Raw genomic sequence first — 123,178 nt, forward strand, 5'->3', positions numbered from 1 at the left:
CATTTTCTATTTTCCAGTGATTAATTGGAGATAAGAGTCTCACATTCTTTAGTGCCTGGGCTGGCTTTGAACCACTATCCTCAGATCTTAGCCTCCTGAGTAGCTAGGATTTACAGGTGTGAGCCACCTCGCCTGGCTTTCCTGAGCTTCTTTTGCTCAAGGCTAGCACCCTACCACTTGAGCCACAGCACCATTTCTAACTTTTCTGTGTATGTGGTTGTGAGGAATTGAACCCAGGGCCTCATGCAAGCTAGGCAAGCACTCTTAACATTAAGCCACATTCCCAGGCCAACAAATGGGATTTTCTTAGCCTTTTTTTTTTTTTTTTGCAATTTATTTTATTTTTTTTGCCAGTCCTGAGGCTTGGAGTCAGGGCCTGGCCACTTCTTTCTCAAGGCAAGTGAGCTCTGCCGCTTGAGTCACAGCGCCACTTCTGGCTTTTTTTGTGTGTATGTGATACTGAGGAATCAAACCAAGGGCTTTGTGCATGCTAGGTGAGCGCTCTACCACTAGGCCACGCTCCCGGCCTTTCTTAGCCTTTTCTTCCATTAAAAGTATGATTTCTAAGCCAGGTGCCGTGGCTCACACCTGTAATCCTAGCTACTCAGGAGGCTGAGATCTGAGGACCGAGGTTCAAAGCCAGCTCTGGCTCTAAAAAGTCCATGGACTCTTACCTCCAATTAACCACTAAAAAATCTGAAGTGGCACTGTGGCTCAAGGGGCAGGGCGGTAGGCTTGAGCTGAAGAGCTCAGGAACAGTGCCTGGGCCCAGAATTCAAGCCCCACCACCAACCAAAAAAAAAAAGTATCTTTTCAGGGGGCTGGAAGTTTGGCCTAGTGGTCGAGTGCTTGCCTAGCATGCACTAAGACCGGGGTTGAATTCCTTGGTACCACATACATAGAAAAAAAGTTGGACATGGTGCTATGGCTCAAGTGGTAGAGGTCTAGCCTTGAGAAAGTCCAAGGACAGTGCTCAAGCCCTGAGTTCAATGCCCAGGACTGGCAAAAAAAAAAAAAAAAAAAAAAAAAAAAAAGTATGATTCTAGGAAATGGTGCTGTGGCTTAAGGGGTAGGGTGGTAGCCTTGAGCTGAAGAGCTCAGGGACAATGCTCAGGCCCAGAGTTCAAGTCCCACAACCAACCAAAGGGGAAAAAAAAGTATGATTTTAAAGTGTCACTGTGGCTCACGTGGTCGGGCACTAGCTTTGAGGTGAAGAGATCGGGCCCAGAGCTGACGCCTCACTACTGATCCAAACAAAAAAAGAAAAAAGTGGGATTTCAGCTGGCTTGTCCAGGTTGGCTTCAAACTTGGATCCTCAGACCTCAATGTCTGAGTAGCTAGGATTACAGGAGTGAGCCAACTGGTGTAAATATTTTCTAAAACCCTGAAAAACCAACTGAAGACATGGCTCAATGATGAGTGCCTGCTTAGCAAGTGCAGGGCCCTGAGTTCAAACCCTAGTGCCACCAACACCAAAAAACAAACCCCCTCCAAAGCAAAAAAATATTTTTTTTGAGGTAGACTGTTGGGGAGGTGCCAGTGGGAGAATGCAAGGTTAGGGAGGAGGGTGAATGAGAACCAATACGCTCCACTTAGTTTACATGTACAAAAATATAACAATGCAGAACAAATGTGTTTTTCTATATAATCCATTGTCTTAATAAAAATGTAATATAAATTTAAGCAAACTTCTGTTTTGTATATTTGTAAAGTACAAAATAAAAAAATTTTGAACATTTTGGGCCAGGAGTTTGGCCTAGTGGTAGAGTGTTTTCCTAGTATGCATGAAGACCTGGGTTTGATTCCTCAGTACCACATACATAGAAAAAGCTGGAAGTGGTGCTGTGGCTCAAATGGTAGAGCGCTAGCATTGAGAAAGCCTAACGACAGTGCCCAGGCCCTGAGTTCAAGCCCCAAGGCTTGAAAAAAAAATTGAACATTTTGAAGAGTTTTTATTTTGCATACTCAAGTTGAGAATTAGGTTTTAAATAAACCTATCTATTATCTGAAAAAAATAAACGATGACAGTAGTTGAGATTTAGAAGGGGAAGTGGGATGAAGGAGAGGGATGGGAGGTGAGTTTGGTGGGATAGGTATATACATGGGTGGAAACCACTTTTGGCTGGAGCTGGTGGCTCAGGCCTGCAATCCCAGCTATTCAGGATGCTGACCACAGTCTGAAGCTAGCCCAGGCAATGTCCAAGAGACTCTTTTTTTTTTGGTGAGGAGGGGGGTTACCTTCTTTAACACAGGTTTACATTAGTTACAGTTGCAGTCAAAAAGTAAATTCATTAATTTTTACACTATGATGACAACTTTAATTTTTTTTTCTTTGGCTGTCCTGGAGCTTGAACTCAGGGCCTGGGCACTGTCCTTGAGCTTTTCCAAGACTATAGCTTGAGCCACAGCATGCATCACTTCTATGTTTTTCTGTGTATGTGGCAACCAAGGAGTTGAACCCAGGGCTTTGTGCATGCTAGGCAAGCACTCTACTGCTAGGACAAACTCCTGGCCCTATGTTGACAGTTTTATGCATCACAATAAGAAAATTTTGCATATATTTACGCACACAAACACACCAGTGCATGAAGTTCTAAAGTGCACTTAGTTTTGTTGTTGTTGTTGTTTTTGGCCAGTCCTGGGCTTGGGCTCAGGGTCTGAGCCTTGTCCTTGGGTTTTTTCAAGGCTAGAGCTCTACCACTTGAGTCGCAGCACCACTTCCGGCTCTTTTCTATGTAGGGGGAACCAAGGAATTGAACCCAGGTCTTCATGCATGCTAGGCAAGCACTCTACCACTAGGCCAAACTGCCGGCTACACTTAGGTTTTTAAACAAATGTATATCCAGGGGCTGGGAATGTGGCTTAGTGGTAGAGAGCCTATCTAGTATGCATGAAGCCCTGGGTTCGATTCCTCAGTAGCATGTATACAGAAAATGCTGTGAGACTCTTATCTCCAATTAACCACCAGAAAACCAAAAGTGGCCTTGTGGTTCAAGCTGAAGAGCTCAGGAACAATGCCCAGGCCCAGAGTTCAAGTCCCACAACCGACAAAAGACAGAAAAAAAAAAAAAAGCTGGAAGTGGTGCTGTGTCTCAAGAGGTAGAGTGCTAGCCTTGAGCAAAAACAATGCTCAGGGACAATGCACAGGCCATGAGTTCAAGCCCCTAGCTTGGAAAAAATAAAAGTAAATCTGGTTTCTAGCATAGTCAATGCTAGAAACACCAAATAAAATAATCAGAATGGAAAACCTTTAGGACAATTTTGGTAAAGATTGGTGAGTGGTAGCCATATAAAATCCCACCATGTGGCCTTTGTCTCCTCCTAGGTAGGTGTCAGTCTCCACAGCCTGCAGAGAATTGGGGGAGGGAGGGGTTCCCCCAGGGGCCTACAGCAGACTCATGGAGGAGTTTGGCCTTAAGAAGAGATTAAGAATCCAGATTTTGAAATGAGTAGACTCAGGAAATAGACAAGTACTGGGTTAGTGTCCAATTCCTGAAGGCAAAAAGATCAGATTTGGTTGGGATTTGCTATCTGCGTAACCGTTCCCATGTGAAGCACGTTCACTTAGGGAATCCAGATCAGCTGCAGGGAGGAGGAACAGGGTCACAACGGCAAGGATGGGGAAAGCCTTGCTCTTATGAAACTGTGGATCCCAGACATCTAGCCTATAAGAGGGAACCTGGAGGGTGTCCCTGAAAGCTTGTTGAGGGAACATGTTGAAGGATTGTCAGCAGGTATGGAGAGAGAATGACAGACAGACAGACAGAGAAGGGGGGAAGAGAAGGAGGTTGCTATAAGACAAGGAAAGTCACCTTTCTAGTGAGCTAGGAGGCTTAGGGCAGAAAAGGAACTGGTGGGCAGGGCAGGAGAGCAGAAGGCTGGGGTGGGGCACACCTCTGGCATGGAGGTAGAGGATGACTTGTGCACTGGACTTGAACCCCTTGTTTCATTGGAGAATCGTTTAAATCAGTAAGAGCAAAATCCAAGGTTCTAAATTCAGGCCAACAGTGGCTATAGTTTACATGATAGTAAGGCCAGATTTCAGTAGACAAGTCAGTTTTCTTTGACTGTAAATCAGTCTGCTTGAGAGTTTTTAAGATGACATGGCAGGTGGGCCTATGCGATATGTCTGGGAGGCAAGTTGGAAAATTTGGTAGGACTATGGAATAACCTGTCCATTGCTTCAGACATTCCCAATACATTGGGAAGGCAAATGAATGGGCGCAATGATTAGGAGAAGGCATCCCCAAAGGAGGTCAGCAAAGTGTAAGAGACTCCTGGAGTCTCCAGGGAACTCTCAAACAGAGAGGGAGGACCTAGGTTTGTCTTGGGTACCTTGTTTTCTGGGTGTTTGGTGGTGGGTGGAGTCAGTCATCAAATGGTAAAAAGCTTCACCTGGAGATCCAGAGTCCGGGACAAGTTGGGGAGGGGGAAGGAGGAGAGAATAGTGGTAGAGACCAGGCCTTTTCTAGGTTGATGCTGGGGACCAATAACAACTCAAGCCACACGGGACGGCCATCCACGAGGCGTGCACTGTTTATGGGCAAGGCCACCATGCCATGTCAGGCGGCTGTTTAGCCCAAAGTATGCTCAGAGGGCTCTGTGCTCCCGATGGAGAAAAGCCTCAGAAAGAGAAGGTAAAAGGCTAGTGAGAGGTGGCCTGGAGGTGGGTGGAGGGGACCCAGTGACTCCTGGTGCTTTTCCTCTCCCAGGTGTTTGGCACCATGGGTTAGGAAAAATGGAGGTGGACAGAAAAGGAACAGGCAGACTTGATTGTCCACAGGCTAGGACAGTTTATTTCCATCAACCTTACTGGTGTTAGGAGGTTGTACAGGGGACTGGATTCAGGGGCCAGGTCTATATGGGTCTTAACAAGGAAGCAAAGGCGTAAAAATTGGGCTGTAATTGCTGGGGGGCTAGGGCTGGACACTTCCAGTCCAGTGTGGAGTGTCCTGCCTGGGGTGACGGGGACTTTCAGTGGAATAGCCTGCCTGAGGACAGGCGTGTGGCCGAGCCTGTTTGTGCACACTTGGTGTCTCGCTTGAACTGGAGAATAAGGCAGGAATCAATCCTTCACGCTACTGGAAACCACCTGCGTCTAGCTACCTCCGAGAAGACCAGCAAAGCATAAGTCCTTTCAGCCTTGGTGCTTCTCTATAACGCCATTCTTCCACCTGTTGCTGTCCCTACCCGTGGAACTTTCTATTCCTCTGGAGAAGCTCTGTCCTTGCTACCTTGCCCTATCATTCTTACAGCACTGAAGCTGGATCCAAACAGATTCCCACCCTTTTGGGGTCCAGCTCTGGTATCCTCTGGCGGACTGGTATCTTCACCTCCCCTACATCACATGGACTGAATGACTTACAGGATTGGAGCGCTCTCTCTCTCTCTCTCTCTCTCTCTCTCTCTCTCTCTCTCTCTCTCTCTCTCTCTCTCTCTCTCTCTCTCTCTTTGTGTGCGTGTGCGTGTGTGTGTGTATAGGCTTTGGGGCTTGAACTCAGCCTGGCAGCTGTCCTCAGGTTTTTCTCTCAAGGCTAGTGACCTTGCAGCTTTTCCGTGGTTAACAGAGATAAGCATCTCCGGGACTTTCCTGCCTGGGCTGAGTTCAAACCATGAGCGTCAGATCCCAGGCTCCTCAATAGCTAGGATTACATGCATGAGCCATCAGTGTCTGGCTGGCTGTGTGTTTTTAAGAACTGTACAGTACATGCTGAGTTCACTCAGTGGACACTGATGTAGGAAGGTTGTCCAAACCCTGACTAGTGAGAAAACAAACACGGGGCATTGTTTACCTTAGGAGGATGAGATCTGAGGATTGCAATTTGAAGCTAGGTCAGAAAAGTCTATGAGATACTTATCTCCAATTAATCAGCAAAATGCTGCAAGTAGAGCTTGGCTTATGTGGTAGAGTATTTGTCTGGAGTAAATAAGGTAAGGGGGAACTTAAGGATCTTAATTAAAACCCCAAGACACACACACACACACACACACACACACACACACACACACACCCTCCACTCTCCAATAAAATGAATACTAGAGTCAATATACATGATCCTCCAAGGATCAAAGAAAAGACCTTTATACGTTTGGCCGGGCTGTGGTTGTTCAGTGGTAGGGCACGTACTGAGCATTCTCATAGCCCTGGATTTGAGCCCCAGCATTGCCACAGAAAATACAAGTTTGGGCCAGATGCCAATGGCTTTGCCTGGAACCCTAGCTATTCAGGAGACTGAGATCTGAGGATCGCAGTTTGAAACCAGCCTAGGCAGAAAAGTCTGTGAGACTTTTTTTTTTTTTGGTTCCTTACCCTTTGAGCCACAGCGCCACCTCTGGTTTTCTGGTGGTTATTTGGAGAGAAGAGTCACGGACGTTAGTGTCTGGGCTGGCTTTGGATTACAGGCATGAGCCACCTTGCCAGGCTTCTATGAGACTTTTTTTTTTTTTTTTTGCTAATCCCAGAGCTTGAACTCAGAGCCTGAGCACTGTCCTTGGGATACAAGCACTGACCTTGAGAAATAAAGCTAGAGTTCTACTATTTGAGCCACACATCACTCCCAGCTTTTGGTCCTACCACAGCCTGTGGAATGCCTTCTGCTCAGCTGGGGTAGGGCCGTGGACCGGTCATTGGAGGAAATCCAAGCAGGCTTGGAGGATTTGTTTGTAAGTTACAGACAAGGACTCCAAATCCAAGAGGTGTTTATTGTAATGAGTGTTCAGGGAGGGTGGGGCAGGGTGGGGTGCCTTCGGGTCCTCCACGGCTCTGAGGTGACTCATTCTTCCTGGGACCCAGGGGTGGAGCTAGTAATCGGTCCTCGAGTCGGGCTCTGTTCCCCCTGGTCCATGGCATCCCCAGTGTCCCCAGTCACTAGAGCCACATTCCTCAGATAATTGATGTTGAAGCAGTTGGTCTGGTCATCCCCAGGAGACAGGTCGCAGCAAAGAGCCGTATCTTTCCACAAGTTCTTCCGGGAGCCACACAGATCATCAACAAAGGCAAATTTCTGAAGAAAGAAGAGCAAGGATCAGAAATGGTGACAGGGTATGAGGGAGGCAAGAAGTCAGACAGCTTCTTCTGCTCTCCCCTGGAATCTCTTCCTGAGACCCAGAGATAGTGCAAGGCTGCCATACATAGCTAGATTCCTTGAGACTGACAGATGTGCACATCTGGAGATGCCAGAAGTCTGAGGCCTAAAGAAGCTGTAATAGGAGCTTAGGAATGGGGAACAGGCCAGGTCAGGAAGGAAGAAATCAGGAGCCAAGGGTAAGATCTCTTCTACTAGTCCTCCTTACTGGTGGTTTGAGATAGCAAAGAGTAGAGGCAAGCCTGGGGCCACTGGTGCACACCTGCAATCCTAGCTACTCCAGATTGAGATCGGAGGATCACAGTTCAAAGCCAGACCAAGCCGGAAAGTCTGTGAGACTCTTATCTCCAATTAATCACCACAAAATTCGAAGTGGAATTTTGACTCAAATGGTACAGTGCCAGTCTTAAGCAAAAACGTTCAAGAACAGCACTCAGGTCCTGAGTTCAAGTCCCAGGACTGCTGCCCCCACCACACACACACAAAGAAGTCACTTTTAGCCTTTTCTCTCTATTCTTGTGCATCCCTCTTGCCCACACACCTCTTCCTCAGCACAGCAGGCCTGTTCTGGAAACGGCAGCTCACAGCAGTGGGCGGTCATGTTCTGGATCAGGCCAGGAATCTGTTTGCTAGGATTGACGTGAGAGAGGTAGGGGTCAGGGTCTTTGTACGCCATGGCATTCAAATGGTACTGAAAGACCCCGTATGTGGTGCGTGAGCTGTGTCCAAGGACACTCAGGAGGGACGTTTCCGGGAGGGGGAGTGTGGGGAGGATCTGGGCAAGACTCACTGTTTGCTGATAACTCTTTGGTTTCCACAGAGATGGCCCATGAGGTTGGGAGTAACTCGGCTGAGGTCAAGGGTCAAGATGTCCCGGTCATAGTTGGGGTAGGGAGCCCGACGGGCAAAACACTCATCACGAGTAGGGCTAGGTGGGTAGTGGCAACACGAGTGGGGATGGGTCTTTATAGCCTGCTCCTGCTCACAGTATTTATCCAGGGTCTCTTCCCACTGTGGGGGTGCAGGGAGACAGAAAGAGAGCGGAGTCAGAAACCCAGATACTTGTCTACTTCTCTCCTCACCATCTACTTCCTTAACAACCCCAGGGGCTAAGTAGGGAGGGAGAAGAAGCAGAGGGCTGGGAGGCAGCTATGGACACGTGGATTTGGCAGGGCTCAAGGGAGAAGCACAGGAGACTCCGTGTTGCAAACGTGAGATGAGCTGGCACAGTAGGTGGAGCGGGTCAGGTGAGGCCGGAGCTGGCGGGCTGGCAGATGGGGGCATGTGTGTGGTCACAGGTGGAGGAGGCCAGGGCTGTAGCATGAAGGCTCAAGACGAACAGATTCAGATGACGGACGGACACAAGAAGTGGAAGAACAATCACAAGCAGACGAACGAGGACATGCTTCCCGTGGGGAGGTGCATGGACGGACGGACTGGCACAGTCAGGGGCTGGAGCTGGGCAGGCAGGCAGGCAGGCAGGTTCCTGGGGGTGTTGGCATGGCCACTTACAGCCTTGTGTGTACACGTGTAATTGCTGCCATGCCGGCAGCAGTGCTGGAACTCCGCCTCGAGCTGCGTGAGCGCGCACAGCTGCCTGTGCACGGGGTCCGTGGATGGCAGATGGCGGGGCACTGAGCGGAAGCGTCTCAGATGGCAGATGTTCTTGAGATTATCCAGTGTGGGCATCCCAGGGGGAAAAGGCACCTCGGGGCCCGAGGAAATACCAGGCTGGTGGCTGGGGCAGGCCTGGAGCTGGTAGTGTGGCTGAGGCGCCTCCTCCTGGAAGCAGGAGAAGCGCGCCTCCCCCTGCTGTCTGCAGCACCCGTGGGGTCTTGTCTTGACCGACAACTCGGCCTCACAGAACCGGGTCATTGTGTCCTCCCACTAGAGCGAGAGGAGTGATGGTCAGCCAGCAAGCGCAGGGTTCCCACGCTTGCCTTCCTCCCAGGGGCCCTTGGCCAGAAGGTGAGAAACAACAGTGCTGTTCTCTACTCTTTAGCATCCTGGGGAAGCTTCAGGTAAGACCAATGGAGGGGACAGGAGGCCCTTCCATACCCAAGTGGTGCGCACGCGCGTGCATGCACACACACACACACACACACACACACACACACACACACACACACACACCCCATCTGGGTTTAAAGGACACATCCCAGCATCAAGCCTGACCCTTACCACGAGTTTGGCGCAGTCGAGGCTGTTAGTGTGGCTGCGGCAGCGGCAGCAGCGGGTATATCCAGTCTCCAGCAAGTTGAGGGCCTCACCCTGGCGAGTGAGGTGGGAGAAGCCAGTCTGTGGCAAGTTCCAGGGACCATACACCACATGCTGGCGCTCAGGAAGGCAGATCTGCTGCAGATTGTCGGAACTGGGCCGGCCGGGGGGAAAGCCATCCAGCCGGTGGCCCCAGCCACCTCGACGGCGGCCATGCGGGCAGTGCTGGGCTGGGTTCCCCGAGTGAGGCTCTGGAGGGCTCTGGCCCATGATGGGAGCTGGCCTTTCTAGAATGAGGAACACAGAACAGGATGGGGGAGTGTGTGGAGGGACCGACAAAGGCTGGCCAGGGCGGCTGGGAAGATTGAATGAACGTGGAATTGGGGAGAAGAGATTGGGAGGACATCAGGGAATTGAGGAAGAAAATGGAATCCTGGAAGGTTTTACGCTTACAACCATCCTTCCTCAGATCTTTGCCCCCTGTGCCGTTTCCTAAAGTTCAGGTTGCCGGCTCCTGCCCTCCTAGGTGCCACGCAGCGGGAGGGACAGATCAATGTGCCTCTCAGCATCTCTGGACTGGGAGATCCCCTGAGGTGGGGAGGTGGGTCTAACTGTGGTAGAAATGTGTAAGCAAAAATCACGGGAGGACTGGCATCGCTGGAGAGTAGGAATTGGAGCCAGGTGTGCTTTTGCAAGCCTGTCACCTCCACGCTAGGGAGGCAGAGGCAGGACGATCAAAAGTTAGAGAAGAGCATCCAGGGCTCTGGAGAGAGAGAAAGAGAGAGAGAGAGAGAGAGAGAGAGAGAGAGAGAGAGAGAGAGAGAGAGAGAGAGAGAGAGAGAGAGAGAGAGAGAGGGCGAGAGCTTTTCAAAAACAAAGCAAAACAAGACAAAGGAAACAGGAACCTGGCTGCTTGCCATTCTCTAAGAGGAACTCAGTGGGGTTATTTTATGTCATTCCATCACACAATACATTCCACAAGCCCTATCCTTTCAACTCTGTGGATGAAGAGAGTAAAGCCTGGAGAGGTGAATAACAACTCATCAACTCATGTAAGGTTACAGGACTAAGCAGCTGAACCTACCACCTTGTTTGCTTCCAAAGCCAGGTCTGGGGTGAGTCTGTGGAGTGGGCGGGGGTGTCACTTACTTTCCTTCTGTTCAGTAGAGTGTTGGGGAGGGGTCATCTCTTCTTGGGGGGAAGTTTCTTCCTGGGAGAAACTGGCTACAAGACAGAGGTGAGCACACACAGTGTGAAGGAGAGGAAGACCAGCATGGCAGCGGGGTGGAGGCGGGGGAGGGGACACGCGCTCACCTTTCTTTCCCACAGGGACTTGGGGAGGGACCACTTCTTCCTGCTGCACAGGGATGGCTTCTGGCCAGGGAGGGGGCTGCACTGTAGAAGGGGAAGTGTGTGAGGGGCCAGGCTCCAGGAGAGGGGAGACTTCTCCTCTCCCCCACCTGAAGAGCAGGAAGCAGGATGGATTGGGACCTGGTGGGGTGGATGAGTGGGGGGGTTGGCGGGGCCTTACCTTCATGCTGTTCTTCAAAGGAAAGGTCATACTCGATAGTGTCCGGCTGGTGCATGGAGGAGCCTAGGACCCGGGGTGGGGAAGGAGGGGCTGCATAGCCAACTAGAGACAAGAGGGGACAGTCAGAGCCCACAGCTCCTCTGGACTCTCCATTCCTTAGTTGCTCCCCCAAACTCTTACCTTCTTGAAGGTTGTGAAGGGAACGCTCTGGCCTCGCTCCCTTCTTTTCTGGAGTCTTAAAGGCTGGGGGGAAGACACACAGGTCAGAGGCAGGTTTTGTTTGTTGGTTTGGTTTGGTTCTAGGTCTTGAATTCAGGGCCAGTGAGCCACATCTCCACTTCCAGCTTTCCAGTGTTTGTCTCACAGACTTTGCTGTCTCACCTCTCAGCTTCCTGAATAGCTAGGATTGCACGTTTGAGCCATAAGCTCCTAGCTGTCGGGCCATTTTGAGCTAGGGACACGTGTGGAAAGGAAGATTAAGACATGGAAGCTGCTCAAGTATGGCACGTTCCCTGCATCCCATAATCTCATCCACAAACACTATGGGGCCAGGAGTTTGGCCTAGTGCTAGAGTGCTTGCCTAGCATGCATGAAGATCCAGGTTCAATTCCTCAATACCACATACATAGAAAAAAAGCCAGAAGGGGGACTGAGACTCAAGTGGTAGAGCTCTAGCCTTGGGAAAGTCCAAGGACAGTGCTCAGGCCCTGAGCTCAAGCCCAGGACTGGCCAAAAAAAAAAAAAATCCCAAACCCACACACCTAGACTGACTGGATCCTGAGAAAATCTGTGATATTTGAGGCCCCACCTCTACCTGGCTCAGAGGTTGAGCCTAAAAGGAATATGACAAATGAGACTGAGAAGGGAGGCCCTAATTTTCTCTTTCAGTGCCTCCCCCTCAGGGCTTATGGCTGTCCTCCATCCAGGGCTCACTGTGATGCTTCGCTATAGTTTGGAAGAAGTCTAACTTGGAATAGGTGTTGGCGGGGAGCTCACGGCTACACATCTTCTCCTCACCTCCCCCTGAGGCCTTTGTATTTCATGAAGCCTGCTGGTGAGAGGCCCAGGAAGCTGAAGACCTTCCCTTTAGTCTCACTCTTCCTTGGTTTAGATCTCATCTTAGGACCTGAGGGACTAGGTGAGATAGGAATCGCTTATAGCTGATCCACAGACCCAAGACTAAGAACTGGGAGGGACAATGACAGAACTCTACCAGATGCAGATTAGATCGACTACATCTCTCAACACATCTCTCTCGAGTTGGAGTTCCATTTAGGCATCAGAGCAGGTAGTTTGTAAGTGCCAGGCAGGCAAGTGTGTGAGTAGACTCCCCCTAGACTCTTCCTCTAACCAAGGAGTCAGTCAAGGCTTCCCAGGTCAGCAGATCAGTTCTTAGCTCCCTATGAAGATCTCATCTCCCTTCTTTCCTGCATCAGAGCCCCCTCCACGTAGATTTTGCTCAGGCATGTTTCTTAGCAGCAATCACCAGCAACCCCTTTCCTACTTCTGCCTCCCTGGTAGAAAGCAATGGTGCCCCAGACCTACCATGAGCTGCTCAGAAAAGGCCAAACCACCCTGTTTGGGATGAGATGTCTGGAGCCAGGTCCCTTCCCAAAGGCCGGCCCCACCCCTACTCACCTCCCTCAGAGGTGACAGAAGCCACAGCCAAGCAGGCAAAAAGCAAGGCTGCTCTGGACATGGTCAGCATCCTGGGGTAGGAACTGGCCGCCACCACCCACAAGCTGGGTTCTCTCAGGCAGGTCTGGATTCGGAGGTCTGGGCTGCTGGAAGCTTGGTCCTCTGGTTACTGCTACTGCTGTTGGAAACTTCTGGACAGCTGTCTCTTTATAAGCTGTCTGGTGTTATCTCCCGCCCTACTCAGCTTCCTGCCATGACTCAGTCCCAGCTGCTCCTCCTCTGGCAGTCACTCCTCCCAAATTCATCCTGAGGCCTGCTCAGAGGATTGAGAAAAATGGAGGTGATGGGCGGGGAACATTCACATATCCCAAGAGAAACTGATTCAGAGATTCATGGATCAAGGGACACCTGAGGCCTTAGTTTGGCCTCTGTTTGACTTGCATGCTGCCCTTTGTGCAGAGGGGATCTCACAAGCAACTGAATTGGGGGTGGAGAAATAGAAAAGCTAACTGAAGTTGCTCCTCTACCACTAAAAGGACAACTGCTCCTTCTTCCTTGCGAGGAAAAAGACAAAAGATGTAGACAAAGCAGAACTTTCTTTAACCCTTCTCTAGCTGTCAGAAATGAAGACACACATCCAGGAGCTTCAAGTGTGCTTATTTACAGAAGTTTGGGGGTTTGAACTCAGGACTTCATACTTGCTAGGCAGGTGCTTTGCTGCTGAGACACAACTCCAAGTTCGGTTTTTGTTTTTATTTCATTCTCCTCACACCCAAATAGTAGTTTTCCTCCCTCTGTGGAGCCCCCAGTCAAGTCCATTTTTCCAAGTCCAAGGAGCAGAGACTGATGTTGGGAGTGAAGGATTGATTATTGCCCTAGTCCCCTAGGTCACCCAAGGCACCAGGTGTCCATGGACAGGCTTGACCACAAGTCTGTCCACAGGCAAGTTCCAAGTTAGGCCTGGCCAAGGACACCACCCTTGGTCCCCAGGGGACAGCAGTCTCTCACCCCAGGTGGAGCATTCTACCTTGGGCCTGGATAAGAACACTCTGGGTCCCCAAGAGTCCATAACCCACTTTTTATTTTCTGCTTCTTTGTTAAGTCCTATATAAGCTTGCCTCCAAAATACAGTCCTTTGGGATTGGGAGTGTGACCTAGTGTAGAGTGCTTGCCTAGCATGCAGGAATCCCTGGGTTCAATTCCTCAGTACCACATACACTGAAAAAGCTGGAAATGGGTGCTGTGACTCAAGCACTAGCCTTGAGCACAGAGAGGCTCAGGGACAGTGCCCAGGCACTGAGTTCAAGCCTTAGGACTGGCTAAAAACAACACTAACAATAAAAATACAGTCCTCTGCACAACCTTCAAACTCGTGGGAAGATCTATGCCCTTTGCTGGTAATAAACAGTCCTCACCTGTTGATTATTGAGTGTGGCCTATTCCTTTTCATTTTCCTAACATATGGTGCCAAAACCCAGGAGGGGACAAGAGCTGGAAGTCACTGGGTCCTCTCCACCCACCTCCTGGCTGCCTCTCACCAGCCTTTACCTTCTCTTTCTGAGGCCTTTCTCCATTAGGTGTGCAGAGCCCTTCAAGCTTACTTTGGGCTATGAACAGCCACCTAAAACAGTTTGTGGCCTTAGTCTACATAAGCGGTACATGCCTCATGGATGTCCACCCGTATAGCTTTTAGTATTACTGGTCTCCTGAATAAGCCCAGAGAAAGCCTGGTCTTTACCTTCATCCTGTCCACGGACTCTCAGTGTCCAGGCAGGAGGCTCTTCACCATTGAGTGACCTAGTCCACCTACCATCTAAAAGCCTCCAGGACGAAATAATCTGCCTGGTCCATGGTGGAGGTGCCACAACTCAGACCCTAGGACCCTTCCTGTCTAGAGATCCCCAGAGACTCCAGGAGTATCTCACCCTTTGGTGGCCCCCATACCCTTTAATTAGGACCTTTGAGGATGCCCTCTCCTAATTATCAGGATTCATTCATTTGCCTTCCCAAAGTCCTGGGGATGCCTGGAGCAGGGAGACAGGCTCCGTAGTCTTGCTCAATTTTCCAAAATGTCTCCCAGAGGCATCCATTTGCTTGTTCATGGTCTAATCTTAAGATTCGCAGGCTGACTGACTTACAGTCAAAGAAAACTCACTTGTCTACCAATATCTAACCTCCATATCAGGTAAACCAAAGCTACTGTTGGCCTAAATTCAGAACCTTGGATTTTACTCTTAAACAATGAAATGGCAAGGGGCTCAAGGTCCCCTACACCCAAGTCCTCCTCTCCCTCTGCTCCAGAGACCCCTTCTGTTCATCCTGTTCTTTCTACCAAGTCCTCTACCTCCACTTCAGAGAACTCACTCTGTTCTGTTGTTCTGCCCACAAAGTCCTTCTATACTATAAACCTTCCAGCTATCTCTTTTAGAAAGGGAATTTTCCTTGCCTTGTAGCAAGCTCAGTCTCTACCCTCCTGCCCCCCCAATCCCTCTACCCCCTGCCTCCCTAGCCTCTGTCTGTAATGACCTCCAGACTAGAGGTCATTTACCATTATCACCTCCATTCCCACTGACAGCCCTTTGACATGTGCCTTTGAGAGTGAGAGGCAAACAGGGTCCCAGAGACCCCCTCTAGGTTCCCTCTTAAAGGCTAGTTATCCGGGATCAGCAGTTCCATAAGCCCAAGTCTTTCCTCCACCCTTGCTTGCTGTTTTAACTGCATTTCTCCTCTCTGTAGTTGATCTGGATTTTCTAAGTGAAAAGTGTTTGCTGCATGTATAGGAAAGGTTACGCAGATAGCAAATCCCAATCAAATCTGATCTTTTTGCTTTCAGGAATTGGGACACTAACCCATTACTTGTCTATTTCCTGAGTCTACTCATTTCAAAATCTGGATTCCTAATCTCTTCCTTAAGGCCAAACCCCTCCATGAGTCTGCTGTAGGCTCCTAAGGGGCCCTCCCTCCCACAGTTCTCTGCAGGCTGTAGAGATTGACACCCACCTAGGAAGAGACAAAGGCCACATGTTGGGATTTCATGTGATCTTCACTCTTCCTCCAAGCTTTGCCAAAAGTGTTTTAAAGGTTTTCTTGTTATCAATGTTTATTTAAGCATGTAGAATCTGTTAAATTGTTTGTTGTTAGTTAAATCTTAAATTTCAACTTGCATTTTGTTTGACATTGCCTATTTTTCTAGCATTGACAACGTGGTTCTATCATACAGTGGACAAAAGTATCTTTTGCATGGTCGGACGTGGTGGCTCACACCTGTAATCCAAGCTACTCAGGAGACTGAGATCTGAGGATCGTAGTTCAAAGCCAGCCCAGGCACTAAAGTCCATGAGACTCTTATCTCCAATTAACCACCACAAAACCAGAAGTGGTGTTGTGGCTCAAGGGGTAGGGCCTTGAGCCCTTGAGCTGAAGAGCGCAGGGACATCGCTCAGGCCCAGAGTGCAAGTTCCACGACTAACCAAAAAAAAAAGTAACTTTTGCTATTTACCATTGGAATTCCAAGAATTTTCATTTTTTGAAAACCTAAGGGCAAGGAGCCTAGTGGTACAGTGTTCACCTAGTATGAACAAAGCCCTGGGTTCGATTCCTTTGTACCACATATACAGAAAAAGCCAGAAGTGGTGCTATGGCTCTAGTGGCAGAGAGCAAAAAGTGTCTAAGGACAGTGTCCAGGACTTGAGTTTAAAAAAAAAAAGGGGGCCGGGCTGGGAGTTTGGCCTAGTGGTAGAGTGCTTGCCTAGTATGCACGAAGACCCGGGTTCAATTCCTCAGTACCACATACATAGAAAAAAGCTGGAAGTGGTGCGGAGGCTCAAGTGGTAGAGCTCTAGCCTTGAGAAAGTCCAGGACAGTGCTCAGGTCCTGAGCTCCAGCCCAAGACTGGCAAAAAAAAAAAAGATACAAACTTTTGCATTCTTTGTTGTAATCACAAAGGCTTAGTGATACCTCCAATATCTTAACTTCAATTAGTATCCTAAAGTGTTATATGCAATTCACAATAACTATATTTTCATTTGATCTCCTTGGGAGATCAAAAAGCTATCCCAACAACAAGCACCTAGACCCCTGGCACAAAAACTAATCCTGGAATTAGAGGAGAGAGATGGTGTCATATCCTAATTGGAGTCACCCTTTCAAAATTAATGAGAACTGGGAGATCAAAAGAGAAATAATAAGCTTGACCATCTAATGTCCATACTTCTAACTGGACAGGATCTTACATACTTGCCTTTGTTACCTGCTATTTACAGGAAATGATCAAGGCCTCTCACCAGGCCCTTAACCACTCCAATCCAGCCTCAGTTTTTCACTGGTTATGGGCACATGCTCCAGGCTTGTGGCCAGGGTGTGTTCTCCGGTGTCATTCTTGTTAACTGGTCCTACCACCTTGTCAACCATTTGCCTGATCTCACCTTTTTCAAGTGTTTCTTTAACAGGAGAACAGCCCTCACCCAGGATACTACCTGGGAGCAAATCAAGGCCATTCTATTTCTTCAGACAACCAGAGGTTTCACTTATACTGCCCTGCCCTGCCCAGTGCAGACCTGGACCCTGAAGACTACCACCCACTGACTCCTTAATGCCCCCATGTAGCAGGAAGTAGCCAGAAAGACAACCACTGACCCCTTTCTCCAGTCTCTCCTCTTGGTCCAACTTTTTTTTTTAATGCATCCAAAGACCCTATATGAAGGACTTCCCTCTCTCTCTCAACTCAATCTTTTTATATATCTGAAGATGGAATATGGGGCCAGGAGTGTGGCCTAGTGGTAGAGTGCTTGCCTAGCATGCACAAAGACCTGGGTTTGATTTCTTAGTACCATATATGCAGAAAAAGCCAGAATTGGTGCTGAGGCTCAAGTGGTAGAGAGCCAGCCTTAAGAAAGACCAAGGCCTTGGGAGGAGGTGGGGGGAGGGGAAATGGGGACAAAAACATGAGAAGGGGTATCAATGTGTGAGAAATAACGCACCTACAATCTGGTGAATATAACTGTAACCCCTCCACACATTACAATTAAAAAAAAAAAGAACAATACAAAGAAACCACAGAGCATGGCATTAGATAAAAAAATAAAATTATGGGGGGTGTGGGGGGGAGGGAAATGGGTACCAAGACATGTGAAAGGGTATCAATGTATGTGAATTAATGCACCTTCTATCTGGCAAATATCATGTAACCCTTTTACTAATTACAATTAAAAAAAAATTAAAAAAATAAGAAAGCCTAAGGCTAGGAGTGGTGGCTCATAACCATAATCCTAGCTATTCAGGAGGCTGAGATCTGAGGATCAAGGTTCAAAGCCAGCCCAGGCACAAAAGGACCTGAGACTCTTATCTCCAATTAACCTCTAGAAAACCGGAAGTAGGGCTTGGCTCAAGGGTAGGGTGGTAGCCTTGAGCCAAAGAGCTCGGGGACAAAGCTCAGGCAGAGTTCAAGCTCCGTGACCCGTTCCCTCCCTGCCCCACACAAAGAAAGCCCAAGGTCAGTGCTCAGGTGCTGAGTTCAAGCCCCAGGACTTTTTGTTTGGGGGGGAAGAAGAAATATGAAGGAGGACTCCTGCCTCAATCCCCAGGTCAAGAAGATACCACGTACACACACTAACAGGCTTGACCACATGCCTGTCCACAGGCAGGTTCCAATCTAGGCCTGGCCAAGAACACCACCCTGGCCCCCAAAGGTCATAACCCCGTTTTTTATTCTGCTTCTTTGTTAAGCCCATCCCCAAATCCAGTCCCTGGCACAACCTCCAAAACTGTGGGAAGGTCTGTGGCACTTGCTGGCAATAAACAGTCCTTGCCGGATGAGGACCGAGTTCAGCCCATTCCTTTTCCTTTTTCTTAACAGTTAGCATTCAGGAAAGTCAGCTGGGTTGGGGTCTTCTGTGTGAGGGAAGCCTCTAGTGTGTATCTGCTTCATCAACATACAGAGGCTCAAAATATTTCTTCAGCATTAGGGACCCTGCTGTTCTGCAGCTCCAGCAACCTCTGCACAGCTGCAGTCAAGTCCAGCTCTCCGAGTCGTCCATTATCTCTAGTCCGTATGTTCACTGTTCTCTTACTCTGCTCTTTCTGGCCCACTACTGCAAGGAAGAGGAAGGAAAGTTTGGGAATGTCAGGGCTAGTTCATCCACAAGGGCTATTTGTTTTGCTTTGCAAAAACTTAGAAGACTTCAATCTCTAGGAAGGGTGGGAGAGAACGTGATACGGTTTTAACAAGTATATATTTAGCTGTGCCTGCTCTGCAGTTCACTGCCCATCCCGAGGCGATAAGGAAATAGCCGAGGCTCCACTCACTTGTCTTATCACTTCTGGTCACAAGCTCAGGGGTGACGAGGGTCACTTGGAGAAAGCCAAACAGATGGAGACACAAAGACAACTTGTACACATGGATGAGGTGGATGGGTGGGTGGTATGGTAGAGGAACGGGAAAAGAGTAGTGGCAGAACCCTTAAGTGCCAGCCACAGGACTGAGGGGCAGCTGGCTGCAAGGGACAAGAGGCTGTGTCGTACTACAGAAGCAAATGATTTGTTGAGGCATTTCTGCTCCTTGCCTTCAGGAGCTCTCCATCTGTGGAGACTTGAAAAAAGCAGAAGAAAGGAAATACTAGACTTTTCTCTTTGAGGCCTTTCTCCTCATCTCTAGGGATGAAATAAATAAGGCTAATTAGGAAAGATTTGTTTTTGTTTTGTTTGGAGCTATAAACAAACCCAGGACCTTGCACGTACTAAGCAAGCATCTACCTTTGAGCTATATAGCCCTAGCCCCTGGTTTTCTGAGGTAGGGGCTCACTATAAAGCCCAGGCTGGCTTAGAATCTGTGCTTCTCCTCCTTCTACCTCCTGAGTGCTAGGATTATAGCTAGATGTAAGCTATAGGAGCTACATGGCTTCAGTTAATGCCTTGCTAGTCTTCTTGTCCCTTTTTCTCCAATGCTTGCTTGGATAATTAGCCTATCAGAACCCCCTTAGGGTGGGGTTAATTAGAATAAAACTAAAACTGTTCTGAGGGACCTAGTGGTTGTGGCAGGAGCAGTTACGAGGGCAAATGAGTCAGGCTCCTACCCAGCTCAGGTAATGAGCCCCAATTAAGCACACAACCAAACTTAATAGAGTTAATAGAAAGGAAAAAAACAGATCCCAGGGCTCTGAAGTCCTGGGTTGACCTTTACCAAATTGAAAATTGTAGTGGGCAAGCTGGGCCCGGCGGACTCTCCGGCTTAGGGTCATTCCAGGGTCTGCGTCCAGATCCCCAACTAGCCCTGCTGCCTGAAGACTCTGCTGTACCTGGGACACAGATCGGGTGACAAGAAGTGACTCTAATGGAACACTGAAGAATCAGGATCGATAGCACGCATCCTCAACTGTCCCTTCCTCCCCCCTGCCTTATTTGCTCACCGCCCCCCCCTTTTTTTTGCCAGTCCTGGGGCTTGAACTCAGGGCTCAAGCACTGTCCATGGACACTTCTTACTCAAGGCTAGCACTGTCACTTGAGCCACAGCACCACTTCTGACTTTTTCTAAGTATGTAGTACCAAGAAATTGAACCCAGGGCTTCATGCATGCTAGGTAAGCACTCTATACCACACAGCTATACTCCCAGCCCACTCACTCACTTATAACCCCCTCACCTATATACTGAGGCCACCTCCACACACTCAGCCCACATCTGCCACATTTGTCTGCCTCCACTATTTTTTCCCTGGACTTCACCTGGATTCCACCCAACCGGTTACTCAGGAAAAATAAATGGAACATTCAGTCAAGCCCACCTCTTTCCCTCCCTCTCTCCCTCTCTCCTCTCTCTCTCTCTCTCTCTCTCTCTCTCTCTCTCTCTCTCTCTCTCTCTCTCTCTCTCTCTCTCTCTCTTTTCTTTCTTCCCTGACGGCCTGACAGTCCTGGAGCTCAGGGAAATGCACAGGGCCTGAACATTGTCCTTGGGCTTTCCTCAAAGCTAGCGCTCTACCACTTGAGCACCATTTCTGGCATTTTTTGTTGTTTTTGTTTTATCAGTCCTGGGCTTGAACTCAGGGCCTGTACACTGTCCTTGGGCTCTCCTCAAGGCTAAAACTCTACTACTTGAGCCACAGCACTACTTCCAGCTTTTCTATGTATGTATTTCCGAGGAATCGAACCCGGGTCTTCATGCATGCTAGGCAAGCACTCTACCATTAGGACAGACTCCTGGCCCCAAGCCCACTTTTTACCGAGGGTTCTGTTGCTGGTATTGAACATTTGTTACACACCTCTATAAGGCAGAGGATGGTCCCTGTTTTTAGCCTCAAGCTCAGCCTTGAGGGTCCAAGGCCTGTGCTCTTCCCACTACCCTGTGCAGCCTCTTCCCACCCAGGGCTGGGTGCCACACTCCCACTGTTCCTGCTTCTGCCCCTTGCTTTGTCCCCCAACTCCTCACCTGCCTGGCGTACTCCTCTTGCTCCGGCCCCACAGGGATGACCACAACTTGGAATGGGGACAGCCACAGTGGCCTGGTTGGGAGTGAACAGTGACACAAATTATTTGTGCTGGTTCTCCAGAAAAATGTAATTGCACGAAGCAGAGCTGAGAAGAAAAGCTGGATATGAAGAGGGACAGGACCTGGAGCATGAACTACCTAGTTCCAAGGGCCAGAACAGAAATTCAGTGTAAGAAGACTCACCATTTCCCCCCGCAGCTTTCTGCCAGCACGCCCAACAGCCTTTCCACAGAACCAAGCACTGCTCGGTGGATGAGAACGGGACGCTCTAGGGCCCCCGCCTGCCTTGGAAGGAAAAAGGTGGATAGAATGGAAGCATTACAAACTGTACACCCCAAATCATCTTCCAGTTTTTAGGAAAAACTCATCCTTAGCAGGGTAGGTGTGGAGGATGTGGCATCCGTTTCAGAGTCAAAGGAGGGGACTTGTTCACCTACTCATGGGCTGTCAAGGGAAAGGAGGCCAGTCGGGGGGAGGGTTTAGTACCCCTTGTACTGGAGGCTGAATCTCAGGGGTAGTTGGAAGTCGAGCTGGATTGTCCCACACTGATGGGGGCGCCCGAGGGCATCGTGGAGGTGCACATCAATCTGTAGGGCAGAGATGGGGGCCATGAGAGAAACCAACAACCAGCAGCTCCTCGAGCTACCTCATCTCACTTTTCTACGCATGTGCGCTCCAGGCTACGTGCAGTCATTCACCCAGCTATACCATTCTCTACCTTTTTACTCCAACCTGCTTCACTCATTCGGGCATAGGGTCAGAGTAGCACTCTCTACCTAAGAACCATGTTACATTAAGATGTTAGTCCACACCCTTGCCTCTCGACTCCTTGAGTTCCTCATCTCAGAGACCTTCACTCACACTCACAATAGGGCCACGTCTGTTAGACTATCATCTTAGCCATCAGTTCCACCTCTGAAAGAGTCATAAACTCCTAGTCTCATTGCTGTCTCTTGTTCTTTCAGCTGACAATGACTCCTGCCAGGCGCAGGTGGCTCATGCCTGTAAACCTACCTACTCAGAAGGTGAGCTCTGAGGATCATGGTTTGAAGTCAGCCTGGGCAGAAAAGTTCATGAGACTCTTATCTCAAACTACTAAAAACAAACAAACAAACAAGCAAACAAACCCCCAAAGCCCAGAAGTGGCACTGTGACTCAAAGTGCTGGGACAGGGGCTAGGAACATGGCCTAGTAGCAGAGTGCTTGCCTAGCAAGCACGAAGCCTTGGGTTTGATTGCTTGGTACCACATACACAGAAAAAGCCAGAAGTGGTGCCACAGCTCAACTGCTAGCCTTGAGAAAGCCCAAGGGCAGTGCCCAGGCCCTAAGTTCAAGCCCCAGGACTGGCAAAAAAGAAAAGAGCTGGGACACACCACACCCAGGGCTAGAACTTGAGTTGAAGCCCCATGATCTAAAAAAAAAGAAAGAAAAAACATGATTCTTATTACTGGTTTTTCCACTGTATCCTTCATTCTTCTTGTAACCCATGGAACATCTGCGCTGTATCTTCTGTGCTCAGCTGTAACATTCTCTATTGTTCTTCTGACAGTCTGTGGTGGAACCCCACCCTGTTAGTACTACCCCTTCTTCCTTGCCCTGCAGCAGAACTGCCCAGTGCTCAGGGCTGCCCAACATGTCACATGCCACAAGGATGCAAAATCAGAGACTAACATCACCATGGAAGCCACAGTTTCAAGATTCAATTGCTCCTTTGCTGCTACAGCCATCCTTTATCCTAGCCAGCTCCCTGCCTTATTCTCATCAAGAATCTTTAAACTTTTTTTTTTCTGATCTAGGGCTTGACTCAGGATCTGAGTGCTGTCACTAAGCTCTACCACCTGAGCCACAGCTCGACTTCAGGCATTTTGCTAGTTAATTGGAGATAAGATTCTCACAGGCTTTCCTACCTTGGCTGGATTCAGATCACGATCCTCAGATCTCCACCCCCTGACTAGCTAGGATTACAGGTGTGAGATACCGGCACCTAACTATATCTTGCTTTTTTAATGGGACTGTCACTCGGTGGCAGAGTGACTGCCTAGCATGCATGAAGCCCTGGGTGCGATTCGTCAGAACTTCATAAACAGAAAAAGCCAGAAGTGGCTCTGTGGCTCAAGCGGTAGAGTGCTAGCCGTGAACAAAAGCTTAAGGACAGAGAGTTCAAGCCCCGAGACCAGCAATAAACAAACAAACAAATAAATAAATATTCTAAGCAAGGCCCCCTTACCTTAGGCCCATAGAAGGCACCATCTCCAGGGTTAAGGTCCCAGGGTTCTCCAAATTCCTCCAAGGCCTGCTGAAGGATCTGTGGAGGAAATGACCTCTCAGTACCTGAGAGTTCACAAGGAACTCTCTGGGTCCCCATAGGGCACCCCGCTCCCTTCCTCTGGAGAGTGGCTTATGGGCCTCTGCTTTCTAACTCTTGCTTACCTGCTCAGCCCGCTCCCACAGGCTGGGCTCCCCTAGGAAGCTAGATGGCCGGGTAGATAACGCCAGGCGGAAGGAGAAGCCAAGGACTTGATACACAGAGCGGAGGAAATCAAGACAGCCTTGGATCTCTGCTTCCAGCTAGAGGCAGGAAAAAGAGGTAGGGGTGGGTTATGTGCTAGCTAGAGACCTGAGGTAATGGTAGTGTGGGCAAGACAGGGCAAAATTAGAGAGGAAGCAGAAGAAAGTTGGGGGTAGAGAGCAGACAACTGATAGCATACAGCAGGAAAATGAATGTCAGGGTAGTCCAAGGTTCACAGAAAGTCTGAAAAGTATTCAAGACATGTTTTGGGGGCGCGAGGGAAGGGCCACCTGATCTGGTGCACAGAAGATATGGGCATCGTCCTGCTGGAAGCGCCACAGACGGGTCAGCCCTCCCAGACTGCCAGAGGCTTCTGCTCGATGCAGGACTCCAAAGTCGGCCAGTCGAACAGGTAGCTCCCGCCAAGATCTGGGCCGGTGGGCGAACATCAGGCTGAGGTTGGGGTGGGGAGGGGTTAGGGCCACAGGGAGAACTAGGCCCTGAAGACTGCTTCTCTCCCAAGTCTACCTATTTCTCTGCACTGTCAGCCGCCACACTTTCCACCTTGGCATGTGTACCCATGAAGTCCTGTCAAGCTCACACATCACAGACTGATTGGTGCCCGGCCCAAAAGCCAATCCCTTAGTCACACAGAAATAAAAACCATTTACTGGTCTCTATTTTATGATGGACACTGAGCCTTGATGTTACTTATAAGGGGACTGAGAGCCAAGGGGTGGAATGATTTTACCTGCTTCACTCGACAGATTCAAGGTCCACATTAGGTGTCCTGTTCTTTCCTATTATTTTACACTAGCCACCTGAGTGAGTCCCAGGAGGATTCAGCCAGGCCTCCTTGCTCTCAACTCACCAATGTGCAGGGCAGTTCATGGGCTTGAGGGCAAGTGTGTCTGTGGGAGGCCCAGGAGGGTGGCCACTCTGGGAGGGGGCAGCCCTGTTTGTGGCTGGGGGCTGCAGGGTGAACATGTCTTCGTTATAATGCTCCCAGTGGCCTGATAATTGCCAGAGTTTTGTAGAGAACAGTGTAGGAGTTTTCACCTCTGAGAACCCACGGCGGGCATACTCAGCCTGGTAAGGAGGATAGAGAAGGGAGGTCAGTGAAACTGCAAGGCGATGAGGCAGGGAGGCAGCTGGGTCATTTTCCCAGGTTCTTACACTACGCTGGTAACAGACAGCTATTATGTATCATGTCCTATTCTATATACTCTCCCCAGAATATAGAACACACAACTGTAGGGGCCAGGAGTTTGGCCTAGTGGTAGAGTTCTTGCCTAGCATGCATGAAGACCCAGGTTTGATTCCTCAGTACCACATACACAGAAAAAAAAAAGCTGGAAGTGGTGCTGTGGCTCAAATGGTAGAGTACTAGCCGCCTTGAGGAAAGCCCAAGGATAGTGTTCAGGTCCTGAGTTCAGTCCCCAGGACTGGAAAACACACACACACACACACACACACACACACACGTAGTACCAAAGTCATCAGCTTTTTGCAATGTTTATGGTTATGCTCCTAACCCTAAAACAGGGTTTCATTCTATAGCTCAGGCTGACCTCAAACTCACAATCCTCCTGTCCTAGAATTCCCTTGAATTCAAATACCTTGGTTTAGCGAAGGCCCCCAGTCCTCCCCCCAAGACTTGGGTGCCCCTTACCCTGATAAAAGCCACTAGGGCATTATACACCCTTGCTCCTCGTGGTAGGAAGAAGCAGCTCCCAGGGCTCAGTTCATGGAAGAAGAAGAGCTCCTGTTCCTGGGGACAGAATGCCAACTATCACTTCAAGGAAGAAAAGGCTTTAAAGCCAGAAGAAAGGAATTACAGGGTTGCCCAGTCTGTTTGACTGAACTGGCTTCCAACTTCACTATCAGAATCCTTCCTCTTTCCACCACCTCCCTCTCCTCCCTACCCACCACCATTTCCAAGTTCTGTACCTTCCCAATGCGTCTGTGGTCCCGCGATGCTGCTTCTTCCTTTCGTGCTTCCCAATCCCTTAGCAGCTCTACTGTGGGGAAGGAAATGCCTGACACTCTCTGCAGTATCTCTGGAGCCCCTGAGGACCTCCACAGGGAGGATGAGTTCTGCAACAGCACACAAGGGATATGAGGAGGACTGAAAGTGTGTAACTTTCTCTCTAGCCTCATAGATACTCTTGATGGAAACATAAGAACGGATCACGTCCCGTATCTAATTTCCCCCATCATCGCTACCTGGAAGATGGCAGCTTCATCTTCTGGACAGCCCTGGCCACATTTAGCCTTGGATTTGTCTGACTTTGACATAGTCTTTTTTCTGACTCAGGCCTAATCTATCCAGTGATCTTTTATTCTTCCTAATCTACTGTCCTACTAGTATCTTGTACTTACTTCTGTCACCTTCTAATCAACGACTGCTTATGAGGGGTACCTCAATTCTAGTCACTTTATTCATCTCCTTCCAAGACCCCACAGAGCTTCAGTAGTCATCTTTCCACATCATAACCTATTCATAGCCAAGGAAATAAAGTTGTTGTGCTTGGGGCAGGGAGTTTGGCCTAGTGGTAGAGTGCTTGCCTAGCATGTACAAAGACCCAGGTTCAGTTCCTCGGTACCACATACACAGAAAAAGCTGGAAGTGGTGCTGTGGTTCAAGTAGTAGAGCTCTAGCCTTGAGAAAGCCCAAGGACAGTACCCAGGCCCTGAGTTCAAGCCCTGGAAATGGCAAAAAAAAAAAAAAAAAAGTTGTGCTTTTTTTTCAAACAGCAGTACTAATAAGAAATAGTCTGGGAGCCGGGAGTTTGGCCTAGTGGTAGAGTGCTTGCCTAGCATACACGAAGACCCGGGTTCGATTCCTCGGTACCATATACATAGCAAAAAGCTGGAAGTGGTGCTGAGGCTCAAGTGGTAGAGTGCTAGCCTTGAGAAAGTCCAAGGACAGTGCTCAGACCCTGAGTCCAAGCCCAGAACTGGCAAAAAAAAAAAAAAAAAAAAAAAGAAATAGTCTGCATTTTTTAGCCCTACTCCTTAAATATTTCTACTACGTTAGTTGGTTTCCTTGTTTCTGTGATGTGAATTTAAAGGTAATACACGAATAGCTTCGTTTTATAGGTGAAAAATAGAGTTGAGATTCACCCAAAGCCATGTAGCACATCAGTGGTCGAGTGGGGTAAGTAGATAGCCAGGTTTTCCATGAAGGGCTTTTTGCTCACACTGGCTTGTCCACTGCTACTTGATCTCATTCCATCTGACAACTCATGATCTTCCTTCCTTCCTTTCTTTCTTTCTTTCTTTCTTTCTTTCTTTCTTTCTTTCTTTCTTTCTTTCTTTCTTTCTTTCTTTCTTTCTTTCTTTCTTTCCTTCTTTCTTTCTTTCTTTCTTTTTTTCTTCTTTCATTTTTGTAAGTTGTACAGCCTGGGTGCTATCCCTGAGCTTTTTCTTTCAAGGCTAGCGCTAGGGGCCCGAGAGTTTGGCCTAGCGGTTAAAGTGCTTGCCTAGCATGCACAAAGACCCGGGTTCGATTCCTCGGTATCCCACATACACAACCAAGCCGGAAGTGGCAGAGACGAGACTGCAACAAGCGACAGAGAGCGAAAGCAAGCAAGCGGAGCCCAACCGAGTGGTGGCCAGAGCGAGCGGGGCCGGAGCGTGCGGGAGCGAGCCGAGCCAGAGCCAGAGCCAGAGCCAGCGCCAGCGAGGCCGGAGCGAGCGGGGCCAGAGCAAGAAGGGGCTGGAGCAAGCGGGGCCGGAGCGAGAAGGGGCCGGAGCGAGCAGAGCCAGGAGCAAGCGAGAGCTGGCAGGGCCGGAGCGAGCGGGGCCAGAGCAAGCCAGGAGCAGGGCCGGGCCGGAGCGAGCGGGGCCAGGAGCAAGCTGGAGCGAGCTGGGCGGAAGCAAGCGGGGCCGGAGCGAGCGGGGCCAGGAGCAAGCTGGAGCGAGCTGGGCGGAAGCGAGCAGGGCCGGAGCGAGCAGGGCCGGAGCGAGCGGGGCCAGAAAGAGAAGGGGGCCAAAAAAAAAAAAAAAAAAAAAAAGGCTAGCACTATACCATTTTGAGCCACAGTACCACTTCCAGTTTTCTGGTGGCTAATTGGAGATAAAAGTCTCATGAACTTTCCTGCCCAGGCTGGCTTCAAACTGTGATCCTCAGATCTCAGCCTCCTGAGTAGCTAGGATTACAGGTGGGAGCCACCAGTGTCCAGCTTCATGGTATATTTTCATGGAAGGGATGTCTTTTACAGTATTCTCCTGGTGTCTGTCAAGATGGTATGTATCTATCCTTGTGGACCATATTCCCTCTCTATAGATGCTGTCTCTATATGACTATTTGGCCTGTTCTATCTCCCTTCCTGTATGACTCAATTTAGTCTGCTCCATCTTTCTTCTTATCTATGCTATCTACCCTGATCATCTCCCTTAAGATTAGAGAATTCCATTATCTGCCATCAAACTAGAAGACTTTAGAATGGGGAGAAGTCTCTATCCTTTTGGATTCCCTTCTAAGCCATGAGAGCAGAGAAGAGGCTAGGAGGAAGAACCAGCTTCTCATTCTCTTGTTTGCTCCCGTGAAGACAGGAGCATCCATCAAACTATGCCCTCACAACTGACCGTTAGAAGTTTCAGCTCTCCGATCTGTCCAGTGTGCCGCAGGTGGGGGCCCCGGCAAAGATCAACTAACATGCCACACCTGGGAGAAAGGAGAAGTCACTTAGTGGTGTCCAGATTCTTGGCTGTCTAGCTTTCCCTTTCATGGGTCTTTAACTCACAGAAACAGGTAAAGATGAAGAAACTGTTCTACAGGCAGAGGGAGAAATGGCTAATAAAAAAAAATCAGTTCCTAGTAGGGCATTAGCCTTGAGCTGAAGAGCTCAGGGACAATACCCTGGCCCAGAGTTGAAGTCCCACCGCACTCCCAACCCCCACAAAACCTATTCCTAGCTGGGTGCCAGTGGTTCACATCTGTAATCCTAGCTACTCAAGAGGCTGAGATTCAAAGCCAGCCTGGGCACAAAAGGCTGTGAAACTCTTATTTCCAATTAATCACCAGAAAATAGGAAGTGGTGCTATGGCTCAAGAGGTAGAGTGATAGCCTTGAACTGAAGAGCTCAGGGACAGCGCCCAGGCCCAGAGACTGACAAAAAAGAAAAAAAAAAATCAATTCCTCTTCACATTGCTTTTCTGGAGCAATAGAGATTACCTTTTTCTTCCATCCCATTTCTTTCTTTCTTTCTTTCTTTCTTTCTTTCTTTCTTTCTTTCTTTCTTTCTTTCTGTGGCCAGTCCTGGGATTTGAACTCAGGACCTGAGCACTGACCCTGAGCATTTTTTTGCTCAAGGCTGGCACTCTATCACTTGGGTCACAGCTTTTTTTGAGTCACTGGCTTTTTCTATGTATGCAGTACTGAGGAATCAAACCCAGGGCTTCATGCATGCTCGGTGAACACTCTACCGCTTGGCCACCTTCCCAGTCCCTTCCCACCCATTTCCGGCTTGCTTCCCTGCTTCCCTGCTTCTGTTTTCCTCAATCTTGACAAGTGCTCACCCATACACTGTTGCTGTTGGACCTGTCACCTTCTCCTCGATCAGATGAAGCTTAAAGCGGTTATCCTGGAAGAAGGCAAAAAGGAAGAGTAAAGCTACAAAGATGTTCTAGTGAAAATTATCCTTTCCCTAACACCTCAGCCTTCCTCCTAAAACTACTCTGTGAGCACACCTTGAAGAGCTGGTGAAGCTGATCCCGAGACACTTCCAGCCTCCGGAATGGTTGAGAAGCAGCTACAATCTCCCGGCAGATCTGCTCCAGAATAGACAACTCTGAGCCCCGAACTGTCCTGGAAAAGGAAGTTTTCTTGGTTTTTGCTAAGAGGCAACATGAAAGTAAAGTCTTAACCTCCAAGAAAAAACACTACAACTACTGGCAAAGACAAGCAAATCCACAGGAAACAAAAAGAAAAACAAAAACAAATAAATAGGAGGGGGCCAGGTGTTTGGCTTAGTGGGAGAATGCTTGCCTAGCATGCATGAAGACCGGGTTTGATTCCTTGGTACCACATACATAGAAAAAAGCCATAAGTTGTGCTGTGGCTCAAGTGGTAAAGTTCTAGCTTTGAGAAAGACCAAGGACAGTGCTCAGACCCTGAGCTCAAGCCCAGGACTGACAAATAAATAAATAGGTAATCAGTTGTAGGTTTCTTCCTTTCTTCCTTCTTTCCTCTGTCTCTCGTTGTCTCTCTATCTTTATCTGTCTCTGTCTCTCTCTCTTGGCATAGTGCTAGAGATGAATCACAGGGTATATATTTTATTTTTATTTACTTATTTATTTTTGGGGGTTGTGGGAACTCTGCTTGGGTGCTGTCCCTGTGCTCTTCAGCTCAAAGCTACTGCCCCACTTTCTGTTTTCTAGAGGTTAATTGGAAATAAGAGTATCAGGTCCTTTTGTGCCCAGGTTGGCTTTGAATCTTGATCCTCAGATCTCAGCCTCCTGAATGGCTAGGATTACAGGCGTGAGCCACCGAGCCCAAGCCGGATTTATTTTATTTTTTTTTTGTGGGGGCTTGAACTCTGGGCCTGGGACCTACCCTACCCTGGAGGCACAGCCCCATTTCCCCTCAGTGGTAAAGTGCTAGCCTTGAGCAAAAAACCTCAGGAGATAGGCATTGGTGGCTCATGCCTGTAATACTGACTACTCAGGAGGCTGGGATATAAGGATTATGGTTCATGCCTACAGTGCTATATTCAGGAGGCTGAGATGGAAGGACTGCAGTTCAAAGCTGGCTGGGGCAGGAGAATCTATGAGATGGTTTATCTCCAATAAGCCACCAAGAAGCCAGAAGTGGAGCTGAAGTTCAAGTGGCAGAGTGCCAGCCTTGAATAAAAGCTCAGGGATAGAACTCATGCCCTGAGTTCAAGCCTTATGCCAGCACCAAAAAAAAAAAAAAGCCCTCCCTTTCTCCTCCAAACTGAATAGCCCAAGGTCCCAGCAAAAGACCTCTGAAGACACCCCAAGGTCACCCTCCTTCTTGCCTGTACTACTCACCGATCTTTTCCCAGGAAGAAATCATGGTAAAAACCATATTCTGTACTTGGACCTCGGCAGAGAATAGCACCCAGAAACTGCTCAGCCGCTGCTCCCAGAACATGGGTGCTAGAGTGCCAGAACACCTGGGTCCACAAAGAGAGTTTGTGAGTTCATGAACTTCTCCCTTAAGCCCTGGATCTCTACTTTCCTCAGAGAATCTGAAGAAACCAAAAAAATCTCAAGAGCCAGTATGGTTCTTATAAGATTAAATGGAGAGCCTAGAATTATAGATTTTGAGGTTATTTTTGTTTTGTTTTGTTTTTGCAGAGGCAAGAGAACAGATGATAGAAAAACAAACAGAAGCCAAATACCAGTGGCTCACATCTGTAATCGTAGATACTGAGGAGGCTGAGTTCTGAGAATTACAGTTTGAAGCCAGCCTGGGCAGAAAAGTCCCTGGGAGACTCTTACTCCAAATAACCACCAGAAAACTGGCACTATAGCTCAACATGGCAGAGTGCTAGCTTGAGTGAAAAAGCCCAGGGACGGTGCCCAGGCCCTGAGTTCAAGCCCCATGACCACCAACACCAACAATAACAACAAAGCAAGCAAGCAGAAAACTAGTGTAAGTCCTTGGTGCGTTCCACTTTTGGAGCCCAGAGGGAGGGGACTAGTTAGTCTTGTCGATTCTCCTGTAACATTTTAGGACTTCCTGGGACATTGTTAGGGGTTCCTAGCCAAGATAGAGGTTGTGCATACCTGTAATCGCAGCCCTGGTGATGCTAAGCAAAAGGCTCTTGAGTTTGAGGACAGCTTGGGCTGCATAGTAAGATGCTGTCTCAAACAACAAACCCACAGTGATTTTTTTGTTTTGTTTTGTTGAAGGGTCATGGGACTTTGGCCTGGGTGCTGTCTCTGAGCTCTGCAGCTCAGCTCAAGGCTACTTACTGCCTTACCCTTGAGCCGAGCCCCACTTCTTGTTTTCTGGAGCTTAATTGAAGATAGAGTCTCAGGTCCTTTTGTGCCCAGGCTGGCGTTGAACCTTGATCATGAGATCTCAGCCTCCTGAGTAGCTAGGATTACTGGTATGAGCCATTCCATCAGGTACCCAGTGGTTCTTTAGAGATCTATTTGGTCTTTTTTTTGTACTGGGGTTTAAAATTAGGGCCTCAGACATGCTTGGTTTTATTGCTCAACTGGCCTTGTTTTATTTTTTTATTTTTTTTTAATTTTTTTATTGTAATTAATAAAAGGGTTACATGATATTTGCCAGATAGAAGGTGCATTAATTCACATACATTGATACCCTTTCACATGTCTTGGTACCCATTACCCTCCCCCCACTGGCCTTGTTTTATGTGGGCTATTTTTGGAGATGGAGTCTAGTGAATTTCTGCCCAGACTGGCTGTGAACTGTGATTTTCTGGAGCTCAGCCTCTTGAGCAGCCATGATTACAGGAGTGAGCCAGTAATGGCCAGCTTTGTTTGTTCTTTCTATGGTGCTAGAAACTGAACCCCCGGCCTTGCTCACAGAAGACGAACACTCTTAACAATGTGCTTTCCTGTAGTGTTGTTTGGGCTTTTTAATTTATATTTATTTATTTACTTATTTATTTGTCAGTCCTGGGGCTTGAACACAGAGCCTGGGCACTGTCCCCGAGCTTTTTTCTTTGACAGTCCTGGTGCTTAGACTTAGGGCCTGAGCACTATCACTTGAGCCACAATTTCCAGCTTTTCTATGTATGTGGCACTGAGGAAGCATACTAGGCAAGCACTCTACCACTAGGCCAAACTCCTGGCCCCCCTGAGCTTTTTTTTGCTCAAGGCTCGTAATCTGCCACTTGAGTCACAGTGCCACTTCTGGCCTTTTCTATGAATGTGGTACTGAGGACTCAAACCCAGGGTTTCATGTATGTTAGGCAAACATTCTACCACTAAGCTACATTCCCAGACATTTTTATACTCAGGAATCTAGTGTGACAAAGCTACTCTTCTGCGATTTGAACAATACCCATAAATGACAAAAGAATTCTATTTTTCTAAGGGCCTGACAGACAAGGGAGAAGTTACTTGAGTTGACAAGAACAAAGAGTACAGAGCACTGTGTTAAAATTGAATATAAATAAGCTAAGGATGACTTACATTGTATGTGTTTACCAGCTGAGAGGGCTGAATTGGTATATTATTCTATTGTTTCTTAATTTAGGATCTCTCCGTTTCACTAGTACAAATGTTTGTTTAATAGACTAAGGCTAAGTAGAAACTTTTATTACAAGTTCCCAGCTTAGCCAGGAAGAGTCAGATGGTCAATACAGTCTGCAAATGGAGAAAGCAATAAATGTTAGAACTTCCTGATTTAATATCTCTTAGTTTTTGGCCATTGTACTGTTCAGACAAACTTACCGCTTTCCCTTCTGGAGAGTCAAACGTCAGAAATCTGAGATCAGAATCTGTCTCCAAGGGCCGTTCCAGATCATAAAGTTCTCCATTCACTTGAGCAACCACTGCAGTATTAGCCAGTGTTAAACTTCAACAGTGGGGGTAGAAATGAAGAAAAGTCAAGGTTAGAACCCACAATGGCTAGTATCTCAACAAGTCTAAATCTTCAAAATCTGTAATTTCTTTTTCTTTCATTAATGCACAACAAAGCTAGAATTCTAAAGCTACTGACTACGTATGTTTGTGTATATATATGTATGTATACATTATATACATATCCCACACACGTGTATATGCACCCATTATATCTATATCTATCTCTATATCTACTATCTCTCTCTCATATATATGTATGAGAGAGAGGGGGGGAGGGAAGGAGGGAGAGGGGGAAAGAGACAGAGATCACACAAACACACCACACCACACCTTGATGGGGACAAAACACAATCAGATCAAATTTTCTTTCCCTAGTAAGGTGCAGAAAAACTCAAGGAGCAGGACAATCCCAGCGGGTTCAGGAGGGGCCTGATACCTGATCTGCTGGGCTAGTTGATAAGGGGTTGTATTCCAGGCCACAGCATCCACTTTCTGACCTCCAGGAAGTGAAACCTTAATAGTCCGGGGTTCCTTCCGTGCCACGTTTGCCAAACTCTTTACCTGAGCAGCCCATAACTCTTCAAAAAGGCCAAGTCGCTCGCTCAACCAATGTGGAGGGGAAGGCACAGATGCCTGGAGGGAAAGATACGTTAGGTGGTTTATCAGGACCGATGACTCCTTCTCCAGATTGGGGGTGGACTCATGGTTAAGTGTCCTCAGACATTAATCCCTGGACTTTTAGGAGGACTGGGTGATACAGGGAGGGTCCTAAGACGGGCTGCGCCCCGACCTGAGCACCAGATAGCAGGTTCAGGGTCAGGGTGGCCTAGTCCCGGGGTCCGGGAGTGCGGGCGGGGACAGTATAGTGACCGGGACCAGAGCCTGCAGGCTGGGCTCTGGCTGGGTTCCATGGCTCCTCTGGAACTTCCGGGTATCTCACGCACCGTGTATAACTCGCAGGCTTGTGATCGCCGGAGCCAGAAGGGCCGCCACCTCCGATACAGCACCATGTTCCTTCAAACCAGCGCCAGCGCCCTTGGCTTACAGCCGCTTCTCCTCCGCTAGGTTCCTAATTGGCTCCCATTCCAGCAACATCCCCGCCCATTGGTCAGCCAGCTGCCACTCCAGCCTGCCACGCCCTCCGAGGAACTCCGAAAAGGCCCACCCTGCACAACTCGAGCAGCCTCGTGAATAGTTCCGGCGGCGGGGAAGGTGGAAATGGTTGCACGGCTGCAATCTCCAAACACGCCGCATTTCAGCTGACAGCTCCAAGCAGCAATGAGGTGTCCTGCCGGCTAGAATTCTCAAGAAAAAAAAGGAGAGGAAACCGACCAGAAATGCTAATAAATTCTGTTTAGACGTGATTTTTTTTCCAGTCCTGGGGCTTAAACTCAGGTTTGAACTGTCCTTGGGCTTTTTCTGAAGGCTAGTGCTCTACCACTTGAGCCACAGCAACACTTACAGCTGGTACCACGGAATCGAATCCAGGGCTTCGTGCATGCTAGGCGAGCACTCCACCACTAGGCCATGCTCCCGGCCCAGCCGTAAACATATTTATATATAATCCATAAGACAAGCAGACAGGGCAATCAGGCAACTAGATTTTCGAATATAAATAAATATAAAGGGGCCGGGAGTTGGGCCTAGTGGTAGAGTGCTTGCCTAGCATGCATGAAGACCCGGGTTCGATTCCTCGGTACCACATGCATAGAAAAAAGCCAGAAGTGGTGCTGAGGCTCAAGTGGTAGAGCTCTAGCCTTGAGAAAGTCCAAGGACAGTGGTCAGACCCTGAGCTCAAGCCCAGGACTGGCAAAAAAAAAAAAAAAAGAAAAAAGAAAAAAGCTGGAAGTGGTGCTGAGGCTCAAGGGGTAGAGCTCTAGCCTTGAGAAAGACCAAGGACAGTGCTCAGGCCCTGAGCTCAAGCCCAGGACTGGAAAAAAAAAATATATAAATACGACCAGGAGTGTGGCCTAATGGCAGAGTGTTTGCCTAGGCATACATGAAGCACTGGGTTCGAATCCTTGGTACCAAACACACAGAAAAAGCCAGAAGTGGTGTTTGGCTTAAGTGGTAGAGAGCTAGCCTTGAAAAGGCTCAAGGATAGTGCATAGCCCCTAAGTTCAAGCCCCAGGGCTGGCAAAAAAAAAAAAATAATAAATAAAAAAATAAAAAATCCAGGACCTGCCATTAAATTCTTTTTGTAAATAATTTACCTGAACCTTAATTTTCTAATCTAAAAAACAAGCATAATAATGTAACTCCCGGACAGGAGTTTGGACTAGCAGTGATTGCCTAGCATGTATGAAGACCAGGATTCAATTCCTGGGTATCACATACACAGAAAAAAGCCAGAAGTGATGCTGTGGTTCAAGTGGTAGAGCTCCCACTGTGAGAAAGCTCAAGGACAGTGTCCAGTCCCTGAGTTCAAGCCCCAGGACTGGAGGAAGCCATTATGATAAATAGATATAACAATTTTAAGACTGGAATAAAGAATCTGAACAGGTTGCTTTGTCCATTGTGGGGTTGAACTCGGGGCCTGGGCACTGCCGCTGAGCCCTTCTGTGTAAGGATGGCATTCTACCACTTTGAGTCACAGTGCCACTTATGGTTTTCTAGTGATTAATTGGGATAAAAGTCTCATGGTCTTTCCTGCCTGGGCTGGCCTTGATCCTCAGTTCTTAGCTTCCTGAGTAGCTAGAATTACTGACCCGAGCCACCAGTGCCCGATGGAACAGGTCATTTCCTACTCATGGTGCTTAGAGACATCTTAATATATATACATCTATCTATCTATCTATCTATCTATCTATCTATCTATATGTATATATATATATATATATTTTTTTTTTTTTGCGAGTCCTGGGGCTTGAATGCTGGACCTGTGTGCAGTTCCTCAGCTTCTTTTGCTCAAGGCTAGCATTCTGGTATTTCATCACAAAGCCACTTCCGCTTTTTCTGTTGGAGATAAGATAGCTAGGCTTACAGGTGTGACTTACTAAGCCCCCCCTCAGACCTCTTAATCTTACAGATGTGGAATTTAATATCAGAGATGATAAATGACTTAAAGCCTACCAGCACTGGACACTGGTGACTCACGCCTGTAATCCCAACTAGTCAGGAAACTGAGATCTGAGGGTCATGGTTCAATGTCAGCCCAGCAGGAAAAGTCCTCGAGATTCTTTTTTTCCAAGTAAACTACCGAAAAGATAGTAGTACAGCTGTGGCTCAATTGGTAGAGCACCTACCTTGAGGAACAAAGCTAAGGGACAATGCCCAGACTCTGAGTTCAAGAGCCAGTACAAAAAATTAAACAAAGCCCAGCAGTAAGTGCCAGTTCTTGCTTCTGAATTCCAGGCATTCACTCTTCCCACTATCATGATACCTCTCGTCATTCAGTTTGCTCCCACTCTATTTCATAGTCACTGGTGAGGGGTTCACGACAAACTTTCTGCTCCCTATGGATCAGTCTTTTGTCTCTCATTCTCATTCCAGCTTTCAACTTCATCACCTCTCCCCTCTTCTTATTATATCTAGGACACAGGACTAGCTCTATTTAACTAGTTCGACAAAGTAAAAATAGAAATGTTTAGATTTATAATAAGGAGCGAAGGGCAATGAACTTGAGGGCAGCTATGTGGTTCTTAATAGTATCCAATTAGTCCCCTCACCTGGGGCTAGGGATGGTTGGAGTTGGTCCTCAAGTTTCACTGGTGATGGAATCAAGGGTTGTGGTAGCCAAGTTGTCAGAGAAAGCTCTTTAATTATGTTTGCAGAGAGGCAGGAAGTTCTGTCTGGGGAGGGTAGTTGATGTGAGTCATAAGCTTCCCTGCGAGTCTCAGCTCCATCTTCTGGTATGTTAGACACCCTAGAATACAAAGACAAAGAGACAACACTGTGGGAGAGGAAGGTTAGCTGTTTGTACAATCAGAAAGCAGGAAGAATTTTTAAATAGCATTCAGAAGGATGTAATGGCAGGCCAAACTTTTCTTGTGGTCTATACCAAAAGGAGGGGGGAATGATAAGATTGTAGGCAACAAAATGGTGGGTGTTCAATAATTAATAGGTCCCAATCACTCTATTGACTTGAAGTTTTAGAGAATACAGACAGGGACACTAACCATTCTACTGGTCTTCTTTTATTGAGATTGTAGAGGGATGGCATCTCCCTTAACTCACCCTGAAACATTTACTGCTTACTGCATGCAGTGTCTGAGTTGGATGATGGAGTGGCAGTCAATCAACTACCACATCATCCTCTTTGTATAGTGTATTGCTGTGGAGGAAGGAAGCAATGCCAAGAGCTACTTCATGCCACACCTAGTAACCAGTCAGCTAATTAAGGCCAATTCATTCATTCATGGCTTATCATTCTACAACTTTTGACTAGTATGTACTTCAACCTCAGGGAATTTCAACAATTAGTCTTCCTGAAACTTCTCTTGTTGCTCACTCCACCTCACCATTATACCTACTCTGTGGCAACTGACTGTTTAGTTCATAGAACTGCCAACTCTGTCTTATGCACTTCTTCCTTCCCTCCTTTTCTCTTTCTTCCTTTCTGCCATACTTGGGTCTTGAACTCAGGGCCTGGGCACTGTAGTGCTATTTCCCCCCCCCCCTCAAAGTTAGTGCTCTACCACTTGAAGCACAGCTCCACTTTGAGCTTTTGGTAACTGGAGATGTCTCATGGGCTTTCCTGACCCAGCTGACTTTGAACTGTAATCCTCAGATTTCAGCCTCCTCAGTAGCTAGAATTATGGGTGTGAGGCACTGGCTTATGCTCCCTGTGAAACACAGAAATGATCCTAAAAGCCAAGCCTGGTCTGAGTTTTTGTTATGCCATGCTGCTCCTCAGGAACGTAAGTCATAATGCATCACATGTGGTAATGCTTCGTCCTTTTCCCCTTTAGGGTAACAACTCAAGATTCTTGCTGCCAAAGAGGACTTTAGTATAGAGTGAAGAGGTGTTTCCAATAAAAAGCCAAGGAAGCTGGGTTCCATGGCTCACGCCTGTAATCCTAGCTACTCAGGAGGCTGAGATCTGAGTATCAAGATTCAAAGCCAGCCTGGGCACAAAAGGACCTGAGACTCTTATCTCCAATTAACCTCTAGAAAATGGGAAGTGGGGCTTGGCTTAAGGGAGGGTGGTAGCCTTGGGCTGAAGAGCTCAGGGACAACACCCTGGCAGAGTTTAAGCCCTAGACCCCCCCCCACGGGGGGTAAAAAAAAAAGCCAAGCTTTGTTCTACCAAACCAAAGCTAAGAAAAGTAGGAAGGAAAAACACAAAAAGATGTCCACAGAAGTCAAAACAGGAGAATTGTCAGTAAAGCTGTCCTATAAGCATCAATCAAATTTGAGTAACTTCACAGCTTTACTGCACTCTTAGAAGAGACATTCCAAGGTAGTTATAAAGGCTTAAAAAAGTTTGGTTGAGGAACTTTATTTATATAGTACCTGGTGAACGTTTTTATAGTTTTGAACTATTTGTAAGAATACTTGTTTTTTGAATGTAACTGTAATCCCCCTGTACATCACTCTGACAATATTTTTTAAATACTTATTTGTTGAAGACCAATATTCTACTTAGTGGGATTAACACATACCTCCAAATCTGTATTAACTCTTAAAAGCGAATACCATTTTTCTGTACCAAAATGGTATGAAGAAACTGAGCAAGATAAAACACAAAAAGATTCATATTTTTATTACCTTTTGTGTGTGTGGTATTGGACATCAATCCTAGGGCCTAGGCAAGTGTTTTATCAATAAGCTGTACCTTTAACAAGTGCTTTTTAAGCACAAAGAAATAGTCACTTGCTAAAGGCACAAGAGATGGTACAGAAGTTACCCATCGGGGGGTGCTGGATGGGACCCAGCTTTTAATTAACCTCTACGGTGCTGAGCAATGGCTGGCTACCCAAACTAACCTACAGAGGGGGAAATTGGATGTTCACAACCTCTCCTCATTTCAACTGCAATGCCACTCACCCAACCAAATGCAGGGAGTTCCAAGTCCTCTCTTTTCCATAATCAGCAAAGGGTCCAAAAACAAAGGGATAGAATGGGGACTAGGAAGTAAATTTGCCGGAACATTTAATTTGCTCCAAACCTGAACAGGTACAGGATAGGTACAGAGTAGACTGGTTTAGCCCATATATATATATATATATATATATATATATATATATATATATATATATTTTTTTTTTTTTTAAAGTAAAACGTTAGTCTCTGTTCCTGATGGTCTGGAAGAGCTCACTAGCCCCTCCACCCACTCTGCACAATCAATCTTTGACTCTTGCCTAGGTAAGAACAAAAGTAACAACCACTTAAAAAAAAAAAAGGCATTGGCGCAAAGTTCAGTGAAAGCAAATTAGATTCAATCCCCAGCACCCCCTCTCACAATCATATAACTTTTAGATGTGTCTGAGTAAATCCCAGTTCTATATCCTTGTCTTAAACTTGAAGTTAAGCAAAGCTGCAGCAAAGGTAATCTGGTTTTCGTTTCTTTCCTACAACGTAAACATGCTTCTCTTTACTTCTACAAGAACAGGTTGTTTACCTAAAAACCCTCGTAGGTGGAAGCCCTCTAGTAGCTTTTTCTATGTGGTTTCCATGAGTTATTACCCAGCAATTTTAACAGCAGCTGATCAGACTTGTCTATAGTTACTCATAAGTATGAGAAATGCCCTAATACCCCAAACTCATTCTCATAGTGTTACTAGGTATACACACAGGAGGAGCTAACTCATCACAGTTATACAATAGCTTACGTAAACAACTCAGGAAAAGGAAGTTAGCCATTTTCACTAACACGTCCACAATGGCCAGAGGAAGTTTGAAGCTGTTGCTTCTTTAGTAGCCATAGGAACCAGGTAACAAGTTTAAAGTCCCAAGAAGGGACAAGAAAGGGTGAGCCAGATTCCAAAGGCACTCAGTTCCACAGTGCACCCCACCTGCTGGGTGTGTCCTTAGGCCTCTGCTATTTCTGAAGTGTCTTGTGACATACATATCCATGTAATCAAGAATGCTATTTGAGGCCTTCTGCCCTACCAGTGACCTGGTCTGGGTCATGTTGTGACTATCCTTCTTTAACCCTAACACCAACATTCCAGATTATTAAGCACCATTGGATTATGAAAAGAGGAAGCCAGGCACTGGTGGCTCATGACGTTAATCTTAGCCATTCAGGATGATGAGATCTGAGGATCATGGTTTGAAGCCAGCCTGGGCAGCGAAGTCCATGAGACTCATCTCCAATTAACTGACAAAAAGCTAGAAGTGTAGCTGTGGCTCAAGGGGCATAATGCTAACCTTGAGCAAAAGCTACAGTAGAGCACCCGGGCCCTAAGTTCAAGTCCCAGTACTGGCCACACACACATGCACACACAATGGGGTGAGAAAAAAGGGTAAAGTGTCACTCCTGGGATTATCAATGTACACGGAGAAGGGTAGATGGTGGGTGGGACCACACCCTTCTTCAATTCTCTTTTAAAAATATTACTTGGCGGGCTGGGAGTTTGGCCTAGTGGTTAAAGTGCTTGCCTAGCACGCACGAAGACCCGGGTTTGATTCCTTGGTACCACATACCTAGAAAAAAGCTGGAAGTGGTGCTGAGGCTCAAGTGGTAGAGCTCTAGCCTTGAGAAAGTCCAAGGACAGTGCTCAGGTCCTGAGCTCAAACCCAGGACTGGAAAAAAAATATATATATATATTACTTGGCTCACAATTGTACAACTTTTGGAAGACACACAAAGAATTATTCATACAATATATCCTACTTCATTACCAACCGCTCCTTGAGCACCCACCCCACCCACTACACAATTACAAACCCACAAGTCCTGAAGATCTTAATGGCTCAAACGGTCTTCAATGCCATTAAGAGTAAAGTCAAAGGGGCAGCTGGACAAGATCAAGATAAGAGGTGAAAGTCAACCACACAACAAAGAAAACTATACTTTATTAATCTGGAAAAACAAAATTATTGGGGACAGCTTTTTTTTTTTTAAAGGACTGGCTAGAAGTAAGTGTAAGTGGCCATGAGGAAGGGATGAGTGTATTGCATTATGACATCTTTCTGTGTGCTTGAGAAAGAGCTCAGTACATACCGCTTTCCCTTCCCTTCCCCACATACCCTTACACCAAAAGCCAATACAATTGCATCTCCAGAGACATATCCGGGCTTTTCTGCACTCTGTAGTTGATTTCACCCTCAGCCCTGGGCAGTCATGTTGGATCTTCACTGGAGAAATTTTAGGTTTTTCCAACCACAGGTCTGCTCCACAAAGCAGTTTCCACTCCTGGAGAGCTGTATCATATTTGATTCAGTAGAGCAGCTGGGGGCCCTTGATCAAAGCCCCAACCTCAAAGAAAAATGTCAAACCTTTAGAACTAGTTATTTTATTAAATGATATTAATACACATTTCAAAAGGATCTTGTTGTTGCGTCTAAAGCATGTAGTTGTTTTGGTTTTCCAAATTAAACACGTGAGAATATAAATCCAACTTATCTAATTTAAATATTAACAGGCACTCCACCAATTTTTAAAAAAAAAGGGAAGAGGAAGCAGTAATTTACAGCAGCTTCAAAATTGTAACAGCTGAAGCTTAATTCTGCATAAACAGGTAACTTCAGGGCTGATAGTGATTATTCTGCAATTATGGAAATTTATCATATTCACAAGGTCTAGACAGAGATAAGTTTGCCATACACATATCTCACTGTATTCCTGGTGATAGGAGGATGAGTCTATTCTGTTCACTTTACTTTCTCCAATTAAACCAACTTATGATTTACCTGGACTCTAGGAAAAGCATAAGGGAGCAGGAAGAAACCTCTCACTTAAGCTGACCTAAGAGAAATCTCTTACAGAATGTCAGGGACCCTATTTCTGATACCATATCGCTGAATTTTAAGTAGTACTAGTATTTTCACTAGAATTCTTTGTCTGTGATTTTATAGTGAGCACCAAGGACCTTAGACAACTTCTCATATGCTTTCATATGGAATTACGTCCTTGCTAAGACACACTATATTAATACATTCTTTAAAAAATACGTTTATTTTTTTAAAACTTGGATGAAATACAAAAGTCAGAGCATGGTCACAGAGTTTAAATCACAGACACAGAAAGAATAAAACCCTTTTGTTTCATGTTTTATGAATACCAGAATTGTTTTGTTTCACTATATCACATATATACATTGTGGTCTTTTACTGTTATAGACAGATTTCCTTAATAGCCAGCAGTCTCATACAAATTCTCACTTCCATCCTGAAACAAATGTATTGAGGATCTTGTGGCAAAAGCAAATGATCACATACACAAAACAAACACACACCTCTTAAAAGTCCATCTTTGACCTGTACAGTGTCTTCCTTTCATGTATCAGCCATCATACTTTTGAGGACAATTACCCTGTCCCAACATCCAGGAAGCTACTTTCCTGATATCCCCACATTTTCTGATAAAATCAAATGGCCAATGAGCCTTTTCAAGTAAACACTACATTTAGCTTAAACAAGAGCAGCAGAAAGAATTCACATTCTTTTATTCTAGAATGAAAATCATCCCACTTAATTTCTACAAAAAAAAAATCCAACTTTGCAACTTTGCAAGTAAAATAGAATACCCCTTCCTCCCACCCCCACTTTCTCTTTTACGCTTTTGCTTTTGCTATACAAATGTCTTAGTACTCAATATAACTCTACTTCTTTTGCTTTGCTATACTATATACCCCACCCCACACACAAGGTCATGATATCATGCATTTCTGTGGGGAGAGCTAGACAGGGCAGAGGCTTGATGGGGTTAAAGAAAGAACAGCTGGATTAAGACCAGAAAGGCGATAAGGAGATGATTTGCCACATCCTAACCACAGAACACAAGGTGAACTCAAATAAATAATATAAAATACATCACACAAACTCCCAAGCTATGATGCAACCTACTTTAGGTTATTCTGAAATAAAGAATGGTCTTCTCTCACTACATTGCTCACTTTCTTCCATCTTTTATTTCACAGAGAAATAATTAAAAAAACACAAAAAACAAAAAACTCCTGTATTCCCCTATGGGTTAGTTCTATACTAACTTCAGAGAGAATGTATGAATCTAGATAGGATTCATTTAAAAATTCTTAGTACAGTTTTATTCATCTAGCTGGAGATTGAGTATATCTTGGTGTAAGATACTAAATTTAAAAAAATTGTAATAAGCAGTATTTGCTTTTTAATGTCCTTAGATACAAAGATATAAACACTCAATGTACAGTGATTGTCTCTTTTCCCAAGTATTGGTTATAGAATGCAAACCAATCTTTTAATTTAGGGAGAGGGAAACACTTCTCATGTAAAATGACTAAGGGTACAAACGTTCTTTATTTCCTGGGGAGAGGTGGAGACTTATCTAAGCTAGAGCTTTGAAATGTATGAAGCTGCTATCTGCAGAGAGGGGTCAATTTGGACTTAACAAGGTCTTCTGGTTCTCTGTAAAGACATGTAGAGTAATGCCCAACAGTTTCTTAAGACACACCTAAAAAGGTATAATACAAAGACACTACCAAATCTCCTTTGTACTAAGAACAAGGGTGAAATGAGGACTGTGACAAGGGGAAAAGGAATACAAAGACAAAATACTTTCCTTTCTCTAACGGGTAAGTTTACTGAAAAGCCACCAATGAGATATCACATTAGGAAGACCAAAGGTAAAGGTAAGGTCTACTTATTGATTTAAAAAATGCAAGAATATTTCAATTACACCTTTGTGTTAACTGTCAACTGTGGCAACTTTGTAGCCAAACCAGAAATGGTAAAGGAGTAAGAAAAGAAAGAGAAGCAGGAGGCAAGGACTTTTATGAGATGTATGGGAACTACTGGAACATTTCCTAGTCCTTCTCTTTTACAAAGGACAGTCAGATCACATCAACCAAGAAAACCAGAAACAAAGCACACGTCCTTTCTTCCCTTTTTATAATGTAGTCACACTCTTAACTTTGAAATTATATTCAGTTTCTTCAATTCAATTCAATGGACAAAAGGAAAACTTTCTACTCCAACACTGAGGTTTAGAGTACCCCAAAGTGACTCCCAAATAGTACTTTAGAGGAAGAAGTGATTTTTAAAAAATTTAAGATTTAGCAGGGTAAAGAACTCAATTTCAGCACCTTTAAAAGCAAAACAAAGCCTGACAGGCCCAAGGCCTCCCACATTTCCTTCCTTAAAATATTACCTCTTGGCTGTCAGCAGGTCAGCAAATACAAAGGAAGGGGACAGGAACTCTAGAGTACTGAACAAGTCAAGCCCCCCCCCAAAAAAACACCCCAACATTGCACATCATCACCTGTACTGATGGAAGTTTTATTTCAGTGTAGTAATACTCTCCAATTGATGGGACAGAACTTGGTTTTCCTCTCCACTCCCCAAAACCCTGGCCAAATGCAATGGCTTTGGTTGTGTTTATTTCTTCGTTTTAAAAATAGAAACAAGGAAGGTACTTAAGTGCACTGGGAGAGAGCTGAATGGAATAGTAAAATATGTGTAGCTTTTTGATTTGGAAAAGAGGCCCTTCATTAAAAAAATAATAAATCAAGGGAAGGAAAACAAATAAAAAACAACAATAAACCAAACTCCTACTTGCAATGCTCTCTGAACTGTTCAAATTGCCTTTCCCTTGGCTCCAAATCAGTACCTGGGAGGGAAGAATGGGCGTTTTGGTGCAAAGAATGGAGGGCCCCTAGCAAAAGGAGGCCTGGGTCTTTTTAAACTGTGGAATGGGTCTCTGCCAAGAAAAGGTTCCCTGGGCCTAAAGTCTGGCCTGGGACTCCGCAAAATCATACCACTCCGGTTGATGGTGTCTCTGTGTGAGGGACCCAGGAGGGGGCCACTGCTGCTGTTGCTCATTCCCCCACCTCCTCCTCCATGGGCTGGACCCAGGTGCTCCAGAGAATGGGAGGGCAGGCTCAGGCTCTCGCGTACTCGGCTAAGGCCAGGGCCGTTGAGGTCCCGTTGGGTGGGGCCCACATGGTCCCTGGGTCCTGTGAGCACCCCAAAATGCTCAGCCAGGGCCCCTTGAAGGAGAGAACTATGGTCCTTGGGAAATACTGCCACAGTCCCTGCCACTCCATGTTCTGCCAATGGTGGGGCTGGGAAGGGAATAACCCCAGAGTGGTCAACCGGAGGTGGAGGGGGTGGAGTAGCAAAGGGGACACCACTCCCAGCACTGCTATGCTCCCCAGGGGGCGGAGGGGGCGGGGTTGGGAAAGAAACTCCACTGTGCTCGCCAGAAGGAGGCGGTGGGGCAGCGGCATGCGCCAAGGCCGCCTCTTTTGTGAAGGGGTTCGGAAGATCCACAGAGGGCAGATGAGTGGGCGCATCTCGAGAGAAGATACCACCATGATCCTTAGGAGGGGCAGGTGGGGCAGATGCTGGCCCCACGGGCTCTCTCTGGAAGGGTGCCCCATGTTCCAAGGGGGATGGAGGGAGATGATGCTCAAATGTTGAGTTGAAACTGTTGGAACGAAAGCTGCCGACACTCTCCTGAAATTGGGGTGCCCGTTCCTTGTATGGTGTAGTTTTAAAGCCAGTAAGGCCTCCGCTGCCCCCACCCCCAAGGGATGCCAACTCAGAAGCACTTGAGGGACCATTGTCAAAAGAGCTGCCTGATGTGCTCAGATCAAACCAACCCACCCTAGAAGCCTCACGCCCATGTCCTCTACTTCCCTTCCCAGGAACTCGGATGGACTCTACGGTCTGTATGGGCTCCCCTGACATCCTCCTATTGGCTGCATTATGGTACCCCAGAGTTTCTATAGGGGCCCCCTTTTCTTCTGTGCTATCAGGCAAGTCTAAGCAGGAGGAGGAGACACGGGTTTCAATGCGATAGTGCTCTTCTTGTTGCTGGTCAGTGGCTGTCAAACTGGGCTGGGTGAGGTTTGAGAGACCGACACCATCACTTGAGGTGCCTTTGTTGGGAGTCTGGCCAAAATGCTTATCATCTGAAGGCTTGCGAGAGGCATTTTTAAGCATATTCTTAAACTCAATCGTCGACGTGGTAGAAATGGTGGAGGCCAGGACTTTCTCCATGCCTGATGCGGGTGGGTGGCCCGTGGGAGCAGCAAGGGTACTCTGTGGAGAGAAAAGGGAACGATGTGGAACTGGGTGAGGAGAGTCTGGGTACTGCTTCTGTGGCAAACTGAGAAGCCCCGTGGTAGACTGAGACAAGCTATTGTGGTTGGAGTCAGGGGTGAAAAACGAATCATTCTTACTGGGTGATGGTGACCGTTCAGACCCAGGTTCATTCCCTCTTATGTTGAAGGCACCAAAGAGACCAGGGGAAGATGAGAGACGGTCACAGTTCTCACTAGAGTCCAGGAGGGCTCTCACAGATGGAGGGAAGGCAGTCTTTACCCCAAATTCTTGAGCCCTGTGGCTGTAACTGGACAGGATTGGCTGGTATTCGGTGGCATCTGAAAGCTTGCTTGATTTCAGAATAGATTTGGCTGGTTTCTTCTCTAGGTTCATCATTGCAGAGGGTGGAGGCCCTGAATACTCAAAGTCTCGGTAATCCTCATCTTCTTGGAAAGAAGTATCTGGAAAGAACTTTTCCTGTGAAGAGTCCATCAGGGAGGATGGTCTCTCCATTCCATCGGAAGACTGCTTATAGGGAGACTCACTGCCCAGGCCAAAGGGTCGATAGGTAGATGAAGAATTGGAGAGCTCCCGGGAGTAGCTTTCCTCTCTCCCAGGGGGTGGTGATCTTGTACTGCTTGGTGTTGAGGAACCGGGGCTAATGATCTTAGAAAGCAAGGACATAGTATCTACACTGCTGGACGTGGGCTTGTCCATCATCTCGTCCTGGGTAGGTGTTCCGCTCCGCTCATCCCGTACCGGGGTTCCATCGATGTTGTCCATCGAGGTGCTAGTAGGGCCACGCTGCAAGTCTGATGGATGACTGTCCGCTGGAGCACTGGACCCCAAACTGCTCAGGATTGGGATGTTTAGATTTAAGCCACTGAAACCAGGATTACCTTTTAAAAAGTTGTGGATCTTCATTTCCAGGCTTGGGGAGGTGGACTCTGACTCAAGCTTTGGCTTGGAAACTTCTGAAGACTGGCATATGGCAACTTCAGTAGGTGGGGCAGCAGGGCTACTATTGTGGGTACCTGTAAACCCTAGAGAATTAGCAGGTAGTTTAAAAGTAGTGCTTGGGAGCCCTGGATTGTGTCCAATTGATGTCTTATTGGCAGAAGTTGAAGAGACTTCAGAAGTTGATGAATTGGGAGAATAGCTGAAGCTTTTGGGAATAAAAGATTGGGTATTAGAGGGCAGATTTCTTCCCTTTATGGTAGAGACTGTTGTGTTGGCAGGGGAGGATGAAATGTTCTGGGATGCAGCTTCAGTGGCTGGAACTGGATTCCCAGTAACACTCTGAAGTAAAGATGACAGGCCTGTAGAAACAAAGATTAGAGGGATTAAAGAAAACACCCCTCTACTGTATAATAAAAACAATGCCAGCTTTTTAGATATTATCTTTTCATTCCAGTGGGAAGCAGATAAGACTTCAAAATATGAAGCCAAAGGGCATTCACATCAAGCAGGCAATGCCAAAATGTCACAGAAATGGGTCCTATTTATCACTCTAAGATAGCAAATCATTGAAATGTTTCCAATATAGTCCAGAACAAGACCAACAATAAAAGGCATCAGGAAGGGGAGGATTTTAATGTCAGAATCATTCACAGATTAAATAAAGCTATGTAGGAAGAGAATGGAAGCAAAATTATTCTTAAAATAACACTTTAAGCCAATATTTCTTTCGGTTTTCCTTCAGTCTAAAAGTACAGGGTTGTAAACTCAGGATTTCTTGTTTGTTAGATAGGTGCCACTTAGTCATACTTCCAGCTTTAAGCCACTATTTCATTTTTTATTATTTTATTTTTTGGTGCCGGTTGGTCCTGGAGCTTGAATTCCAGGCCTAAGTGCTGTCCCTGTGCTTTTACGCTCAAGGCTAGGGCTCTACCATTAGAGCCACAGCTCCATTTCCAGATTTTTGATGGTTAATTGGAGATAAGAGTCTCAGGAAATAGCTTGGCCTGGTAGCTCACCCTGAAATCCTAGCTACTCAGGAGGCTGAGTATCAAGGTTCAAAGCCAGCCTGGGAACTACAAAGCCTTGAAACTCTTATCTCCAATTAGCCTCTAGAAAATGGGAAATGGGGCTTGGCTCAAGGGTAGGACAGTAGTCTTGAGCTGAAGAGCTCAGGGACAATGTTCAGGCCTAGGGCCAGGGTGGTAGCCTTGAGCTGAAGAGCTCAGGGACTGTGCCCAGACCCAGAGTTCAAGACCCATGAACCCACCAAAAAAAAAAAAAAAAAAAGTCTCAGAGACTTTCATGCGTGGGTGGGCTTCCAGTTGTAACCCTCAGATCTCAACCCCACAGGAGTAGCTAGGATTTTGAGTATGATCTACTGGTTCCAGGCTTAAGCCAATATTTCTTAGTGCTTCAACTATGGAAATTTTTCTCTATAGTTGGGCCTAGGCCTAGAATTCAAGCCTCAGGACCAGCAAATAAGTAAATAAAAAGCAAGACATGCAAAAGTGAACTGGGAATACTTTTGCTACCTTTTGTTAGACTGATGTTATCATTTTGGGAAATATTGAGAATGTTTCGTTATTGGAGTCTAAGATGACCTTCAACTGGTGATTCTGTTTCCAGTCTCCCAAGTGCTGGGATTACATATGTGTGCGACCATGTCAGGTTAGGATTATTATTATTATTTTTTTTTTATGGTTGGGGTGAACAGGGTCTCGCCCAGACTCTTCTGGAACCTCCTATATAGCTTAGGCTACTCTTAAAATTGACATTCTCCTACCACAGCTTCTTAAGCAACAGTAGTACAGGTGAGTAGTATCACTACACTCAGCTATACAAAATATTTTCAAAAAAAATCTGACAAGGAGCCGAGCGCCAGCTGCACACATGTATAATTCTAGCTTCTTAGAATGCTGAGTATGAGAAGACTTTAATTCAAGCCCAGGCAAAAAGTTTGTGTGATCCTTCTCAACCAGTACCTGGGCATGGTGGAAGTGTCCGTCATTTTTAGTGGGAGGTTGAGATCCAGGGGATGAGGGTTCCAAGTTAGCTCAGGTCAGACCATATCACAACAGAAAAGGCTAAACATAGTGGCATGCTGCTTATAGCAGGAAGCATAAATAGGAAGGTTGCAGTCATCATTGGCAAAGGACAAGAAAGACCCTATTTCAAAACTAGCCACAAGCAAAAAGGGTTGAAAACTGGTGGCTCACAGCTACCATATTAGCTAGCTACTCAGCAGGCTAAGATATAAGGATTAAAGTTCTAAGCTAGACAAAGCAGAAAAATCTGTGAGATTCATCTTCAAATAACTACCAAAAATGGCTGGAGTAGAGTGCTTGTTAACCATGAACAAAAACTTCAGGGACAGTGCCCAAACCATGAGTTCAAAGCCCCATGATGGGCAGGCACATACACATAAAAATAGAGTTGGCGGCCCGGAGTTTGGCCTAGTGGTAGAGTGCTTGCCTAGCATGCATGAAGACCAGGGTTCAAAAGTCCTCGGTACCACATACATATCAAAAAGCCGGAAGTGGTGCTGAGGCTGAAGTGGTAGAGTGCTAGCCTTGAGAAAGTCCAAGGACAGTGCTCAGGTCCTGAGCCCAAGACCAGGACTGGCAAAAAAAAAAAAAAAATAAGAGTTGGAAGTATGGCTCAGCTGCTAAAGCATTTGCTTAGCAAGGATGAAGCACTGAGTTCAACACTCCAGAACTGCTCAATCATCAATCAATAACCAGTGAGGCACACATATAATCCTAGCTACACAGGAGGCTGAGATCTGAAGATCACTGTTCACCAGCCTGGGCAGTAAGTCTATGAGATCGCTTTCTTTTTGTTCATGAGGCTGACACTCAGGGCCCCAGGTGCCGTCCCTGAGCTCTTTTGCTCAAGGCTAGCACTCTACCACTCTAAGCCACAGTGTAACTTCCAATTCTCTGGTAGTTAATTGGTAAATAAGAGCCACTAGTGCCTACAGACTCTTATGTCTCTCCAATTAACCACCAAAAAGCTGGAAGTAGAGCTTTGATTAAAAAAGCTAACTACCTGACGAATGTAACCATAACCCTTGTATACATTATCCTGACCAAAAAAAAGCTAAGGGACAGGGGCCGGGAGTTTGGCCTAGTGGTTAAAGTGCTTGCCTAGCATGCATGAAGACCCGGGTTCGATTCCTCGGTACCACATACATAGAAAAAAGCCAGAAGTGGTGCTGGGGCTCAAGTGGTAGAGCTCTAGCCTTGAGAAAGTCCAAGGACAGTGCTCAGGCCCTGAGCTCAAGCCCAGGACTGGCAAAAAAAAAAAAAAAAAAAAAGCTAAGGGACAGTGCCCATGCCCTGAGTTCAAGCCCCAGTATTAGCATACAATCATTCATACAAAGAAGTAACACAAGACTACTAATTCAGTAGCTTATTAAACATTACCCAATTTCTGGGAATACATTAAAAAATTTCATCCAAATTTACAGTTTTGTCTCTTTGTTTTTGTGGGTCATGGGGCTTGAACTTAGCCTGGGGACTGTCTCTGAGCTTTTCAGCTCAAGGCTATTGCCCTACCCCTGGACCTGGGCATTGTCCCTGAGCTCTTCAGCTCAAGGCTATCATCCTACCCTTGAGCCAAGCCCCACTTCCCATTTTCTAGAGGTTAATTGGACAGAAGAGTCTCAGGTCCTTTTGTGCCCTTGGCTGGCTTTGAAACCTTGATCCTCAGATCTCAGCCTCCAAAGTAGCTAGGATTATAGGTGTGAGCCACCATGCCCAGCTCAAATTTACAGCTTTTATTCACCAAATACATTTGATGCCCATTTGCTAGGAGATTTCAGACAGGATCTTCACAGTTATCACTATTTGGCATAGGTTGGCCCTGCATAACTTGTGATCCACTTACCTCAGCCTTTCTAGTCATGAGATTAAAGGACATCACACTTGACCAAATTTGAAGAATTTTAAGTGCATCCCATCCTTCTATTACTTAGATTTACTGTTATCTAATAATCTGAACTCCAATATTTATAACCAAACAATTGAAATACCATCAACTTCATTCATCCTCCTGAAAATATAAAGCATGTTTCACTGAAAAAATAAGTTGACTAGCCAGGCACTGGTGGCTCATGCTTGTAATTCTAGCTACTCCAGGAGGCTGAGATCTGAGGATTGCATTTAAAGCCACGCCAGGCAGAAAAATCACCACTAAGACTCATCTCCAATAGACCATTGGCACTGTGGCTGAAAGTGGTAGAGCATTAGCTTTGAGAATAAAAAGGCTCAGGGACAGCACCCAGGCCCTGAGTTCAAGGTCCATAACATAAAAAGAAAAAGGTTCTCAAGCCTCAATAGTTTAATTCCTGTTTAAGTCACTGTTCTCACTAAACTCAGAAACACACAAGCATTAGAATGTGAATATGATACCATGACATTTTACTAGTGATTAAACTGAGGGGCCTTGTACATGTAAGGTAAGCCCTCTATCCCCATTTTCAAATTTCTTTCACAATTTTTTTTTTTTGGGGGGGGGGAATGTCATGAAGCTTGAACTTGGCCTGGCCACTGTCCCTGAGCTTTTTAGCTGAAGGCTACTGCCCTACCTTAAAGCCAAGCCCCACTTCCCATTTTCTAGATGTTAACTGGAGATAAGAGTTTCTGGTCCTTTTGTGCCCTGGCTGGCTTTGAACCTTGATCCTCAGATCTCAGCATCCAGAGTAGTTAGGATTATAGGCGTGAATCACCACACCCTGCTACTCTTTTAAAAATTTAGAGAGAGGGGGAGGGAGGAAGGGAAATGGGGACCACGACATGTGAAAGGGTATCAATGTGTGGGAAATAAGGCACCAGTTATATGGCAAATACCATATAACCCTTCTATTAATTACAATAAAAAATATATTAAAAAAAAAATTTAGAGAGAAGGGGCCAGGAGTTTGGCCTAGTGGTAGAGTGCTTGCTTAGCATGCATGAAGACCCAGGTTTGATTCCTCCACACCACATATAAAGAAAAAAGCTGGAAGTGGTGCTGTGGCTCAAGTGGTAGAGCTCTAGCCTTGAGAAAAGTCCAAGGACAGTGCTCAGGCCCTGAGCCCAAGCCCCACAACTAGCCAAAAAAAAAAAAAAAAAAAAAATGTAGAGAGAAGGTCATGAGTGTGTGTGTTTTAAGCAGTAGGCATTGAAACACCAAGACTTGATTCTGAACAGCTAGGCCTACAGGCATGAGCCAGTCCCTGGTAACTGGATCCCACTCAGGTTTATTTGTTTTTAGGGAGGGGGATGTCAGTCATTGAGCTTGAACTCTGGGCCTGGGAACTGTCCCTGAGCTCTTCTGCTCAAGGCTAGCTACCACTTTGAGCTACAGTGCCACTTCCAGCTTTCTGCTGGTTCATTGGAGATAAGAGCCTTATGGATTTTTCAGGCTGGCTTTGAACTGTGACTTTCAGATGTCAGCTCATGGGTAGCTATGATAATGGCATCAGCCACCAGATTCAGATTTTTGATAATAGTTAAAACTACCTTTTACCCCTAATAAGCTGTAGAAAAATCTATCAATAGAGCTGTGGATGACATGATCAGAACATAATTCTAAGAGATTTCGTTTCTAGATTTTGGAAAAATATACATATATATTTAGTTATATTGCTAGATATAATTCTTTGAAAAATGAAGAAGAGATGTACTTCCTGTTAGTAAAGAGCCACATTACTATTCCACAAAGATTATGTTCTGGAGTTCTCATTTCATTAGAATACATTCAGTTCTATTCAAATTTGCCTAATGAGAAAGTTCCTATCATGATATGATACTGTTGAAGGAATCTGAAGGAGAAGGGTTTTATTTTTGTTGTTGCTTTGTGCATGGAGGAGTAGATATACTAAGGCTTAAACTCTAGGGCCATGTATTCTACAAGACTTTCTCTCACACTCTATCACTTGAGCTATACTTTCATTTCGGGCTTTTTGCTGGCTAATGGAAGATAACATTCTCTTAGATTTGCCTGCCCCAGCTGCCTTTGCTTCTCAGCTCAGCTTCCTGAATATCTAGGATGATAGGCTTTGGCTACTGGATTCTCCTACTTCCCTCTCCCTCTGCCCTCCTTTTACTGCTGGTACAGAAGCCTCTCACTTATACTTAGCTTCTTTGCTCAAGCCTGGTGATTTACTACTTGAACCACACCTCTACTTCTCTTTTTTTTTGTCAGTCTTGGGACTTGGAACTCAGGGCCTGGGTGCAGTTCCTGAGCCTCTCTGTGTTCAAGGCTAGTGTTCTACCACTTCAGCTACACCACCACTTCTGGCTTTTTCTGAGTAGTTTATTAGCAATAAGAGTCTCATGGACTTTGCTATCCATGCTGGGATTCAAACCACTCAGCCGCCAGAGTAAATAGGATTATAAGCGTGAGCCACAGGCCCCAGCCGAATACCTCTAATTCTATTAATTAATTGAGTCTCACAGATTTGTCTTCCTGGGCTGACTTCTCTTTAAGAATATGTTTTATGGGCCGGGAGTTTGGCCTAGTGGTTAAAGTGCTTGCCTAGCATGCATGAAGACCCGGGTTCGATTCCTCGGTACCACATACATAGAAAAAAGCTGGAAGTGGTGCTGAGGCTCAAGTGATAGAGTTCTAGCCTTGAGAAAGTCCAAGGACAGTGCTCAGGCCCTGAGCTCAAGCCCAGGACTGGCCAAAAAAAAAAAAAAAAAAAGAATATGTTTTATTACATAGATTAATATGTATTTATGACATACAAACTCAGCCTAATTTTAATTATGTTCTAAAATCTAAGTGCCAGTGATTGTATATAGAAATTTCCGTCTTGAATACTTGTTTGTTAAACACGTCATTTGAAGTATGATGTAAAAATCAATGTTAATAATTTCTTTAACAACAACAACAAAAAAGAATTGAATCTGAACCGGACACAGTGGCTCATGCCTTAATCCTAGTTACACAGGAGGCTGAGATCTGAGGATAGTGGTTCAAAGCCAGCCCAAGCACTAAAGTCTGTTAATTGGAGACTCTTTATCTCCAATGAACCAACAGAAAGCTGGAAGTGGTGCTGTGGCTCAAGGGGTAGGGTGGTAGCCTTGAGCTGAAGAGCTCAGGGACAGCGCCCAGGCCCAGAGTTCAACCCCACAACCGACAAAAAGAAAAAAAAAAAAAAAAAAAGAATTGAATTTGGGCTGAGAATGTGGCTTAATGGTAGAGTGCTTGCATGAAGTCCTGGGTTCCATTCCTCAGTACCACATAAACAGAAAAAGTCAGAAGGGGTGCTGTGACTCAAGTGGTAGAGTTCTACCCCTGAGCAAAAGAAGCTCAGGGACAGTACCCAGGACCTGAGTTCAAGCCAGGACTGGTTAAAAAGGGGGAGGGGGTGCGTAGAATCTATAAGAAAAGCTAAAGCGGAGCTGAGAGTTTGGCCTAGTGGTAGAATGCTTGCCTAGCATGCACGAAGACCCCGGTTCAATTCCTCGGTACCACATACTTAGAAAAAAAGCTGGAAGTGGTGCTGAGACTCAAGTGGTACAGTGCTAGCCTTGAGAAAGTCCAAGGACAGCTCAGGCCCTGAGCTCAAGCCCAGGACTGGCAAAAAAAAAGAAAAGAAAAGAAAAGCTAAAGCACAAGAAGAGTTTGTAACTATGAGATGATGGTAAAAGAGGAACTGCATTGATAAAAATGCACTGTTCTTAGAACCTGATATGACTTGTTGGGGGCTGGTAGTGTAGCCTAGTGGTACAGTGCTTGTCGCCTAGCATGCACGAAGGCCTGGGTTCAATTACTCGGTACCACTTACACAGAAAAGGTAAGAAATGGTAGTGCTGTGGCGTAAGTGCTAGAGCACTAGCCTTGTGCAAAAAGTATTCTTGGGGTCAGAAGTTTTGACCTAGTGATAGAGTGCTTGCCTAGCATGTATGAAGACCCAGGTTCGATTCCTTGGTACCACACATAGAAAAAAAAGCCGGAAGTGGTGCTGAGGCTCAAGTGGTAGAGCTCTCAGCCTTGAGAAAGTCCAAGGACAGTGCTCAGGCCCTGAGCTCAAGCCCAGGACTGCAAAAAAAAACAACAACAACAAAAAAACAAGTGCCCATGGACAGTGCCCAGGTCCTGAGTTCAAGCCCCCGTACTGGCCAAAAGAAAAACTAATTTGTTGCATTGAAATCCTTTGTACAACTACGTAAGTAATATAAAAAAAAATTAAAAAGAACCTAAAGGGAAAAATCAGAACTGTGTGGCTCAAGTGGTAGAGTACTTGCTAAGGAAGTTCAAACCCCAGAGTGAAGAGGATGGTAATCTCTCTCTCTCTCTCTCTCTCTGTGTTTTTTTTTTTTTGTCAGTCCTGGGGCTTGAGCTCAGGGCCTGAGCACTGTCCTTGGGCTTTCCTCAAGGCTAGAGCTCTACCACTTGAGCCTCAGCACCACTTCTGGCTTTTTCTATGTATGTGGTACCAAGGAATTGAAGCCGGGTCTTCATGCATGCTAGGCAAGCACTCTACCAAGCAAAACTCCTGGCCCTGATGGTAATCTCTTAAATGAATTGGCCTAGAACTAGTAGTACAAGATGTACTGTGTTATATCCTTTTTCTTTTCTTTTTTTTTCTAGACAGGGTCTTGCTATGTAGCTTATTTCAAAGCTCAAGATTCTCTTACCTCAGCCTCTAAGTACTGGAGTTACTTGGCATCATCAACTATTTATTGCTGGTACCCCAAAATAGAAACTGGATTATCACTTAATGTTTAGTTCTATTAATAAAGTTCGTCTATATATTTTAAGATAAAGTAAACAGTACTTGGCTGATCTAGTATTTATAGAATAATTCAATAAAGAACCGATAGAAGCCACCGGGTTCAGTGGCTCATGTTTGTAATCTTACCTACTCAGCAAGCTGAGATCTGAGGACCAGCGTTCAAAGCCAGACCAAGCACTAAAGAACTTGAGACTCTTATCTTCAATTAACCTAGAAAACTGGCAGTGGACTGTAGCTCCAGGGGTAGGGCGGTAGCCTTGAGGTGAATAGCTCAGAGACAGCACTTGGGCCCAGAGTTCAGAGGAAGGAAAGAAGGAGGGAAGGAGGGAAGGATGGAAGGAGGGAGGGAAGGAAGGAAGGAAGGAAGGAAGGAAGCAAGCAAGCAAGCAAGCAAGCTAGCTGACAGATGCCTATACTGCTTTACCTGCATAGAACAGTTTCTCAACCTCAGCACTACAGTCATTTTAGGCTAGAAAATTGAGGCTATCCTATTTTTAACGACATTATTCTTACCTCAACCCATACTATTAGATGTAGTCATATCCTTACACTAGTTGGGAACCCAGAATGTCTATAGTCATTGCAAGTGTCCCCCCCAGAAGCCACTGGATGAGAATACTGATACAGAGGAAAGCATTACAATGAAGATGCTGTTCTTATATTTGTAATTCATTGCATATTATACTGAAGAGCTTAGAAAGGATTTATTGGTATCTGGAAGCTAAAAGTAGACTGATCAGGTTAGCTTTAAAAGAGATATTTATCCCTTATTAGAAAAATCATTATACAGCCATTACGATTGTCTGTAGTTTTAACATTAAACTATATGAAGCTCAGCACTTATTAACCTGTACTAAAAGCTGAAATTAACGCAGTCTCTAGGGATGTCATGGAGTAGATGAAAGAATACTGGGATCAAATCATCATTGAACAGCTACATGTGTGACTTTAATCAGGTCATATTGCCTCACTGACCTTTAGTTTCCTTAAATGAAAGGGGTGTATTAGACTAGAGACTAAAGTTCTTTCAGTTTTGAAATTTTATGTCATAATTGATATTCTATAAATGCTGTATTATAAATGACAAATATAAGACAATGGACTAATGATATTGTACATTTCATGACTTTAGATTCCTAGAACTGGAATTCAATACTATGCAGAGACAAACATTCATAATTCAAGTCCCTCTGGCACATGTCAGTTTACCTTGTAGTGCAGGGGCTGACTGAGTCTGGGTTTTGGAAAGAGCAGACAGAATGCTCTCTGGGGTAATCTCCACCTTCGAGAGGATATTTGCCAGAGGGTTGTGAGAAGTTGTTGTGGCAGGTGCAGGTGGTTTCAGGCCACTGTTGATGTTGCTGGGACTGGTAGGAGTTCCTGGAGAAGGTCTCGATGCAGGACTGACCCCTGGTGGCAGAAAGATGAACTCAAGAAAATGCAATTCAAACTGCACTTTTAATTCATGACACTGCACTTACTCCAATGAGTTCAATATGCCTAATAATGATACATCTGATAATGTGAATGATCCACAAGATGATTCCTTATTATGACATATACAAAGAAAGATCTGGGGTGCCAGGAGTTTGGCCTAGTAGTAGAGTGCTTGCCTTGCATGCACAAAGACCCGGGTTCAATTCCTTGGTACCACATACATAGAAAAAAAGCAGGAAGTGGTGCTGTGGCTCAAGTGGTAGAGCTCTAGCCTTGAGAAAGTCCAAGGGTAGGGCTCAGGCCCTGAGTTCAAGCCCAGGACTGGCAAAAAAAACAAAGAAAGATCGATCTGGGGCTTAAGAGTTGCTCTTTTTACTTGGAATATCCTTAAAACAGACAAGTATTAAGTTATTTTCATAAATATCCACTAGTTTTCAGAGCCTAAATAAGAGACCAAGGAAATCTACTTAATATTTTTGTGTATGTTCCAGCACTGAGGCTTTTACTTAGGGTGGCCTAGGCACTGTCCCTCTGCTTTTTCATTTAAGGCTGGCACTCTACCCCTTAAACCATGGCTTCACTTCTGGTTTTGATGGCAATTTAGAGATAAGTGTCTCACAGACTTCCTACAGGAGCTGGCTTCAAACATTGATCCTCAGATCTCAACCTCCTGAGTACAGGCATGAGCCATCAGTGTTGGGTCTTTTTCCTCTATCAGATGCTACCAACATTTCAGAGCCCTACCTCAGAGCCCTGTCGTGGTCAGTAAAGACAGATGGCTGAATGATCAGTCACTCCAAATGCATAACTTTTGCCATGTGCTAGGTTAGTAACTTGCATCTGAAATGGCCTTTAAAATAAGATTTATATAAGCAACCTCTATTTATATGTTTACATGTTTAAAACCTGGATAGATTCTTAACATAGTAAAAGACATAACAAAAAAAATAACCATTTGATTTGTTTAAAATGATAAAACTACAAGCAAATATTTTACAAGAAATAACCAAATGAAAAAAATTATCATTTTTAATCAAAAGAATACAGACAACTTTTAAAGGTTTGAATAGACATAAATGAAACAAAACATAACTAAAAATATGAGGAACAATGGAAACATCCATACATTAGGTACATAAAGAAATACACTACTAGACAGCAATTTAGTTATAACATTTAAAAAAAATCAATTTTTAAAAATCTACCATCCTCCCCCACCACTTTTTTGGGTAACATTCCTGGGAGTTTGAACTTGACCTAGGTGCTGACCTTGAGCTCTTGTGCTCAAGGTTAATTCTTTATCATTTGAGCCACAGCTCTATTTCTGGCTTTTTGGTAGTAAACTGGACATAAATTCAAAGATGTTCCCACCCAGGCTGACTTCAAACCATAATTCTCAAATCTCAGCCTCCTGAGTAGGTTACAGCTATATGCCACTGGCACCAGGACTACATGACCATCTTGGAGGGATTTATGAGCATTTATGATGAAATAAAATGATTGTGATTTCCTTCAAAATAATCCAGACCGGGTAGGGAACAGATGAAGTAAGATTCATAACTGTTATTACACTGTAGCTAAGTGGTAAGTACATGAGAGTAATATGATCTTGTGTATTTTGCGTGCGCGCGCGCGCGCGCGTGTGTGTGTGTGTGTGTGTGTGTGTATGTGTGTGTATACGTGTGTTGGTACTGGAGTTTGATCTTGTGGCCTGGAAACTGTCCTTGAGCTTTTGTGCTCAAAGCTAGCACCCTACCACTTGAGCAACAACTCCACTTCCAGCTTTTTGGTGATAATTAAAGATAAGTCTCATGGACTTTCCTGGCTGGGCTGGCTTTGAACCACAATCCTTAGATCTTGGCTTCCTGAGTAGGCTTACAGTCATGAACCACTTATCCCCAGCTACTCTTGTGTATTTTCATTTATAATTTTTGAAATTAAAAGCATCCACTAATAAAACCAAACAAAAAATTTCCCAAAATATGTCTATTCTTATTAATTCTTTAGTTTCTTTTAGATGCAAGGTCTCATTATGTAGTCCGGACTGGCCCTGAACTCAATCCTTTTACCCCAGTCCCCTGAGTGCTGGGATTACAGACCCATACCACCACATGTGGCCCTACTCATCAACTCACCTAGGAAGACTTCATAAAATTTTATCATCCAGATTGTTTATTTTAGTATTCCTTTTTTTAACAGTGAAAAGATAAAAACACAAATGTCTAATAATAAAAGATAAATTATCAAACACTATATAGCTATTAAAATGTATTTAATATTTAATGACAAAAATATCATATGTAGTTAACTTTTAAGTAGCTATATTTTAGACAATGTTTCAATTATTAAAGAAAAATCATTACAAAGATTTAATCCCCAAACATTCACATAGATATAATTTTATAAGTAAATGTAAGTGGCTTCCTTTAGCAAAGAATTGTTGGTATCTGTTTATTTTCTAAAATATTTGGTTTTATTGTATTTTTAACAAAAATTTCAACAATATTTGCCACCAACAAAAAAGAATAATGGCCGAAAAAAGATGGCTTCCTGTATCCTCTTCACTGGGTTACTTACCAGTATTTTTCATGACTGACGTCAGACTGCTAAGGATAGAACTGATCTTTGCCAGATCCACATTAGCCAGGTTTGGCAAAGCCAAAGCTGGGGAAGGGGGTAGAAGAGAAGTAGTCACAGGCTTTGCAAGAGGTGGAGTTGCTGTTATGGTCACAGGAACAGGGGCACACGAAGAGGCCTTCGAGATACTTTCTGTTGGCTTTGTAGGTACTGAAGTAGAGACTGACTTCTCCACAGGTTTTTCCTTCCTGTCCTCCACTGTTTCAATGAACAAGAGACAATGTTATATTCACTGTTATTTCTTGATTTTGCTTCCAACATTAAATAATAATTAATAATTAAATAATTTTCTGACCATAGAAAAGTAAAAGCCTCTCTGTTTGTTTTGGTGCTGGTCCTAGGGCTTAATCTCAGGACCTGGGCACTGTACCTGAGCTTTTTCTGCTCAAGGATAGTGCTCTACCACTGGAGCCACATCTCCACTTTTGGCTTTTTTTTTTCTGTTTTTGGTGATTACAGAAAAGAGTCTCATGGACATTCCTGTCTTGGCTCTGTTTGAACCATGATCCTCAGACCTTAGTCTCCTGAGTAGCTTGAGCCACTGGTTCTCAGATCTTTATACTTTTTAAAGTCACATTCTTTACAATTTACGATCCTTTATACTACCAACATGTGCCTAAAAATATTTCTCAATCATCTGGTTAATGATCCCCCCCCCCCATATAGTTGTGAAGCTTGAACTCAGACAGGGCCTAGGTGCTATGCCTGAGCTCTTTTTGATCAAGGCTATCATTCTACCACATTGAGTCACAGTTCTACTTTGAGTTTTTGAGTGGTTAATTGGAGGTAAGAGTCTCATGGGGTCTTTTTTGCCTGGGTTGGCTTTGGACCACAATCCTCAGATTTCGCCTCCTGAGTAACTTAAGCATTACAGGCATGAATCACAAGCTGTTTGTTAATGTTTCTTGTACATACTTTCAGTACTAATGTATTTAATTTTAAAAAATTATTGTTTTTTTAATTTTGGGGACAGGAGAGAGGCCAGGAAGTGGGAAATGAAAACGCTGAGAGGGAAGAAAAGGAAAGGACTGAGTCAGGAGTTTGGCTTAGCAGTACAGTGCATGCTTAGCATGCATAAAGCACTGCGTTCATACACAGAAAAAGCCAGAAGTTGTGGTGTGGTTCAAGTGGTAGAGCATTAGCCTTGAGAAAGCTCAAAGAAATTGCCCAGGCACTGAGTTCAAGCCTTAGGACTGGCAAAGAAAGAAAGAAAGAAAGAAAGAAAGAAAGAAAGAAAGAAAGAAAGAAAGAAAGAAAGAAAGAAAGAAAGAAAGAAAGAAAGAAAGAAAGAAAGGAGAGAGAAAGAGAAAAGAGAGAGAGAGAGAGACACAGAGAGAGAGAGAGAGAGAGAGAGAGAGAGAGAGAGGGAGGGAGGGAGTGTGGGAGGGAGGGAGGGAGGGAGGGAGGGAGGGAGGGAGGGAGGGAGGGAGGGAGGGAAGGGAAAGAAAGGGAAAGGAAAGGAAAGGGAAAAGGAAAAGGTTGCTAAGAACAATACCCCAAAAGTAAGATAAAAATAAATATACATTTCTGGAAACATATTACTTGGTTTATACTTGAAAATGGTATTTGTTATAAATTGCCCCATCTTTTCTTTTCATTTACTTGAGAACTTTTCTTAGTGACAGAAACTGATAATTTTTTGATTCCCAAAACTGTCATTATTAGGTACTCTAAAACTGCCATGTTTTAACTCTTGATAACTTTGTAATATATTCCTTTTTTTTTTCTTTCTTTCTTTTTTGTCTGTCAGTCATTGGACTGAAAGGGCCTGAGCTCTTTTGCTTGATTATATCCATGAGCTACCAGCACACAGCTAATAATATAGCTCCTTTAATGCTTTAAAAACCATGAGTAAGGCACTAACTTTAACAAAAGTAAGGCCCAGTGGTAGAGTGCTTGCCTAGCATGAACAAAGCCCTGGGTTTGATTCCTCAGTAGTACATACACAGAAAAAGCCATAAGTGCTGCTGTGGCTCAAGTGGTAGAGACCAGCCTTAAGTAAAAAGAAGCTCAGGGACATTGCTCAGGCTGTGAGTTCAAGTCCTAGGACTGGCAAAAAGAAGAAAAACAAAAGGAAAGGAAAGGGGGGAAGGGGGAAGGGGGAAGGGGGAAGGGGAAGGGAAAGGGGAAGGGGAAGAGGAAGGGAGAGAGAAAAAAGAAAAAAATAACAGAGGCTAGAGGCATGGCTCAGTGACAGAATGCCTGCCTGGCAAGCAAAAGGCCCTGGGTTTAAACCTCAATACTGCCCAAAGAAAACAACAACAAATACCCTAGAATAATTACCCCATACCCCCCCCCCAAAAAAAAAGGCAGTTGTACTGGTGGCTCAAGCCTGTAATTCTAGCTACTTGGGAGGCAGAGACTGGGGAAATCCCGGCTAGTTTGGGTTAGTTTTTTTGTTGTTGTTTGCTTGTTTTGCCCGTCCTGGGGCTTCAACTCAGGGCCTGAGCACAGTCCCTGAGTCTCTGTTCTTTTTTTTTGGTTGGTCATGGGACTTGAACTGGGGGCCTGGGAAGTGTCCCTGGACTCTTCAACTCAAGGCTACTGCCCAAGTCCTTGAGCCACAATGCCACTTCCGGTTTTCTGATGGTTAATGGCAGATGAGAATTTCAAGGACTTTAGTGTCCAGGCTGGCTCTGAACCATGATCCTCAGATCTCAGCCTCCTGAGTAGCTAGGATTACAGGCATAAGCCACTGAGCCTGACAACCTCACTGTTCTTAAAACTAGCCCTCTACCACTTGAGCCACAGCACCACTTCTAGCTTTTTGTTGATGTGGTACTAAGGAATAGAACCCAGGGCTTCATGCACACTAGGCAAGCACTCTACCACTAAGTAATATTCCCAGCCTTGGGTAAAGTCTTTAAGACCTTATTTACTACCAATGTGGTCAGTAGTCAGGTAGCAATTGGAGGCTGAAATCTGAGGATCAAATCTAGGCTGAGCAGCCAAATCCTTGAGACTCTTTTTCTCCAATTAAGACAAAAGTGGGAAAGTAGCATCATGGCTCCAAATGGTAGAGCACTAGCCTTGAGCTGAAGATCTCAGAGACAGCACCCAGGACTGAGTTCAAGCCCCATGGCCGCCGCCACCACCACCACCACCACCAACAACAACAAAAAAGACAAAAGTGGAGGTGTGGCTCAAGTGATAGACCCTCAAAGTGTACCAAAAAAGAGGGGGAGAGGAGGGGAAGAGAGGAGAGGGAGAAAGAGGGAAAGAGAGAGGAGGGAGACAGAGGGAAAGAGAAGGAATGAGAAGGGGAGGGGAGAGGAAGGGGGAGAGAGGGGGGGGAGACAAGTAATTTCAACATTAAGTGCCTCTCACTTTCTACAGCAGTGTTAGCCAAACAGAAATACAATTCAGGCTACATATTCACTATCTAATACACTTTCTAGTTGGATTAAATGTATGTGGGGGGTGGAAGGAGAGTCCGGCACCAGTAGTCCGAGATCTGGTAGCTCCAAGTTCAGAGTCAGCCTGGGCATGAGTCCTCAAGATTCTATGTCCAAAATAACCAATAAGAAACCAGGCTGGAGCTCAAGTGCTAGAGTGTCAGCTGAGCAAGTATGAGGTCCTGAGCACAAACCTCAGCACAGTCACAAAAAATAAAATATAAATATTAATAATATATTTATCCCAATTTTCTCAAATATTTTAATTTCATAAGTTTTTAGAATAAAAATCATTAATGCACTATATTTTAACTGTTTAATTTTTTTTTTTTTTTGCCAGTCTTGGGGCTTGAATTCAAGGCCTGAGCACTGTCCTTGGGCTTTCTCAAGGCTAAAGCTCTACCATTTGAGCCACAGCACCACTTCCGGCTTTTTCTATGCATCTAGGCCTTCGTGCATGCTAGGCAAGAACTCTACCAGTAGACCAAACTCCCAGGCCTTGTTTGGATTTTAGAGGGGGCCTAGTCCTGGTACTTGAACTCAGGGCTTAGACACTTTCTCTGAGCCTCTTTGTATACAAGGCTCTACCAGTTGAGGTACAGCCACCCTTCCAGCTTTTTCTGAGTTTTGCAGACTTTTCTCCAAAAGTTGGCTTTGAACCACAATCCTCAGATCTCAGCCTTCCATAAGCAGCTAGGATGAGAGGCATGAGCCACCAGTGACAAGGTCTTTTTGTGAGTTTTAAGCTGATATACTAATTATGTAGATTAATGTAGGTGCTTGAGGTTGATTAATGATTGAAATACAGAAATTGGTATATAATTAATTAGAAATATTTAGAATACTTATAGAAATTAGAAAAATAGAAATATAGAATATTAATGACTAATTAACACAGAACTAAGCCATTAATATAGAAATAAGCTATTAAGCACATAAGGACATACCAATGATTTTTGACCCATCATCTTCTACATCTGAGAGCTCCATGTCTTCTACATCACGATTATCGGTCACCGGTTCAGGTGTGGCAGATTTCTCACTCTCCAAGGTTGGTGAGTGTGATTCTTCACCTCCCATTCCCTGAAATGGAGACTCAGAGCCAGTTGGGGAGGGAGCATCCATGCTTGGAGAGGGGACTGGCGATTCTTCAGGATCAGGAAGAGTTGACTTCAATTGATCTAACTTCTTCTTTAAATTGTTTACTCGGTTAGCAAATGTTTTATATGCCTAAAAGAGGAAAAAATATATTATTTCGCTCGCATAAGAGTCAAGAAAGTTATCTTAAGCAATATAACTTTTGTTTTGTTTTGCCAGTCCAGCAGCTTGAACTCAGGGCATGAACACTGCCCTTGAGCTTTCCTCAAGGCCATTTAAGCCATTTAAGGCCACTTAAGCCATAGCACCATTTCCAGCTTTTCTATGCATATGGTACCCAAGAATGGAACTCCAGTCTTGGTGCATGACAGGCAAGCAAGCATTCTACCACTAGGCCAAACTCTTGGCCCCATACTGTACTTTTTTTTAGTTTGGGTTTCTATTTTTGGTAGGGAATCAAATCCAGGACATTGTACTTGGTAGGTAAGCACTTTCACAGAGATATGTCCCAGTTATTAACATCTTTGGCACAAAAGAAAATACAATAAGCCTGTCAAGCCCAGAGTAGTTATTTTACCTCCTAGGTGAATATTATCATGTACACAGTTGTCTGAATTAGAAATCTAGAAGTTTCCGGGTGTGGTGGCTCACGCCTGTAATGCTAGCTACACAGGAGGCTGAGACCTGAGGATCGAGGTAAAGACAGCCCCAGCACTGGAGAAAACGAGACTCTTACCTCCAATGAATCACTAGAAAATGGGAAGTGGGGCTGTGGCTCCATGGGTAGGGCAGCAGCTTGAGCTGAAGAGCTCAGGGACAATGCCCAGGCCCAGGGATAGGGCAGTAGCCTTGAGCTGAATCGCTCAGAGACAGTAAATGGTCTAGCATGAACTAGATTCAGAGTTCAATCCCTAGCACCACAAACAACCAAAAAACACCATGAATCTATATGGATATAAATGCATGAACAAATTCTGATGAGGAACAGAATATTTACATAGTTTAAAAATATACTCCAAGGGGCTGGGAGTTTGGCCTAGTGCTAGAGTGCTTGCCTAGCATGCACAAAGGCCCAGGTTCGAGTCCTTGGTACTACATACATAGAAAAAAGCTAGAAGTGGTGCTGAGGCTCAAGTGGTAGAGCTCTAGTCTTGAGAAAGTCCAAGGACAGTGCTCAGACCCTGAGCTCGAGCCCAGGATTGGCAAAACAAAAAAACAAAAAAACAAAAAACCCCAAAACATATCAATTACTTCACTGTTTCTTCAGACCATGATAATAAAGTGCTATAACATACAAGTACTATAACATCAAGATATAGTCTGTCCATTATCCATGTCTATCCATTATCCATAAACTATTTTCTTTTTTTTTTTTGTTTGTCATTCCTGGGGCTTGAACTCAGGGCTTGAGTACTGTCATTGGGCTTTCTCAAGGCTACAGCTCTACCACCTGAGCCACAGCACCACTTCCAGCTTTTCTATGTATGTATGTATGTATGTATGTGGTACCAAGGAATCAAACCCGGGTCTTTGTGCATGCTAGGCACTCTACCACTAGGCCAAACTCCTGGCCCTAAACTATTTTCTTAAATGGCAACTCCTTTGTACAACTGCCTAAAGATAATTAAAAATAAAAACTTACTGCTTCAAGCTAAATGGTGGAAATCAGTTGAGGTATCCAACAACAGATGAATGAAGATGTGTTATGTATGAGCCGGGCACAGTGGCTCATACCTGTAATCCTAGCTACTCAAGAGGCTGAGATTTGAGGATCAAGGTTCAAAACAAGCCAGGGGCACAATTAACCTCTGAAAAATGGGAAGTGGGGCTTGGATCCAGGGTAGGTCAGTAGCCTTGAGCAATAGAGCTCAGGGACAGGGCCCAAGCCGAGTTCAAGCCCATGACCCCCGCCCCCCCCAAAAGATGTTATGTATGTACACATACACACATATATATACATGGAATATTAGTTGTAAGAAAAATGAATCATGTTATTTGCAGGAAAATGGAACTGGAAGACATAATCTTGAGTGAGATAAACCAAGCTTTAAAAGCCAAGTATCAGGTAGATATTGGTTACTTACTCGTATAATTCTAACTAGTCAGGATCATGACTTGAAACCCACTGGAGCATAAAGTCCATGAGACTTCTCTCCAAAGAAACCACCAGAAAACTGAAACTGGAGCTGTGGCTCCAAGAGGTAAAGCACTAGCCTTGAGCAAAAGATGCTCAGCGACAGTGCCCAGATCCTGAGTTCAAGCCCAAAGACCACCAAACTGAACACACACGCACTTCTAGCTACTTTGGAGGCTGAGATCTGAAGATCGAAGTTCAAAACCAAAGCCAAACCAGGCTGTAAAGTACATGAGATTCTTTTTTTTTTTTTTTTTTTGCCAGTCCTGGGCTTGAGCTCAGGGCCTGAGCACTGTCCTTGGACTTTCTCAAGGCTAGAGCTCTACCACTTGAGCCTCAGCACCACTTCTGGCTTTTTTCTATGTATGTGGTACCGAGGAATCGAACCCGGGTCTTCATGCATGCTAGGCAAGCACTTTAACCACTAGGCCAAACTCCCAGCCCCATGAGATTCTTATCCTCAATAAACTACCCAAAAGCAAGAAGTGGAGCCGTGACTCAAATGGTAGAGCACTAGCTCAGGAACAGCTTCAGGAGCAGCAGTAGGTCCTATGTTCAAGCCTCAGGACGGGCATGGGGGGTGGAGGGGGGAGAGGTATTAATTGACAGAAAAAAATAGGCTATGGGCTGGGAAGGTGGCTTAATGGCAGAGTGCTTGCCTAGCATGCATAAAGTAGTACCACATAAACAGAAAAGGCTAGAAGTGCTGTGATTCTAGTGGTAGAGCGCTAGCCTTGAGAAAGGACAAGGACAGTGCCCAGGCCCTAAGATCAAGCCCCACGACTGGAGAGAGAAAGAGAGAAAGAGAGAGAGAGAGAGAGAGAGAGAGAGAGAGAGAGAGAGAGAGAGAGAGAGAGACAGAGAGAGAGAGAGACAGAGAGAGAGAGACAGAGAGAGAGAGAGAGAGAGAGAGAGAGAGAGAGAGAGAGAGACAGAGAGAGAGAGACAGAGAGAGAGAGACAGAGAGAGACAGAGAGACAGGGGGGGCAATAAGCAGAGCATAGGTGGCTCACACCTATAATCCTACATATAATCTCAGGAGGCTGAGATCTGAGGATCAGCCAGCCCAGGCACTAAACAGGAGATACTCTTAGCTCCAATTAATCACCAGAAAATGGGGGAAGTGGGGCTGAAGCTCCAGGTGTAGGGAGGTAGCCTTGAGCTGAAGAGTTCAGGGGCAATGCCGAGGCCCAGGAGTAGGGTGGTAGCCTTGAGGTGAAGAGCTTAGGGGCAATACCCAGGCCTAGAGTTCAAGCCCCATTATCCACTTAAAAAAAAAAAAAAAAAAAAAAAAGCTACAAGTGGAACCCTGACTTAAAATGGTAGAGTACTAGCTCTGAGCACAAAATCCTAGGCCCTGAGTTCAAACTGTAGAACTGGCAGGATAGATAGATAGATAGATAGATAGGCAGGCAAGCAAACAAGCAGACAGCTACACACACACACACACACACACACACACACACACACACGTTAAGGATGGACTCATCCTTTAGTCCACCATCCATCCATTTATTTTACAACTTAGCAGTAACGCAGTGTTTACCAGCATGTGCATCCAGTGTTTACCAGCATGTGCAAGGCCCTTGGCTCAATCTATAGCACCATGACCACACTAACCAATCCATATACTTTGAACCTAAAGTTGGGAAACTGAAGGAAACAAGAAAACTTAGGAAAGAATATGGAAATCAATATCCAAAAATCTATGAAGCAGGAAGTAAAAAAATTTAGTATAGTTGGCCTTGAACCCAGGATGCTCCTGCCTGGGCTTCAGAAGTGTTGGGTGGGGGACTAGGAGTTTGGCCTAGTGGTAGAGTGCTTGCCTAGCATGCACAAAAACCCAGGCTCGATTTCTCGGTACCACATACATAGAAAAAGCCAGAAGTGGTGCTGTGGCTGCAGAAGTAGAGCACTAGCCTTGAAAAAGCCCAAGGACAGTACTCAGGCCCTGAGTACAAGCCCCAATCTGACAAAAAAAAAAAGATCTAAGAAAGCAGGGCAGGTGGTGGCTCATGCCTGTAATCCTAGCAACTTAGGAGGTTGAGATCTGAGGATCACAGTTCAAAGCCAGCCCAGGCACAAAAGACTGAGAGACTCTTATCTCCAATTAATCACTAGAAAGGGGGAAGTGGGACTGTGGGTTCAGGGGTAGGATAGCCTTGAGCTGAAGAACTCAGGGACAAAGCCCAGATGCAGGGGCACGGTGGCAGCCCTGAGTTGAAGAGCATAGGGACAGCGCCTAGGCCCAGAGTTCCAGCTCCAGGACTAGCAAAAAAAAAAGCTAAAGATAAGAACTGAATACATATTTCTCAAATAGGATAAATCAAGAATGAATAGAAGAGCCGGGTGTGGTGGCTCACACCTGTAATCCTACCTACTCCAGAGACTAAGATCTGAGAATCAAGGTTCAAAGCCAGCCCTGGCACCAAAGGACCTGAGACTCTTATCTCCAATTAACCTCTAAAAAATAGGAAGTGGGGGGGGCGGGACTTTGGCCTAGTGGTAGAGTGCTTGCCTAGCATACATGAAGATTTCTCAGTACCACATACATAGAAAAAAAAGCCAGGGACAGTGTTCAGGCCCTGAGCTCATGCCCAGGACTGGCAAAAAAAAAAAAAAAAAGGAAGTGGGGCTTGGCTCAAGGGTAGGGAGGTAGCCTTGAGCTGAAGAGCTCAGGGACAGAGCCCAAGCTGAATTCAAGCCCCAAGACCCACCAAAAAAAAGAAAAAGAAAAAAGAAAAAGAAAATTACTTTCTAAGAGGGAGGCAAATGTCCAAAAAAAAAAGCTCCCCCACCCCCACTCCAAGGCCAAGTACTGGTACCTCATGCCTATAATCCTAGCTACTCAAGAGGATAAGATCTGAGGAGCCAGCCTGGGCATGAAAGTCTAATGAGATCCTTATCTCCAATCAATCACCAGAAAACTGCCAGTGGCACTGACTTAAGTGGTAAGAGCTGAAGAGCTCAGGGACAATGCCCAGGCCCAGAGTTCAAGCCCCACAACCAACCAAAGGAAAAAAAAAGAGTTAAATAAGATTATGGTTATGGTTTTAGGAGGGAGAAATGGTGTGATTTATAGTGCTATGTACATTTATTTATTTATTTTAAATGTTTTGCTTGAGCTCAGGACCTGAGCACTGTCCTTGGGTTTTCTTAAGGCTAGCACTTTACCACTTGAGCCACAGCACCACTTCTGCTTTATTTTTTTCTATATCTGTAGTACTGAGGAATCAAACCCAAGTTTTCGTGCATGCTAGGCAACCACTCTACCACTAGGCCAAACTCCTGGCCTGATTTACAGTGCTTTTATAACTGTACAGAGGGATTAAAACCATTCCCCATCTCCCACAGAGGCCATCAGACAAGTGTCATCAGCTTTACCTTTCAGTGGAAGAAGATCCTTAATTCAGTCAGTTTACATGAAATTTATTGTTTTTGACATGGGAGAGTCTCACTCATTATGTTACTTAGACTTTTCTTGAATTTTCCAGCCAAGTTAAAACCAAAACAATATGTAACAATACAATATATAAATTTATGCCCCATTTTATATCTTGTAATAATAGCTTTGCATAGTTCCTTAATATAGAAAAATAGTTTGTGTGCATATGATCTTTAGGACCAGAAGGACTCAGGTCAGCTGGACACTGGCAATTTATGCCTGCAATCTCAGTTATTTAGGAGGCTAGGATCTAGAGGACTACAAAATTTAATGCCAACCTAAGCAGAAAAGTCTGTACGACTCAATCTCTGAAATAACCAGCAAAAACCAGGGTTGGAGGAATGGCTAAGCTAGCAAGCTCAGCAAGTGAGAACCTCTGACTCTTTTGTTGTAGGGCTTGAACTCTGGGCCTGGGGGCTTTCTGTGAGCTCTTTAGCTCATGGCTAGCACTCTGCCACCTCTACCATACTGAGTCACAGAGCCACTTCCAACCTCTGACTTTAAACTATGGCAATGGAAAAAAAAAAAAAAAAGCTAGGTGCTAGTGGCTCACACCTGTAATCCTAGCTACTTAGGCTGAGATCTGAGGAATGCAGTTTGAAGCCAGCCCAGATAGGGAAATCCATGAGAATCTTATCTCCAATTAACCACCAGAAAACCAAAAGTAGTGCTGTGGCTCAAAGTGGTAGGGTGCTGAGAGAAAAAGCTCAGGGACAGTACCCAGGCCCCGAGTTCAAGCCCCACAATTGACACACAAAAGGAAAAAATGTACTCATTACCCGATTTATGAAATAGTAATCCCTCTGTATAACTTAACAATAAAATTATATGTACATATATATTGTTTTTGTTTTTGCCAGGCCTGGGCTTGACCTCAGTGCCTGAGCACTGTCCTTAGGTTTTACTCAAGGCTCTACCATTTGAGCCACAGCACTACTTCCAGCTTTTTCTATGTATGTGGTACCAAGGACTCGAACCTGAGTCTTTGTGCAAGCTACACAAACACTCTACTTCTAGTCCACCATTTTTTACTGCTATATTACTATGTATAAGATCCCTAACTTTCTTGTACAGTCATTTCATCTGTAAAACAAAGATAATGCTTATTCTCATTGTTATCAATATAACATACAAAGTCGCATATCTTTGACATATAGTATTCAATATAAGAAAGCTATAATTACTTACATTAGCTACCACTTTTACTTCTTTGTATTGCGCTTCATAGAAAATTCCAGCATTTTCCAGTGCTTCTGTTAGGGAGGGTCCATTTTTCACCTGCTTATCTAATCCATTTACAAATTCCTCCAGTTTAGAGCTTGCTTCTTCAAATTCTTTGGAGAATTTCTTTCCTCCCGTTTTATCTAAAATAACAGAGAAAGTATTTACTTCTAGATTTTCTTTAAAAATCAGCAGGGCTGGAAGCAAAGCCTAGTGGTAGAGTGCTTACCTAGCATTCACGAACCCCTGGGTTCGATTTCTCAGTACCACATACACAGAAATAAAGCTGGAAGTGGTGCTGTGGCTCAAGTGGCAGCGGACTAGCCTTGAGCAAAAAGTGTCCAAGGACACTGCTCAGTCCCTTGATCAATCCCCAGGAATGGCCAAAAAAAAAATTTTTTTAAAGGAAACTCCTCTCTATTAACCTATTTTTGTTACCTTAGTATATAATTATCTTTTTAGAAACAAGGTGTAGCTATGTCGCCCATGTTTCCCTGAAACAAATGATCTTGGGGGGGGGGTTCGCTTTTTTTTCCCCCCAATGTTGGTTTACAGGTATCTGCCATCAAATCAAGTTCTTAGGTGTATAATATTTCTAGTTTTATAGTTTTACCTTAAAAAAGCATCTATAAATCAGTCACAAACAGAATAAAGATTGACAAAAATTCATTTAAACTGCTAAAGTAAAACAATAGTAAAGGTACTTGTAATTAAAATAAAGAAAGCAAAGTCGAACTAAAACAGTTTGTTGATTATTTCTTTTCTTCACAAATCTACTGAGGAATAACAGAATGAGGCACAATTCTGTTTATTTTCATTATACTATCTCCATCAGAGAAGGTAGTAAGATAGATGAGGAAATGAAGGTTCAGAAAAAGTAAAAATAAAGTAATCTTTGTGTTTATCTCACTGAATATTCTTGACTCCTATATGAAAAGACTTCTTCCCCCCCCTTTGGGGGCGTGTGTGGTGGTGCCAGTCCCTAAACTTGAACTCAGGGTCTGGTCGCTGTTCCTGACCTTTATCTTCTCAAAGCTAGCACTCTACCACTCAAGCCATACTTCTGCTTCTATTTCTGGCTTTTGGGGTGTTAACTGGTGATAAGAGTCCCATGGACTTTTCTCCCCAGACTGGCTTTGAATTGTGATACCCTGATCTCAGCCTCTTGAGTATCTAAGATTATAGGCCTGAGCCATCAGCACTTGGCCTTGAAAAAGATTCTAAGTAACTTGATATACTTTTCTAGAGTACTATAATATGATTTTGGAAAAGACATTACAGTGACAGACATTACAATGACTTTAATCATCTTAGTTGGGTATCAGTAGCTCATGCTTAAAAACAGCTACTAGGGAAGCTAAGATCTGGAGGGCTGTAGTTAAAAAGCCAGTTTGGGTAGAAAAGTCCAAGAGATCCCATATCTAAAAAATAGCCAGTAAGCCAGGTACTAGTGGCTCACACTTGTGAGCCTAGTGATTCCTAAAGCTGAGATATGCGATTCCCAGTTCAAAGCCAGACCTGGCAGCAAAGTCCACAAAACTTATGTAACTACCAAAAAGACAGAAATGGAACTGTGGCTTGAGTGGTAGAAGATCCACTCTGAGGGAAAAAGCAAAGGGTCAGCACCTAGGCTCCGAGTTAAAGCTCTAGTACCAGAGGTGGTAGAGTGCTTGCCTAGCATGCATGAAGACCCAGGTTCGATTACTTGGTACCACATACACAGAAAAAAACATAAGTCGTACTATGGCTCTACTGTGGTAGAGAGGTAGCCTTGAGGAATGTCCAAGGACAGTGCTTAGGCCCTGAGTCCATGCTGTAGGACTGGCAAAACAAAAATAAAAATGATAAAAACAAACAAAGCCAACAAAAAGTTGGGCTGGCCAGCTCAGAATTGATGACTCACGCCTGTAATCCTAGCTACTCGGGAGGCTGAGATATGAGAGGATCAAGGTTCAAAGCCAGCCAGGGCACAAAAGAACCTGAGACTCTTATCTCTAATTAACCTCTAAAAAATGAGAAGTGGAGTTTGGCTCAAGGGTAGGGCAGTAGCCTTGAGCTGAAGAGCTCAGGGACAGTGCACAGGCCGAGTTCAAGCCCTATGACCCACAAAAAAAAAAAAAAAAAAAAAAAGTTGGGCTGGATGAATTGTTCAAGCATACTGAGCAACCCCAAGGGCCTATATAATAACCTAAGCCAGGGTCACAAGAAAGAAAAGAAAAGAAAAGAAAAGAAAAGAAGAGAAAGAAAAAAAGAGAAGAGAAGAGAAGAGAAAGAAAAGAGGAAAGGAAAGAAGAGAAGAGAAGAGGGAAAAGAAAACCAGAAGTGGTGCTATAAACTCAAGACCCATGACTGACAGGAAAAAAAATATAAGCATTTATATATAACAATATAACAAGTATAATAAATTAAAAAAGCAAAAAGGATTAAGAGTTTACTTATGACTTTACTTATGTCTCTTTCTCCATCTTTGATTACCTGAAAATGGCAGATTTGGAAAGCAAGGCCAGAAATATTCCATTTAAAAGGATGTCTTACCTTTTAAGCACTTGAGAGTTTCTGTGCTGCATACATCCACCCTCATTGTTGACAACTGTTTCTCTTTCAATTCTATCTGATCTTCTGAGCGCTTATACAGCAATAGCTCTTCAATGAGGGCCTGAGACTGGACAAAGACCAGAGTCATATTTCACTTATAGGATCATTCAATTGTTTTCATTTTACCTCTCCCATAAATAATCAAAACAAAACACCACTAAAGCCTAATGAAATTTCAAAAGGGGGGAAAACATTCATTTTTCATCAAAGCCAAGAATGTCATGGTCAATTCTCATGTCAAATTATATTTTTGCTGAGCACCAGTGGTTCATGCCTACAATGTCAACTAGATACTTGAAATGTGAGACTGGAAGAAACAAGATTCACAGCCACTCTGGGAATAAATCCTTTTCTCACCAAATAGCTGAGCAACACAACACTTGTCATCTCAGATAAAATGTGAGTATATAAAATGGTGAATCCCAGCCTGAAGTGGTGGTTCACACCTGTAATCCTAGCTACTCAGAAGGCTGAGATCTGAGGATCACAGTTCAAAGCCAGTCAGGGCACAAAGTCCATGAGACTCTTATCTCCAATTAACCACTAGAAAACCAGAAGTGGCACTGAGGCTCCAGGAGTAGGACGTTAGTCTTGAACTGAAGAGCTCAGGGACAGCACCCAGGCCTAGAGTTCAAGCCCCACAAATGATTTAAAAAACAACAACAAAAAAAGTGGATCCTGGTTCAGGCATGAGCCTTAGCCTAAACTAAAATGCTGGGCCAGGTATATGGCCTAGTGGTAGAGTGCTTGCCTAGCATACACGAAGCCCTTGGTTCAAATCCCTGGTACTATATACACAGAAAAGGCCAGAGTGGTGCTGTGTGGGTCAAGTGGTAGACCACTACCTCAAAAAAGCCCAAGGACAGTGCCAAGGCCCTGAGTTCAAGGACTGTCAAAACATAAACAACAAAAAAAAACACTGAAATCCTATCTAAAAAAATAACCAGTGACCTGGGCACCAGTGGTTCATGCTGCAATCCTAGCTACTCAGGAGGCTGAGATCTGAGGATCCCAGTTCAAAGCAAGCCCGGGAATGAAAGACCATGAGACTTATCTCCAACTAAATCACCAGAAAACTCAAAGTGATACTGTGGTTCAATATGCTAGAGCGATAGCCTTGAGTTGAAGAGCTCAGGGACAGAGGCCAGGCCCAGAGTTCAAGCCTTACAACTGACCAAAACAGAAAACACAATAGTGAAATAAAGGTCTGGAGATGTGGAGAGACGCTGTTATCTACCAGGAGGCCCTATGTTCAAATCAGTACTATGATAAACACCAACAACCTCCCCCAAACTATTTTTAGTTACATAATTTATTAGATCTATCTTCTTAGTTATTCAAAGCTAATTTATGGATATAGAATAAAGAATGAAATGGACAAAGTTGGCTAGGTGCCAGCATCTCAAGCTTGTGATCGTAGCTACTCAGGAGGCTGAGATCTAAGGATGATGGCTCAAAGCAAGCCTGGGCTGGAAAGGCCATGAGACTATCTCCAATTAAGCACCAGTAAAACGGAAGTAGAGCTGTGGCTTAAGTGGCAGAGTGCTAGCCTTCAATGAAAAAAGCTTAAGGACAGTGTCCCTGCTCTGAATTTAAGCCCCAGGTCAGAAAGGCATAGGAGAAAAAGGCAAGAGAAAGAAAGGTGAAAAAAAGAGAGGTGGGATAGAAAAGAGATGGGAAAGAGAAGAGAGAAGAATATTGGGGAGGAGGGAAGTGGGGGAGAGACAAAGGCCCATTAACATTTTTTTTTAATTTTATTTGTTGATTCTTTTTTTTTTTTTTTTGCCAGTCCGGAGCTTGAGCTCAGGGCCTGAGCACTGTCCTTGGGCTGTCCTCAAGGCTAGTGTTCTACCCTGAGCCACAGCACCACTTCTGGCTTTTTCTATGTATGTGTACCGAGGAATCGAACCTGGGTCTTCATGCATGCTAGGCAGGCACTCTACCACTAGGCCAAACTCCCGCCCCACCCATTAACATTTTTTAAGAATTCCAATTAGCTGGGCACAGTGGTTCATGCCTGTAATCCTAGCTACTCAGGAGGCTGAGATCTGATGATCATGGTTCAAAGCCAGCCCAGGCACTAAAAAGAGTGAGACTTATCTCCACTAGAAAACAGAAAGTAGCACTTTGACACAGGGGTAGGGCAGTAGCCTTGAGCTGAAAGACAATGCCCAGGCCCAGAGCTCAAGCCCCATGACTGACTCCCCCGCACCCCAACCAAAAAAAGAAATTCAGTTAGAAAAACACAATCTTTGCCATGAGATTGCTAACTTAGCCAAGCTTCAAAGAAAGATGACCCTCCTTCCGACATAAATTCAACATAGAACTCAACTCATAGCAAGTAATTTGGAAGGTTATTTCTTCCATTAGGGAAACAGATAAAACTAACAAATCTAATCCCAATCTGGGTTCCTTAAGATTAGTTCAAACATGTTTAGAAAGTAATAGTACAACAGTAAATCTAAGCATTATTGGCCTATAGAGGAAATTGTAACTAAAAAAAGGTAAATAATGCTTTGTTGTAGTTAATGTATTTTATAACTTACTCGAAATTCAGCAACTATTTTCGACTTCAGAGCAGCTTTTGGATTTGTGGATGCTGTTGGAATTAAATAAAAGGTAATTGAGACTATCAATATATAGAATTTACTAAACTCAGGAAAAATGTAGGTGTATGGTTACGGGTGTATTCTTTAAATACATGGTAAACATGCACAGTTAAATCATAATTCCTAGAGTAATGGACTATGAAACTTAAACGCTCCTAATTATAATAACAGAAAAACACACTATTTACATAAGTCTAACCAACTTACCTCCAGCAGACTCTTGAAATCCTAGAATTACTGATTTGGAGACATGAGATACATGAAGTATCTTCTTTTTCTAGTCTCACTTAGTGTAAGAAGATCTCAATCCCTTAAAGTTAGTGTGTTTAGGAACAGGATATCTAATTAATCTTGGGCACTGGCTGAAAAAGTACCAACTCTATTCCTACGTATTTAGCTTTGGATTTCTTTTTCTGCTGACTCAATTCATAACAATAACAAAAAAGGCAAGGGACGTCTTAAGTAAAGTATCACTGTGGTTGAACTTCGGCTGAAATGATGACTCTTGTTGTTTCTAAGCATGCAACTCATGAACAAAAAAATCATACAATCACGATGAACATCATGTGTTTGATGAACCTCCCAATTCTGTTTTTGACCTTGTTCCCTCCACACCTAAGTCTCTCAATATTCCTCAGTTTTCCCACAGCAGCCTATCACATGCAGTACTTCACTCCCTTGATCACGTGCTGTGTAAATATGATCAATATAATAGGAGCTCCTGTGAGAAAATGAGCTTCTGGTGGGGATATGGGACATGAGGCTCATGTCTAATTTAGCAGAGCATATCCCCAAATCTGAAGGATTTCATGGCTACCACAGACATGTTTCTTAATGCCTAGTCTCCTCTTCAGTTCTGCTGTTTAATTGCCAGCTGCCCCTAACTTTCTATCTTTGACCCTAAGAATTTGCCTGGGCACTATCAAATACTTTCTTCTTTTAATCCCCCAGCTACTTGTGAATCTTCACTCCATAAAACCCTTTTTCTGTTTTTCCTTTGTTTAAGGAAATTTTAAAGAAATAACTTCATCATGGCTTGTTTAGAGTAAGTCCCTGGGAGTCTCCCAGGCCCGGAAAACACAGGCTTGCCCATGGTTTAATGCCAGAAATGACGTCAAATGGTCTACATTTTCTTCTGCTCCAAAACAGGAGATAATTTTATATTAGTTGAGATTTTGTTCCTTACTTTGTGATTTCTTCCACTGCTTATTCGGTTGTTTGTTCAGATTTTCTTTCAGCTGCTTCTGAGTTTTGAAAGAGGTACCTGGAAAACATTTCAGTTTTTGCAATCTGGCATTATGGGAAGCTGTTCTGTTTGTCCACTTCAGTGCCAAAGTTGCAGCACGAAAAAAGGCAATCCAAGATTGTAGTTTCTTTCTTTCCTTTTCTTTCATTTTTATATAAAAAAAATAGAAACACCCACTAGATCTAAGAAGCTGTCAAACATAATGTTTATAATCAATGAAATTCCTAATTGAAAAGAATAGGGTAGGAAGCTTAAAGATTCCAGTTAACACACTCAAGTAAGAATTTAACAGCTTCTCAGAAAATGGTTATTTTAAAAACAAATTTCTAGTCAAATGATGGTCACGGTAGTAGATTATCACCAACTTCTATTTAATTAATTATATGCATCAAATATATAAGAACTAAATTAACTTTTAAAAAAGAAAACGTATACATAACTTAGTGCAACTCTAAATTTAAAAGGAGTTTAACACTGACTGAAATTGTATTAGGAAGAAAGGGGGATAAATGACGGCTGATTACTTAGAATATATTGTATACAAGCATGCAAATGTCACGTAAAATCCTTCCCCTTGTATAGTTAATGCATGCTTTAAAAACAAAACATAATGGGGGCCAGGAATGTGGCCCAGTGGTAGAGTGCTTGCCTAGCATGCATGAAGTCCTGGGTTTGAGTTCTCAGTACTATATACACAGAAAAGGCTAGAAGTAGTGCTGTGGCCCAAGTGGCAGAGTACAGAAAGTCCAAGGACAGTGACCAGGCCCTGAGTTCATGCCCCAGGAATTGGAAAAAAAAAAAAAAAAAAAAAAAAGACTTCAATGTATATCTACTAAAATAGCTTGGTGAGAACTAAAACTATCCAAAACTTTCCAACAACAACAGAGTAGTGTTTATTAAATACAATTAAGGAACCGTTTTATAATGTTCAATTAAAACAAAAGCATGAAAATAATCATATAGCCATCATCACAGTATGCTTGATGGTTTTAGTCAATAGAGATAAAATCCAATCTCCCACCCAAAAACCAATTCTACTTAATTTTTAAATTCAAACAGACCTAGATTTTTATAAGTATTTAATTTCAAAGTAAAATTAAAAATTTTATTACATTATAGAATCAGATCTACCCCCTCGTGTATACAGAATTGCAATGACTGATGAAAAAAAGAGATACTTACTCAAAGCTTCTCTAAGTGCCACAATCATTTCTTCTGGGTATACATTTCTGTCTTCCCAGATTTTAAAGATTCGCTCTATAGATTTAGAGACAGATGGATCCCTAAAGAAAAAGTAAAATAGTATAAGAATATTTACTTATTCATTTTGGATGGAATAGCCATCCTTTCATAATTTGTCAAAATGATGAGCACAAAGGGAAGGAAAGAGGTAACTGATAAAGCTGTGTTGTACTGGCTCACAGTTGTAAACTTACCAGTCTGAGATATGAGGATTGAGATCAACACCAGCCAGCCAGAAAAGTCCAAGAAACTTTTTTGTTTTTTCCCTTTTTTTCTTTTTGCCAGTCCAGTAGCTTGAACTGAAAGCCTGGGCACTATCTCTAAGCTTCTTTTGTTCAAGGCTAGCACTCTACCATTCTGAGCCACGGCACCATTTCTGGCCTTTTCTGTTTATGTGATACTGAGGAATTGAACCCAGGGCTTCATGCCTCCAAAGCAAGGCAAGTACTCTACTACTAAGCCACATTCTCAGATCTCCATGATATTTTTATCTCCAATTAATTACCAAAAAGCCAGAAGTGGAGCGGTAGCCCAAATGGTTGAGCACTAGTCTTGAGGGAGAAAAATAAAATTTACAAATAAATTGCAAGTTGGGCCGGGAGTTTGGCCTAGTGGTAGAGTGGTGCTAGTGGTAAAACAATAGCCTTGAGAAAGCCCAAGGACCTAAGTTCAAGCCCCAGGACTGGCAAAAAAAAAAAAACCAAACAAACAAAAATGCAGGGGGCCATGAGTGTGGCCTAGAGGTAGGGTGCCTGCATAACATGCATGAATCCCTGGGTTCAATTCCTTGGTACCACATAGATAAAAACGGCCAGAAGTGGTGCTGTGGCTGAAGTAGTAAGGTGCTACCCTTGAGAAAGCACAATGACTGCCCAAGAACTGGCAAACAAAACAACAACAACAACAAACCAAAAACACTGCTCAGGGACAGCATCCAGCCCCTGAGTTCAGGCCCCAGGACCCTCCCCCCCCTCCCCCAAAAAGTTATTGCTTACAGAGCCTGAAGTCTAGGATGGAGGTACTAGGCAGCCGCAGTGTCTAACAGAGGCCTTCTTGTTGCACTCACCAGGTAGGAGGCGGAAGGGCAAAAAGGGGCCTAAATTACTTCCCCACTTTCTCTGCCAGTTTAACTGTAGCACTTTTGTATGTGATCTATTTTCTTTTTTTAAATCACTAGCTGTTTTAGTATTTGATTTCGGGAGTACTGGGGATTTAATTCAGGTCCTCCAGCTTGCTAAGCAAATACTCCACCACTTGAAACCTCCCCCTCAGTCCTCTTGTCTGCACCACTCTCCAGCAGAGTCTCATACTTTGCCTCTAGACTGTCATCCTCCCCACCCTCCACCTCCTAAGAGCCACATACCTGGGCTTTTACTTTTTTTTAAATTGTAAGTAAATAAATATTGCATAAAATGTGCCATAACTTTCCAGACACTAGTGGTTCAAGCCTGTAATCCTAGCTATTCAGCAAGCTGAGACCTAAGGATCAAGGTTTGAAGCCAGCAAGGGCAAAAGCAAGACTGTGAGACATTTTTTTCTTTCTTTTTTTTTTTGGTGGGTCACGGAGCTTGAACTATGGGACTGGGCACTGCCCCTGAGCTCTCCAGCTCAAGGCTATCACCTACCCCAAGAGCCTCAGCACCACTTACTTCCCCTTTTCCAGTGATTAATTGGAGATAAGAATCTCACAGTCTTTAGTACCTAAACTGGCTTTGAACAATGATCTTCAGATTTCAGCCTCCAGAGTAGTAGGATTACAGGAGTGAGCCACTGAGCTACCACACCAGGCTAAGACTATGATACTCTTATCTCTACTAAAACTAACAAAAGAAAAAAAGGGGGGAAAAAAGCCATAAGTGGAGCTCTGGCTCAAGTGCTAGAATACTAGCCTTGAGTAAAAGTGTTCAAGGGGCCGGGAGTTTGGCCTAGTGGTAGAGTGCTTGCCTAGCATGCACAAAGACCCTGGTTCGATTCCTTGGTACCCCACATACATAGCAAAAAGCCAGAAGTGGTGCTGAGGCTAAAGTGGTAGAGCGCTAGCCTTGAGAAAGTCCAAGGACAGTGCTCAAGTCCTGAGCTCAAGACCAGGACTGGCAAAAAAAAAAAAAAAAGTGCTCAAGGACAGTGTTCAGGACCTGAGTTCAAGCTGTCTGGCAAAAAAGAACTCAGGGCTTTACACATGTGAGGTGAGCACTCTGTTACAGAGCTACATATCTTAAATATATAATTTAGTGACTTCAATTATACTCTCAATATATGCAACCACCACTGCCAAAAGTTTCCAAAACTTTTCATTAATTTTCTCAGACCCTCCTTTTAAAAAAGATACTAATTCCACTCACAGGAATAGACTTATCATGATGTGATCATCCCCCTGCCCCCCAACAGCTCCACTCTTAATAGCAGCAAAATGAAGGAAGGTTTCAACACAGAAATTTAGGGGACAGTAACTTTCTCTTTCTGACCAGCTTCTGGTAGCCTCTGATCCATCTACTTTCTTTCTTTTCTTTTTTGTCACTTGTGGGGCTTGATCTCTGCGATGTTACCCTGAGCTCTTCAACTCAAGGTTACCACCCTACCTCTTGAGCCACAGTGCCACTTACAATTTTCTGGTGGTTAATTGGGGACTGGACTTCAATTCAAGGCCTCAAGCTCTTGTTTTTTTTCACTCGCCGCTAGAGCTCTACAGCCCATGCCTCTAGTCCATATTTTTCTGCTGGTTAGCTGGAGATATGGGTCTCATTAATGTTTTCTGCTCAAACTGGCCTCAAACATTAACCCTTAGATCTCAGACTCCTGGCTGTGAAACACTGGCTAGATATTTTACCTATTTATAAATAATAATTAGTATGCTAGTACTGAGGCTTAAATTCAGGGCCTGGGGGCTGTTCCTTAGTTGTATTTTTGCCAGTCCTGGGGCTTGAACTCAGGGTCTTAGCACTGTCCTTGGGCTTTCTCTCAAGGCTAGAGCTCTGCCACTTGAGTCACAGCACTACAGCTGGCTTTTTCTGTTTGGTACCAAAAATTTGAACCTGGGTCTTTGCATATGTTAGGCAAGCACTCTACCACTAAGTCAAATTCCCAGCCCCTTGTGTTGTTTTTGTTTGATTGACAGTTCTGGGGCTTGAAATCGGGGCCTGGGCACTGTCCTTGGACACTTTTTGCTCAAGGCTAGCATTCTGCCACTTGAGCCACAGTGCTACTTCCGGCTTTTTCTGTGTTATGTGGTTCCAGGAAATTGAGACTAGGGCTTAGTTGTTGTTGTTTTGCCAGTCCTGGTAAGCTCAGAGCCTGAGCTCTGTCCTTGGATTTTCTGAAGGCTAGAACTCTACCACTTGAGCTTCAGCACCACTCCTGGCTTTTTTCTATGTATGTGGTACAGAGGAATCAAACCCGGGTCTTCCTGCATGGTAGGCAAGCACTCAACCACTAGACCCAACTCCCGGCCCTTAGTTGTTCTTTTTACTCAAGCTACTGTTCTACCATTTGAGCTACATGCCCACTTTTTTCCTTTTAGTTAATTGGTGATAAGAGTCTTAAGACTTTCCTACAAGGCTGGACTGGAATTGTGACCTTCAGATTTCTGAGTAGCTAAGATTGCAGGTATGAGCCATAGTTGCTAGATTAAATATTTATTTATTTACTTACTTATTTACTTTTGGTGGGTTGTGGTGCTTGAACTCTGGGCCTAGGAGCTGACCCTGAGCTCTTTAGCTCAAGGTTAACACTCTACCACCTGAGCCACAGGTTAGCACTCTACCACCGGAGCCACAGTGCCACCTCCTGGGCTAAATATTTTATACAAATGCAGCCATGTAGGGCCAGGAGTCTGGCCTAGTGGTAGAGTGCTTGCCTAGCATGCACGAAGACCCAGGTTCGATTCCTCGGTACCCCACATACATAGCAAAAAGCCAGAAGTGGTGCTGAGGCTCATCTGGCAGAGTGCTAGCCTTGAGAAAGTCCAAGGACAGTGCTCAAGCCCTGAAGTCAAGCCCAGGACTGGCAAAAAAAAAAAAAAAAAAAAAAAAAAAAAAAATGCAGCCATGTAAAACTTGTGCTGAATCTGGTTTAATTCAGCATGATTTTTTGTGTGTGTGCCAGTCCTGGGGCTTGAACCACTAGGCCATATTCCCAGCCCCCAACATAATGTTTTTAAGGCTCATATCATTTTGTATCAAATTTTGTTTTTGCTTTTTTTTAAGTAATGGTAAAGAACATACACAAAATTTATCATCTTTACCATCTTTATTTTACTCTATTTTGCCTGTACCAGGGTTTGATTTCAGGGCTTTAAGCTTGTCAGTTTGTTTGCCTAGAGCTTTCCATTTGAGCCATATTTCAGCCAGGCTTTTTGCCAGTTATTTAGGAGATGAAGTTTCACAAACTTTTGTGCCCAAACTGGTGTCAACCCTAGATCCACTGCAATTCAGCCACCAGCACTCAGCTCATCTTAACCATGTTTAATGCACAGTTCAGGCAAGTACATTAATGTTCTAAGGGAGTCAAACTCTTTTCACATTGCAAAATAAACCATACTTATTAAAGACTCATTTTCCTTTCCTCTAACAATAATCATTCTATATTCTGCCTCTGAATTTAACTAAGTTAAATTCACTAACTAAGTTAACTAAGTTAACTAAGTTAATAAGTGGACTCTCCTAATACTTGTCTAAGTTAGATCAGAATTTCCTTCCTTTTAAGGTCCAATAAAATTCTACCATAAAATGTGGGGTTTTTTTTAATTGTAGCTATTATGTCTGGCTACTATGAGTATGAATATACAAAGATCCCTCCTTCCCTTTCTCTAGTAATGAGGATTCAACCTAAGACTTCCTAGGCAAAGTATGTGCTCTACAGTGTGAATTCACTGTCCTCAAATATATATATATATATATATATATATATATATATATATATATATATATTTTCATTTCTTAAAGGCTTTTTATTGTAAAATAGAGTAATTCATATTTTCTTCAATAAACTTTTAGTTCATAAACTTGAGTGGCCAGTAGCCCATGCTTCTAGTTCTAGCTACTCAAGATCCACTCTGGCAGGGAAGTCTATAAGATCGAAGTGGAGCTGTTAATTCAAGTGGCAGAGAAGCAGCTTTGAGTGAAAAAGCAAAGAGACAGCACCTAGGTACTAAGTTCAATCACACACACACACATACACACACAAACAAACAAACTTTCAGTTCTCTAAAGGTATTCTTCTTAGCTGGGTATAGTGGTACATTATCTGTAGCCTCAGAATTTGGGGAGCTGAGGCTTGCTAGTTCGAGGTCAGAATGTATTCTATAAGGACACCCTGTCTCAAAAATTAAAAAAAAATAAATAAAATCGGGCACCAGTGGCTCACACCTGTAATCCTTGCCACTCAAGAGGCTAAGAACTGAGGATCATGGTTCAAAGCCAGCCTGGGATGAAAGTCCATGAGACTCTTATTTCCAATTAACCACCAAAAAAAACTGGAAGTGGCGCTGTGGCTCAAGGAGTAGGGCAGTAGCCTTGAGCTGAAGAGCTCAGGGACAGTGCCCAGGCCCAGAGTTCAAGGCCCACTACAAAAAATAAAACATTACTTTGCAATATGTAACTTACTGAAATCACAGCTTGTAGCAGAACAGTTGTATTTTTCTACTGACATACATAGATATTTCCCTTGTATTTCAAAATGTTTCAACTATTCTGATCTCACAATGATACACAACTCAGATAAACTAGCAATTTTTTTCTTAACTTGAATCTAGGAAACAAAAGGCACTAAGAATCATCAATTTATGCCAGGCATGGTAGCTCATGCCTGTAATCCTAGCTAGGCTGAGATCTGAGGATCACAATTCAAAGCCAGCCCCAGCACTAAAGACCATGAGACTCTTATATCCAATTAACCACTAGAAAACAGGAAGTGGCATTATGGCTTAAGTGGCAGAGCACTAGCCTTGAGTAAAAAATGTCCAAGGACAGTGCCCAGGCCCTGAGTTCAAACCCACAACTGGCCAAAAACAAACAAACAAGATTTCAAACCAGGACCAGGAGTTTGGCCTAAAAGTAAAGGGCTTGCCTAGCATGCATGAAGACCTGGGTTCCATTACTCAGTGCCACATACATAGAAAAAGCTGGAAGTAGTGCTGTGGCTCAAGTGGTAGAGCTCTAGCCTTGAAAAAGCCCAAGCACAGCGCTCAGCCCTGAGTTCACACCCCAGTACTACAGGAGGGGGGAGCGGAAGGGAGAGGGAGAGAAAGGGAAAGAGAGGAAGGGGGGGGAGAGGGAGAGAGGAGAGAGGAGAGAGGGAGGAGAATTTCAAATCAGCAGTGAAAAGGTAAATTTAAATTTAATAAAATGAAATAAAATAACCGGAAAAAATATATGGGAAAAAATGTTTCCCAATTCATCCAAAGATTCCTCCTCTTAAGCCATCTTTCTCTCTCTTTTGGGGATGAGAGTAGTAGGGATTAACCTCAGGGCTTCAAAATTGTGGCAGGGGCTCTATTGCTTAGCCATAACTCTGGCCCCATGTCTCTATTTTCCTCTCTCCCATCCCCGCCTCCCGTTTTGTTGTTGTTGGCCTGGGCACAGTCTCTGAGCCTCTTTGTGCTCAAGGCTAGCACTCTTATCACTTGAACCATGGTTCTACTTCTGGTTTTTGAGTGTTTGAGATCGTGGGGACTTTTCTGCCCAGGCTGGCTTCGAACCATGATCTTCAGATTTCGGCCTCCTGAATAGCTAGGATTACATGCAAAAGCCACTGGTGCCCAGCTGCCTCTGATTATTTGGAGATAGGGTCTTTTAATTTTTTTTGGCCTTGGCTTGCCTAGACTGTGATTCTTCTATTTATCCTTCTTATAACAGCTAGGATGATAAATGCATATGACTAGGCAATGCCTTATCTGATGAGATGGGAGTCTTGCTAAATTTTTTTTTGCCCTTGCTAGCGTGGAAATTCAGTCTTTCCTTTCAGCAATCTGAGATTACAGGCTACAATTACAGGCATGAGCAACTGATTCAGCTTTGGTCATCTTTCTAACATGTGACCATAAATTCTGCCCATATAACTCCCTCCAAATTTAAGGAGTTACAGATGAGCTATCATGACAAAAGTACTGGAAACATCTTAAAATATAATTATGTACAACATCTCTTCTCATTTCCCTCCTCCACATATGTTCTTTCACTTTGGAAATCAGCTATTCTATGCCATGAGTTACATGATTATCAACTACTTGAAGACCTCTTTAAAACTTATGACAGCTTTTATGTATACAAGCAGAATAACAACTTTTTGATCTCCTTATTTTTTGTGAATCTCATGTAGGTGCTAAATCTTGCGCCCTTTCTCTGAGAAATTTTGCAGGGTCATGCCATATATATCTGTTTTTGTGGATAGTACCTGGCACATAGCCAGTTTCTAGGTAAGTAATCTAGAATTAAGCTACATTCCAAGCTAAACTAAATACATTAGCCTATTAACTAGACCACAAAATCAGAAATGCTAGGAAACACAAAGCTAACATCTAATGAGATTATAGTGATAGTAATATTTATACCAGAGACTCTAAATAGAGAGCTCATGCAGCATACTGCTTTTCTTGCTCAAAATTATAGGCAGAAGCAGCATAGATTAGTAACTAAGCATTAATGAACACTAGTTTGGGAAGTCTGGACAATCTGAGCTGACAGTTATACCTAATCTTAGCTGCAAAAATTCAAGCAAGAGGGCCGGGAGTTTAGCCTAGTGGTAGAGTGCTTGCTTAGCATCCACGAAGATCCAGGTTCAATTCTTCAGCACCACATACAAAGAAAAAAGCTGGAAGTGGTGCTGAGGCTCAAGTGGTAGAGCTCTAGCCTTGAGAAAGTCCAAGGACACGGGGGCTGGGAGTTTGGCCTAGTGGTAGAGTGCTTGCCTAGCATGCACGAAGACCCGGGTTTGATTCCTCGGTACCCCACATACATAGCAAAAAAAAAAAAAAAGCCGGAAGTGATGCTGAGGCTCAAGTGGTAGAGTGCTAGCCTTGAGAAAGTCCAAGGACAGTGCTCAAGCCCTGAGCTCAAGCCCAGGACTGGCCAAAAAAAAACAAAACAAAACAAAAAAAAAACCTCAGGCAAGATACAGCTTCCTAAGACAGTTTTCTACTTCATAAAATGAGATTAATAGAGCTATGCCAGCAGCTCACATTTGTAATCCTAGCTACTCAGGAGACTAAGATCTGATGATCATGGTTCAAAGCCAGCCCGGGCACTGAAGTGCCTGAGACTCTTATCTCCAATTAACCATTTGAAAACTGGAAGTGGCTCTGTGGCTCAAGGGGTAAGGCAGTAGCCTTAAGCTGAAGAGCTCAGGGACAATGCCCAGGCCCAGAGTTCAAGATCCACGAAGAACAACAACAACAACAACAACAACAACAACAACAACAACAACAACAAAAATAGAAACATCACACTTTGAAGCCTGCTCAGACAGAAAAGTTCAACAGATCCCCTTCTTGAGAAGGGACAGTGACCGGTTATCTCATGCTACATGCAAGATTGAGACTAGAAGGATATGCCAAACCAGCCTGGACAATAAAATCCAAGAGACTTTATCTTCTGTCTCAAGGGATGGAAGCTAGAGGCTAGCCAGGGCAAGAAAACTAGTAAGACCCATATCTCTAGTTAACTGGAAAAAAATCCAGACTGTTGTCCTGATAACTAAGGGAATCCTAAAATAAGCAAGACTCTATTTTTAGGCTGGGTGCCTATGGCTCATATCTGTAATTCTAGCTACTAAGGAGGCTGAGACCAGAAGATAATGGATCAAAGCCAGCTCAGGTAGGAAAATGCATGAAACTCTTATTTCCAATTAACCACCAAAAAGCCAAAAAGTAGAGCTGTGGCTCAATGGTAGAATGCTATCTTTGAGCAAAGAATCTAAAGGATAGCACCCAGGCCATGAATTCAAGCCCCAGGACAAATCAACACACACACACACACACACACACACACACACACACACACACACACACACACACACACACACACACACACACACTGAAAACTGGAGGACATAGCTCAATAGTAGAGCTCTTGCCTTGTATGTACCAGGCCTTGGGCTTAATATCCAACAGCAAGAGAAAAACCAAAACAAACAAAAACCCAAAAAAGATAACTGTGTGAATAAGAATGAAAGTTATAATGAACAATTTGGGCAAAATTTTCTTAGATCTTCGAGCATGTGCAATTACTGTTCTTTCTAATACAGAAAAGACAAAAGAAAAATTCTAAATCTTAAGCCAGGTGTGGTGGCTCACACTTGTAATCCTAGCTACTCAGGAGGCTGAGATCTGAGGATCTCAGTTCAAAGTCAGCCTGAGCACTAAAGTCCGTGAGACTCTTATCTCCAATTAACCACTAGAAAATCGGAAGTGGTGCTGTGGCTAAAGGGGTAGGACAGTAGCCTTGAGCTGAAGAGCTCAGGGGCAATGCCCAGGCCCAAAGTCCAAGCTCCACAATGGGACAGGGGATGGGGGGGATGGGGAGAGAGAAAGAGGAGATTCTAAATCTTAGGTCCCAAAGGGCAATTAAGAATTTACTTACTTCACTAGAGCAGCTGCTTCAGGAAGTACATCAGCAAATGATTCACGGAATATGATTGCATTTTTCCTTTTACAGTTCTGTATGACATCATTGGCAAGATAAAAGAGATTCAAACGATGGGGATATGCAGCTAGAGATGACAAAAAAACAAAGAAAACAAAACGGATCATATTAAAATATGTTCAACTTACCACAAATTGTTTTCAAGCTTTTAACCCCTTTTATTATACGGATATATAAAGGGTAGATGTAACTACAAAGATGGAAGGAAAAGTGAATAAAAAATAGATCGTCATAAAAACTATTAAAAGTTAATTTCTGTTTAAGACATTTCTTAAGTAGATTACTTCATTTTACTGATATTAGGCATTAAGAAAAGCAAGGAAACAAACAAAACAAACCATTAATTCTAGAAAAGCTAAAATAAAACACAACTGTTCTTTCAATTTTATTGTATTTTATTTTTGGCCAGTCCTGGGGCTTGAACTCAGGGCCTGAGGCGCTGTCCATGGACACATTTTGCTCAAGTCTAGCGCTCTGCCACCTTAGCCACAGTGCCACTTCTGGCCTTTTCTGTGTATGTGGTACCTAGGAATCCAACCCAGGACTTCATGCATGCTAGGTGAGCACTCTACCACTAGGCCACGCTTCCAGCCCCTGTTCTCTCAATTATTTGGGAAGTCAAACAAAACAGAATTGAATAAACTCTAGTGGTGGAAGAAATAGACCAAGATTGGTAGAAAGACTAAAGGTCTTATCAGCTAATCTAGATACTAGTCAGCTATCTTATTTATTGGTTCTGTGGCTACTTTCATTTGCTAGGTGAGTGTTCTGGAAATAATTTGATATGTGTATATACCTAGGCTAAACTTTCCAAAGGCCCACGACAATGCCTTTGTTATCTAGAATCTGAGTTCTCAGGTTACCATTATTATTATGCTGGAGAATTTTGATATTTAATAGATAATTTATCATATTTTGCTAAGTCTATCAAGTTCCTGGATCTCAAATATAGTAAGAACCATTCTTTAATTCCTTCACTGGACCACATACATATTCATATTCTCATTATATTTCTTTAGCCCTTTCATTAAAATATCATTGTTTTGGGGGGGGGGAGTTTGGCCTAGTGGTAGAGTGCTTGCCTATCATGCACGAAGACCCAGGTTCAATTCCTCAGTACGACATACAAAAAAAAAAAAAAAAAAACAACAGGAAGTGGTGCTGAGGCTCAAGTGATAGAGCTCTAGCCTTGAGAAAGTCCAAAGGACAGTGCTCAGGCCCTGAGCTCAAGCCCAGGACTACCTCCCCCCCCCAAAAAAAAAATCATTGCTTTTTAAAATTTTTGGTGGCAGTACTGGGGTTTGAATTTACGGTCTTCTGCTTTCTAGGTAAGTGCTTTATCACTTAGGCCATGCTCTTGGCTCTTTTTACTTTAGTTATTTTTGAGATAGGGTCTTGCATTTATGCCTAACTCATAATGATCTGCGATCCTTTTTATGATGCTTGTGGGGCTTTTACTCTGGCCGTGGGCACTGTCCCTAAACTCTTTAGCTCAAGGCTAATGCACTACCACTTTGAGTCCCAGAGTCACTTGCAGTTTTCTGGTGGTTAACTGGAGATAAGAGTCTCACAGACTTTCTTGCCCGGTCTGGCTTTGAATCTCGATCCTCAGATCTCAGCCTCCTGAGCAGCTAGGATTACAGGCATGAGCCACTGGCACTTGGCTAAATCCTCCTTTCTTATGCTACCTTCAGAGATGGGGTGACAAGTGCATATCACCAAGTCTCAGTTTTTCAATGGTCCAAATGGAGGGATCTCACAAACTTTTTACCTGGGCCAGTCTCAAACCACCCTCTTTGTCAATTTCTGCCTCTAGAATTACAGTCACAAGCAATAGTGCCTAGCAAGTTCCTCATTTTCTCTTCTAGTATTCAAATATTCCTCTATCAATTCCAAAGTATTTGACACATTATTTAAATCATTCAAAACTCATTCTCGGGGCCAGGAGTTTGGCCTAGTGGTAGAGTGCTTGCCTACCATCCATGAAGACCCAGGTTCAATTCCTCTGTACCACATACATAGAAAAAAAGCTGGAAGTGGTGCTGAGGCTCAAGTGGTAGAACTCTAGCCTTAAGAAGTTCAAGGACAGTGCTCAGGTCCTGAGCTCAAGCCCAGGACTGGCAAAACAAAACAAAACAAAAACCCACAACTCTCATTCTCTTTTCTTTCTTCCCCTAACTTAGGCTCTGATCAAGTACATTCATCCAAATCCTAAATCTGGACTGATTTAACTGAATGTCTTTATTATATCTTTGTTTCTGCTGTTGGATTCCACTGAAGAAATCACATAAACTTTGTTTCCTGCAACTGGGCCCTCAAAGTTAATCTTTCCATGTCCATAATGAACATTCTCTCAAATGCTATAAAGGTACTTGAGCCTGTGAGGTGGTGGCTCACGCCTGTAATCCTAGCTACTCAGGAGGCTGAGATCTGAGGATCAAGGTTCAAAGCCAGCCCAGGCACAAAAGGACTTGAGACTCTTATCTCCAATTAACCTCTAGAAAAAAACCAGAAGTGGCTTAGCTCAAGGCTACAGCGGTAGGCTTGAGATGAATAGCTCAGAAACAATGTTCAGACCCAGGGGTAGGGCAGTAGCCTTGAATTGAAGAGCTCAACTCAGGGACAGCGCATAGGCTGAGTTCAAGCCCCATGACCCACGGGGGGGGGGGCGGGGGGGAAGTACTTGAAACATATTCCATTCTTTTTTTTTTAACCAGTTGTAGAGCTTGAATTTAGGACCTGGGTAGGCACTGTCCTTGGACACTTTTTGCTCAAGGCTAATATTCTGCCACTTGAGCCACAGCTTTTTTTCAGCTTGTTCTGTGTATGTGGTACCAAGGAATCCAACCCAGGGCCTTGTACATGCTAGGCAAGCACTCCACAACTAGGTCACACTCCTGGCCCTATATTCCATTCTTAAGCCCTCTATCCACATTCTCGTCTCACTCTCAGGAGATTAGTGAATAGCTATGCTTGTTGAAAAATGGATGGAAATTATCTTCTCTTAAAAAGGGGGGGAAGGGAGAGCCGGGAGTTTGGCCTAGTGGTAGAGTACTTGCCTAGCATGCACGAAGACCCAGGTTCGATTCCTCGGTACACCACATACATAGAAAAAAGCCGGAAGTGGTCTGAGGCTCAAGTGGTAGAGCTCTAGCCTTGAGAAAGCCTAAGGACAGTGCTCAGGCCCTGAGCTCAAGCCCAGGACTAGCTAAATAAATAAATAAATGGGGGGGGGAGCCACAGACTGGCATCTTCCCATTTTTAGCTGGACTGTAGATGCACAGAACTATAACCAGCTTGCAATTTTTTTAAAAAGTTTTTTGCTTTGGAGAAGTTTTTGGTTTGATTTTGCTTGTTTTTTTGTTAGGGCAAGGGTCACTGTAGTAGAAAATATAGAACACCAGGCCCATAATGTTTTTGGGTTTCTTCTGCATAGAAGATTGCCTTGGGACCAGGAGTTTGACCTAGTGGTAGAGTATATGCCTAGCATGCACAAAGACCCAGTTTGGATTCCTCAGTACCACTTACATTGAAAAAGCCAGAAGTGGTGCTGAGGCACCACTCTCAAGGCTCTAGCCTTGAGAAAGCCTAAGGACAGTGCTCAGGCCCTGAGCTCAGGTACAGAACGGGGAGAGAGAAAAAAAGCGGGGGGGGGGGGGGGGAGGAGTGTTCGATCCAGTGGTAGAGTGATTGCCTAACATGCACAAAGACCTGGGTTTGATTCCTCAGTACCACATTCACAGGGGGGAATAAAAGAGCCGGAAGTGGTGTTGTGACTCAAGTCATAGAGCTCTAGCCTTGAGAAAGCCCAACATAGGTGCCCAGGCCCTGAGCTTAAGTCCCAGGACTAGAAAAAAAAAAAATTCTGGGGCCACGCACAGTGGCTCATGCCTGTAATCCTAGCTATTCAGGAGGCTGAGAGCTGAGGATCACAGTTCAAAGCCAGCCCAGGCACTAAAGACCATGAGACTTTTATCTCCAATTAACCACTAGAAAATGAGAAGTGGAGCTGTGGCTCCAGGGATAGGGTGGTAGCCTTGAGCTGAAGAGCTCAGGGACAGCGCCCAGATCCAGGTCCAGGTCAGTAGCCTTGAGCTGAAGAGCTCAGGGCACAGTGCCCAGGCCCAGAGTTAAAGCCCCAAAACCCACAAAAAAAAAAAAAAAAAAAAAAAATCCTGGAGGCTGGGAGTTTGGCCTCGTGGTAAGAGTGCTAAGAGTGTTTGCCCCTGTTCCATTCCTCTGTAGCACATACACAGAAAAGGGCAGAAGTACCACTGTAGCTCAAGTGGTAACTTGAGAATGTCCCAGGACAGTGCTCAGACCCTGAGTTCAAGCCCCAGCTCTGGCAAAATAAACGAACAAGTAAGTGAATAAATAAGTATGTAGTAAAGTAGATCCGGGTGCTGGTGGATCACCCCTGTAATCCTGGATTTAAGTAAGGTACTCTGAAAAAAATAACCAATCCAAAAAGAGCTGATAAACTGGCACTATTAGCTAGCTAGCTGGTCCTGAAGCTGAGATCTCAGGATTACAGTTGGAAGACAGTCTGGGCAGGAAAGTTCATAAACTCTTATCTCCAATTAACAACAAGAAAACTAGAGGTGGTGCTATGGCTCAAAGTGGTTGAGTGTTAGCCTTGAACAAAAAGAGCTCAGGGACAGAGCTCAGGTCATGAGTTCAAGCCCCACAATTAACCCTCCCCCCCTCCCAAAAAAGAGGTGATAAACCAAGTATCCTGTGGCTTATTCCTGTAATCCTAGCTACTCAAGAGATTGATATCTGAAGATAGAGGTTCAAAGCCAGCCAGGCCAGGAAAGTCTGTGAGATTCTTATCTCCAGTTAACCACCAGAAGAGCCAAAGTGTAGCTGTAGCTCAAGTGACAGAGCACTAACCTTGAGCAAAAAGCCAGCCAGGCGGTTGAATTTAAAAAAAAAAAAAAAAGCTGATAGTCCTCCTATTACTACATTCTATGGTCTTCATCAGTCCTGTTTAGTGGACACTGCATGGAGTACCAGAATGTAGCTCTGTGGTAGAGTCCTGCCTTAGGAAGTACAAAGCCCTAGGTTAAATCCTCAGCATTGCAAAACTAAAAGACAGAAAACAAAACAAAAAAAATCTAGCTTATACACAGCTAGATACCACACTTTTCACTTGAAAAGACCTATTATTGATAAATGTCTTTCCACTAAATCACGAACTCTTTGAGTACAGTGACTTCACACTTAACATTAAACAAATATCTTGTAGGTCTACAATAAATCTTTTTTTTTTTTTTGATCAGTTGTGGGACTTGAACTCTTGAGTATGAGCATTGTCCCTGACCTCTTCAGCTCAAGGCTACCACCCCTACCCCTGGATTCTCAGCACTACTTCTGATTTTCTGGTGCTTAATTAGAGATAAGAGTCTCAGGGACTTTTTAGTGCCAGGTAGGCTTTGACCTGTGATCCTCAGATATCATCCTCCTGAGTAGTTAGGATTACAGGCATGAGCCGCCACACCTGGCTTTTACAATAACTAATTCTACTGGATAAATTAATACTAACGAAAGCCACTCTTCTAAAGTCACTTTTACTCATGACTCAGCTTTCCCACCCAAATGTTCCAAACTTATCTACTTTTTCCTTTTAATTACAACCAAATGTTTTGGAATAGTCCTAGATTCTATCAAGCAAGCAATGTTCCCAAATGTAAAGAAGAAATAACATTTTTACTTGTGTCCCTGGTAAAGTAAAGCCATTTCTGTAATTCTATAGTATAATCTTCAACAATTTTCTTAAGGCTCTCTTGTAAAAAAAGGTCTGACCTAATTCTCCTAATGAAAATGCTGTTAAGAGGCTGGGAATGTGGCTTGTTGGTAGAGTGCTTGCCTAGCATGCATAAAACCCTGGGCTCCATTCCTCAGTCCCATATGAACAGAAAAAGCTAGAAGTAGCACTGTAGCTCAAGTGCAAGGGTGCGAGCCTTGAGCATAAAGAAACACAGGGACAGCATATAGGCCCTGAATTCAAGCCCCGGGACTGGAAACAACAACAACAACAAAAAGGAAAGAAGGAAAATAAAATAAAATACATAAATACATTGTCTAGCTTCACTGATTTGATTTCAATCTTAATTCCAAAAGCCTGGATGAAAATCCAAATGTTGCTGGATGTGGTAGTATACCACTTATAATCTCCACACTCAGAGGAGACAGAGGCGGAATATCCTGTGTGGTCAGCTTGAGCCACACAGCAAGACAAGAAAAGACAAGACAAAACTAAGCACCAGTATCACAAAAGATAATCTTGGCTAGGATACATACATATATGTCTATGTATATGCATATGCATATGTGTGTATATATGTATTCCAGAATACAAGGTCTGGGTTTGATTCCCAGCATTGCCATGAAAAAAATCTTGTTCAGTATTAGCCACTTGTTCCTTGTTTCTAAAGCTATTTTCATTTAAATATACTTATCCTGGCCTCTTACAATATATATTAAAGGCAAGTCTTTTCATTCTTCCTGTCCTTTCCATTCTTGGCTATGTATGAGTATCTTCTGATTTTTCCCTCTCTGCTTCTGACACTGTTTCTAATATTTTAGGACATCTTCTTTCACCTGCTCTGTGTCTTTGAACTGTTCCCGCTGCTGGGCTCCAGTGGCTCAATTTATGCCCTTTATACCCATGGTAACCTCAATCTGTTTACTTATAGTAATCTGAGGAACAAAAATATGAACTTTTCTTTTCCTTTCTTTTTTTGTACTACAGTTTTAACTCAGGGCTTGCCACATGCTTGGCAAGCAGTTTACCAATGAGTTAATATCCCTAGCCCTAGGGCCAAGAATGTGGCCTAGTGGTACAGTGCCTAGTGGTTCCATTCCTTGGTATCATACACACAGAAAAAGCAGAAAGCACCATGCATAGGCTCATGCCTGTAATCCTAGCTACTCAAGAGGCTGAGACCTGAGGATTCAAGGTTCAAAGTCAGCCTGGCACAAAAGACTAAGAGACTCTTATCTACAATTAACCAGAGAAAATGGGAAGTGGGGCTTGGCTCAAGGGTAGGGCTCCAGAGTTCAGGGACAATGCCCAGGCCCCAGGGGTAGGGTGGTAGCCTTGAGCTGAAGAGCTCAGGGACAGTGCCCAAGTCCAGTTAAAGCCCTATGACCCACTCTGCCCCCCCAAAAAAAAACCCCGAAAGTGGTGCCAAAGTGGTAGATGCTAGCCTTAAAGTCCAAGGACAGGGGGCTAGGAGTTTGGCCTAGTGGTACAGTGCTTGCCTAACATGCACGAAGACCTGGGCTCAATTCCTTGGTGCTGTGGCTCAAGTGGCAGGACATTAGCCTTGAGAGAAAAAAAAAAAAATAAAGCCCAAGGACAATGCCCAAGCCCTGAGTTCAAGCCCCAGGACTGGCAAAAACAAACAAAAAAATCCCTAGCCCTAGAAATTAATATTTAATGTAACTACATTAAATCTTATTGGAATCTTATGATATTATATATATATATATATATATGTGAGGATGGAATTTTCTACGATCAGTGGGTTTCTTGCTTATTGATTTTTCAGTTTAGTTTTATTATTTTGAGCTTGGGTCTTCTAGGTTGGCCTAGAAAACTTTCTTTGGTTTTGGTACTGGGGCTTGAAATCAGAGCCTCATGCTCTCACTAGGCTTTTACGTTTTTTATTTTTTGCTAGTCCTGGGGCTTGAACTCAGGGTGGGAACACTGTCCCTGAGCCTCTGTGCTTAAAACTAGCAATCTATCACTTGAACCATAGCGTCACTTCTGACTTTTTCTGTCTAATTTTTTGGAGGTTAGAGTCTCATAGACTATTCTGTTTGGGCTGGGTTTGAACCATGATCCTCAGATCTCAGCCTCCTGACTGGCTAGGATTACAGGCATGAAGCTACCAGTGCCTGTCACTTTTTTAAATTTTTAAATATTTACTTATGTACTGCTATTAAGAAGTTGTATAAAGTCAGATGAATAGTTCAATGCTTTTTGGCCAATGTTACCCCTTCCATCATTCTTACCCTTCTTTCCCCATTCCATCCCTACTCTCAAGTTACATTAGTTTAATTTTTATAATATACCCTGAATATAATATACATTGAATATCATGTATTTGTTTTTCTTCTTTCTTCCATTTGTACGTTTCTTTTCTCATTGTCTACCACCACCCCCCACCTCTGTGTCATGTTTCAGCTTCCTAGTATTCATTTTGTTAAATCACTCGGCTTTTTTTTAATCTACCACTTGAGTTATGATGCATTCAGTTCCTGGCCTGGAACTCCTTATGCAGTTCAGGTTGTTCTCAAACTTGAAATTCCCATGCCTCTAGCTTCTCTGGTGCTAGAATTAGAGGTGTATGTGCCATCATGCATAGTTTAATTTTATTTGTATTTGAGATAAGATCTCAGCATATTGACAGACTGCATTAAACTTCTCAAGTGATTCTTCCACTTCAACTCTCTAAGTAGCTGGGACTATAAACATGAACCAACATATGCTCCTTTATTATCAAGTTTTTTAATCTTTTGCCAGTCCTAGGCTTGAACTCGGAACCTTGGCAAGGTCCTTGGACACTTTTTACTAAAGGTGAGTGCTCTGCCACTTGACCCACAGTGCCACTTCCGCTTTTTCTGTGTATGTGGTACCAAGGAATCAAACCCTGGGCTTGATGCATGCTAGGCAAGCATTCTACCACTAGGCCAGACTCCTGGTGCCCAAAACCTTTTTTAAATGGTAAAAATGACCTTCCAGTAATGAAATATAAATATTTATTTTAATTATTTCTCTATTTATTTATTTATTTTGCCAGTCCTGGACCTTGAACACAGGGCCTGAGCACTGTTCTTGGGCTTTCTCAAGGCTAGTGCTCTACCACTTGAGCCACAGCACCATTTCCAGCTTTTTCTATGTACATGGTATCAAGGGGTGGAACCTGGGTATTCGTGCATGCCAGGCAAGCACTCTACCACTAGGCCAAACTCCTGGCTGTAAAATATAAATATTTCTTCTAAAAAGAAAAATGTTTTTTGATATCAAGTGCTAGAGACTCAGGCCTATAATCCTACTACTCAGGACCCTGACATCTGAGAATCAAGGTTCCAAGCCAGCTTGGGAAGAAAAGTTCATAAGACTCTTTTTTTTTTTTTTTTTTTTTTGCCAGTCCTGGGCTTGAGCTCAGGGCCTGAGCACTGTCCTTGGCCTTTCTCAAGGCTAGAGCTCTACCACTTGAGCCTCAGCACCACTTCCAGCTTTTTTGTATGTATGTGGTACTGAGGAATCGAACCCAGGTCTTCGCTAATGCTAGGCAAGCACTTTAACCACTAGGCCAAACTCCCAGCCCTCATGAAGACTCTTATCTCCAATTAAATCAGCATAAAGACAGATGGAAAGATATGGCTCAAATGGCAGAACACCAGCTTAAAGGGAAAAGGCTAAGCAAGAACATGAGGCTCTAAAACCTTCAGAACCAGCACAAAATTAACTAGTAAGGTGGCTAATCTGAGAGTCAAGGTTTAAAGGTAGCCTTAGCAGTAAAGTCTGTTAGATTCTTACCTCCAGTTAACCAGCAAAAACTCAGTAGTAAAGCTATGGCTCAAGTGGTACACTGCTAGCCTTAAGCAAAATTACTCAGGGACAACACCTAGGTCCTGAGTTCAAGCCCCAGTACCCCCATATGCATGTACTCACAAACACACACACACATACAAAATTTTAAAAATTAAAACAATTTTAAAAATTAAGGAATTTAAATGGAAATGATTAATATTTGGTTTGTTTAGAGACAGAAATCTCATTGAGGCTACCCACGGTAGCCTCAAACTCACAATTTTCTTATTCTTCCCCAAGATAATTTGGTACTGATCCAATTTCAAATTTCAAAAACTTGTGGTTTGGTTTTTTTTTTTAAATACTGTGACACAGAGCTATTACTAGCCCTACCCCTTGAGCCAAGTGCCACTTCTGGTTTTCCAGTGATTGGAGATAAAAGTCTCATGATTTAGTCCCCCTCCACACCATCCCCACATGCCCCAGCTGGCTTTGAACCTAGATCCTCAGATCTCAGCTGCCTGTATAGCTAGGATTTTAGATTTATTTCTTTCTTTTCCTTCCTTCTTTCCTTCCTTCCTTTCTTCCTCCCTCCCTCCTTCCCTCTCTCTCTCTTTTTCTTTCTTTCTTTTTTGGTGGGTCATGGGACTTGAACTCTCGGCCCCAGCACTGTCTGAGCTCTTTAGCTCAAGGCTACCACCCTACCCCTGAACCACAGCCCCAGTTCCCATTTTCTAGTGATTAACTGGAGATTAGAGTCTCACGTTCTTTGGTTCCCTGGGCTGGCTTTGAGCTGTAATCCTCAATCTCAGCCTCCTGAGTGGCCAAGATTACAGGCATAAGCCACCACATTGGCAAATTTTATAATTTCTGGAACCATAAGATGTTGCTATATCAACAGGTACTTGAAATGGTTAAAATGCATAGTTTCTAAATTATGGTCTCTGTTTGTTTAATAAGGGCTACAAAATTCATATTCACTATTTTGAATTAACTTTTCTGGGAGGAGGGGGCAGTCCTGAGGCTTGAACTCAGGAGCCTGAGTGTAGTCTCTGAACTTTTTTGCTAAGGCAAGAACTCTACCACTTTCAGCTTTTCTGGGGGTTAACTGGAGATGAATGGGGCCGGGAGTTTGGCCTAGTGGTAGAGTGCCTGCCTAGCATGCACAAAGACCCAAGTTCGATTCCTTGGTACCACATACACAGAAAAAGCCAGAAGTGGTACAATGGCTCAGGGTAGAACTCTAGCCTTGAGGAAAGCCCAAGGACAGTGCTCAAGCCCTGAGCTCAAGCCCAGTACTGGCAAAAAAAAAAAAGAAAAGAAAAAAGTGTCATGAACGTTCTTGCCTGAGCTAGCTTCAAACTGTGATCCTCAGACCTCAGTTCCTGAGTAGCTAGGATTATATACTTGAACCACTTATGCTTGGTTAAGTTTAAACTTTTATGGAGGGTATGTAGGATATAACAGAAGAACTTAAAGCTTAAGCAAACAGACCTACAAGAAATGGTAAGATAAAATTTATATTGTAATTTCATTTAAAATGATATGAAAACGGTAACCCAAGGTAGTCCAAGGACAGTGCCCAAGCCCTGAGTTCAAGGCCCAAGACTGGGAAAAAAAATAATAATAAATAAAAGAATGATAGGGGGCCGAGAGTTTGGCCTAGTGGTTAAAGTGCTTGCCTAGCATGCATGAAGACCCAGGTTCAATTCCTTGGTACCACATACACAGAAAAAAGCTGGAAGTGGTGCTGAGGCTCAAGTGGTAGAGCTCTAGCCTTGAGAAAGTCCAAGGACAGTGCTCAGGCCCTGAGCTCAAGCCCAGGACTGGAAAAAAAAAAAAAAAAAAAAAAAGAATGATAGGAGCTGGGCATAGTGGCTCATGCCTATAATCCTAGCAACTCAGGAGGCTGAGATTTGAGGATTGTGGTTCAAAGCCAGCCTGAGGACTAAAAAACATGAGACTCTTATCTCCAATTAATCACTAGAAAAGGGGAAGTGGGGTTGTGGCTCAAGGGTAGGGTAGTAGCCTTGAGCTGAAGAGTTCAGGGACAGTGCCCAGGCCTGGAGTTCAAGCCCCATGAACCCCCCCCCCCCCCCAAAAAAAAAAAAGAATGATGGGGATGAAGAACTGGTGCTTTGGTAAAGGTCAACAGAGAGGGGAAAACTAGGAGATGACAAGTTGTAAAGGAAAAAATATCAAGGCAATGTTTTTTGTTGTTGTTGTTGTTGTTTTTGGCCAGTCCTGGGCTTGGGCTCAGGGCCTGAGCACTATCCCTGGATTTTCTCAAGGCTAGGGCTCTACCGCTTGAGCCACAGCACCACTTCTGGCTTTTTACTATGTATGTGGTACAGAGGAGTCGAACCTGGGTCTTCGTGCATGCTAGGCAAGCATTCTACCACTAAGCCAAACTCCCAGCCCCAAGGCAATGTTTTTATATAACTAGATATATGCAGTTTGAAGGTTCATTCTTCACTGAGATAAAATCTTAACAAAAATCTAAGCTTTATAACATGATACTTTATAAAATGGTTGTGATTGTATTAATGACAGTATATTTTATTTGGAAAATCACAAGTTGCAGGCTTATGATTTCACAAACAAGAAACATCAACTGGTTAGATTTGAGTATGGTAGTTCACACCTATAATCACAGTACATAGTGATTAAGGCAAGAAGATTATGAGTTCAACCTTAGCTTAGTCTACATAGTCAAAAAACTGGTTAATAAAATTGCATGGTAACCTCTGAGCAATATGCACTGTTAAGTTAAAACTGGATATGTACACTGTAGAAACTTCATTATCCTAATTATCAAGAAAAAATTTTCAGAGTACTAGATTAAGTGGGGTATGCCTGTAATTTTGGCAGGCTGCGGCAGAAGGAAGGGTCAAAACAAGATGGAGCTATCTAGGCAACCTTGTTCCAAAAAAGAAGAGGAAGAGGAGGTGGGGGGAGGAAAGGGAAAGGGAAAGGGAAAGGGAAAGAAGGAAAAAGGAAAGGAAAGGAAAGGAAGCAAGCCATTGAGCAAGCAGGGCCAGGTGGCTCACACCTGCAATCCTAGCTACAAAGGAGGCTGAGATCTGAGGATCAAAGTTCAAAGCCAGCCCCGACACACAAAAGGACCTGAGAGACTCTTATCTCCAGTTAACCTCTAAAAAACGGGAGGTGGGGCTTGGCTCAAGGGTAAGGCAGTAGCCTTGAGTTGAGGAGCTCAGGGACAGCGCCCAGATCCAGTTCAAGCCTCATGACCCAGAGAAGGATAGAAAGGTAAAAAGGAAGGAAGGAAGGGAGGGAGGGAGGGAGGGAGGGAGGAAGGGAGGGAAGGAGGGAAGGAAAGAGGGAAGGAGGGAGGGAAGGAGGGAGGGCGGGCATGCAAGAGCATGAGGCCCTGAGTTCAAGCCAGAAGTGACTCAGTGGTAATCTCCAGCCTAGCCAGTATGACATCCTGAGTTCAAACCCATAATTACACTTCTTAAAAAAAAAATGTATTTTGTCTGTTTTGTACTAGTAATGGGGCTTAAACTTAAGACCTGGGCAATATCCCTTAGCTTTTTCTTTTTCTCTTTTTTTATTTGCCAGTCCTGGGCTTGAGCTCAGGACCTTAGCACTGTCCATGGCTAGAGCTCTACCACTTGAGCCTTAGCACTACTTCCGGCTTTTTTCTGTGCATGGCCTGAGCACTGTCCTTGGCTAGAGCTCTACCACCTGAGCCTCAGCACTACTTACGGCTTTTTTCTGTGCATGTGGTATCAAGGAATCGGACCCGGGTCTTCATGCATGCTAGGCAAGCACTCTACCACCAGGCCAAACTCCCGGCCCAGCCTTTTCACTTAAGGTTGGTGCCTTAACACTTGATCCACAGCTACACTTCGGGCCTTTTAGTGGTTAGTATAGTGTTACAGAGGGGACTGGGTAGTCTTGAAATGGAGAACCTCAGATCTCAACCTTCCTAGCTGCTAGGATTACAGGCATAAGCCACAGCACTCTGCAGAATGAGATACTAAAAAAAAAACAAAAAACAAAAAAAACTTTATCTGGAAAAGCTTTAATGTTCCAAAACAAAAGATGGAATTGTTGCCTTTCTCCGAAAACGAGTAACTTATTTCTACTACTTTCTGCACATGATGTGCCCTTCCTCAGTACTCTATTAAAATCTGTGGAGTGAAAGCAATACCCCAAAACAACCACTTTTTATTTCCTTAAGTAATAAGAAAGTCAAGCTAATTTGTACAACAGTATTAAGTTATTGAGTGATTTTTACTAGGATCTTAGATCTCCTACAAACTAAACTTTATATACTTTTAGTTCTGAAACATTTGATTTTTCCCCCCAGTCCTGGGGCACTGTCCCTGAACTTCTTTTGTTCAAGGATAGCATCTACCACTTGAGCCAGAGCACACCACCTGCAGCCTTTTCTGTTTATGTGGTACTGAGGGATCAAAATCAGGACTCCACACATGCTAGGCAAGCACTCACTCTAACACTAAGCCACATTCTAGCACTCTACCATAGTCATGGGGCTAGAACTCTGGGCCTGGGCACTGTCCCTAAGCTCTTCAGCAAGGCTAGCACTCTATGCTTTGAGCCACAGCAACACTTCTAGATTTCCAGTGGTTAACTGGAGGTAAGAGTCTCATGGACTTTCATGCCGAGCTGGCTTTCAACCATGATCCTCAGATCTCAACCTCATGAATAGCTAGGATTTTAGATGTGAGCCACCAGCACCAGGCTTGAAACAACTAATATTAAAACACAAAAACTCTTGTTAAAGCTGGGTGCTGGCTGGGAGTGTGGCTTAGTGGTAGAGTGCTTGCCTAGCATGCATGAAGCCCTGGGTTCAATTCCTCAGCACCACATAAACAGAAAAAGTCAGATATGATGGTGTAGCTCAAGTGGTAGAATGCTAACAAGCTCAGGGTCAGGGACAGGCCCTGAATTCAAGCCCTAGAACTGGCAAAGAAAGAAAGAAAGAAAGAAAGAAAGAAAGAAAGAAAGAAAGAAAGAAAGAAAGAAAGAAAGAAAGAAAGAAAGAAAGAAAGAAAGAAAGAAAGAAAGAAAGAGAAAGAGCGAGTGAGCAAGCGAGCTGGGGTGCTGGTGGCTCACACCTGTAATCCTAGCAACTCAGGAGGCTGAGATCTGAGGATCCCGATTCAAAACCAGCCCAGGCACTAAAGAGAGACTCTTTATCTCCAGTTAACCATGAGAAAAATGAGAAGTGGGGCTGTGGCTCCAGAGGTAGGGCAGTAGTCTTGAGCTGAAGAGCTCAAGTCTATGAGACACTTTTCTAATTAACTGTCAGAAAACAAAGTGGCACTGTGGGTCAAAGTGGTAGAGCATTAGTCTTGAACAAGGCCAGTGCCTAGGCCCCGAGTTCAAGCCCTACGACAGACAGACAGACAGACAGACAGACAGGCACACACACACAAATAATAAAAATAAAAATACCCAGGTGGGATGTTATAGGCCTATAATTCCAACACTCCAAAGTCTGAGACAAGAAATGTGAAGTTTGCTACATAGAAACCATATCTCTAAATAAGTAAACAATTTAAACACTATATGTATAGTTTTTGCCAATATAAACTTTTAAAACATTTTAAAAATTAAAGACAAATATTGGTGAAACAATATTTGAATGCAAAGTATGTACTTAAAAGTACAATTAATCTTGGAAATGGACGCAGTGGTATATGTTCATAATCCCAGCTACTCGACAGGATGAGGCAGTGGTGTAAACAGCCTGGGCAGCATAGCAAAATTCCACATCCAAACAACAACATGATCATCAGAGAACGCAAAAGTTATAATTTAGTTGGTTGGTGGCTGACGCCTAAAATCCTAGCTACTCAGGAGGCAGAGAGCAGAGAATCCAGGTTCAAAGCCAGTCTGAGCACTAAAGAACGTAAGACTCTTATCTCCAATTAACCACTAGAAAATAAGAAGAAGGCCTGTGGCTCCAGGGGTAGGGGTGTAGCCTTGAACTGAACAGCTTTGGAACAGCATTCAGGCCCAGAGTTCAAGCCCCATGACCACCCCTCCCCACAAAAAAAGAAGTTACAATCTGATGCTAGCATATCGCTGCTCATCTGGACAGATGTTACACGATTAGAAAGCTTTATAGCTATAGCCAGGCCCTAGTGGCTCATTCCTATAATTCTAGCTTTCAGGAAACTGAAATACATAGGACTGCATTTTGAAACCAGCCAGGGCAGAAAAGCTGCTGAGTTTCAACTCCAAAATAAAGAACCAAAAACAGGGCTATGGAAGTGGCACTGTGGCCCAAGTGGCAGAGCGCTAGCCTTGAGCAAGGACAATGAGTAGGCTTTGAAATCAAGCCCTGGGATTGGCAAAAAAACAAAAACAAACAACAATAAAAAAACAAGCAGGAGTAGAGGCATGTCTCAAGAGGTACAGCCAAGACAGTAAACCAAGCAAGCCTGGGTTCAGATAGTTTTGTGCCTCCAGAGTAGCTACGATTATGGGTATAAACCACTAGCCCCTGGCTAAAATTTTATATGTATGTATGTATGTATGTATGTATGTATGTATGTATGTATGTATGTATTTGTCAGTAGTGTGACTTGGATTCTGGGCCTGGGCATTGTCCCTGAGCTCTTCAGCTCAAAGTTACCACCCTACCCCCTGGAGCCACAACACTACTTCCGGTTTTCTAGTGCTTAATTGGAGATGAAAGTATCACAGACACTAGTACCCAGGCTGGCTTTGAACCGCAGTCCTCAGATCTCAGCCTCCTGAGTAACTAGGATTACAGGTGTGAGCCATCACACCTACCAAATATGTATAATTTTATGAGCCAACTTAAATTTTAAATACTGAAAATATTAAAATCTCAACATTCTAGTTACTCTGTACAGCGTAAGAATGAATAAATACGCAAGTTTTTTAAAGTTTTTGCATTGTAAGCCAAGTGCTGGTGATTCAAACCTGTAATCCTAGCTACTCAGGAGGCTGAGCTCTTCAGCTCATGGCTTCCCTTGAACCAAGCCCCTCTTACCTTTTTATAGAGATTATTTGGAGATGAGAGTCTCAGGTCCTTTTGTGCCCAAGCTGGCTTTGAACCTTGATCCTCCTGAGTAGCTAAAATTACAGGCATGAGCCACTGCACCCTGCTCCCTATGAGACTCTCATCTTCAGTTAACCACTCAAAAACCAAATGGAGCTGTGGCTCAACTTACAGAGCGCTAGCCTCGCCCACAAAGAAACTCAGGGACAGCCTGGGTCCTGAATTCAAGCCCCACAAACAATAAAACAACAAAAAAAACCTTGGCAACCTGGCTATACTAGTTCAATAACCATATCAAGTTACTTAACTTCTGGATACTTCTGTATTGTCATATGTAAGATGGGAATTAAGAATTCTTATTAGGCTGGGCAAGGTGGCTCACACCTGTAATCCTAGCTACTCAGGAGGCTGAGATCTGAGGATGGAGGTTCAAACCCAGCCTCGTACAAAAGACTGAGAACATTTTTTTTGCCAGTCCTGGGCCTTGAACTTAGGGCCTGAGCACTGTCCTTGGGCTTTCTCAGGAATAGAGCTCTAACCACTTGAGCCACAGCACCACTTCTGGCTTTTTTCTAGTCTTCATACATGCTAAGCAAGCACTCTACCATTAAGTCAAACTCTGGGTCCTAAGACCAAGAGAGTCTTAACTCCAATTAATCCCTAGAAAACTGGAAGTGGAACTGTGGCTCCAGGGAGGGGTAGGGCTGTAGCCTTGAGCTGAAGAGCTCAGGGATAGCACCCAGGCCAAGAGTTCAAGCCACATGACCCACAAAAAAAAAAAAAGAAAAAAGAAAAGAAAAACAAAAAGAAAGAAAGAGAAAGAAGGGGGGGGGCAGTTGGAAGTAGCACTGTGGCTTAAGTGGAAGAGCTCCAAGCTTGAGAAAGTCCAAGGACAGTGTTCAGACCTTGAGTTCAAGCCCCAGGACTGGCCAAAAAAAAAAAAAAAGCTGGGTGTGGTAGCCTTGAGCTGAAGAGCTCAGTGAAGAGCACCCAAGCCCCACGACTGACTAAAGTGGCAAAGAACCAGTTCTGAGCAAAATAGCAAAGTAAAAGTGTGGGGTGTAGAGGCTAGGAGTTTAGCCTATGGTAGAGTGCTTGCCTAGTATGCATGATGATCTGAGTTCTATTCCTCAGTTCCACATACACAGAAAAAAATGTTGGAAATGTTACTGTGGTTTAAGTGGTAGAACACTATTATTGAGAAAGCCCAAGAACAGAGCTCAGGCCCTGAGTTTAAGTCCCAGGACTAGCAAAAAAAAAAAAAGTGCAAGGTACAAAGTTCAAGCCTCAGGACTGGCATCAAAAGAAAAAGAGTAACTAGGCATTGGTGACTCATCTTATAACTGCAGCTATTCAGGAAGTTGAATCTGAGGCTTTTATCTCTAAGTATGCACAAAAAAAGCAGGACATTACTAGCCTGGAGCAAAAAAAAGCTCAGGGCCTAGGCCTTGTAGTCAAGGTCCAGGATGCCAGGATGGACTAGCACCAGAAAGAACGAAAGGGGGGGAAGGAGAGGGGAGGGAGGGAGGGAGGGAGGGAGGGAGGAAGGAAGGAAGGAAGGAAGGAAGGAAGGAAGGAAGGAAGGAAGAGAAAAAGAGAAGGGAAGAGGGGGAGGGGAGGGAGGGAAAGAAAAAAGAAGGAAGGAAGGAAAGGAGGGAGGGAGATAAGTAGAAAAGTACAGTAGATGGTAATGTCATTATTTTTTTTTTACACTTCCCCACCCCAATAATGGAGTTTGAACTAAAAGGTCTCCTGCTGGTTAGGTATTACCCTGGGGTTATATTTAAAATAGGCTCACATTTTGCCCTGGTTCATGAGAGCCACTTGTGATCACAACCAAGATGACAGACAATAGAACTAAACAATACACAGACTCTTCTGTACAATCTCTTCCTCAAACTCTGCTTCCCACACAGCTGGATGGCAGAAGCACTATCAGAACCAACTACTGGTTGAAATGGGGTCTGGCATGCCCAGACTGATTTCAAACCATAATTCTACAATTGCAGGCCAGAACCACCAGCACCCACCCATTTGTGCGCATGCGCATGCGCATGTACACACGTGTGTCTGTGTGTGTCCTAGGGCTTGAACTCAGGATTGCCTGGGTGCAGGGTGCAATCCCTGAACTTTTTTTTTTGGGGGGGGGGGTCAATCCTGAGGTTTGAACTCTGGGCCTGGGGAGCTTGCTGTCCCTGCGCTCTTCAGCTTAAGGCTACTGCCTCACTCCTTGAGCCACAGGCCCACTTCCCCTTTCTAGAGATTAATTGGAGCTAAGAATCTCAGGGTCTTTGAACCTCAATTCTCAGATCTCAGCCTCCTGAGTGGCTAGAAATACAGGCATGAGCCACTGTGCCAGGCTGAACTTCTTTTATTCTCCCACTGCCTGGCTGGTTTTTTATTTTTATTTTTATTTATTTTTTGGTGCCAGTCCTGGGCTTGAGCTCAGGGCCTGAGCACTGTCCTTGGACTTTCTCAAGGCTAGAGCTCTACCACTTGAGCCTCAGCACCACTTCCGGCTTTTTTCTATTTATATTGTTCCGAGGAATCGAACCTGGATCTTTGTGCATGCTAGGCAAGCACTCTACCACTAGGCCAAACTCCCGGCCCAATGGTTTTTGATTTTTTAAGACACAATTTTGCTGACTTCAAACTTACTAGCTTTAAACTAGTGAGACTCCTGCCTCAATATTATGATTACTAGAATTACAGGCAAATGCCACCTTACTCATACTACTTATCTATTTTTGTACACAAAATTTATTTCAGCTGGGTGTGCCGAGGCTCCAGGGCTGGGACAGTAGCCTTGAGCTGAAGAGCTCAGGTACAACGTCCAGACACAGGGGTAGGGTAGTAGCCTTGAGCTGAAGAGTTCAGGGACAGTACCCAGGCCCAGAGTTCAAGCCCCACAACTGGGGGGGGGGGTGAGGGGAATAAAACTGTTTCAAAAATAGCTGGGGGGTTGGGGCTGAGAGTGTGGCCTAGTTGTAGAGTGCTTGACTAGCATGCACGAAGCCATGAGCTAGAGTCCTCAGTACCACATACCCAGAAAAAGCAAGAAGTTAAGCCGAGTGGTTCATGCCTGTCATCCTAGCTCCTCAGGAGGCTGAGATCTGAAGATCAAGGTTCAAAGCCAGCCCAGCACAAAAGGACCTGAGATTCTTATCTCCAATTAACCTCTAGAAAATGGGAAGTGGGGCTTGGCTCAAGGGTAGGGTGGGCTCAAGGGTAGGGTGGTAGCCAAGAGCTGTAGAGCTCAGGGCTGAGTTCAAGCCCTATGATCCACAAAAAGAAAAAAAAAAAAAAAGCCAGAAGTGGTGCTGTGGCTCAAGTGGCAGCACACTAGCTTTGAGCAAAAAATGTCCAAGGACAGTGCCTACACCCTGAGTTCAAGCCCCAGTACTGGCAATATACATACACACACATACACATATATACATTAAGGAACCAGTGCTGGTGGCTCATTCTTGTAATCCAATCTACTCAGGAGATCTGAGGATTATGGTGCAAAGCCAGCCCAGGCCCTACAACCTGGGAAGAAAAAAAAGCTTAAGGAAAATATAAATATATTTGTATCTTACAATTGGTTGTCAATTACCCTTCTACCTTTCCAAAAGAAATTTAAATGGGGGGCTGGGAATGTGGCTTAGTGGTAGAGTGCTTGCCTAGCATGTGTGGAGTCCTGAGTTCGATTCATCAGTACCACATACACAGAAAAGGCCGGAAGAAGTGCTTTGACCTAAGTGGTAAAATGCTAGCCTTAAGTTAGAGAAGGTCTGGGACATTTCCCAGATCCTGATTTCAAGCTCCAAGACTTGCAAAAAAAGAAACTTACATGACAGATTGAAGGCATAGATCAAGTAGTAGAATGCCACTCATGAGCAAGAAAACTGAGCAAAAGCACAAGGCCCTGAGTTCAGGTACTTGGTACTAGCAGAAAGAATGAGGGCGGGGCATCGGTGGCTCAAGCCCTTAATCCTAGCTACTCAGGAGGCTGAGATCTGAGAATCACTGTTCAAAAACAACCAGGGCACTAAAGCACTAAAGTCCATGAAACTCTTATATCCAATTAACTATTAGAAAACTGGAAGTGGTGCTGTGGCTCAAGAGAGCACTAGCCTTGAGCTGAAGAGCTCAGGGACTACACCCAGGACCAGAATTCAAGCTGTACAAGGGTGGGGGGGAGAGGGGAATGAGGAGGAAAAGAAAAGGGAAAAAAGGGAAAGGAGGGAGACAAAGTTAAATATCAAACAGTATTTTCTATTTTGTCTTTGTTCCATAGAGCATCTGCTACTTACACTATAGAGGCAGGTCTAGTTCATCTTCTACTGACTACAATGTAATTTTCACCACTGTACTCAAAACAAAATTCTGCTGTAGGGGCCGGGAGTATGACCTAGTAGTAGAGTGTTTGCCTAGCATTCACAAGGCACTGAGGGTTCAATTCCTCAGTACCACATACTCAAAAAGGCCACAGTGGTGCTGTGGCTCAAGAGGTTAGAGGGCTAGTCTTGAGAAAGCCCAAGGACAGTGCCCAAGCCAGGGAGCTCAAGCCCCAGGACAAAGAAAGAAAGAAAGAGAGAGAGGGAGGGAGGGGGGGAGGGAGGGAGGAAAAGAAAAGAAAGAGGAGGGGAGGGGACTTCCGGGGGCCAGGAGTTAGGCCTAGTAGTAGAGTGCTTGCACAAAGACCGGGGTTCAATTCCTCAGTACCACATACATAGAAAAAGCTAGATATGGTGCTGTGGTTCAAGTGATAGAGCTTTAGCCTTAAGAAAGCCCAAGGACAGCACTCAGGCCCCGAATTCAAGCCCCAGGCCTGGAAAAAAAAATTCTGGTGTAATTATTTCTGAATATTCAAGATCTTAAGACTATCTTTCATTTGTATCATAACCAGGAACAGTACATAATTTTAATGCTTTCTGTTTGAGGTCCTGTACTAAAAATATAAACATTATCTTCTTTTTTGGTCAGTTATGGGGCTTGAACTCAGGGCCTGGGCAGTATCCCTGAGCTCTTTTGCTCAAGGCTAGTGTTCTACCATTTGAACCACAGCTCCATTTCCAGCTTTGCACTGGTTAATTGGAGCTGTCTCACCATCTTTCCTGCCTGGGCTAGTTTTAAATTGCAGCTCTCAGATCTCAGCCTTCTAAGTATCTAGGATTACAGGTGTGAGCCACCCGCACCCTGCCAGCCCATTGCTTTCTTGAAAATATCTCACTCTGTAGCCCATACCATCTTCCAACTCACTACTCTCCTACCTCAGCTTCCCAAGTGACTCAGCCTGGGCTCTGTCCCTGAGCTCTCTAGAACAAGGCTATGACCCTACTTCTGGGCCTGGGCATTGACCCTGAGCTCTTCAACTCAAGGCTACCACCCTACACTTGAGCCAAGCCCCACTTCCCCTTTTCTAAAGGTTAACTGGAGTCTCGGGTCCTTTTGCACCCAGCTTCAAAGTTGTTTGTTTGTTTTTGCCAGTCCTGGGCTTGAGCTCAGGGCCTGAGCACTATCCTTGGACTTTCTCAAAGCTAGAGCTCTACCACTTGAGCCTCAGCACCACTTTCAGCTTTTTTCTATGTATGTGGTACCTGGGTATTCGTGCATGCTAGGCAAGCACTCTACCACTAGGCCAAACTCCCAGCCTGGCTTCAAGGTTTCTGATTAACTATTTTGCAACATTATATTGTCAAATATTTACTGACAGCTTGTTATAATCAAGTACTGTTCCAGTTGCATGTTGATACAACAGCAAATAAAACGTAACTGCTATCAAATAAAACAAACAATAAGCATGTAGCAAATAAATAATTTCATATACCGAAAATAAGATTATTATATAGTCATGGAAGGTGAGGGGATAATATCTGAGCTTATATCTAAAATGATGAGAAAAGCCAGGTGCTGGTGGCTCACGCTGGTAATCCTAGCTACTCAGGAGGCTGACATCTAAGAATTGTGGTTCAAAGCCAGTTTGGGCAGAAAAGCCCTTGAACCCCTTATCTTTACTTATATCTAACTACCCTGAAAATCCCAGAAGTGACAATGTGGTTCAAATGGTAGAATCCTAGCCTTGAGCACAAAGAGTCTCAGGGATGATGCCCAGGCCCTGAGTTATAGGCCCAGGGCTGGCATGCATAGATAGATAGATAGATAGATAGATAGATAGATAGATAGATAGATAGATAGATAGATAGATGATAGAATGATGTGGGGGGGGGGAGGCCTTGGTGGCTCAAGCCTGTAAATCCTAGCTACTCAGGAAGCTGATATCTGAGGATCAATGTTCAAAGCCAGCCTGGGCACAAAAGGACTAGACTCTTTATCTCCAATTAACCTCTAGAAAATGGGAGAAGTGGAGCTTGGCTCTAGAGCAGGGTGGTAGCCTTGAGCTAAAGAGCTCAGAGACAAAGCCCATGCTGAGTTCAAACCCCAAAAAAGAAAGAAACAAAGAAAGAATAGAGAAAATGATGAAAAGGCAACAGGATCTAAAAAAGTCTTTTTAGAACAGATGATATCTGAGCTTATATCTAAAATGATGAGAAAAGCCAGGTGCTGGTGGCTCACGCTGGTAATCCTAGCTACTCAGGAGGCAGAACAGATGATATACACTTTTGTAAACCACAGTAAAAGATGTAAACCACAATAAAAGAAGTTTACAACTGCCAGGCGAGGTGGCTCACGCCTGTAATCCTAGCTACTCAGGAGGCTGAGATCTAAGGATCAAGGTTCAAAGCCAGCCCAGGAACAAAAGGACCTGAGACACTCATCTCCAATTAACCTCTAGAAAATGGGAAGTGGGGCTGTGGGGCTGTGGCTCCAGGGTAGGGTGGTAGCCTTGAGCTGAAGAGCTCAGGGACAGCACCCAGGCTGAGTTCAAGTCCCATGACCCACAAAAAAAAAAAAGAAAAAAGTTTACAACTTAACTCTGTTGTAACACTGTATCATCAGATGGTTTTAAAGGAAAAAAAAAAGATATTTATATTACAGAAAGACCACTTTAAAAAAAATAGTAATGAAGAGTGAAGGGAGAGAATGACATACAGGGTAGGTTGATCAAGGTTGTATACATATATGGATGTGCCAAAATGAAATCCCCTTGCAAAAGTAATTAATGCCAATAAAACTTTTTTAAGGAGCTGGGACTGTGGACTACAGGTAGAGTGCTTGCCTAGTGTGCTCGACCACCTAGGTTTGATTCCTTAGTACACATACATAGAAAAAGCCAGAAGTGGTACAGTGGCTCAAGTGGTAGGGTTCTACCCTTGAGAAAAAAACCCAAGGACAGTGCTCAGGCCCTTAGTTCAAGGCCAGGACTGGCAAAAAATAAATAAATAAAATATAACATACACTATAATCAAGCAAATTATTAAGTCTGAATAAATTAACTACAGTCCATTTCCTTTATTTATAGTGAACAAGACCCATTATGAAATTGAAGGATAAAATGAAAATATTCTGAGGACTGAGAATATATCTCAACAGTAGAGAACAGTTAGAAAGCATGTAGGCAATCAAATAAGAAAAAAAGTCAAAATCTGGTAAAGAAAAGCAACTACAGTTAGTTAAATTTACAGAGATCTAAATTACTAAATGGATGCAAGAAGCCAAGATGACATCAGGAAAATAAAGGTACAGGAAGACTAATAATGTCAAAGACATGTGCTTCTAATATACCTAAAGCAGACTCAGCCAACAAATTCAAACCAAATATAATTGCATAGAAACATAAAATTAAATGAGTGGCCAGGAGTGTAACCTAGTGGTAGCGTTTGCCTAGCATGTACCAAGCCCTACGTTCAATTCCTCAGTACTACATACATAGAAAAAGAAGTGGCAGAGTGGCTCAATTGGCAGAGCTCTAGCCTTGAGCAAAAAGTGTCCAAGGACAATGCCTAGGTCCTGAATTCAAGCTCCAGGACTGGCTGGCTGGCTGGCTGGCTAGCTTAATTAATTAATTAATGTGCTGGGATTCTGGCCTAGTTGTAGAATGCTTGCCTAGCATGCATGAAGCCCTGTGTTCAATTCCTGGGTATCACATACACAGAAAAGCCGGAAGTGCTGCTGTGGATCAAGTGGTAGAGAGTTAGCCTAGTGAAAACTCAAAGACAATGCCCAGGCCCCGAATTCAAGCTAATATATAACCTATTATTCTACCTTCACCATTCAGCTAGATAGTTCCCAAAACACTGAAGGTAAACAAAATTACCCTTAGACAATGAAAGTTTAAAATTTTCATCCCTTGAGGAAAAGGGTGTCAGGTTTTAGAAAGCCAAAAGCACTTAACTATATAAACTATATAGGATGTATTTCTATGGTTGGGGGTGTGGCTCAGTGGTAGAGTTCCAGTCTAGCAAGCAAGGCCCTGAGTTTATATTTATACCCTAGTACTGCTTTAAAAAAAAAAATTACTCCAAATGGAATACTGCCTTACTACCTTCCTATATTGAGTAAAGAGAAGCATAAAAATTCTGGCTGACTGGAAAAAATATGTGGTTACTTGTCACTTATGACTAGATAAGGATACGGAGACCAACTTATTGTTCAAAATTATGTAATGACAGAGTTAAAGCACCCAAGCCCAAAGGTAGGGAATATAAACAAACTGCTTGCATAATTTGGTAAAAATGCTTTTATAAACAGGATGAAGAATACATTCTCATACTCACATTCACTCTACTAATTACCACTGGTATACGTTCAACATTATTTACAGAATTTATGATGGAGTTAAATCCTAACCTCACCTTGTTTTTTTTGGCACTGGGATTTTCTGAACTCAGGGCTAAGAAATTGCTCTATCACTTCAGCCTTGCCACAGGCCCCCCACCATTTTACTAAGTAACCTTTAGCAACTTGTCATTTATAAGCCCTAGATTAACATGTGTTAATCAGTGATTTAACACTCTATTTCTCAGCAGATTGTGAAGCATAATGCAATGGCTAAACACATCACAGATATATATGTGAGAATCTGATGATGACTGTTAGCCCATTTGATATTACAAGTTCTAATTTTACCTCTTGGTAAGAAAGTAACTATTAGATCTCTTACTGGCAAATACAGATTACCTAATCTTGTCTTTTCTCTAGTAACTTCTTAGGACTAGAATCAAAGAGCCAAAGAACATCTCTCCAAAGGGTAACTTTAAACACAAATGGTCTTAAGATTTGAACCTATCATTTTGCAAGTTTTATCCATCTGTTCCCTTAGGAAAAAACACAAATCAAAACATTACAGGGACCACAGGATCAGAAGTAACTAGATGATGGGTCTTACTAATAACATGCCACAGACAGGAAGCAAACTAAAATTGAAATAAATAATATACGGAGTTAGGGAATACATATGGAATCTTCTCAGCAGGAAGCAACAGTCACTTCTTCATGTTTCCTCCTTGACACCTTTTGCAAACTACCATACTTTAGAGGATTTCTTTTCTATATAGTAAAGCTATAAAGGGGAGGGTGGCTGACAGGGAAAATGACCACACAGGATGAGGATAAAAAACTAAAATGCATGTATGTATACATAATATCTATCTATCTATCTATCTATACACACACATATCCATTAAACCAAATTCAAGTTTTGTAAAATGTCCTTACAGGGGATTAAAAAGTAGCCCTATACATTTTACACTTCATGGTACTAATAATGATACTGACTAGATTAATGCAGTTATGTCTGGTATCAAAGCCTCTATTTTATTGCAGCAAATACAGGTAAAGGGAAAGCAGGTGGTCACCTCCGATGTACGGACACCTCATATCCAGCTAAGTCTCTCTTTAATAACACATCACAACTTTTAGGGACGACCATCTACACAAATCCTCGTTAATACATTACCACCAGTCTCAGATCAGGGGGGAAAAAAATAAAACACAGATTGGGTCCAACACATTCCAGTGAAATAAATGGATTTACTGTTTAAGCCATAGCTTATCTATCATCAGAAAAAAAAAAAAAAAACCCAGACATCATTAACACGTCAAGGCCTGCAAGATAGAAACGGATGCGACCATTTCCATGGAGATTCATTAAAATCGACAACACCACCTTACCAGGCTCCGAAGTAAAAATCCGTAAAGCTCTACGGACCTGGGCCCAACGGCCCAAGGTCACACCAAGTCAATGGCTTAAAAAAAAAAATCCAAGAAATGAGCTACCTGCAGTTCCGAATAACCCTGGCTAGGGACGGAGGCTAGGCGTGGGTCCACTCGAGTAAGGTGAGCAACCCAACCGAACCCAGGCACGGCAGGGAACCCCCGCCCCGACCCCCTCCGGGCGCCCCAGGCCTGCCTTCCTCAGTTTCCCCTTCCTAATCGCCCCGCCGACGCCGCCCCCCCATACACAGCCACACACTCACATCTCCGGAGCCACTTCATCCAATGGTAGACGATAGTACTGTGGTGTTTCTTGTTCTCGATACACCAAGACGACAGGCCTTGAATGGATTCCATAGTGTTGGTTACCGACTGGAATTTTCGGTCCAACGAGGACTCCAGAGCCCCAGCCGAAGAGGCCGACGAGGAGGAGGCCTTACTGCTGCCTCCGCCACCGCCGGCCGCCATCTTCCCGGTTTGCACAAGCGCCGCTTGGCTCCTCTGGCGGCCGCGGCCGCGGCGGCGGGAGCGGGCAAAACACAATCAGTGCGAGTGCGTGAAAGCCGTCGGTGGGGAGGGCGGCCCGGGGGTGGGGACAGGGCGCGCGCCGGGCTGGTCCGGAGGCACGCACGCTCGGGAAGTCCAGCTGCCGGGCACGCTGGCGGCGGCGGCGGCGGCTGCGCGCGCGGGCGGGCGGGCGGAGAGGGGCGCCGCGCCCGCTCGCAAGGCTTATCGAGATGCTTAAGGGATCGTGTGTAAAACCAGTCGGTAGTCAGGGGAGAATTTGCGCAGGAAAGGAAAGGAAGGGAAAAATAAAACCAACACAAAACAAGGATCTGCAAACCTGGCGCCCACACGAATTGGCTTGATAGTCTACACCGCTCTAAACGCTAAAAGGCCCTGGAAGCCCCCAACTCGCGTGAGCCAGAGCGGGCGTTAGTATCTTGAAAAAGTTGTTTTTGAGCACTACCCGGACTGCCCCTTGGATTGCAGGACTCGTTCCCTCGCCTCTTTTTGATTCCCTAACACGGAACAGGCCCAAGGCGACCTAACCAGGATTTTTTTGCAACGCAATAAAAAAGGAACAGCAAGGTTCTGCGCACGCGTGGGCCAGCCCTGCCCGTCAGCTTCCTCCCCAACCTTCAGAGCCGCCGAGGCTTGATCGACCAATCAGGAGGCTCTAGGAAGCGCGCGCAGCAGTCCGCTAGCCCCGAGAGCCCAGGAGGCGCTGCGTTTATTTGTGCGCCTGCGCAGTAGGTCCTCTCTCTCTCTCTCTCTCTCTCTCCCCCCCCCCTCAATAAAAAAGGGGGGGTGGGCCGGCTCACTAGCTGGTTAGCAGAGTTAGAGGGCGGGGTGCCAACGTTCCGCCCGCCTTTTGCTTTCCAGCGGGGTCCCTGTCCTGGGAGCCGTGCAATTCACACTGCGCGGCCAAGAAATTACCACCAGCAGTTGCTCAGTGGCTCAGAAGGTCCTGTTAGTTCCTGTGGCTGCATCCGCCGCCCACGCCGACTCAAGTCCCACCCACGCCGACTCAAGTACCGACCCAGGACAAAATGGCTGGCAGCCATCTTGCCGCGCCGCCGAAAGTGCGCATGCGCCACGCTGCGCCCGAAGCGGTGCCGCAGGATGCTGGGACAGAAGCCTTTCCAGCCAGCCCGTGGGCCTTGGGGTGATGGGAAGGGGAGGTGGGCGCGGGAATGAGCCCGAAAAACTTCCTTATAAAAAGTCTCGAGCGGGGAGAGAACAGGAAGATGGGGACCACTTTTGCCACGTAGGATTCGATTGCTGGGAGCCAGAAGTATTCTGGTGAGCCCACGCCAAGGTTAACCACTCCGTTGAGTCTGTCTAGATTGAGGGCTCGTGCCACCACTCCCACGTACAGAAGATGTAGTTTGAGCTTGTGTATGTATGAGTTTATGTCTCTCCCACACACACAGCCAGAGTCAAGATTGTTGAGAGAAGGAACCTGTTTAGTCACTTTTCCCCTTTCCTGAGGCTTGAACTAGGAGCCTAGGTGCTGGCACTTGTCCTGGGTTTGGGCTCAGGGCCTGAGCACTGTCCTTGGACTTTCTCAAGGCTAGCGCTATACCACTTGAGCCTCAGCACCACTTCCGGCTTTTTTCTATGTATGTGGTATCATGCCCAGAAACTTGAAGCCCCCCAGAAGGATCACCAGAGACCTAAGATCAATGCAAATTGCAATGAGTCGTTTATTGACGAGCTTGAGTGCGGGTCTCTGCTCACTGACAGTCGAGTGCAGACCAGAGGCCCCAAGCACAAAATTGCAGCACCTTTAGTACATTCTCTTTGGTAGGGGGCAGGTCCCAGCAAGCATTGGCAGCAAATCAATACACCACATGGGAAATTCATACCACGATTCCATTAAATGATTGGCACAATACAAAGCGGGAGGAGGGTCGTGACTAATCATTGGTCAGTTTTGGGAGCTGTCCAGCTTTGAACTGATTGGCTAATGGGTAAAGGGAAAGACCCAACATGGGGTCAGTGGAGAAAGACCGGACAAGGGGCCAGATGCAGACAGGCTAACAGGCTTGTGCCCAGTTGGCTGGCCTTCTCAAGTCTGGCCTTGTAACTCATGCTCCAGATCCGGGAGTGTCTGGGGCCCTGGGGCGTGATTGTAGATTAGTCACAAGAACAGCAGTTTTTAGCAAGCAAGTATAAAAAATATAAATGGCTTATATGGGTCCATCTAAATATGTATATAATTATGCTTTTCAGTGGTACCAAAGAATCGGACCTGGGTCTTTATGCATGCTAGGCAAGCACTCTACCACTAGGCCAAACTCCCAGCCCTGAGCTGGCTTTTTCTAAGTAGTCTCAGGGACTTTCCTGGCCGGGCTGGCTTCAAACCGCCTTCCTCAGATCTCAGCCTCCTGAGTAACTAGCATGAACCACTGACCCCTACCTAGCACATCTACTCTTCCTAAATGTCTTTATGCTAAGTATTGCTTTAAGTCTTAAGGTATAACTGCACAAGTTTGTGCACGGTGTGCATGTGTTTAATCCCTCCTTGTCTTGATGGCAGGAATCAACAAACAACTGTATTTCAGAAAGTAGGTTTGGTAAAAAGCATATATATATATAAGTTTGGTAAAGAAGCAGGGTAAGGAGAGGTCCCTGGTGTGAATGAAAATGGTATGCTTTAGAGAAGCACCTTTTAAAAATATGATACTTAAGCCAGGCCCCCTGGCTCTCTCCAGTAATCCTAGCTACTCAGGAGGCTGAGATCTGAGAATCACGGTTCAAAGCCAGCCCTGGTCAGAGCTGTTCAGCAGCTGGTCTTAGAGGACCTGCCCAATAATCTCTAGGGAGAGACATTTAAAAACTGCTCTCCCAATTCTAGGGGCCACAGTCTCCCACAGTTTCCATTTCCCCCTAACTTGGAAATCATATGACTCCTGTTATGGGCGGAGCAGTGACCTATTGGCAGAAAAAACAATTGGAGCTACTAAAATTAATACAGGAACAGCTTCAGAATTCCCCATTTTTGTTATCAAAAGGGTAAGGCAAATACAGGTTTCTTCATGATCTCCAAGCAGTAAATAAAATGCAGCCCATGGGATCCACCCAACCAGGGCTCCCAAGTCTTTCATCAATTCCTAATAATTTGTATGCTATTGAGATAAAGGATTGCTTTTTTTTTCTATTTCCCTTCACCCGTTGGATAGACAGCAGTTTGCCTTTACCTTTTTTGGGAAAGACACCCAGGTGAAAAAGAAAGGCCTCTGGAGGTAAATAAAAATCGGTCCACCCCCACTCCCCCATATCTGTATTTTTTTTCTAGAAAGTGCACTGTGGGCCTAAAACAGAGAGGAAAAGCTGGATGCAGTAAGCTCTCTAAGGCTTGGGTGCTCAAGGGACGCCTTGAGCCCGTTGTGAGTTTCTTGTTGATATCAGGACCACATCAGACATATGGGTTTGAGTCCCGCCGGCAAGACATGTCTAAATCTAAATAAGCTGTTTGGTGAGAACATTCATCTGAGTTCATGTTTTGTGTTAAGTGTATCTGATTGAGTCCCATTTTCTTGTTATGAGTTCTGAATTACTGCCAATGTCTGGTTTTGCTTTCCCTTTTGCTTAAGAACCTTTTGCAGGTTAGGATGGCCTCCACTGGCCAACTACCAGGGAATGGAAATCTCCATAGGGGAGGCGCCCCATGAGTTCGGGGCCTCACTCTGATAGTTTAAGGCCAGGCATGCCATCAGAAGTTTGGGAGTTACTTAAAAGTCTCTGCTGACTCTGTCTTGTTCTTGTTGCATGTTTTTCCCTGGGTATTTTTTCTTGTCCAGTTTTGTCTTTGAAATTGGTATCCTTGTGAGTTTTTTTTTTATGTGTATGTGTGTATGTGTGTGTGTCTTTGTTATTTAGATATTTCAATTTCAAATAAGTTGCGTTGTAAAAAAGGTTTTGTTTTAAATCTGGTTCTCACTTGCAAGAGTAAGATTGGCAAAATTCTCTTGACACAAACTTCTGGAAAATGTACAGCTGATATTAAGATCTTTAAGTATAAATGTGTGTGTGAATGTGGTGTGAGTGAACATTTTCAAGGTTAAATTGTCAGCATGCTGTGTAAAACAATGGATAAATTTATACTTGAAACACAAAGGCAATTGGGTAAATCTATGTCTAAACTTCAAGAAAATGATTAGGTTTGAATGTTTCCAATGTCTCAAAGGATCATTGCATTGTTTTAAAGGGGAACTACTTTCAAAAGGAGATAATTCTAAAGATTGTGAATTTGAAAAAAGTACTAGAGGGAGGACTCAATATTTATATACCCAATGCTATGGACATGGTATTGGAAATATAAACACAACTACATAGACATAAAAACCTATGACCCTATAGACATAATGTGTTATTACATAAATTAGTATGTATGTATGATATACAAACCCTTAGCCTAATTTTAATTATGTTCTAAAAACTAAGTGCCAGTGATTGTATATAGAGATTCCCTTCTTGGGGGCCGGGAGTTTGGCCTAGTGGTAGAGTGCTTGCCTAGCATGCACGAAGACCCGGGTTCGATTCCTTGGTACCACATACTTAGAAAAAAGCCAGAAGTGGTGCTGAGGCTCAAGTGGTAGAGCTCTAGCCTTGAGAAAGTCCAAGGACAGTGCTCAAGCCCTGAGTTCAAGCCCAGGACTGGCAAAAAAAAAAAAAAAAAAAAAAAAAAAGATTCCCTTCTTGAACACTCGTTTGTTAAACATGTCATTTGAAATATGATGTAAAAATCAATGTTAATAAATTCTTTAATAAAAAAAGTAAAAAAAATCTGGTATTGTAATACATAGACCTGTTTACATTGTAGATGTTAGGGCCCAGTCCCCCAATATTAGGGTCCGTGATCAAAGGAATGAGTCTGACACAAAAGCGGAAATTAAACAGAGTTTTATTCCACGCCTAGCATCAAGAATCATACTGACCTGTCAGGGCCGTGTCTAAGATGTGAGTGACAGAGCGACCCCGCCTAATCTTACAGGCTACTTTTATAGGCCACCAGCCATGTGATTGGCTTGGCCATACACAGTAATTTTTCTTGGGGAGCAGGTTCGCTCACTGCAGACTCTTCAAAGGGTCTGTTGCCATGCTGGGTTCGATTTTATTTGCATTACACCTCATATGTATAATGGATCTGCTTATTCCTGGGGTCATATTGTGGCCCACTGAAATGGAATTTGGCATTACACAAACTTGTCTCTAGATTTGTTTCAGCTTCATAAACAAATCATTGGACTTAAACAGGCGCTGTCACTTGACGCTGAGATAACACAGACCACCAAGGAGTTGTTTGAACAGTTTCAGCACTATGTTCCCTCCTTGAGCAACTTAAAAGGCTTGCTGATGGCCTTGTTGATCCAGGAATGTTGCTTATAGTTCTTATTTGCCTACCTTGTGTAGTAAAGATCTTGCAAAATTCTTACTAAACCTTGCAGGTCAACTCCAAAAAATCAAGCTCCAGATGAATGAGTTTCCCCTGAGAGGAATTGTAGCCAGAGATGACCAATCTAAGACAGGGCCTTCAGCTTGATCTGAAGAAGTTCCCCATGATGGGTAATGCAAAGTCAGCGATCCACCCAACCTAAGGCAGGCAGATTTGCTTCAAATAAAGATGGGGGAGATGTTGGGAGCGGAGTGTGGGGTCAGACTGACCTGGGACCTGCATTACTGACCAGAGCTAAGTATACAAGGAGATAAGCTGTTATCATGATTACTTTGGGCTATGTCAATCGCTTCTTGCTTAATTTATCTGAGACTTGGTTGCTGTTTTGTAGGAATGTAACTCCTGGCAGTTTCCTGGTTTTTAGAGAGTAAGACTGGAACTGGAAATAAACGGGGCTACAGTCTTAAGCTTATAGCCTAATAGTCTTGGGCTGCTGACTTAAGCTGTAGACCTCCCGACCCCATCTGTTTCTTGTCTTTTTCTCGTCCTCACTCCCTAAATCAGGAATCCAGCCTTGCTGCTGGCTGGCTCCTGCAGCACCTTAGTAATTCTCTAAGACTATTTTCTTTTGGTCTCACTGTATGTGAGTGTCCAGAATTCTGTGTAATTTGTCATATTCTCAGTGTGTTTTAGATCTAAGTTTTGCATATCAGAGAGAACATGGGCCATTTGTCTTTCTGAACTTGGCTTACCTCACTTAACATGATTTGTTTTTTTTTTTTTTTTTTTTTTTTTGCCAGTCCTGGGCTTGAGCTCAGGGCCTGAGCACTGTCCTTGGACTTTCTCAAGGCTAGAGCTCTACCACTTGAGCCTCAGCACCACTTCCGGCTTTTTTCTATGTATGTGGTACCGAGGAATCGAACCCGGGTCTTCGTGCATGCTAGGCAAGCACTTTAACCACTAGGCCAAACTCCCGGCCCGATTTGTTCTAGTTCTATTCATTTTCCTGCAAATGACATTAATTTATTCTTTGTAATGGCTGTGTAGAATTTCATTGTATAAACGTACCACATTTTTTTTTTTTTTGCCAGTCCTGGGGCTTGAACACAGGGCCTGGGCACAGTCCTTGGGCTTTCTCAAGGCTAGTACTCTTCCACTATTCACACAAGTGAATAAATCTGAGGCCTTGAGTTCAAACCCTAGTACTTCCGGGGGTAGGAGGGGAACTCAGTGGGGATGTAGCTCAGTGGTATAGTGCTTGCCCAGAAATAGCATAATCATGACCTTGGGATTACTCACAGAAATCCAGGAAGAAAAAAAACTACTTCCTAAACACTGTAGAAAAATGAGTAAAAACATGTAATTGATCATGGAAGAAACGACTATAGTTCATGACATATTCCAGTGTTAAGAAGTGTCCATGGCTGTCGGGTGTGGTGGCTCAGGTCTGTAATCCTAGCTACTCAGGAGGCTGAGATCTGAGGATCAATGTTCAAACCCAATCAGGACACTAAAGACCATGAAACTCGTATCTTCAATATCACTGGAAAACCATAAGTGGCACTGTTATTCCACAGGTAGAAAAGTAGCCTTGAGCTGAAGAGCTCAGGTACAGCGCTCAGGCCCAGAGTTCAAACCCCAGGACCAACACACACACACACACAAAGATGTGGTTATCAAGGAAATGAACCCAGGTCTCTGGGTCTTCATGTATGCTAGGCAAACACTCTTATCACTAATCTAGTCCAAACTCCTGGCCCCAGAAGTATTTTGTTTATAGAACAAAAATACATCTGAGCTTTTTTGTGTGTGTGTGAGTTATGTGGCTTGAACTGGACCTGGGCACTATCCCTGAGCTCTTCAGCTCAAGGCCACCACCCTACTCTTCAGTCAAGCCCCAATTGCTTTTTATAGAGATTAAGTGGAGATAAGAGTCTCAGGTCCTTTTGTGCCCGGGCTGGCTCTGAACCTTGATCCCAGCCTCCTGAGTAGCTAGGATTGTACGTGTGAGCCACAGATCCCGGTGCCATCTGAATTTTTTTTGTGCTGGTCACAGGACTTGAAGTCAAGGCCTGGGCATTGTCCCTG

General features: G+C 44.2%; 3 protein-coding genes across 7 annotated transcripts; all 3 read right to left on the bottom strand.

The window, feature by feature from the left end:
- Window positions 1–6,682: 6,682 nt before the first annotated feature.
- Window positions 6,683–12,672, bottom strand: Ecm1 (extracellular matrix protein 1). The gene is made up of 10 exons (XM_090341081.1): window positions 12,472–12,672; window positions 11,014–11,076; window positions 10,834–10,935; window positions 10,617–10,697; window positions 10,452–10,526; window positions 9,267–9,589; window positions 8,598–8,972; window positions 7,876–8,096; window positions 7,627–7,714; window positions 6,683–7,004 (listed from the first exon to the last, which is right to left on the bottom strand). The coding sequence occupies exons 1-10, from the start codon at window positions 12,539–12,541 to the stop codon at window positions 6,774–6,776; spliced, it is 1,629 nt and encodes a 542-aa protein (XP_090197207.1). The 5' UTR covers window positions 12,542–12,672; the 3' UTR covers window positions 6,683–6,773.
- Window positions 12,673–17,776: 5,104 nt separating this feature from the next.
- Window positions 17,777–34,298, bottom strand: Tars2 (threonyl-tRNA synthetase 2, mitochondrial). The gene is made up of 18 exons (XM_090341082.1): window positions 33,939–34,298; window positions 33,431–33,627; window positions 32,863–32,986; window positions 30,478–30,602; window positions 29,155–29,272; window positions 28,984–29,048; window positions 28,051–28,129; window positions 25,408–25,554; window positions 25,130–25,228; window positions 24,329–24,546; window positions 23,748–23,910; window positions 23,379–23,516; window positions 23,176–23,253; window positions 21,435–21,535; window positions 21,132–21,233; window positions 20,889–20,961; window positions 19,649–19,763; window positions 17,777–18,560 (listed from the first exon to the last, which is right to left on the bottom strand). The coding sequence occupies exons 1-18, from the start codon at window positions 34,002–34,004 to the stop codon at window positions 18,412–18,414; spliced, it is 2,157 nt and encodes a 718-aa protein (XP_090197208.1). The 5' UTR covers window positions 34,005–34,298; the 3' UTR covers window positions 17,777–18,411.
- Window positions 34,299–42,610: 8,312 nt separating this feature from the next.
- Rprd2 (regulation of nuclear pre-mRNA domain containing 2) lies at window positions 42,611–116,350 on the bottom strand. Of its 5 annotated transcripts, XM_090341085.1 has the most exons (12): window positions 115,449–116,350; window positions 88,448–88,577; window positions 78,816–78,916; window positions 77,574–77,651; window positions 76,325–76,377; window positions 73,719–73,845; window positions 71,151–71,326; window positions 64,233–64,515; window positions 59,831–60,088; window positions 57,026–57,226; window positions 46,263–47,444; window positions 45,934–46,122 (listed from the first exon to the last, which is right to left on the bottom strand). In XM_090341085.1, exons 1-12 carry the CDS (start codon window positions 115,651–115,653, stop codon window positions 46,034–46,036), a joined length of 2,883 nt encoding a protein of 960 aa, XP_090197211.1. In that variant the 5' UTR covers window positions 115,654–116,350; the 3' UTR covers window positions 45,934–46,033. The 5 variants fall into 5 exon arrangements, with proteins under 5 accessions (XP_090197209.1, XP_090197213.1, XP_090197210.1 ...); XM_090341083.1 differs by having other exon boundaries at window positions 42,611–47,444; XM_090341087.1 differs by having other exon boundaries at window positions 42,611–47,444; window positions 77,574–77,698; window positions 78,812–78,916.
- Window positions 116,351–123,178: the final 6,828 nt, after the last annotated feature.

This window comes from Megascapheus bottae, chromosome 10, assembly GCF_031878675.1.
Source record: "Megascapheus bottae isolate mThoBot1 chromosome 10, mThoBot2.hap1, whole genome shotgun sequence".
NCBI classification, from domain to species: domain Eukaryota; kingdom Metazoa; phylum Chordata; class Mammalia; order Rodentia; family Geomyidae; genus Megascapheus; species Megascapheus bottae.

Bases quoted from the DNA above. Each gene is read 5' to 3' on its own strand.
- Ecm1 (XM_090341081.1), bottom strand. From the start codon at position 12,541: ATGCTGACCATGTCCAGAGCAGCCTTGCTTTTTGCCTGCTTGGCTGTG. The intron at 10,527-10,616 runs GTGAGCGCGTGT...TCTGTCTTGTAG, and splicing joins AGTCCCTGTGGGAAAGAAAG to CCAGTTTCTCCCAGGAAGAA. The intron at 8,097-8,597 runs GTAAGTGGCCAT...GCACCCCCACAG, and splicing joins ACACGTGTACACACAAGGCT to TGGGAAGAGACCCTGGATAA.
- Tars2 (XM_090341082.1), bottom strand. From the start codon at position 34,004: ATGGTGCTGTATCGGAGGTGGCGGCCCTTCTGGCTCCGGCGATCACAA. The intron at 32,987-33,430 runs GTATCAGGCCCC...CCACTGTTGAAG, and splicing joins CAACTAGCCCAGCAGATCAG to TTTAACACTGGCTAATACTG. The intron at 18,561-19,648 runs GTAAAGGTCAAC...TCTTCCTTGCAG, and splicing joins CCACTACAATTTTCAATTTG to TAGTGGGCCAGAAAGAGCAG.
- Rprd2 (XM_090341087.1), bottom strand. From the start codon at position 115,653: ATGGCGGCCGGCGGTGGCGGAGGCAGCAGTAAGGCCTCCTCCTCGTCG. The intron at 78,917-88,447 runs GTAAGTAAATTC...CTTTTTCTTTAG, and splicing joins GAAGCAGCTGCTCTAGTGAA to GGATCCATCTGTCTCTAAAT. The intron at 64,516-71,150 runs GTAAGTAATTAT...TTCCTCTTTTAG, and splicing joins AAGTAAAAGTGGTAGCTAAT to GCATATAAAACATTTGCTAA.